The sequence below is a fragment of the Rattus norvegicus genome, chromosome 9, assembly GCF_021556685.1.
Source record: "Rattus norvegicus strain SHRSP/BbbUtx chromosome 9, alternate assembly SHRSP_T2T, whole genome shotgun sequence".
Lineage (NCBI taxonomy): Eukaryota > Metazoa > Chordata > Mammalia > Rodentia > Muridae > Rattus > Rattus norvegicus.
The window spans coordinates 18,502,552-18,646,730 of NC_141542.1; the positions used below are offsets into that span (position 1 = coordinate 18,502,552).

Sequence of the window (144,179 nt, forward strand, 5' to 3'; positions counted from 1 at the left end):
TTAGAGGTAACTATATATTTGACAGCAAGCATACACAGTGGGTAATGTATGCATGATGAAGTTGAAATTCAGAGTTGGAAACACAGTGCACAGTGACTGTATAAATGCCTGTGAATCTCAGTCTGACTGGGAAGTGATTTGATGCCCAGTCCCCATGAGAATTCAGAGATCCATCCCTCCCTGATAGCTGTGGGACTTCAGATGTTGACACTAATGATCAATAAAGAAGGTTCTTAAGAGTGAAGTGTTTGAGATTACTCCTTTATTGACCAGAATACATCCAATTTACTTGATAGTAACCAGATGCAGGTAGTAAATATATACAGTCTATATCCTTATCAAAATAGAAAAGGAAATGAACAAAACAACAACAACAGATAAATAATAAATCTCCAAATGAATAGAAGGAAAACCAAATAACCAAAACAATTAAAAATTAACCAAACTTTAAATAGAAGAATTGCGCTAAGCATTCTTTTGCTGCTCCTTTTGCAGAATAGACTTATAGCCTGTGGCTTGCCTTGGAGACATAGTAGACAAGCAGTTAGTGATGGTAACAATCTTTTCGAGAGGAGTGGAAGTAGGTCTGTTTTGTTGGAGTGGGGGTATTAAGGAAAAAGCCTACCAATACTGAGTATAAATGATATTAAAGACTTTGTCACAAAGTCTTTCCAATGTTGTGAACTGATCTCCATGAAACTCTTCTGGATGACCCATCAGGACAAGTACAAATTTACACGTGCACAGTCTTTCTGGATGACCAGCAGCTCTTGATTGATGTTCATCAGCACTTCTCTGAGTCCCTCAAAAAGTGCACACTTGTTGGAGAGACTGAGGTGAAAGTACGGCCTATTCAATCCAAAGAAGTTAAACTAAAGGAGGAAAATGCAGTCCACACTTGCTATGGACACTGCAGATAAAACACAATAGTGCTGTATTTGCTGTGCACACTTAGTTCTCCTCCTGTAGCTCTTCTCTCCAAGGGAGATCTTGTCCTGGTCTGTGTCATGTTCGAGTTTCTGCTGGAGAATTTCAGACCTAGCAGAGCAAGGGAATAAAGATTTATTGAGTGGTTGTCAATTCAGCTCTCCCTCTTACATCAGCTCTATTCAGTTGGACAATCCAGCATGACCTGTCAGCTGAGGTCAGGTCCTGCATCCCCAAGTGTCATAGAGTACCTGCGCTTGGATTTATATCTCAGCTTTTAACACTGCTAGAATTTGAACTGTGGACTATGCACTGTGCTGGGATTAAGAGAAAAATGAGCATTTTTTCCCACTGGTCCAGGTATATGACATTGAATAATAACATTGTAGCTATGTCTAAATCTGAGTTCAAGAGAGGTATGAGCAACCTAGAATACCATGTGGATTCCTTCTGGAGAACATGCCCAGAATTGAGGTGAAACTTCTGATTATGTTAGCACTGATGGAACCCGTCTAGTTTCCATTTGTAACCACTGTATCTGCAAATACACAGAGAAGCCATCTCACATCAAATCCATGGGAATTGCATAGATCCTGTAATCACTGAGAATGTGCTCCATGCAAATCTTCGCAGCGTACACACGGACATTAAAGGTGATTGTGATGTAGAAACAGAACAGCACCCCTGTAAGTCTATGGCTAGTGTAAGGCAATTTGTGAGAGGACAGAAGAGAAAATGTCCTCAGATCTTTCTGGAGAGATCACAGGAAGAAAGGAGTAGAACATAGCAAGAAATACAGAGGATCATATATATATTGTTTCATGGGCAAAATTCACATGAACTGTACCAGAATAATACTCTGAGTAGCTCCTTAGCTGCCTGAGGCTGAAATCCAGGTGGGGTGGTCATCCACCCAAAAAGGGTATTTATATAGGGAAGGATATTCAAATGGCTTCTTCCAGCCTATGTTCCTACCTGAACATTAATGCTCAATGTAAAGATTCCCCAGGATTCGCTGGAGGCATAAAAACAAATGTTGAGTAGGATATGTACATAGTGGCCAGAGCCTAGAGACAGCTCAGTCAGTGATGTGCTGTCCTCCCATAAACCTTCATAGACTCAGGGTTCTTTCCCCATTAACAATCTGGCTTAGCAAGTCCCAAAGGCTGTGTAGAGCTGTCTTGTTGCTCAGCAAAGGATCATATGTTGGTGGTGGACTAGACTCTTGTTCTTGTTCACTCTTTCAGACTTTCCCCAAAGTGTGCAACTTCTTCTAATCGGAGCTGTCTTTACCATAGCCTGAGTGACTTCATGCCCAAAGCTAGAATCATAGGAAATCTCCATAACCAGGATCCAAATCAACAAATTTTCTCCCCGTAATGTGATTGTTCCACAGATAATTTGAATAAGTAAGTAAAAGCTTGCATGGATTATCTCACACTGAATCAGAATCTATGGAAGGGCTCCATCGTATGGTACACTTTTACTCCTTGGCTGATGGACGTCTGGGTAGATTCTCCTTCAGGGCTACTCTGGGACCACTACAACATTGATGCTCCCTAGTTGCAATGGCAATACCTACTCCTTGTTGTGGAATCACTGGGTTAACTAAAACTTCTGTTCCACTTTCTGAACATGGCTTCTCATAGGGCTACCTGTTCTTACACTGTCAGACCCATTTGAAGCTCATCATTTCTCCTAACCCATTGAGGCAGAAATTAACTGAGAGAAAATGATGTTGATCGACAGCACTTGCAGAATGCTACACAGATAACATAGAGGAGCGCTTTGGATTATCTGTGCACCTAAAGGGGTTCCTGAAACTGCCCTGTTCTTGCACCACGGCATAGCTATGGGACTTTTTCTGGATGACGATACAATTCCAAGCAACTCAAATTCTCAATGAATAAAATCCAAGCCAAACTCCCAGGGGAAGTTGTAGTGTGCCAAGGTAGCTCGAAAGAAATGGTAGCAGGCAGTGTGGAAAGCAACCTTGGAGAAGACACATTGAGTGACATAACCTTCCAGTGGGCTTTCACAATTCACAAAGAACAGAGAAGCAACATAAACTCATAGATTTTATAGAGAAGCCTTGCCCTTACCTCCCAGTACTCCATTCCTTTGATGTGCTCCAAAGGATTTCAATGCAGATCAGTAGTTTTGCCCCTAATCACTTGAAAATCTAACTTTACAGGTGTTTTTGTGTCCTCTTTTTGGGGGTTGCATTTCTAAAGGATTTTATTTTCCTGCTTCTACACCATAACAAAAAGGGACCTGCAAGCTCTAGGCCTGTACCATTTGTTACCCCTGTGAAACATGACTCACTTGAACATATTTCCACTCCTCCCCCAGACTTCACAAGATAATTCTGTTCTGAAATTTTTGGAAATAGAATAAATTAGTAATTTAAGTGTCCTTTTGCTGTACAGAGCTAGATGGAGATGCCAAATGACAGGGCAGCTCTATTTCATGTTTCATGGATTTAAAGTGAACGCTTAGAGTACTTTTCTCATGAAACTTGGAAATAGAGGGAAACACACGTTCACTACTGCAAACACACACACACACACACACACACACACACACACACACACACATATACCCACACACACACCACACACACACACACACACAAACACACACACAAACACAGACAAACAGATACACACTCGCATGCACAAATGAAAACTTTGCTCTTATGCAGCACATTTCCTGTTGAGTGAGGAATTAGTGGGAATAATGCTGTGTACAAGTCTCTTAGACTCAAGCAAGATGTGCTGCCCTGGCCTGTACTCATTTCCACTTCAGGAAACCTTTCTATGCAGATACTTGCTGGTCCGACAAGTAAGTTACATGTTCTGCACAGATAGCCTAAACAACACAACATCAAATCCCCAAGAGAGAGATTTCTAGGAAAAGACTCCATCGAACTCTATGCTGACTCATCATAGGCCCCTCACTAAAACTACCCTGTTTCCTTCATAGAAGACTTTGGAAGCATCAGAGAAGACAGTAACTCATGGTCAGTTACCAGGAACATTTCATCACATTAGAGTTCCTGTGATATTAAAACAACCTCAGTGTCAGTCAGAAAAAGGCTAAATACATAACATACAGTGAATTTTCTGAAATGCAGCACTGTGTACAATATTGAGAGGGAATCTATCCTGAAAGAATGCAGTGCCCATGATATAGTCAGCAAAGCAATGTCAGCAGAGGGTTGCATTCTAGGATTCCACGCAAGATCATGGTGAAGCCAATAAGACAATCCAGAATATTCCCCGGGGGATAACTCTGTTCAGGTAAAGTGAAGAAATCTAATCCTTATTTTTAAAATAGCTGAATGGTTTAAGAATGTGTTGAGACAAATAAGAGAGGGGGCTCCACTTGGAACTGGACGAATGATGCAAAGACTGCTGGCCAGCACAAAACAGGAAGCTTCATGTTTGTTGAGAGACCTAGGCTTAAAGGGCTAAGTTAGATAATGACTGGACAAAACTGCATGTCATGAACTGGCCTCCCCGCATGCTCCCTAAGATGCAGGTCAGCACAGCAATGCACCTTTCTTGGTGAGAATTGGGGGTACATATGGATAACTTTGTTCTTGAAGTCTCAAGTCTGTCATGCCAACCCTCAGCCTTTGAGAAACCTTTCCCACATCCTTGCTCTTCTAACCAGCTTCAGGTTGTAAGGCCCAGTTATGAACTCTCCAGGAGCACTCAAATAAGACAGGACTGACATACTGATACACAGGCTCTGTAGTTACCCAAGATCTATGAAGCATGAAGTCACCATCTTCATATACAGGGACATGAGGGGAGGGAGAACAAAAGCCACCACAAATGACAATGAGAACCATTTCTTTGGCATTTCCAGCAGGCTCTCCTCCTTGAAAACTACTTACTTCCTGAGTCTCACACGATCCCTGAAAAGAAAATGAGCTCCAGGCTTTTGCTTCATCCCTCAAAGCCCTGTTCTAGTCTAAAGAGGGGCTCCCACATAGCACCCTCCATACATAATGGCATGTAGTGCTGTGCTGTGTGATCAACCTATCTCCCTTAATAAACTGCAGATTATCGAAGAGCAGGAGCATTTGATTTCCAAACATGCAGTTTCTTGAAAAGGGGCTATCTCCACAGAAAGCCTTGTAAACCATCACATGAATGAACACTTGGATGAGACCTAGGACAGGACATGGATCAGTCAATAGACAGTTACATTGGTTTGTCTATGTTTATGGTAAGACCTGAGGACAACCTGACCCTGAGTCCTAACCCTACCTGCTGTTGCTTGGCTCTGGGGTCACAGATGTTCATTCCGGCCACTTCACCGAACCTCTTTGTCTCCACAGAAGATGCTGGCAGTTCAGTCTGCTCCACCAGCAGTTCTCTCTTCTCATTCAGCAAAATCTGTATATTGTTCTTCAATTGAGCTTGATCACGCAGGAGCTGGAATTGCCTGATGCTGAGCCACAAACAAACAATGGTAAATCCCAGCCAGCTTCTATTTGCCTGTCACTCCTGCAAGTCCAATCATCACTTCAAGGGTCCTCATCCTCAGAAATCCCCAGAATAGAGCCACACTATACAAGTTAGCACCAATTAGAGGAGGTCAAATCCAGAATCCACATTCCACATGAATGAAAGTACTTCTGAAAATCCTGACACTAAGACGGTTTATATAAATCAAGGTAGAAGAGATGGTCCATAAGGGAGCTCGTATGTCCATGGTATGGTGAAACCATCTTCACGTTGTGGGGAAAGCCCCTCTGAGGGGGAGTTGAAGACCCAATAGCTATACAATCTTTCCATGTGTTTCTCATGGATCACAGATCTTTAAATCTCCTGTCAGAGTCCTAGAGATTCAGAGTTGATTGATATTCCCATCATGGTGCAAACCTTTTCTATCTAGAGGAACTTTAATGGGAAAAATAACAATTGGAGTGTCTTCTACACCCTTCACATGTACGACAACTGAGTCCAAGAGCTACAAATCTAAGACCCTTGCCAGGCGGCAGCCTTCTTGTTAAGAGTCAGACACTACAGAACCAGAACCCTGACTTTGGTTCAAAGTCATACAGGACAGAAGCATTCCCTGCCTAGTGCAGGGTTCTAACCTCTGTCATCGAATCACCGGTAGGAACTGTTCACTTGTATGAGCTCCTTGTACCTCTCCATGGCATCACTTATTGAGTTGGTCATCATTTGCATAGCCATCATTCTCATCTCATGTTCAGATTGAAGGACTGGCAATTCGACATGCAGCCTGGGTTAGGTCATGGTCAAAGGAACAAATAATGTTTTGAACTCACGATTTCAGAATTAGGTGAAATGTAAATAAAAATATATAATAAAAAATTTCAAATTCAAGGAATGGTGGAAGGGAAGAAAATGGCAAAGTCAAAAACCAGACCAAAACCCAACAGTGAGACTCAATCCACAGAAAATATTTCTATGTAAATAAGCAAACATTTGTTTTGAAATAAGGACTCCTTGGAATCCTGAGAGATCTGGTTCTGCAAAGACTCACTATATAGGAGTGGGCAGAGCCCGAGAGCTGCCTGTTTGGGAATTACAACTGTCAAGACCACAGTGACCATTTCTAGGTCACAATAAACAATCCCTGGATAGTTAAAAAAATAAAAAACTAAAGATCAAAGCAGGTGAAACAAATTAGGTAAAACCAGACTGTTCTATTACTTAAACTCAGTATGTACCACATACTTGCTCCTTCAAAGTATTTGTACTAGTTAAGTTTATTATCCTGGGCACAGGACAACAGAGCCACAGTACCAGTTGGAGGGACCTGACCTTCAAGAGCTGGCCAGGTGAGCATTATGGAATTCACTAGTTCAGGAAGAAGATTCCTCCAGTCTGTGCCACAGCTTTGGGTCCAAGAGAAAGCTGTGATGACATTTCTCTTGTTTTGAAAGCAGGTATACTCAATCCTTGGTTTCTATCGTTACATGAATTCCCAGAGGGCATAACTAAGTTTGACAGGGAAGAGGATTTATAGCACCTCCTCCCCTCGGGAGAGTCCTGGGTGCCACCAACGTATACAGAAGGAGCAAAGTGCTCTGTTGATCAGTGTGGGCCTCCACGTACTCATCACTATCATGACCTGCAGACTGTTGATCAAACAAATCCTCAGACCCCATCAAAGGTCCCAGACGTCCTGATCCTGAGTAAAACACCACATATACTTCCACATACATACATACCAACCCATATCCAAACACATGTAGAATGCCAACTACATCCATGGAGGTGCCATAGAATCAGTGTATAATGAACAAATTCAGAGGAAAGAGTGATGACGTGCAGGCATTTCATTCACACACACAGTTGCAGCAAGTGTGACCAGGTCCTTCCAGCTGCTGACAGAACCAACGCTAAGCCAAGGAGCTCAGGGTCAAGTACAAAAGAGGTTGACCCTAAACACACAGCACCTAGCTTATCTCACAAGCTAATGCCTGCCAAGTCTCCTTAAAATCCAGGATGAGAGGTGAAACTCTCTCATGCTATGAGTAAATCTTGAGGGAGCAGAGAGAGAGCGCAAGACAGTGAACAGGTTACTGGGCATAATGACTACCTGTGGTCCCACTCATCATAGATATAAAGATCCAGGATTTGATAAAGTTCATCCCTCTCGAATTGACACTTCTGGATTTCAAATTTGAGTTCCTCCAGTTCCTTTAGACACTCCTCTTGCTTACTGATGACATTTTGGGATGATGCCTTCCTACCAAAACCTGTAGACAGATAAACCCAAGTGAATTTGCATATTTGATGGCCCATGGGCAGAATAGATCATTCAGAATCCGAAAAGGAGGTTGAGGAAGGGGAAATGGTAGAGACTGGGTGAATCCGTGAAAGAGCAGAAAAGCTTTCTTAAAGGTTGATTCTTAAGCTATGTCCCTGTTCCCAACCTCTAAAGCCATACACGTGCCACACTCACTATTAAACAACCCCCGGCACTGAAAGTTATAATATGACTGAGACATAAACATCTGCGACATTGTTATATCAGATGTGGTGCAGATAATCCTGGAGTTCATAATGACTTCATAATGTTTAGCACCATCAAGCTCTAACCAAGTGTGGTCCAGCCCAAAGTGTCTGAGAACTCAATTCATGACTAGGGGTGCATCCTTCCTTGTTCGCGCCATCAGACACTTATGTAACCTACAGTAATCTAGAGGATGAAGCGCTTCAATTCCCAACCATGGATGGTCACATTGTTAATCTCACAGTGCCTCCTCCTGCCATTCGTTGACACTCACAGTTAAAAAGCTTCAAGAAAAGACACTGAAGTCTTAAAACTTTATGGCTTTCTCTCAAATTAAAGATCAGGAACTCCTGACTCTTGGTTTGCCTTTGAAAAATCCCAAGGCGCCTGCTTGTAAGGCCTAGTCTTAGAAGGCACATCTCAAACCTACCTCCTTGAGGATGTTCCCCAACTCTGCCCACGACTCACCAAGCCTTCCCCAGAATGATTTCCTCCTTCCTGTGTCACTAGAGAGGGGGTCAGCTTCTCTCTGACCTGGTGCGGTCTCTCCTTGATCAACACTTTCCTTCCGAAATAGCCTGAGCAGCTGGCGAAACATGCCTGCTTGTGAACCCAAAGGGAACTGAAGGAATATCCCAAAGGCAATTGGTGTCACCACAACACTGGTGACATCACAGAAGATTCTAGGGATCTCTTAGATACAATAGAGTGTCCAGTAAACGGCTTACTGGTGATATCACTGGAAAATTCTATGGCCTACCTACTAACCAGTTCTCCCCACTCTGATGAATTTCTGTGGGGACCCTTTCCTCCAGTCTCCCATGTGTCACTGGGAATACCATTTGGCAACCTCTATTTCAAAACTACATTTGTCTCTCTGCTTCATTAGTAGTCAACAATGCTTTTGCTGGGGAGGGTTGCTTACAACCCTGAATTGGAGAACAGATTTTTCTTAGCACCCAAATCTCTAGGGACCAAGGAGGAGGGAGATTTTTCTTAAAAGTAAATCTACTACACGAGACAATGCATGTGACACACATTTCCATTCCTAAGCTTTTCCCTTTTTATGGAGGCCAATATATTTCTTCTATACCTCTGAGTGTATAAAACCTGGAAATATTTGCTTACTGTGCAGTCCTTGAAAGCTGACATTGTTTCCATTTACATATCCATGTATTTTACAAAATCAATGGTCTATAATCCTATTTTTTTGCAATAAAAACTCCTTTTACTTGGGAACATAGGGATCAACTACAGGGCATATATAAAATAATAAATTTCTGTCTGTTTTATATATTATGTAGGACATCCTCCCTTTCTCAAATATAACAAGACAATTAAATTGGACATCAGTGAGCAAATGTCAACCAGGCCTTTGTGTTACTACATTGTAACTATATAGCCATCACTTCTCCAATATCATTCTTCGTGAATAGACAAATCTAGGCATGAGAATATTGGGGACTGCACCATGATCTTTTACTTGTAGCAAACATAAGAGTCAGGAGGACGGGAAGGGAGTGGAATGGCCTGAGTTCAGGTTGAACCTCAATTTTAATGGGTCCATACGTTCAGGAGGGAGTCCATTTGGCATTGTGATATATGGATTCTGTCTTCTTATCATAGGTGTTATAATAATTCAACATGAATGTGTGCTATAATGCCACCCCACCTCACAGATGTAAGAGTGAAAATCATGTCTCACCTTTCTGGGAAGAACTCTGCCTTTTACTACCATCTGGAGTTACACAACATCAGTATACAAAGCTCAGAAGAGAAGGATGCAGATGTGCGGGCCTTAGAAGTTGAGGATCTTTTCTACTGATTAAGCCACTTGTTTTTCCTATGTTATTTTTCCCTTGCTCTTTTACTAATGGTGGCTGACTTCTTTCCTGGCCTGAGGTAAACTGGAGTCCAATCTTTTGGATTACAGAACCTTCTATTTTTGAGATGACAGTCCCACCAAGGGTCCTACTGCATACAGAAGGTATGAATAAGTCTCAGGTGCTGGAGTAAGTTAAAAACGTCTGTGACAACAAAGAACTTATTAAGAAAACAAGAGACCAGCTGCTCATCAAGATCACAGTTGTATGATAGTAAGAAAATGTGAATAGGGCATCAGGTGAAAAGATAAATTAATTAGGAGGTCATAGGCTTAGAAGGGGTAGCCTTTGCTCTCAGTGGAGCTGCCATTCTTTCTGCCATTCCTCGCCCTCTGCCACAGGACCAGAGACTTCCCCATACAACTGGCTGGCCTTGCCAAAGACCTGGCAGGGCTTCTCCCTGTAGAATAGGACATGTAGAGTCCTTGAGGACTCACCAAGAGGTCTCCTCCACACAGGTTCGTTGTTGTCAAAGGGAAATGTTCCTGCAGAATCCTGCCATGGCAGCAGGAATTTCAACCTGGCTGCTCTTGGTCCAGCTCACTGGATGCAGGCCTGAGGCCCAGGGGTATCTGGGGAAAGAAGCAGCACGCACTACCTCACAGCTCTCTCTTTGTTGGATGCAACTGCTAGGACTGTGATAGGATTTTTGTTTCTTTGTGTGTTTATTAGAAATACCTACAAAGCTGATTAAAGTTACAACATGCCTTCATACCCAGAGTGCAGAATGTTTTTACATCATTGTCGTTCCTGTTTTATGTTTAGATTTTGTTTTTTAATCCCCACAGGAAATTTCCCTGTGCTTAGAATGTTAAGCACATGCTCAGGAGGGATCGATTGTTCAAGTTCGGCAAAGCTTTTGTTCTCACCATCACTCCACAGATGATGCCATTACTTACTTTGAAATAAGAAAACAGTTATAGAGAAGTAAATTAACCTGTAAGCTATCACAGAAGAAACACATCATGATTGTGGAGTGGCACCCCAGTATTTTGTATTTCCTAAGTTATTTTTATTTTAAACTTTTTTATTGGATTTTTTTGGGTACATTTCATGTATTTTAAATCCTTAAAGGTATCTTTTATTCCACTCCTCCCATTTACAAGGTGGAATTTCACATGTAATTGTTAGTCCAGATGGTTTGGTCAATGGCTTAGACGTCACCTTGGCCTAGTTTCCTTGGCATAAGCTGAGTTAGAAGCAGACTCAAAGGTTCAGGACCAACAAATAATGAATTCCACTACATCTGGATACCCAGCCTCACACCCAGGAAGGGACTGTATTTCCATTCACTATTTAAAAAAAAGATGTAGTTCAGTAACATGTAAAAAATTTCTCACATATATTAAAGTGTTTACCATGTCATACAGTTTTTCAAATACCTGGCATTCATCTTTTTCCAAATCCTAAAATTTCTTTCTTATTCACATTTTTTGATTATTTTTTGGTATTACTATCATTTTTAAAATTTTAGTTTTTTTAATAGATATATATGTTTTATTCAAACGTTATTCCCTTTCCCAGCTTTTGGTCCATAAGCCCCCATGCCGTGCCCTCTCCGATATGTATGGTCCCCCAATCCACGCCCCTTAGAAACCCCTTCCTGGACATTCCCCTGCACTCAGGGTCCAACCTTGTTAAGAACAAGGGCTTCCCCTTCCACAGGTGCCCCAACAAGGATATCCTCTCCTACATATGCAGTTGGACCCCTGGGTCAGTCCACGTATAGTCTTTTGCTAGTGGTTTATTTGGTTGGCATTGCTGTTCATATGGGGTTGCAAGCCCTTCAGCTCTTTGAATCCTTCTTCTAATTCCCATAAAGGGCGTCCTGTTCTCAGTTCAGTAGTTTACTGCCAGCACTGACCTCTTTATTTGACATGCCCTGGATGTGTCTCTCAGGGGAGATTCAAATTTGGTCCCTTTCAGTAAGCACATTTAGCTTCATCAATCTTACCTAGTTTTGGTGGCTGTATATATATGGGCCACATGTGGGGCAGGCTCTGAATGGCTGTTCCTTTGGTCTCTGCTTTAGATTTGGCCTCCATATCCCCTCCAAAGGATACTTTTGTTCCCCATTTTAAGAAGGAGTGGGAGCACCTGCACTTTGGTCATCCTTATTCTTGAGTTTCCTGAGATCTGTAGATTGCATATTTGGTAATTTGAGGTTTTGGTCAATATCCACTTATCAATGAGTGCATATTGTCAATGAGGGGTGCTGAGTACCTGGAAGAGAATGAGGGACAAGAGATGTGAAGGACTCGAAGACAAGAGTCTGATCAATTTTATTTTTCCCCAAGGCTGAATTTGTACCATAAAATGGATAACAGAGAGAGGAGAGAAGTAAGAAACATTTACCCACGCCAAGGACACAATATTCGTGTGGTCAGGGAATCGGCTGATGTTGACAGGTTGCCAGAAATGTCACAGGTTTGTCATATCTATTAGTCAGCAGGATGTTGGTTTTTCAGAAAGGTTACAGGTCATGACATTGGGTATATTAATGTCAGACGTTATCATATGATTATTCATCTTGACCACCACATTTGTACTAGTCTTCTGCATCTGGCTGGCGATTTTCCATGAACCCAGTCATACTTAATGCTAACCATAACAATAACATCAATAATGGAGGGCTTCAAGGCCATCGCTCCCAAGAGCATACCAAGTGTGTTTTTCTGTGATTGGATTACCTCGCTGTGGATGATATTTTCTAGTTCTTTCCATTTGCCTATGAATTGAACGTAGTCATTGTTTTTGATAGCTGAATGGTACTCCATTGTGTAGATGTACCACATTTTTCGAATAAATTCCTCTGTTGAAGGGCATCTGGGTTCATTCCAGCTTCTGGCTATTATGAATAAGGCTGCTATGAACATAGTGGATCATATGTGTTATTGTATGTTGGAGCATCTTTTGAGTATATGCCCAGGACTGGTATAGCTGTGTGCTCAGGTAGTGCAATTTCCAATTTTCCAGGAACGTTCAGACTGATTTCCAGAGTTCTTGTACCAGTTTGCAATCCCAGCAACAATGGACAAGTGTTCCTCTTTCTCCATATCCTCACCAGCATCTGTTGTCACCTGATTTTTTGATCTTAGACATCCTGACTGGTGTGAGGCGGATTCTTAGGGTTGCTTTGATTTGCATTTCCCTGATGACTAAGGATACTGAGCATTTCTTTAGGTGCTTTTCAGCTATTCTATATTCCTCAGCTGAGAATGTTTCCTTTAGCTCCAAACCCCATTTATTAACAGGCGTGTTTGGCTCTCTGTACTCTAACTCCTTCTGTTTTGTGTATACTTTGGATATAAGCCCTCCATCAGATGCAGGATTGGTAAAGATTTTTTCCCAATCTGTGGGTTGCCTTTTTGTCCTAATGACACTGTCCTTTGCCTTACAGAAGCTTTTCAGTTTTATGAGGTCCCATTTGTCGATTCTCAACCTTAAAGCATAAGCCACTGGTATTCTGTTCAGGAAATTTTCCTTAGTGCTCATGTCTTCGAGACTCTTCCCTACTTTTTATCCATTACTTTTAGTGTATCTGGTTTGATGTGGAGGTCCTTGATCCACTTGGACTTAAGCTTTGTACAGGGTAATAAGTGAAAAGAAAATTATACAAATTCTAGGTTTAGAAATATAAAATTAAAAGAGTTAGCCCCAAAAGCCACAAACTCAGGGCTAAGCCCTGCCGCCAGGAATAGCAGGCCATAAAGATAAAGGAGCACAGGAAACACTGTTCAGGCAGGACTGACAAGCCATAAAGAAAAGGAATGCAGGAACCAGCCTGAGTTAATGGGACGTCTGGCAGGAAGACATCTCCCCCCAGCTCACTGAGGGCCATCCTCCGGCCCCTGATAAGCCCCTGACTTCTAGCACGTACTCTTTCTGCTTTGTTCTCACTGCTATGTTTGAATGAGCCAATTGTATGTAACCACGCCAAAACCCCCTAGCCTTCTCTATATAACCCTCTGACTTTTGAGTTTCGGGGCCGACACCTCTGTCTCCTGCGCGGGATACGTGTCGGCCCGGAGATCTCTGTAATAGGTCTCCGTAATAAACCTCGCCTTTGCTTATTACATCCAAAATGGTCTCTCTGTGTCTGGGGTCCGCGATTTCCCAAGACTTGAGTAAGGGTCTCTCTGCGTGGGATCTTTCATATTTATGGGGGCTCGTCCGGGATCTGCGCGACTACCCCAGACTCCGAAGACCCCTTGGAGGTGAGTTGGATGTTTGTCTGAGTGTTTCTGTGTGAGCGGCGCCGCATTCGTCAGTCTGTGTCTGTCTCTGTTTTGGTTCCACCGTGTGTGTATATATGTGTGTCTTAGTACTGGTCAGTGTTAAGAGGGCAGATGGGTATTCCTGCCCTGTGGTAAGAGGGCAGATGGGTATTCCTGCCCTGTGGTAAGAGGGTGGATGTGTATTCCTGCCCTGTAGGAGAGTGGATGTGTATCCCCACTCAGTGCAGCTGCCTTTGTGGTTCGTGAGGACCCTCTGGCTGCGGAAGGGGGGACGCCCCGGGCCCGCAAGGCTGCAGCCCCTGGAAGACGTTCCACGGGCGGAGAACAGTCGGGAGAGCCCGGCTATGGACAGTCAGGAGGACCTGACTCTGGTTTTCTGGAACAAAGGAGATGGAATGCTCCTTTTACCTAGGCGGGAGTGGACGAGGAATCCCACTCCGTCAGAGGTCGAGTTCGGCTGCCTATTTAAATATAGGCACGGACAAGTGTGCTTAGTCGTTAGGACAAGAGGACACTCTGGAATCCTGTTGGGAGGTGGAATCAGATGGTCCATCTCATCCCAAAAGCAGCTAAGGTTAAGCTGCAGTTTGGGCCACGTACTGAAGGTACCAGGCATCTGTGAAAGTTGGTTATAAGATGCTTTGTCTTGATATTGTTTGTCTGGCTTGTTTTCTGTGGTATTGTCGAGTGTCTTTTTGGCTTTTGTTTCGTTTTTGAATTTTGGACTGACGACTGTGTTTGAATTTGGACTGACGACTGTGTTTAAAATCTTGGACTGATGACTGTGTTTGAAATCATGAAACTGTTTGCTTTGTTCGTCATAGAGTTTTACTTGGTCCTCTTGGTGCTTAAGTTAAGAGTTAAAAATAATTTGCTTGAGAAAAATTGTTTTCTGCCAGGGAGTTTTGTCTTTCTCTCTTGAGCCTCCTCCCCAAGGAGAGATGCCCCTCCCTTTACACCCCTTGATCAGCCTAGCTGCTGTTAACAGTTGTGTAAACAGACATTAACAAAAACCTTGAGGACAAAACTGCTCGTAAATAAAAAAGTTCCCCAGATTAGGCCTCCGGTATGAAACAAGTATAGTGAGTAAGAAACTTAATTTTATGGACCCCGCTCTAGTGTCGGTGTTTTGGTTGATAGCCAACGTTAATTTTTTAAAACATAGTGTTTTATCTGTGCTTGTGCTTGAAACACACAGTAGGGGGGAGCGAAATTAGCTGCGGAGCTGCTGCAGCGAGCATGGGGACTTCTCAAGTCTCTCCCAATTTTTCTGGCTCTTCAGGAGCTGTTTAAAAGAAAAAGGCTTAAGGTAAAAAGAAACACTATAAAAAGATTTCTTAGTGAATTACTACACCTTGGTTTGCGATCTCTGGGAATCTCATGGTGGACAGCTGAGATAAGCTGGAAAAGGATTTAAATTTTGCTTAGAAACAAAGAATCTTAAAGGTGGAGTTTCAGCCGGTATGACACTTAGTGCATAGCTGCCTAAAAGATCAGAAATGCTGTCAACAGGCTATAAAAAAGGGACAGGCTGTGTTAAAAATGCTACATAAAGAATAATCTAAAAAGGCTGAGAGTGAGGTGGGAGAGGACTCTAACAAGAAAGGAATTTCTGCTTTTAGTGACCAGACCTTCAACTCTTGCTCACAGAAAGAGGGTGCTCATTAAGAGAAGTTCTTTAAGGAGCCTGCCTTATCTGCTGGCCCTATTCCAAGAGAGGAGCCAGTCTCCAGCATTAAATTACTTTTCTCACTGGTCATCATTAGCATGGAGAATGCCTTTGATCCTATCCCCACAGCAGCCAGTTCCTGCCCCTGTGGTAGAAATGTCCCAGGTTGGGGGGCAGAGAAGCCCCTAAAATAGTTTCAAAGAATCTACAACAAACTGTAAAGAACTTTGTTTTGTTTTGCCAGTTTGAATTTAGAATTCAGGCTTTGGCTGTGGCCGAGGTCAGGATTAATGTTTTCGTTTCCATGGGCCTTTAGCCCACTGAGAAAGTTTGGTAAAGGGCTGCTACTGAGGTCCTGAAAGCCCCAGGTAAACTGGTTACAATTCTTTTGTCAGCTGCTTAGTATCTAACACTCAGGTTCTATCGTCTCTCCATCCTTTTATTATTAGTTGTTACTGAAAGCCTAGTGCCATTTAGAGGATGGGTCTCTTGAGTGATAAAGCCACTGAGCTGGCACTAAAGGAAGGTACTCCTTAAGGGAAAATCTAAGTCCAGAGAGACAACCGGTAACAGATAGACTGCCCCTCTGCTCACTTTTCTGTTTCACAGACACAAGGTCTTTTTGTCCCAAGAAAGCCTCCTGGCTTAGCTGTGTGACTAAATGCTATTTGCCCTCTTCAGTGGACCTCTATTCTCAAGATTCTCTTGTTTTCTCACCATCCCATTTGAGATGCTTGTTAGTAACTGTTACAGGTCTTCTTTACCACCGAGGAAAGACAAAATCCTACTAGAGGCTAGAAAAAGTGTTCCAGAGATGGATGGAAGGCCCTCACTTCTGCCTGCTCTTTTCAGACGCCTAAAGGTAGGGAGTGCCAGGTCTGCCGCCAGGCTCCAAGGGTGGGTCTCTGAGGGGCTAAAAAATGCCCCACCAATCTGGCTAAGATAAGAAAAGGATAAAGAGAATGTTACAGGTAGAATAAATAAATAAAAATCTAAAAGAGACCCTAAACAAATTGACCATGGAGACTGGCACAGACTGGGTGACACTCCTTCCCTCTTGCTCTCTTCAGAGCAAGAAATACCCCTTCCAGATTCAGCCTTACCCCCTTTGAGATCTTATATGGGGCCTCAGCTCCCCTGACTGTATTAGATGATGTTACTGAACCAACATGTCATAGTAATAATGATTTGTGTGCCAGGCTAAAAGACCTACAGGTGATACAGAAAGAAATCTGCTCACAGCTGACAGCAGCCTATGCCCCGGAGACCCCTGAGACATCCCATCAGTTCCAGGTCGGAAGCAGCTACACTGAGCCCAGACACTCGATCCTCGCTGGAAAGGACCATACCTGGTGCTGCTGACCACCCTGACAGCCGTCAATTCTCAGCCCTCACCAGCCGTGTACTAGCTGTTAGGGCTGAGAGCTGGGACCTAGAGAGAAATTCAGTCATGTTTGTCCTGGGTTCCATCGAGATAGGTGTGGGGATAGGCTTGATTTCTATTACAAATGATGTAACATTACATATGTTAGTACTCCTAACACTTCTTGGGATTGTGCCTCAGGGATCACAACCTATATAAGTTTAGAAGTTCTGAAAGACAGTCATGACCTTGATATATAGGTTTAGATAGTGTCCAGATAAAATCCTGATGCTAAAGACTTTTTAGCTGACCTCCAAGAATACCTAACCTCCCTCTCAGAGGTAGTCCTTCAAAATAAAAAAAGATTAGACCTGATATTCCTTAAAGAAGGAGCCTGTGTGCTACACTGAAAGAATGTTGCTTCTATACAGACCATTCAGGAGTAATTAAAGACTCCATAAATAAACTTAGAAAAAGGTTAGACAAAAGACAGACAGAAAAACACATCAGAGATAGTTCGAGAGCTAGTTTAGTAGATCTCCCTGGATGACTACCCTACTCTCTGCTACAGCTGGGCCATTATTAATAATTTTCTTGGTTTTAGTTTTTGGCTCCTGCGTGACAAACAGGTTAATTGCTTTTGTTAAAAATCGAGTGGGTGCTGTGCGGTTGATGGTTGTGAGACAACAGTACCAGTCAGTTAGGACAACTGGTGAGACCAAATATAAGACTTGATATCAAAATTCTAAGATTAGAATTATTTAGTAGGAGAAGACGGGAATGAAAAGAAAATTATACAAATTCTAGGTTTAGAAATATAAAATTAAAAGAGTTAGCCCCAAAAGCCACAAACTCAGGGCTAAGCCCTGCCGCCAGGAATAGCAGGCCATAAAGATAAAGGAGCACAGGAAACACTGTTCAGGCAGGACTGACAAGCCATAAAGAAAAGGAATGCAGGAACCAGCCTGAGTTAATGGGACGTCTGGCAGGAAGACATCTCCCCCCAGCTCACTGAGGGCCATCCTCCGGCCCCTGATGAGCCCCTGACTTCTAGCACGTACTCTTTCTGCTTTGTTCTCACTGCTATGTTTGAATGAGCCAATTGTATGTAACCACGCCAAAACCCCCTAGCCTTCTCTATATAACCCTCTGACTTTTGAGTTTCGGGGCCGACACCTCTGTCTCCTGCGCGGGATACGTGTCGGCCCGGAGATCTCTGTAATAGGTCTCCGTAATAAACCTCGCCTTTGCTTATTACATCCAAAATGGTCTCTCTGTGTCTGGGGTCCGCGATTTCCCAAGACTTGAGTAAGGGTCTCTCTGCGTGGGATCTTTCAATAAGAATGGGTCAACTTGCATTCTTCTACATGTTGACCTCCAGTTGACTCAGCACCATTTGTTAAAAATGCTCTCTTTCTTCCATTGGATGTTTTAACTCCTTTGTCAAAGATCAAATGACCATAGGTGTGTGGGTTCTTTTCTGTGTCTTCAATTATGTTCCACTGAGCTGCCTGTCTGTATGCCAATACCATAGAAACTATTGCTCTGTAATACTGCTTGAGGTCAGAGATGGTGATTCCCCCAGAAGTTCTTTTATTGTTGAGTATAGTTTTGCTATCCTGGGTTTTATGTAATACCAAATGACGGCAAATTGCACTTTCTACCTTTATAAAGAATTATGTAGGAATATTGTTGGTGATGGCATTGAATCTGTAGATTGCCTTTGGCAAAATGGTCATTTTTTACCATATTCATCCTGCCAATCTATGAGCATGGGAGATCTTTCAATCTTCTGAGACCTTCTTCAATTTCTTCAGAGATTTGAAGTTCTTGTCATACAGATTTTTTACTTGCTTGGTTCAAGTAACAGCAAGTTATTTTATATTATTTGGGACTATTGTGAAGGGTGTCATTTCCCTAATTTCTTCCTCAGCCTGTTTACCCTTTGAGTAGAGGAAGACTACTGAATTGTTTGGGTTGATTTTATACTCGGACAGTTTGCTGAAGTTGTTGATCAGGTTAAGTAGTTCCCTGGTAGAATTTTGGTGTTGCTTAAGTAGACTATCATATCATCTTCAAATATTAGTGTTTTGACTTCATCCCTTCTAATTTTTTCCCTTTGACCTACTTTCATTGTTTGATTGCTATGGCTAGGACGTTAAGTACCATATTGTACTTAAGTAGGGAAAGAGTGGGCAGCCTTGTCTAGTCCCTGATTTTAGTGGGATTCCTTCAATATTCTAAGTTTAGTTTGATGTTAGGTACAGGTTTGATATATTTTGCATTTTTCTATATTTAGATTCAGGACTTCAATTCCTGATCTTTCCAGGACTTTATTAATGAAAGGGTAATGAATTTTGTCAAATGATTTCTCAGCATCTAATGAAATGATCATGTGGTTTTGACTTTGTTTATATGATGAATTTCGTTGATGGACTTCCGTATATTAAACCATCCCTGCATCCTTGCCATGAGGCCTACTTGACCATGATGGATGATTGTTTGGATGTGTTCTTGGATTCAGTTTGCAAGAATTTTATTGAGCATTTTTGATCAATATTCATAAATAAAATAGGTCTGAATTTCTCTATCTTTGTTATATCTTTGTGTGGTTTAGGTATAAGAGTAATTGTGGCTTCATAGAGGGAGTTTGGTAGTGCTCTGTCTGTTTCTATTTTGCGGAATAGTTTGGACAGTATTGGTATGAAGTCTTCTATGAAGGTCTGATAGAATTCTGCACTAAATCCATCTGGTCCTGGGCTCTTTTTGGATGGGAGATGTTTAATAGCAGTTTCTATGTCTTTATGAGTTATGGGGTTGTTGCGATGGTTTATTTGTTCCTGATTTAACTGTGGTACCTGGTATCTGTATAGAAAATTGTCCATTTCCTCCACATTTTCCAGTTTTGTTGAATATATATTTTTGTAGTAGGATCTGATGATCTTTTTAATTTCTTCAGATTTTGTTGTTATGTCTCCCTTTTATTTCTGATTTTATTAATTTGGATACACTCTCTGTGACCTCTGTTTAATATGGCTAAGTGTTTATGTATCTTGTTGATTTTCTCAAAGAACCAGCTCCTGGGTTTGCTGATTCTTTTGATACTCGGTTTTGTTTCTTCTTGTTTGATTTCAGCCCTGTGTTTGATTATTTCCTGCCTTCTACTCCTCTAGGGTTTATTTAATTTTTTCTAGAGCTTTTAGGTGTGCTGTCAAGCTGCTGACATATGCTCTCTCCTGTTTCTTTTTGCAGGCATACAGAGTTATGAGTTTTCCTCTTAGCGCTGCTTTTATTGTGTCCCATAAGTTTGGGTATGTTGTATCTTCATTTTCATTAAATTCTAAGAAGTCTTTAATTTCTTTCTTATGTCTCCAATGACCAAGTTGTCATTGACTTCAACTTCCATGTATATGTGGGCTTTCTATCTTATTTGTTGTTATTGATCAGCAGCCTTAGTCCGTGGTTTTTTGATAGGATGCATGGGATTATTTCTATCTTCCTGTATCTGTTGAGGCCGGTTTTGTGACCGATTATATGGTCAATTTGGAGAAGGTACCATGGGATGCTGAGAAGAAGGTATATCCTTTGGTTTTAGGGTGGAGAGTTCTATAAATATATGTTAAATCCATTTGTTTCATAACCTGTTAGTCTTTCTGTGTCTCTGTTTAATTTCTGTTTCCCTGATCTATCCATTGATGAAAGTGGTGTGTTTAAGTCTCCTACTATTTTTGTTTGTGGTGCAATGTATGATTTTTTTTGAGCTTTAGAAAGGTTTCTTATTGTTTAGGGACACAACTGCTATATACTTGACAAATATAGCAATCAACCAGAATATCCGTAGAAAGCAGGTGACTGTTGGCCACATGAGGATGAGTTTCTTTCAAAGATCATCATGATTTTTGACAAGATCTTCCCTGTAATTGGTGACATGGCTTCTCACAAACATGGTCCAGTTGTCTAGAATCTCCTCCTTGGTCAGCATCTCATCCTTGTTTTTGTCTGACTCATACACCAGATGCTGGGCCTCAGCCTGTGCATGGTCATAGTCCTGAGGGAGGATCCAATGGTGAATCTCATCCTAATCCAGTTTCCCATCTTTGTTCAGATCTGGGTAATCATTGAACTGCTCCCCAGACAAAACCCAGTCGGTCTCAGGGCAATTGTCCTCGTGAGAAAAAGATGTCCACAATGTACTCATACTAGTCCACAAAACCATCCCTGTTCTTGTTGATATTCTCCAGCGTTTCCAGAACTACAATCTCCTTCATATGTTCTAAATCCTCTTAGTGCAGAAAAGCAATGAACCAGTCCTGAGTAGCTGTCAGGTCACCGTCAAGGCCTTAAACCGCCTCTCATCTCCTGGAGGCAACTTTTTAAAGTTGTGATGATCAGAGCTATCTTGGAATTCAGCAAGGTTTCCCAGGTAGTAGCCATAGGTGGCCTGATTGTATTCTTCCCAGGAGATCTTTTCCTCTATGTCCCTATCATAATCCTTCCAGAGTTTAGCCACATTTTGGTTGATGTATCTTTTCTGTACCTGTTTGATCCAAACTTTCAGGTCTTCAGTAGTAACAAGGCTGTCTTCATCACTGTCAATTGGATCAACAATTTTCCCCAGCCTCTCCTGCTCTCGTCCAGGATTAGCTATCAAATGTCTTGGAGTCCTCCTTGCCCAGGAAGACCTCATGATCGTACAGGAAGCTGTGCTTATTCTCTGGTGGCCACTCGCCCTGCTCTGAATCGGGACAAACCATGTGCTCCTTGCTCATCATGCTCTTGGCATGAACGCCAGGACCAGTGCCAGCAGCAGCCCATGGAGAGTTCCAGGCTGACACCATGCAGCACAGTCGCGATCAAAGGGAGGCAGCACGGAAGTAGGGGCTCAGTGCAGCTTATCCGCTGTCCCTTCCCCAGAGAGGGCTTTTGTTACATTTCAAACGTTATCCGTTTTCCTGGTTTCCACAAAACCCCTTATAAAACCCCCTCCCCCTTCTACTGTGAGGGTGTTACCACACCCACCCAAACACCCAGGCCTATCTGCCTCCCTCTTCTGGTTTCCTCTACACTGGGGCATCAAGCCTTGACAAGACCAAGGGCTTCTCCTCCCATTTGTGCCCAAGAAGGCCATCCTCTTCTACATATGCAGCTGTAGCCATGGGTCTGTCCATGTGTACTCTTTGGATGGTGGTTTCGGTCCTGGGAGCTCTGGGTGTTTCTTAGTTTTGTTCTTATGGGACTGTAAACCCCTTCAGCTCCCTCAATCCTTTCTCTTACTCCTCCATTGGGGACCCTGCTCTCAGCTGAATGGTTGGCTGCAAGTATCTGCCTCTGTATTTGTCATGCTCTTTACCCCACTCTTTTGAGCAGATCACCACAGAGCAACGAAGATGTATTGTCTTGGCCTGATGATGTACAGACAAATAGATGATTTCTTAATTCTTATGATGGTTCTATAAGAATTCCTAAAATTAGATTAGTAATTTTAAGCTCCTTTATAATGGGACAGCTATTATGTTTCCTCTGGTAATCAAAATTGCATTGAGAACTCTTCCTTCTTAAACTTTCACGAGTGAATTGCTTCTGCAATACCAAGCAGGCATCTACAAATTAGAACCCAATCTAAGAGGGTATAAAGCAATTAACAAAAGTTCATTAAAAGAGAACTAATGATTTACTATAGGTGCAAGGACTGAACGTAAATAATTGACTGGATTTGCCTATAGGCAATTTCACTTATTCTTTTCTCATAAAAATTACAGCTTTTAACTCTCCATGAACATGCAGAGCCAGTGACAGATGGTGACAGTTTATCCTGATGATTACTCTTCATGGATATGCATGTAAACATTCTCTGTCGTAAACTGATTATCCAACTTATGATTTGAATTCCTGTGCAAACTTGTGGTGAACTTTTCACCATGTGATGCTGTGTTCAGAAAGATATACAAATGCTGAGGACAAAGAGAGAGAAAGCTTTTTAGACAGAACTGAACTGAAGAGAACAGAACTCAAGAAGAACTTAGAAGTAAAGGCATAGCGTTGAGAGTAAGGCATTGAGAGTAAGGGAATTATTGTGTCATAAGAGCAAGAGGAAAGGAGATAAGAAGAAGAGAGCAAGGAGAACCTTATAAGTCAAACTTTATGGGGGCAAACCTTTGTAGAAATTCTAGGAAAACGGAAGAACTTATAAATAAATGTTAAAATCACTACTCTTCAGTCTTCAGCCTGGCTCACTGGCTAGCCTGTGCTCTTCAGTCAGGCTCACTGGCTAGCCTCTGCTCTTCAGTCAGGCTCACTGTCTAGCCTCTGCTCTTCAGCCTAGCTCACTGGCTAGCCTCTGCTCTTCAGTCAGACTCACTGGCTAGCCTCTGCTCTTCAGTCAGGGTCACTGGCTAGCCTCTGCTCTTCAGCCTGGCTCACTGGCTAACCTGTGCTCTTCAGTCAGGCTCACTGGCTACCCTCTGTTCTTCAGTCAGCCTCACTGGCTAGCCTCTGCTCTTCAGTCAGGCTCACTGGCTAGCCTGTTCTCTTCAGTCAGGCTCACTGTCTACCCTGTGCTCTTCAGTCAGGTTCCCGGCTAGCCTCTGCTCTTCAGTCAGGCTCACTGGCTAGCCTCTGCTCTTCAGTTAGGCTCACTGACTAGCCTCTGCTCTTCAGTCAGGCTCACTGGCTAGCCTCTGCTCTTCAGCCTGGCTCACTGGCTAGCCTCTGCTCTTCAGTCAGACTCACAGGCTAGCCTGTGCTCTTCAGCCTGGCTCACTGCCTAGACTCTGCTTTTCAGCTGGGATCACTGGCTAGCCTCTGCTCTTCAGTCAGGCTCACTGGCTAGCCTCTGCTCTTCAGGTAGGCTCACTGGCTAGCCTCTGCTCTTCAGCTTGGCTCACTGGCTAGCCTCTGCTCTTCAGTCAGGTTCACTGTCTAGCCTCTGCTATTCAGTTAGGCTCACTGGCTAGACTCTGCTTCTCAGCTGGGCTCACTGGCCTATGGGGCCCTAGCACATCGCTTAACCATCTGCTCATGACTGCCTGACCACACTGACCACCTGACCCGTCGCCCTGACTTCTTAAAGTCATTCTCTAGAAAGAGCACAAGAAACCAAAGAGAAACACCACAGCAAACTTTTCCCATGGGCTCCTCTTTAACCTTAAGTGCTTTCATTATTTCTTTAAAAGAGTGAAATATAATTTCGGCTATTCATATGGCCAAGAGAGCTGTGCAGTAGTCATTGCTTTAGGGAATTTGGTGGTAAATCAAAAGATTCCTTTATTCTATCACGATGTTATCTGTATGCTGTAAGATGTATGTTTGAAAACACAACACCAAATTCCTAAAATCTAGATGTTTTAAGACATCAGCTCATGGAGAAACATAACTGCTTACCTATCTAGACTGGGCTTTTTTGCTATACTGCAGGTACAATCAATTTTCCACACTACTTCCATGATTTTCAAGAATGATTAAGAGACAAATAAGTTGAACATAATGGCCAGAAAGGGGGTTCTGTCAAGTTGTCTTATGTGGGACAAGATACCAAAGTATGATGGTAAACCTAAAACCACCTGTTCCCAAAACTAACAGAACTTATAGAAAATACATACTTTCTTATCATTCCTCCTCCCCAATGATCAGTGATTTAATGAGCACCTACTACCATCCTAGCACTGTGCATCTAAGTGTGTAATGGTGATTAAAAAACTTAATAAAAAGCCTCATTAAGGAATAAAGAAAAATGAAACATAACTTTGAAACTCAGAATTCAATATAAGCAAAACCACCACCATTTCTTCAACTGGTGATTTCTGAAAACTTCATCATTTTTTCCATGGGCTTCTATAGTAATGATACTGAGTCTTGATTTGGTAAATCACAAAAAGCAAGTCACACTTCTTTCTGGCTCCCACAACTGTCAAAGGGAACAACACTGTTGCTGTCCATTGTGCTTCCCTATCAATCCTTTTATGGATGGTAATGAATTCCAGTCTTTTCAATGTGAAAACAGGCCACCACTTGAGGGGAAAGGTTATTAAAATTACCCAAACCGGTATATTCTGTAAAATTTTCACATAGCATTTTACTGATATCACAATGTAAATTCACCACAAATATTTAACCAATGAAAATATTGAATAGCTCTGCAAATAGGAGCGATAATCATATATACTTGAAAACAACTATCATGGAAACAAAGGTCGTACTAGGAGAAAAGATACATCACTAAAAGCTACACAAGCAGCAAAAAAGACACTACATTTCTTGGTTTAAAAGTTAGATGATACACTTGATCTTTAAAGACAGGCAATGTACTTGATCTTTAATCCCTTCAACTGTGCCCTGTCCACATAGAAACTGCAGTAGATGACAATCTTTTGTAAGATTTATTTATTTATATGTGAGACAATGCAGCTGTCTTCAGACACACCAGAAGAGGGCATCAGTACTCCTTACAGATGGTTGTGAGCCACCATGTGGTTGCTGGCATTTGAACTGAGGACCTCTGGAAGAACACTTGGTGCTCTTACCCACTGAGCCATCTCTCCAGCCCTCACAATGGCCTCTTAAACAGCATCACAGTGGTCTATTTCACTAGATGGCTCCAGGGTGATAACAGAGAAACTTTCACAGTTCCTGAGCACTTCTGAGTTCAAACACCACCAGTGCCCACTCTGTGCTGTTGGCACATTCTGACCTTCTCCTAAGGGTTGTCAGCCACAAAAGGGACGGTTTAGCACCACACAGCACTCACTGCCCAATCCTAAAAACCCCCTCGATTCTGAAAAAGCCACATTCCATGCTTGCTCCATATTTGAGGAAGCCAAATGTTGATCCAGCTCAAGGCTCTTCTTTTCTTAGCTCATCAACTTTCTTTTTCCACTTCTTGTCACAAGAAGTATTTTTTTTTTATGCTGCAACTACACTGCAATGTGTGAAGAAAACCAACATCAACTCTGGGTGTCACCTCTTGAAATTTGAAATTCACAAAACAATTCATGGCTTTCTAATCAGCACCATGGAAAATAAACAAAAACAAGCAAAACCATTCCAAAGGAACTTGCTGATCTGGAGGCCTGCTCATAGCAGGTAGGAAAGAATTAAATTATGCAGAACTGTAATCTCTCAGAGCTTTGGAGGCTAAAAAAGAGGAAATCTGTGTTTATGTTCCCTTTCTCCGAGTAATTGAAGGAGGGTATTTTACATCCTCCAAATACAATCTCTTGCAAGGGGCAACCAATTTCAAAGTAGATCAGAAGAAATCTATTAAATAATACATTCATTGCCTGAGGTTTTAAGAAAATATTTGCCCACGATCCCAGTCCTTTAACAGCACACTCCAGATTACCTCTCCACTCTTTCCCAATGCCATGGGCTTTCCAATCCCTACTTCAGCTCTCCATACATCCCTGAACCCTCCCTTCCCCTACCCAATGTGCTCACTTCGCATTGCCTCCTTCTGCCACTGCTTTCCCAGGACAGGGGGAAGGGGGGCGGGGGGGCAGGGCCAGAACCAGCAAAGGAGGGACATGGGTCTCCTACCTACCTTGATTCTGCTGCTCTGGCGGTGCAGCCCGCCCTGCTTGCTGCTTGCTGTCCCTGGGGACCAGACCGAGGTCCGGCTAGGGGTCCGGGCAAGCGCCAGGCCTCGAGGTCCCCTGGCAGGGCTGGCCTGGGCTTCTTCCCTGGACACTGCGAGGCTGCAGTCTCTGTTGGAAACCCCGCCACTGTCATAGCGCGCCTGCCCCAGGCGGAGCTGACCCCCAAAGCCGCTAAGGTCCCCTTCCCTGGTCTCTTCTGCTTTTTCTTTTCTTTTTTTCTTTCTCTTTTTGTTCGCGACGTGGCGCCTGCGAAGAGCTCATCTCCAGGAAGGAGGACATCGTGCAGGCAGAATCACCTCTGGGCCCTGCCGGGGTCGGAGAGGGAGAGAGAGGAGTCAGCTTGGGCGGCGGCGCCCTGGCTGCCAGCACCCGCGGAAGGAAAACTCGCCCAGTCACACGCGCTGCTGCGGGCGCCAAATATAACGCGCGCGCCCCGCCCCCTCAGACCCCGCGCTCACCCACGAGCTCCGCGTGCCCTGAGGCCCGGCTCGGGCGCGGTCGAGCTGCGGGGTGGGAAGGACACGTGTGCCCACTCGGTGGGGCAGACAACAGGGCGAGGCGCGACACTGGGAGGCCTGTGGTGCGGAGCTCCGGGCTACGTCCAGGCGGGTCAGTCCCCTCTCAGGGCTCTGAGGAGGCACAGGGCGGGCTTCTGGGGCCCCCAGGCCCAGCGTGACCTAACTGTGGCCATAGCCTCAGGAGCTCCCAGCTGCCCCAGGCTGGAGGCTTGGGCATGGCGATTGTGGTTGCCACTCTCCTAGGCCAGCTCAGCAGGGCCCAAGCCACCACCTGCAGTCCTCACCTGAAGGCATCCTGAGAGCCCACATCCAGCAGGCTAGCCTCAGGGCACAGGGCCATGGTCTTGGGTCTGCACCTTTTTGCCAGCCCCTCACACATATGGCAGCATCACACATATGGCTCCTTCTACCAACCGCCACTAATTACCATTTGGATATTCCATCACAGTGTTCTCAAGAAGAAAGATGCAAACAAACACGAAAAGAATGAAATTTAGAATCTTTTTTATCAGGCTGGAGAGATGGCTTGGTGGTTAAGAGCGCTGCTTCTCCAGTGCTCTCAAGTTCAATTCCCAGCAACTACATGGTGACCTACAACTATCTGTAGTGGGATCCAATGCCCTGTTCTGTCTGAAGTTCTCTTCTGACATGCAGGCACACTCGCAAACAGAGTGCTCATGTACATAAATAAATAAATCTTTAAAAATAAAACCTTCTAATCAGTTAATGTATCTACATCTAGAAGCTAGAAAAGGGTCACAGCAATATTAAAAATAATTCAGAAATGGTAAAGGGATGTACGAGAGTCACAAAATTCACTGGGCAAGATGGTGTATGCCTGGAATCCCAAAACTCACAAGGCTGAGGTAGGTGGATTGCCTTGAGTTCAAGGCTAGACTAAAGTGTGAGACCTTGTATTAGAAAACAAAACAATTGGCGAGGGGATGGAGAGAGAGACAGAGAGACAGAGAAAGACGGAGAGGGAGACAGAGACAGAGAGCCAGCGCCAGAGAGAGACAGAGACAGAGAGAGAGAGAGAGAGAGAGAGAGAGAGAGAGAGAGAGAGAGAGAGAGAGACCTCGACATCATTTCTTGCACTGATGACAAGCTACTGAAGAATGTGAATGTCTCCTACCAAACACTGAGATAATGCCAATGATAGAATGGGTTTCTTATTAAGATATCATAAAATGTAGATGGAAAAGTAAAGGAATGTATAATAAGTAAAAGAGAAATCCTAAATTTGGAAAGCCTAAATTTAGAAGACTGTATAAGTTTAAGTCATAGGGGAGGGGATGAGACGATGTGGGGGAGAGAATAATCAGAATAAATTATATATGTGTATGAAAATGTTAACTAAGAGCAACCAATGAAAAGAGAAGAGCAGGTTTATTTTACGATGAAATTGAGTTCCCATATGACACTATATAACATTTTGTGAATGGATTATATGAATTATCTGCAATAAAAAAATCAATTGTTATTAAAGATGTGGTTGTGCTCATATTAATTTCAAGTGTTTTAAATTCTTTTTTTACTTGCTTATTTATTGATTGATTTTTTTTAAGATAGGGTTTTCCTATGTAGACCAGGTTGACTCAAAAAAGAGACCCACCTGCCTATGCCTCCAAAGAGTTAGGATCAAAAGTGTATACACACACATGAAATTTACATTCTTAAAGTCATAAAAAATTACAGCTATCAACTTGGTACAATTATTGAACAGTGATCAAGTGAATAGAAATATCAGAAACACATTTAAGGCATTAGGTTACTGTTGTTTAAAGGATCTTGAGCAGCATATATATTTCAAATCATCCAGGAGATACATTGTGAAAAAAAAATGAAACTGGGTAAAGATGATTTAAATTTTTTTAATCTATTAAAAATTTTAAAGTGCATTCGATATGAAAGTGTAAGTGATATACTTCACACTTTTGCTTATATACCATCTTCAATTTTATGTGCATTCTGCAAATATTGTCCATGTTTATTCAGGCTCTTATTATTTCCCCATGACTGATAACATTCACAGAAATCATATTGAGCAAACTGTATATGTTGACGTATAATAGAATTGTAATCTACACAGTATAGCATAGAAATATGTATACATAACTTCTCATATGTGTGTATATACATATGTAGATGGCTCAAGAAAATGAGTATCACTTTATCATTGTGGTATTATTTTCATCAAAATCCTGAGAACATTGAAATGGCATCAAATAGTGACCAGATCTGCAAAAAAATCCACAAAATAAACTCTTACAAAGAATCTAAAGATACTGGCAAAAGATGCAAAAATATTAAAGTCTCAATGAAATATAAAGTCCAGATGAAATTCTGTATAATATTTTCTCAACTCTAGGATAATGTATTTTTGTACAACTATCAATAAAAGGCCTGAATTTTGAAGAATTCAAAAGTAGTGCTGTATAATTATGCAGTGGTCAATACTGTTGCATACCATTTTACATAACTGCATACACTCTTGTTCTTTTGTTCCGTGGTCTAGCGACGAACTCGGGTAGATTTATGGGGAACCATTGCATTGTAGACTTGAACTGGATTAATTTGGGGGTGAGTAAGTCATATTTTGGTAACGTTGCTTTAAAAATAAACCATTGGATATTAGTACAGCAAGTAATTCTCCCTGAAGGAAAAACCAGACACCAAGAACCTAGACCACTGCTGTCCATGAGAAATTTGTAGATGATAGAAATATTCTATATCTGCAGTGTTTCTGGCTATGGATTCTGGCTGGCTGTTTGCCTCCTGGTTTGCCTGATGTGACTAAAGATGCAGATTTTAGTTCTAAGTTTAGTTCATCTCAAATAGCCATGTGTGACCAGTGGATGCCATTTGAACAGTGTAGCCACAGAAAACTGAAGCAGTGTAACCAAAGACTCACCTAGGAGTCAGTTGACCTCCTAGAAGTGACTTGGGAAAACGTTGGCAATGATAGCCACTACTTAACTACTAAATATATTGACTCATCAGTCCCAAAGACAACTCAGTGAATTAAACACTCGTTATCATCCTCACTGTGCAGATAAGGGAACTGAGTCACACAAAGGTAAAATAACTTCTCCAGGGTTGAACATCTAACGGGTGTGAGAGATAAGCTTTGAGTCCAACTACAAAGTAGATCGGCATATAATGGGTTGGTCTGTGCTGCTGTATATTCAAATGCTAAATTCTGTACCCTAACGCCTGGTTGCTCCAACACAAGGAGATCCTCATGTATACCAGATTTTTTTTTTGCCTCCTATGTTATCCCTGATTGGTTAATAAAATCCTTACAACAAGGGCTGTGCAGAAGAGAGGGGACAGAGCAAAGTTTCCCTGGGCCTGGGGACTCAGGCAGGGTCCACGAGGAGAGAGAAAGGGCATGGGAGGAGAAGGAAGGAGACACCACCCCATAGGGTAGGTGGATCGTGAGTGTATTGCCATGAGGGCCAGCCTGTCAGAACAGGAGTGGTCCAGGCAGAGCATGGCAAGCAATACCTCGGGGTTATGGACAGGGAAGCAGAAAAAATAGCACAGAGGGTTGATGTCTACCCAGCTCTAATGCTTTAAGGCTTATTATAAATCTAAAAGTTTTGTGTCTTTTATTTGGGAACTAAATGATCTACGGCGGGTTAGAAACCCCCTAATAATATTTACTGTAGCAATGGTCACTCATTTATTGTGGTATTTTAAATATAACACACATTGAATCTCACAATTCAGGTGCAAGGCTTTTTATGTTTCCAATGTGACTGTACACCTGAGGTCATGTCTAGGTATAGAGACAGAACATGGCAGAAATACCTAGAACATTTCAAGGTCACCACACCGACAAAATGAAAGCCACAGGCTATACAGACTATGATGGATGAGGAGAAGGCTTAGTGCTCTCTGGAGTCCCCTTCCCTAGTTTTGAGATAAGACTTCCAGTAAGTCAAGACCATATTCCTCTTTCATTTCTCAAGGAGTCAGGGGTAGACCCACATATATGATTTCTTTCCCTGCAGTGTTTTTTCCAAGCGCTGCCCTGTTTGAGGACTTGGCAAAGGTAAGCACCGTCAGAGGAAGGCCAGCATATGAATTCTGTATAACTCTGCTCTGACAGCATGTAGCACAATCCTATCAAGTACTGGAAGCCTTGCTGGAAAGATTAATCAACCTCTAGGATCAAAAGGAAGCAACCCAATGGCCACATGGCTGTAAATCAAGTCTGAAACCATAGCCCATTATGGAAGTTCATCCTTGGATCTTATGTCAAAGAGCATTAGCTCCCACAACTGTCAAAGGGAACAACACTGTTGCTGTCCATTGTGCTTCCCTATCAATCCTGCTATGGATGGTAATGAATTCCAGTCTTTTCAATGTGAAAACAGGCCACCACTTGAGGGGAAAGGTTATTAAAATTACCCAAACCGGTATATTCTCTAAAATTTTCACATAGCATTTTACTGATATCACAATGTAAATTCACCACAAATATTTAACCAATGAAAATATTGAATAGCTCTGCAAATAGGAGCGATAATCATATATACTTGAAAACAACTATCATGGAAACAAACGACGTAATAGGAGAAAAGTTACATCACTTAAAGGTACAGAAGCAGCAAAAAAGACACTACATTTCTTGGTTTGAATGTTAGGTGATACACTTGATCTTTAAAGACAGGCAATGTACTTGATCTTTAAGCCCTTTAACTGTGCCCTGTCCACATAGAAACTGCAGTAGATGAGAATCTTTTGTAAGATTTATTTATTTATATGTGAGACAATGCAGCTGTCTTCAGACACAACCGAAGAGGGCATCAGTACTCCTTACAGATGGTTGTGAGCCACCATGTGGTTGCTGGCATTTGAACTCAGGACCTCTGGAAGAACACTTGGTGCTCTTACCCACTGAGCCATCTCTGCAGCCCTCACAATGGCCTCTTACACAGCATCACAGTGGTCTATTTCACTAGATGGCTCCAGGGTGATAACAGAGAAACTTTCACAGTTCCTGAGCACTTCTGAGTTCAAACACCACCAGTGCCCACTCTGTGCTGTTGGCACATTCTGACCTTCTCCTAAGGGTTGTCAGCCACAAAAGGGAAGGTTAGCCCCAGACAGCATTCACTGCCCTATCCTAAAAACCCCCTCGATTCTGAAAAAGCCACATTGCATGCTTGCTCCATATTTGAGGAAGCCAAATGGTTGATCTGGCTCAAGGCTCTACTTTTCTTAGCTCATCAACTTTCTTTTTCCACTTCTTGTCACAAGAAGCATTTTTTTATGCTGCAACTACACTGCAATGTGTGAAGGAAACCACCATAAACTCTGGGTGCCACCTCTTGAAATTTAAAATTCACAAAACAATTCATGACTTTCTAATCAGCACCATGGAAAATAAACAAAAACAAGCAAAACCATTCCAAAGGAACTTGCTGATCTGGAGGCCTGCTCATAGCAGGTAGGAGAGAATTAAATTATGCAGAACTGTAATCTCTCAGAGCTTTGGAGGCTAAAAAAGAGGAAATCTCGGTTTATGTTCCCTTTCTCCGAGTAATTGAAGGAGGGTATTTTACATCCTCCAAATACAATCTCTTGCAAGGGGCAACCAATTACAAAGTAGAACAGAAGAAATCTATTAAATAATACATTCACTGCCTGAGGTTTTAAGGAAATATTTTCCCATGATCCCTGTCCTTTAACATACAATGGAAACATTACAGGGAGTGTGCCACCAGGCTAAGCTGCCTCTGAAATGCCTGTCCTGCCCTGGCAGGTAGAGGCCATTTAATTCCAAGTCATCTGGAGAGGTGTGACAGCCCCAAGTTGCTCTGGGGATGTCAGAGCACAGCTCTCATGCACACTCCAGAGCACCTCTCCATTCTTTCCCAATGCCATAGGCTTTCCAATCCCTGCTTCAGCTCTCCATCCATGCCTGAACCCTCCCTTCCCCTACCCAATGGGCTCACTTTGCATTGCCTCCTTCTGCCACTGCTTTCCCAGGGCGGGGGTGGGGGGGCCCAGAAGGAGCCTAAGGACGGGCGCTGGTCTCCTACCTACCTTGATGATGCTGCTCTTAAGGTGCAGCCCGCCCTCCTTGAGGCTTGCTGTCTCTGGGGACCAGACCGGAGGTCGGGCAGGGGTCCGCGCGGGCGCCAGGCCTCCAGGTCCCCTGGCAGGACTAGCCTCGGCTTCTTCCCTGGAAACTGCCGGGTGGAGTCGCCCTTGGAAACACCGCCACTGTCTTAGCGCGCCCTCCCGTGGCCGAGGTGACCCCCAACGCGGTTACCGCCCCCTTCTCTGTCAGCTTCTTCTGATTTTTCTTTTCTTTTTTTTTCTTTTCTCTTTTTGTTCGCGACGTGGCGCCTGGGAAGAGCTCGTCTCCAGGAAGGAGGACATCGTGCAGGCAGAATCACCTCTGGGCCCTACCGGGGTCGGAGCGGGAGAGAGAGAGGAGTCAGCTTGGGCGGCGGCGCCCTGGCTGCCGGCACCCGCGGAAGGAAAACTCGCCCAGGCACACGCGCTGCTGCGTGCGCCAAATATAACGCGCGCGCCCGGTCCCCTCAGTCCCCGCGCTCACCCACGAGCTCCGCGTGCCCTGAGGCCGGGCTCGGGCGCGGTCCTACGGCGGGGTGGGAAGGACACGTGTGCCCACTCCGCGGTGCAGGAACACCAGGAGGCGCGACACGGGGAGGCGCGTGGTGCGGACCTCCCGGCTCCGCTCAGGCCAGTCAGTCCCCGCTCAGGGCTCGGCGGAGGCCAGGGCGCCGTCTGCGGCCCCCAGGCCCACCGTGACCTAACCGAGGCCATCGCCTCCGGAGCTTCCAGCTGCCCCAGGCTTGAGGCTTGGACATGGCGATTGTGGTTGCCACTCTCCTAGGCCGGTTCAGCAGGGCACAAGCCACCACCTGCTGTCCTCACCTGAAGGCATCCTGATGGGGCTGAGAGCCCACATCCAGCAGGCGAGACTCAGGGCAGGGGGCCATGGTCTTGGCTCTGCACCTTGTTGCCAGCCCCTCACACATATGGCAGCATCACACATATGGCTCCTTCTACCAACTGCCACTAATTACCATTTGGACATTCCATCACAGTGTTCTCAAGAAGAAAGATTGCAAACAAACACGAAAAGAATGAAATTTAAAATCTTTTTTATCAGGCTGGAGAGATGGCTTGGTGGTTAAGAGCGCTGCTTCTCCAGTGCTCCCAAGTTCAATTCCCAGCAACCACATGGTGACCAACAACTATCTGTAGTGGGATCCAATGCCCTCTTCTGTCTGAAGCTCTCTTCTGACATGCAGGCACACTCGCAGAGTGTTCATGTACATAAATAAATAAATCTTTAAAAATAAAACCTTCTAATCAGTTAATGTATCTACATCTAGAAGCTAGAAAAGGGTCACAGCAATATTAAAAATAATTCAGACATAACATGGCAGAAATACCTGAAACATTTTAAGGTCATCACACCGACCAAATGAAAGCCACAGGCTATACAGACTATGATGGATGAGGAGAAGGCTTCGTGATCTCTGGGAGTCCCCTTCCCTAGACTTGGGATAAGACTACCAGTAAGCCAGGACATATTCCTCTTTCATTTCTCACAGAGCCAGGGGTAGACCCACATATATGATTTCTTTGCCTGCAGTGTTTTTTTATCCAAACACTGCCCTGTTTGAGGACTAGTCAAGGGTAAGCACCATCAGAGGAAGGCCAGCATATAAATTCTGTATAACTCTGCACTGACAGCATGTAGCACAATCCTATCAAGTACTGGAAGCCTTGCTGGAAAGATTAATCAACCTCTAGGATCAAAAGGAAGCAACCGGAGGGCCACATGGCTGTAAATCAAGTCTGAAACCATAACCCATTATGGAAGTTCATCCTTGGATCTTATGTCAAACAGCAGTAGCATCGAAAAGAAAAACAAAAGTGAAATGGCAAGGTGACGGGTAATGACCCCATGGCAAGGATATCTAAGTCATGTGGAAAGATCCCAGTGCAAAGAGATCTAGCAAACATACATGTCCATGAAGCTTTCACCAAGAATCCCCATTCTGTGTTCTAAAACATTATATATATACACACACACACACAGTGAATCCTCATTCATGGTCAGCTATAGGGATTGATTCTCTGGGAACCTGACTTTGAGATTGAGATAGATATATAAAGGTATTTGAAAAGTGCTCTTGGGGACAATGGCTGTGACAAAGAGGAGAGAAGGGGATTGGGCAGAGAGCACTCTGGCTCTAATGCAGTCACAAGGGCATGCAGGCAGCCCTGTGTGGGGCTCAGGAGCTGGCCTGACCCTGAAGTCTTAGCCTGCACTGGAACAAGCAGGAGGCCTGGCCTTGAAGTCCCCATTGGCTAAGGATGAGGTTCCTGGTCAGAAACTAGTTACCACATTGTAACCACATGGCCATCCCTTCTCCAATATCATTCTTCCTGAATTTCCAAGTCCAATCATGAGGATATTTGGCGCTACACTCTGATCTTTTACTCGGAGCAAACATAAAACTCAGGCAGATGGGCAGTGAGTGGAATGGCCTAAGGTTAGGCTAAACCTCAATTTTAATGGGTCCATAATTTCAGGAGGGAGTCCATTTGGCATTGTCATCTGTGGCTTCTGTGTTCTTATCCCGGGTGTGGTGACTCTGTCCCGCGCTGTCTCTCGCCAGCAAGAATACGCAGGAACCCTTCATGATAAAAGTCCTGGAAAGAATAGGAATTCAAGGCCCATACCTAAGCATAATAAAAGCCATATACAGCAAACCAATTGCTAACATTAAACTAAATGGAGAGAAACTTGAAGCAATACCACTCAAATCAGGGACTAGACAAGGCTGCCTACTCTCTCCCTACTTATTCAATACAGTTGTTGAAGTTCTAGCCAGAGCAATCAGAAAACAACAGGAGGTCAAGGGGATACAGATCGGAAAAGAAGAAGTCAAAATATCACTATTTGCAGATGATATGATAGTATATTTAAGTGATCCCAAAAGTTCCACCAGAGAACTACTAAAGCTGATAAACAACTTCAGCAAAGTGGCTGGGTATAAAATCAACTCAAATAAATCTGTAGCCTTCCTCTACACAAAAGAGAAAAAAGCCGAGAAAGAAATCAGGGAAACGACACCCTTCATAATAGACCCAAATAATATAAAGTACCTCGGTGTGACGTTAACTAAGCAAGTAAAAGATCTGTACAATAAGAACTTCAAGACTCTGAAGAAAGAAATTGAAGAAGTCCTCAGAAGATGGAAAGATCTTCCATGCTCATGGATTGGCAGGATTAATATAGTAAAAATGGCCATTTTACCAAAAGCGATCTACAGATTCAATGCAATCCCCATCAAAATACCAATCCAATTCTTCAAAGAGTTAGACAGAACAATTTGCAAATTCATCTGGAATAACAAAAAACCCAGGATAGCTAAAACTATCCTCAGTATAAAAGGACTTCAGGGGGAATCACTATCCCTGAACTCAAGCAGTATTACAGAGCAATAGTGATAAAAACTGCATGGTATTGGTACAGAGACAGACAGATAGACCAATGGAACAGAATTGAACACCCAGAAATAATCCCACACACCTATGGGCACTTGATTTTTGACAAAGAAGCCAAAACCATCAAATGGAAAAAAGATAGCATTTTCAGAAAATGGTGCTGGTTCAACTGGAGGTCAACATGTAGAAGAATGCAGATAGATCCATGCTTATCACCCTGTACAAAGCTTAAGTCCAAGTGGATCAAGCATCTCCACATCAAGCCAGACACACTCAAACTAATAGAAGAAAAACTAGGGAAGCATCTGGAACACATGGGCTCTGGAAAAAATTTCCTGAACAAAACACCAATGGCTTATGCTCTAAGATCAAGAATCGACAAATGGGATCTCATAAAACTGCAAAGCTTCTGTAAGGCAAAGGACACTGTGGTTAGGACAAAATGGCAACCAACAGATTGGGAAAAGATCTTTACCAATCCTACAACAGATAGAGGCCTTATATCCAAAATATACAAAGAACTCAAGAAGTTAGACCGCAGGGAGACAAATAACCCTATTAAAAAATGGGGTTCAGAGCTAAACAAAGAATTCACAGCTGAGGGATGCCGAATGGCTGAGAAACACCTAAAGAAATGTTCAACATCTTTAGTCATAAGGGAAATGCAAATCAAAACAACCCTGAGATTTCACCTCACACCAGTGAGAATGGCTAAGATCAAAAACTCAGGTCACAGCAGATGCTGGTGAGGATGCGGGGAGAAAGAGGTACACTCCTCCATTGTTGGTGGGATTGCAGACTGGTACAACCATTCTGGAAAGTACAACTCAGTCTGGAGGTTCCTCAGAAAATTGGACATTGAACTGCCTGAGGATCCAGCTATACCTCTCTTGGGCATATACCCAAAAGATGCCCCAACATATAAAAAAGACACGTGCCCACTATGTTCATTGCAGCCTTATTTATAATAGCCAGAAGCTGGAAAGAACCCAGATGCCCTCAACAGAGGAATGGATACAGAAAATGTGGTACATCTACACAATGGAATATTACTCAGCTATCAAAAACAATGACTTCATGAAATTCGTAGGCAAATGGTCAGAACTGGAAAATATCATCCTGAGTGAGGTAACCCAATCACAGAAAAACACACATGGTATGCACTCATTGATAAGTGGCTATTAGCCCAAATGCTTGAATTAGCCTAGATGCCTAGAACAAATGAAACTCAAGACGGATGATCAAAATGTGAATGCTTCACTCCTTCTTTAAAAGGGGAACAAGAATACCCTTGGCAGGGAATAGAGAGGCAAAGATTAAAACAGACACAGAAGGAACACCCATTCAGAGCCTGCCCCACATATGGCCCATACATATACAGCCATCCAATTAGACAAGATGGATGAAGCAAAGAAGTGCAGGCCGACAGGAGCAGGGTGTAGATCTCTCCCGAGAGACACAGCCAGAATACAGCAAACACAGAGGCATATGCCAGCAGCAAACCACTGAATTGAGAATAGGACCCCCGTTGAAGGAATCAGAGAAAGGACTGGAAGAGCTTGAAGGGGCTCAAGACCCCATATGTACAACAATGCCAAGCAACCAGAGCCTCAAGGGATTAAGCCACTACCTAAAGACTATACATGGACTGACCCTGGACTCTGACCTCATAGGTAGCAATGAATATCCTAGTAAGAGCACCAGTGGAAGGAGAAGCCCTGGGTCCTGCTAAGACTGAACCCCCAGTGAACTAGATTGCTGGGGGGAGGGTGGCAAGGGGGGGAGGATGGGGAGGGCAACACCCATAAAGTAGGGGAGGGAGGAGGGGGATGTTTGCCCGGAAACCGGGAAAGGGAGTAACACTCGAAATGTATATAAGAAATACTCAAGTTAATAAAAGAAAAAAAAAAAAGAATACGCGGGAACACATGAATCCTTCTGTAGCCAAAATGCTTATATTTATTAATAATAGAGGGCGGCGGGGCGCCAGCATGGTGCGGCTTATATATACCATAGCGGGGCGCATCCACACCTGATTGGTTGCTTACCCATGATCTCATTAGGCACGCCCCAGAGTGGGCAAAGACCTGGCACAAAGGTACTCTTGCACATGCGCATACAATTAACTTCCTGAAAGTAAGTCGGCTGGCGCCATCTTGTAATGGCGAAACTATCTCGGCTTTCCACATGGGGCACAGTGGAAGCCAGCGCCATCTTGTGGTGGCAAATGTTATTGCGGCCCTCTACATCTACCCCTTATTATTTTATTAATTAATATTAAATTATTTTCTAGGCTGGTCTAGGTCTCTGCAGTTATGTCCATCTGCTGTGGCTCCTGTCTTAGGTCGTTCCTCTATGTCACAGCCTTATCTGTCGAAGGGTAACCCTATCGCCACCGGGCCCCATGTACTGTGCATGAGGAAAGTTGCCCATCTATGGATACCACAGTGCTGTGTGACAGTAACTGTTAAGTGACCTAGGGCAAACTCTAAAAAGAGGCCAGCCAGAAAATGAGTTAGTGGGGAAGTCATGATCACCCTATCGCGTGCAATGAGGAAACCTCAGTGATGTGGAAGGGCTGATCAAAGAATCATTGAGTGTCTCTCATCCCAGTGCAATGGATCCACAGATCCATGGGGTGCAAGAGCAGAGAACTCAGATACCGACTAATTTTTGAAGATAGATAACCAAATTTCAGCGGGGGGGGGGGGGGGGGGGCTTGTTCAATGGCCACAAGTGCTTGAGTGACAACGAACTCGTCATTTTTCTGTTGAGATCTGATTTTGCAAACCAACCATAGCATGAACACTAATCCACAGCATAGGGCTGCACCAAACAGAGCCACTCCAGATAAGTAGTGGGCACCTCATCTGGTTCACCTCAGCTGTTACCAGCAAGGGTCATAGTCAAGCCGCTCCTATAATAAAATTTAGAATTCCCAATTGTTAGCAACTACTCCGGAAAGTTCACCCACTGTGCTTCTCTAACCATAGATTGGGGGAGGGTAACTCCAGACACTGTAGACACAATGGCTATAGCAGTAAATGGCTGCTACAATAGCAGCGAAAGTGTCAAGGTCTTTCCCAGGACAGTTCAGGATCAGTCATTCTTCTCTGGAACAACCAGCAGGCAATGGAACCATGTCTGAGATCTGCATAACCAGGACAGAGTTCCCCAGTCCACAGCAGCTTTATGCAGGTGGCATTCCTCTGAAGGTATAGACTGCAAGATGACAACACCAGTTAAGGCACCAAGAGTCACCAGGGGAATGAGGGGGGCAGCAACGGCTGGAGTCCAGTCTTTTACAGCAAGCAGCAGTGCACAGAGGGTCAGAGAGCAGGCCACAGTGGGACGGGACACACGCAGCGGTAACACGGACTGCAGCAACGCCAAAATCTCTGTGATGACAAAAGATGAGGGGGAATCTTCCATCTTCTTCTCAGGGCAGAGGAATGACTCCAGGGACCCGAACCAGGAGAGCTGAATTTTTATGTAACCAGGATCAGCAAGTCTCAGCAACCACCTCTGGCAGCTGTCACACTCTTGTAGCATCCTATAGAAAAAACACAAACATTCCCTCTTCCCCATATACAATATCTGGACAGGGTCATGTCAATATGTGAATCTTTCTATTTCACCTAGGCAGAAGTATGCCTAGTTGTAGGGTGCCATAAAGTTTGGCATCCAAATTTTAAAATTGAAATAAAAGGAGCATTATTTAGCATACAGGGATAACTCCCCCTTTTTATTTATTAAGATATAGTTAAGATATTATTTATTAAGGTAAGTCCTTGAGGATTGAATTGAGGACACTGAGCACTTGTATTTATAAATTGACTTGTATACCAAATTATTGTTTCTAGCATTATTGTTTTGGATATATAAAGAATGAGATTTTTTGACTAATTGTTCCTATGTAAGGCCTATAATCTGACTGGTATCATTGTCCTCCCTTGTTAAGGAGTCTAGGCAATCTAGTTTGAGTTCTTAAATGGTCTGTTAAGGAACAGTACTTAGTGCTCTTAACCACTAAGCCATCTCTTCAGCCCCTCACCAGCTTTATTTACCTAAACATAAGCATTAATTAGAAATGTCAAAACCTGTAAATATTGCCTAGATTTAGTTGTACTAGAAATCCCTGAGTTGGGAGGGTGAGGCTGAAAATTGAAAGTAAGCAAATGGAGTCTTCTTCTTTTCATATTAACTCCATTACCATTTTCAAAGAGCTGGGTCTATGGTTTTGTTTAGTTGTCTGAGCCAGAGCACTGAAAGGACAGTGAGTTGTCAGACAATCACACTGAAATCACTCATTGATTTTAAATAGAAAACCTGTCTCTAGTAAAGAATTAAGTAATTGAAATCAATTTTAAACCACAAGCCATACATTGGCTATCAGTATGTGAATTGAAAGCTTGATTTAAAAACAGTGGCTAAACCACAGAAATTAATAATCTGTGTTGAAGCAGCAGAAACTCAAGAGAATAAACAAGTGATCCAATCATACATGTAGCCTTTTCATTAGCTGAACCACCTATAAACACAGTAAGCTCATTTCCTATGGGTTGTATGCACAAATATATAGGAAGTACAAAAGCATGTAAAGAGTAAAATTATCAATTTTGCCTGAAAAATTTGTATATGTAATAGGCCAAATATCAGTATTTTGTAATAACCAATTTAACTGTTGTTTGGAATAAGATGTTTTACCAGGTTTCTTTTTAAAATACTTCCATGACTCTAGCCTACAATTTTGTATTAACACAACTGAAGCTTTATCTCCAATGTGGATAACAAAGACCTAAGTCCTCTGGTAAGGTGAGGTACTTAGCCAATTAACATATCCTTAGAAGCTTAAAATTAGTTTCAAATATTCTTTTCTGGAGTAGTGCAACAGCTACTCCCCAAATATTAAAGCTTATTTTGAGAGCAAAAGTTTGTAGTAAAAGTTTCCATATACACTGAAAGATTTAAAGTTCTGACTTCTTACATTGAAGAAGTGACAAAATTACATAATATAAGGCTATTAGCCATTCTTTTGTAAAAATTTTTAATGATATCACTTTATGGGCTCTCTAAAATTATAAGCAAGCTCACGAAATGGAAACTCACAATCGCCAGGACGTAAATAAATTGCATAAAAACAATCATCTGAATCAATCTTGAAATGGCAGTTGGAGTAAACAAACTGGCTGTAATGCTCTCACAAGTTTCAAAACCTCATCAATCCTTCGTAAATCTTATAACAATCTCTATCTGTTTGATTTTTTCTTAATTACAAATAAATTTGAGTTAGTCAATGTAACACTGGCAATCCTTAATCACAATCTTTAAGTTCTCCTTGTAACACCAGAACACAGCCACAACTTTGGAAAGTCACCTGAGTCCTGAGTATGTGACTAGGCAGCTGTTCTTGGGGCAGTGGAATTAGCATCAAAATACAGATAACTTCAGGGCAAATCACAACTTTGGAAAGCAAAACTCAACTTCTAACAAACTAGCCTCTAAAATCCAGTCTCCAAAACACCGTTACAAGGTTTGACTGTCAATTCCTACAAATGAATGCACGATGGTGTGGTCTCCAATACCTGAACAAAGAGACATTGCCCTAAAATCTTTTAGAAGCCTGGTTTCTAGAATAAGAATTCCATAAAAATATTATCTCAATTTAGACCTGTTTCCCTAGGTTGGCCCATGTCACATGTGGTCTAGAATGACTTTATCCAAATTAGTTTTAAGCCAACTTTCTGTTACCAATGTTATACCTTTTTAACCATATCTAATAACTTGAAAGACAATAGCCCATAACCAAGGCACGTAGAGCATATTTATACATTTAAAACCAATGAGAAACAAAATTGAAGTGGCTACACATATCTTAATATTTAGACCAAACACCATTTTTACCTTTTTAGCTATGATTTTAAGAGAAGCACCTTGTCACCTGTTGAGTCAAAGAAGAAGTCAGGGATTTTTCTAAGAGAAACAGCTATCAGCTCTTGCACCAAAGAAGCTGAGGAGCTGCTGGCGCCTTTAAGATCAGCTCGTGCAGACGCTTAGCCCCTGGGCAGCTTCTCCAGCTGACCTAGACTCCTGGCTACATGTGCAGGGCTTCAAAGGCCGATAGAAGCTGCTTTTTATTCATTTGTTCCTTTTTGAAACGAGTTAAAACCAAATCAAGATGTGAACGATTGACAGATAAAGTTTTCACCATTTTTTCTTTTGAACATGAAACATAAAACATTTAAGCAACAAGAAACAAAAACCACAGACATAAACTGACATACAGGGACAGCTTGGTGCACCAAGGACAGACAATAGACAAAGAGGGGAAAAAACAGATGGTATCAGCAGAGAGGTAGGATTTTCCCTTTCCCACCACTTCCATGGTGACTATCCACTCGAGTGGAGTTGATATGGACGATGGATTGTCTCAATTCCTGGACTAGTCCATCAATGTGTTGAAACCAAATTCCTGTAAGATACTGAGATATATTACGGGATATCTAAGCAGCCCGACTGACATTCACAAATGGTATGGAAGTGAAACACAGTCCTGAATATTTTTACTCACAACCCAATTACATTAACTCCATCAAGCTGTGCGTGGGCGTTGAGATGTCCTTTTGTTTGATTCTCCTGAATAAATTTTCAGGCGGTCTACCTCTATCAAGTCTGATCAGTATGACTCTGTGAAGCTTCCAGAGCCTAATCACACCTTTTACAAGCACAAAGACAAAATTTTTCTCCTAAAATACTGTGTTCCTTTTATCTCCTCCTTTTTTCTCTCCCGGCATTTTTTCCCCAATCTCTCGCCTCTGAATATCTGAAGTCTTCAGAGGGGACTGTCTGCTTATTATCTTTTTTCCTTGAGCTCTTTAATTTTTTACCCAACGCTGTTTCTGACATGCCGCCTTGTACCTCCTCCAGCACTCTCTGCTTTGCTATTACAGCTGGGCAGCTCCCATGCGACCTCTGACGCCATCTGGCAGTAGCTAGAAACTCAAAGGCCAATAAAGAAAGCCCGAGGGCTGCCAAAATGATAATAAAAACTTCCGCCGCATCTAGCAGGGGAGTGAAGTAGAACAAATCAAGATGCATGTCTCTCAGGGCCTACCTTTTAAACACTACAGTTCTGGATTCCTTCCGCAGGCGGAAGACCCCCTCTTGGCGCCTGGCGATGGCGTGGCATCCCGGGTTCTCGGCACCAAATGTCCCACGCTGTCTCTTGCCAGCAAGAATACGCGGGAACACATGAATCCTTCTGTAGCCAAAATGCTTATATTTATTAATAATAGAGGGCGGCGGGGCGCCAGCATGGTGCGGCTTATATACACCCTAGCGCGGCACATCCACACCTGATTGGTTGCTTACCCATGATCTCATTAGGCACGCCCCGGAGTGGGCAAAGACCTGGCACGAAGGCACTCTTGCACATGCGCACACAGTTAACTTCCTGAAAGGAAGTCGGTTGGCGGGGAGGAGGCCAGTGCCATCTTGTAATGGTGAAACTATCTCGGCCTTCCACGTGGGGCACAGTGGAAGCCAGTGCCATCTTGTGGTGGCGAATGTTATTGCGGCCCTCTACACTGACTCTGTGACACGATGCCAACTAACCTCACATATGTTAGGGTGAAAATCATGTATGAATTTTCTGGGAAGAAATCTGCCTTTTCCTACCATCTGGAGTTATACAACATCACTATGTCAAGCTCAGAATAGAGGGGTGGAGATTGTGGAGGCCATAGAAGTTGAGGATCTTTTCTGATTAAGGCACATATTTTTTCCTATGTAATTATTACTTTGCTCTTTCACTAATGATGGTTGACTTCATTCCTGGCTTGAAGTAAACTGGATTCCAAGGTTTTGGATTAGGGAAGCCCCTCTTTTTGAGATGACAGGCCCAGCAAGGGATCCCACCGCATACAGGTTCCTATTCCCAAGGAAGTTGTTGCTGCAGAATCACAGCATGGGGGCAGCAGCACAGGACATCTCCCAGCTTTCTCTCCTGCAACTGCTGCAACTGTAATAAGGCTGTTTGTTTGTTTGTTTGTTTGTTTGCTTTTTATTGGAAATACCTACAAAGCTGAGCAGAGTCAATACATGCCTTTAATTTCAGGACCCACAAGGTATTTTTTTTGCTTTTGTTTTTGTTTTATTTCGTTTGATTATCTGTAATTGTTTTTAGGATTCTTATTGTTTTCTTTGGTAATTCCCTCTAGCTCTTCACTCTGTACCTAGAATGTGAAGCCCATGCTCTGCATGGGCCTATTATTCATGTTAAGCATTTTATTCTTACCACCAACACCACAGATGATCACATTATTTACTTTCAAATCAGGAAAACAGGTAGAAAGAAGAGAGCTATGTTGTTTGGTCTCAGGTAACCAGCCAATCAGGAGTGTAGGATGGCTTCCCAATGTTTTGGATTAGGTAAGCTTCTGTTATTGAGATGAAAGGCCTCTGCTTAAGCCTCCAGTTGAGTAACAGAGAGCCTGGAAAGACTGAAAGAGTGGTTGTGCCCTGAAGGTGAAGGCTGGCCCATCAGTGAGTCTGCAGCCTGAGGCAGAGTTCTATTGGGAACAGAAGAGCACTTGGCCAGAGATCATAGGGGACTGCATTTTGGTTGAGCCCTGACACCTGGATGAGCAGAGGCCTCCACAGTCCTGATAAAGGGAAACAGATCCACATAGATGTGAGGGAACAGTGGATCTTTGAACTGCATGTTATCTACTTCATATATCTTTGCTGTGAACATAGTATATGTAAATGACAAGGGCATCCTACTTTATCACATCTAGTCTCTCTAGATTTTCAAATGTATGCAAGTTTAAACACAGTAGAGTTAGTTCAGCAATACATTGTGTCCCATTTTGTTAAAGACTTTATTTTATTTCTATTTATATATTTTTTTCTTTTTCACTTTACATCTTGCTCACTGACTACTGATACCTAATTACTCTCTCCCACAATCCTTCTCCAATTCTCCTGGCACAGTCTTCTCTGACTGTATGTGGGCCAAGTGTTTCAGTACCTCCCTTCCTTTAACAAAGCCTTTCCTGGGGGCATTGGTGAGGATGCTGGTTTTGAATGCCTTGGACTTGGCTTCTTCATGCTCCAATTTGCTGGCTTTGGGAAATTTGTGAAGAACTGTCTGTGAACTTGGTACTTCCTCCAGATGGTACACAAGAAGCAATGGTTGTTAATATTTCTGAGAGTATATTTCAATCAAACCTATCCTACTAATATCCTAACAATGACAAAGGTAATGGGAGGCTACACATCTATTCCCTTAGTTTTCAGTTCTTCTCAGAGCAGCAGTGTAGAAGCCCACAAAGCTGGCAAAGTGAAGTGAGGTCACGCAGGGGTCCTAAGAGCACAGTCCTACTATCTTAGAGTAACTCCTAGGGATTTACCATATCCATACACCCATAGCTCCATATGCACTGGACCCCAGGGAAGTGCTCAACATTCATATCTTTTGTCACTCAGTTTGCCACAAATGTTAGAAATCTGAAAAGTTCAGGAAACTTGAAGGTGTGAATAAGTCCCAGTGACTGGAGTAGGCTCAAACAGTCTATGACAACAAAGAACTGATTGAGCATCCAAGAAACAAGACGCTCACCAGGATCATAGTTTTATCCCAGTAAGAAAATTTTAATATTAAGGCTTCAGGTGAAAAGATAAATTAGGAGGTCTAGGCCAAATAGTTTATCCTCTGGCCCCAAGGTTGCAGCCATTCTTTCAGACTTTCCTGGCCCTTTGTCACAGGATCAGAGTTCTCAACAGGAAGCAGGGTTATCTGGAAGGCGCATAATACATATCCACAGATTACTCTTTAGGTACAATCTGATAGGCAATTTCAAGGCTTAACGTGATTCTCTCTGTCACTCTCTCTCTCTCTGTCTCTGTCTCTCTCACTCTGAATCTCTCTCTGTCTCTCTCACTCTGTCTCTCTGTCTCTGTCTCTGTCTCTCTCTCTCTCACACACACACATACACACATACACACAGTTTGTGGCTACAGTCACTTTGCACTCTTTTGTGCACTCTGCCTTTTTTATTGCAGTTTTCTTTTCTCAAACTCCCACTCTCATGCACACGTCTGTTCATTACCCTTTCATTCTCACACACACTCTTCAAACACACCTCACATTCTCTCTCCACTCACTCTTCACATGCTCTTCTCATGCTCTCTCATTCGCTCTCACATTTGTTCTTACATTAGCTCTGTCATGTACTCTCTCATTCACTCCCTGATGCTCTCTCTCATTTACTCTTCACATGTTCTGTAGACTTTCTCTTGCCCCACTCCTTTATTCATGATGCAAAAGCGTGTAGAAAAATGACATTTTATAATCATTGCCAAATCAAATGCAAAGAAAGACTACATCCCACCAAGAACTAAGAATTACAACTGTTCCCCAAAGTTTCAGGCTTGCCCTATACCGAGGCCTGTGGCCAATATAATAATAATAATTGTAAACGTATCATTATTTGAACTTTAACTCTTTACTTTTATACTTCAGAGTCCAAAGCTCCCAGATCAGCTAATTGCATTTTCCTGGACACTCTAATGATAAATGACATAGGCAAAACTGCCAGGCAGTGGCCAGAAAGAATCAAGGTAACCCTTAGCACACTAATTTCACTAGCGTTCTGCTCCTTGCACACAATGACTCTCATAAGGGTTCCAGTAGTTAGACTTAGTTTACTAGTATATTATTTTATATATTCTATACTTCCTTAACCAGTCTATAATATTATGTAAAACTTACTTCCTAACTTCAATAACTTTTTCCTTTCTTAGGGTCCCAATGTTGGCTCTAATTCATTTTCAATTATTTTCTTCAAGCTGTCTTTGCAAGTAAAACCCTAATCTTGAACTACAATTCTGCAGTTATTACATTTTTTCCAAGATAAGAATACACAGTATCCACCTGGGCCACTAGGGCTGTGCTGTGCTGTGCCACTATGCATCAATTTCCAATTGTCTAAGAATCATAACATCAAGGAACATCTAGTTTCACAGAATTCACCAGAGCAGAAGGAGAAAGAAGTAGAAAAGTCAGATATAATACAATAATTGTGCACACCAAGGCCAACTGATAGGCAGTCACACACAAATGAAATCTATACAGCCGTTGTCCAGGGCTAAGGTTTGGAGAAATGGAAACAACCAGTTTTTACAAAGAGCTACTGCGGGCTACTGAGATGTCTCCATTGTATGTTGTCCCCAGCATTAGCCAGAACTCAGACAACAAAGGGAGGTGAAAAGGATACAGATTGGAGAGGAAGAAGTCAAAATATCACTGTTGCAGAGGATAGGGTAGTATACATGGGACACCCCAAAAGTTAAAACAGAGAACTCCTAAGCATGATAAACAACTTCAGCAAAGTGGCTGGGTATAAAATTAACTCAAACAAATCAGTAGCCTTCCTGTACACAAAAGATAAACAAGCTGAGAAAGAAATTAGGGAAATGACACCTTTCATAATAGTCCCAAATCATATAAAAATACCTCAGTGTGACTTTTATCAAACAAGTGAAAGATCTGTGTGACAAGAACTTTATGATATGAAGAAAGAAATTGAAGAAGATCTCAGAAAATGGAAAGATCTCCCATGTTCATGGCTTGGCAGTATGAAGATAGTAAAAATGGCCATTTTCCCAAAGTGACCTACAGTTGCAATGCAATCTCCATCAAAATTCGATTCCAATTCTTCATAGGGTTAGACAGAACAATTTGCAAATTCATTTGGAATAACAAGTAACGAAGAATAGCTAAAACTATCCTCAACAATAAAAGGACTTCCCTGGGAATCACCATCCCTGATCTCAAGCAGTTTACAGAGCATTAGTGATAAAACTGTATGGTTTAGAGACAGGAAGATAGACCAGTGGAATAGAACTGCAGACCCAGAAATGAACCAGCACAACTATGGTCCCTTGATTTTTGACAAAGGAGACAAAAGCATCCAGTGGAAAAAGGATAGCATTTTTAGCAAAGGGTGCTGGTTCAAATGGAGGTCAGCATATGGAGGAGTACAAACCATCCCCTTCTTATTGCCCTGTGTAAAGCTTAAGTCCGGGTGGATCAAGGACCTCTACATCAAACCAGATCACTCAAACTAATAGAAGCAAAAGCAGGGAAGAATCTTGAACACATGGATACTGGAAAAAATTTCCTGAACAAAACACGAATGGCTTATGCTCTAAGATCAAGAATAGACAAATGGGACCTCATAAAGCTACAAAGCTTCTGTAAGACAAAGGACACTGTGGTTAGGACAAAACAGCAACCAACAGATTGGGAAAAGACCTTTACTAATCCTACAACTGATAGAGGGCTAATATCCAAAATATACAAGAACTCATGAAGTTGGACTGCAGGGAGACTAATAACCCTATTAAAAATTGGAGTTCAGAGCTAAACAAAGAATTCATAGCTGAGGAATATGGAGTGGCTGAGAAGCACCAAAAGAAATGTTCAACATCTTTAGTTATGTGGGAAATGCAAATCAAAACAACCCTGAGATTCCACCTCACACCACTTTGAATGGCTAAGATCAAACACTCAGGCTATAGAAGAGGCTTGCACGGAAGTGAGAAAGAGGAACAATCCTCCATTGTTGGTGAGATTGCAGACTGGTACAACCATTCTGGATATCAGTCTAGAGGTTCCTCAGAAAATTAGACATTGCACTAGCTGAGGACCCAGCTATACTTCTCTTGCACATATACCCAAAAGAAGCTCCAACATACAACAGGGCACATGCTCCACCATGTTCATAGCAGCCTTATTTATAATAGTCAGAAAATGAAAAGATCCCAGATGCCCTTCAACAGAGGAATGGAAACAGAAAGTGTGGTACATCTACACAATGGACTACTACAGATATATCAAAAACAATGACTTCATGAAATTCATAGATAAAGAGAACGAACTAAAACATATTTTCCTGAGTGAGTTAATCCAATGACAGAAATACACACATTGTATGCACACATTGATAAGTGGATATTAGCCCAAATGCTCAAATTCTCCAAGATTCACAGACCAAATGAAATTCAGGAAGGATGACCAAAATGCCGATTCTTCACTCCTTCCTTTAAAGGAGAAGAAGAATCCCTATTGAAGGGATAGGGATGCAAAGTTTAAAACAGAGCCTACAGGAATGGCCATTCAGAGTCTACCCCACTTGTGGCCTGTACATATACAGCCTTCAAACTAGATAAGGTGGATGAAGCTAAGAAGTGCAGGCTGATAGGAATTGGATATAGATGTCTCCTGAGAGGCACAGCCAGATCATGTCAAATACAGTGGCAAATGCTAGCAGCAAACCATTGAACTGAGAACCGGACCTCAGTTGGAGGAATTACAGAAAGATTGAAAGAGCTGAAGGGACTTGCAACCCCATAAGGACAACCATGCCTGCCAAGCAGAGATCCCAGAGACTAAACCACTACCCAATCACTATACAGGGATTGTGCCATGGCCTCATCTGCATGTGTATCAGAGGATGGTCTTCTTGGGCACAAATGGAATGAACAGCCCTTGGTCCTGCCTAGGCTGGGAAAGTGGATGGCTGGTGAAGGGAATACTTTTATAGCAGAGGTGGAGGGCGATGGTATTCAGACTTATTTCTGCAAAACAAGGAAGGAATAGCATTTGAATTCGAAATGAAAAATATCCAACTAAAAATCAACAACAACAAAATAGTATTTTGAGCTTCGAATCAAAATAAGCCACAGTCAGGAAACAGAGAATTGTATGCCTATGGTTTTCTTCAAATATGCTCAGGGCCCAGGTAGGTTCTGGGTCCAGGCTGGACCAAGCAGGTTCCTGCCACTGACTGCTCTTCTATTCCTGTTTCCAGAGGCACCATGCAGATTAATATTGGGCCAGAGATGTGGGCAGAGCTGGTCAGAAGTGGCTTTGTTTCCTGTGGTCTCAGGATTATCTGCATTCCTGGGTGTTCATCATTTTCTGCCCCGGGATTTGGGTGCAGGATTCCCGATGGCTTCAAACTCCCTTATACCATGTTTATATGTCCTGGGAGGTGTTACAGAAAAATTAATGTTTATCCTATTAATTTGGTCAAAACTGTCATCGACAGAGTATAATTTAGAGGTAACTATATATTTGACAGCAAGCATACACAGTGGGTAATGTATGCATGATGAAGTTGAAATTCAGAGTTGGAAACACAGTGAACAGTGACTGTATGACTGCCTTTGAATCTCAGTCTGACTGGGAAGTGATTTGATGCCCAGTCCCCATGAGAATGCAGAGATCCATCCCTCCCTGATAGCTGTGGGACTTCAGATGTTGACACTAATGATCAATAAAGAAGGTTCTTAAGAGTGAAGAGTTTGAGATTACTCCTTTATTGACCAGAATACATCCAATTTACTTGATAGTAACCAGATGCAGGTAGTCAATATATACAGTCTATATCCTTATCAAAATAGAAAAGCAAATGAAAAAAACAACAACAGATAAATAAGAAATCTTCAAATGAATAGAAGGAAAACCAAATAACCAAAACAATTAAAAATTAACCAAACTTTAAATAGAGGAATTGCACTAAGCATTTTTTGCTGCTCCTTTTGCAGAATAGACTTATAGCCTGTGGCTTGCCTTGGAGACATAGTAGACAAGCAGTTAGTGATGGTAATAATCTTTTCAAGAGGAGTGGAAGTAGGACTGTTTTGTTGGAGTGGGGGTATTAAGGAAAAAGCCTACCAATACTGAGTATAAATGATATTACAGACTTTGTCACAAAGACTTTCCAATATTGTGAACTGATCTCCATGAAACTCTTCTGGATGACCCATCAGGACAAGTACAAATTTACACGTGCACAGTCTTTCTGGATGACCAGCAGCTCTTGATTGATGTGCATCAGCACTTCTCTGAGTCCCTCAAAAAGTGTACACTTGCTGGAGAGAGGCAAGGTGAAAATACAGCGTATTCAATCCAAAGAAATCAAACTAAAGGAGGAAAATGCAGTCCACAATTGCTATGGACACTACAGATGAGACGCAATAGTGGTGTATTTGCTGTGCACACTTAGTTCTCCTCCTGTAGCTCTTCTCTCCAAGGGACTTCTTGTCCTGGACTGTGTCATGTTCGAGTTTCTGCTGGAGAATTTCAGACCTAGTAGAGCAAGGGAAAAAAGGTTTAGTGAGTGGTTGTCAATTCAGCTCTCCCTCTTACATCAGCTCTATTCAGTTGGACAATCCAGCATGACCTGTCAGCTGAGGTCAGTCCCTGCATCCCCAAGTGTCATAGAGTACCTGGGCTTGGATTTATATCTCAACTTTCAAACTGCTAGAATTTGAACTGTGGACTATGCACTGTACTGGGATTAAGAGAAAAATGAGCATTTTTTCCCACTGGTCCAGGTATATGACATTGAATAATAACATTTTAGCTATGTCTGAATCTGAGTTCAAGAGAGGTATGAGCAACCTAGAATACCATGTGGATTCTTTCTGGAGAACATGCCCAGAATTGAGGTGAAACTTCTGATTATGTTAGCACTGAAGGAACCCGTCTAGTTTCCATTTGTAACCACTGTATCTGCAAATACACAGAGAAGCCATCTCACTTCAAATTCATGCTCACCGCACAGATCCTGTAATCACTGAGAATGTGCTCCATGCAAATCTTCCCAGCGTACACACGGACATTAAAGGTGATTGTGATGTAGAAACAGAACAGCACCCCTGTAAGTCTATGGCTAGTGTAAGGCAATTTGTGAGAGGACAGAAGAGAAAATGTCCTCAGATCTTTCCGGAGAGATCACAGGAAGAAAGGAGTAGAACATAGCAAGAAATCCAGAGGATCATATATATTGTTTCATGGGCAAAATTCACATGAACTGTACCAGAACAATACTCTGAGTAGCTCTTTAACTGCCTGAAGCTGAAATCCAGGTGGGGTGGTCATCCACCCAAAAAGGGTATTTATATAGGGAAGGATATTCAAATGGCTTCTTCCAGCCTGTGTTCCTACCTGAACATTAATGCTTAATGTAAAGATTCCCCAGGATTCGCTGGAGGCATAAAAACAAATGTTGAGTGGGATATGTACATAGTGGCCAGAGCCTATAGACAGCTCAGTCAGTGATGTGCTGTCCTCCCATAAACCGTCATAGACTCAGGGTTCTTCCCCATTAACAATCTGGCTTAGCAAGTCCCAAAGGCTGTGTAGAGCTGTCTTGTTGCTCAGCAAAGGATCATATGTTGGTGGTGGACTAGACTCTTGTTCTTGTTCACTCTTTCAGACTTTCCCCAAAGTGTGCAACTTCTTCTAATCGGAGCTGTCTTTACCATAGCCTGAGTGACTTCATGCCCAAAGCTAGAATCATAGGAAATCTCCATAACCAGGATCCAAATCAACAAATTTTCTCCCTGTAATGTGATTGTTCCACAGATAATTTGATAAGTAAGTAAAAGCTTGCATGGATTATCTCACACTGAATCAGAATCTATGGAAGGGCTCCATCGTATGGTACACTTTTACTCCTTGGCTGATGGACGTCTGGATAGATTCTCCTTCAAGGTTACTCTGGGACCACTACAACATTGATGCTCCCTAGTTGCAATGGCAATACCTACTCCTTGTTGTGGAATCACTGGGTTAACTAAAACTTCTGTTCCACTTTCTGAACATGGCTTCTCATAGGGCTACCTGTTCTTACACTGTCAGACCCATTTGAAGCTCATCATTTCTCCTAACACACTGAGGCTGAAATTAACTGAGAGAAAATGATGTTGATTGACAGCACTTGCAGAATGCTACACAGAGAACATAGAGGAGCGCTTTGGATTAACTGTGCACCTAAAGGGATTTCCTGAAACTGCCCTATTCTTGCACCACAGCATAGCTATGGGACTTTTTCTGGATGACGATACAATTCCAAGCAACTCAAATTCTCAATGAATAAAATCCAAGCCAAACATCTAGGGGAAGTTGTAGTGTGCCAAGGTAGCTCGAAAGAAATGGTAGCAGGCAATGTGGAAAGCAACCTTGGAGAAGACACAGTGAGTGACATAACCTTCCAGTGGGCTTTCACAATTCACAAAGAACAGAGAAGCAGAATAAACTCATGGATTTTTCTAGAGAAGCCTTGCCCTTGCCTCCCAGTACTCCATTCCTTTGATGTGCTCCAAAGGATTTCAATGCAGATCAGTAGTTTTGCCCCTAATCACTTGAAAATCTAACTTTACAGGTGTTTTTGTGTCCTCTTTTTGGGGGTTGCATTTCTAAAGGATTGTATTGTCCTGCTTCTACACCATAACTAAAAGGGACCTGCAAGCTCTAGGCCTGTACCATTTGTTACCCCTGTGAAACACGACTCACTTGAACATATTTCCACTCCTCCCCCAGACTTCACAAGATAATTCTGTTCTGAAATTTTTGGAAACAGAATAAATTAGTAATTTAAGTGTCCTTTTGCTGTACAGAGCTAGATGGAGATGCTAAATGACTGGGCAGCTCTATTTCATGTTTCATGGATGTAAAGTGAACGCTTAGAGTACTTTTCTCATGAAACTTGGAAATAGAGGGAAACACACGTTCACTACTGCAAACACACACACACACACATATACCCACACACCACACACACACACACACAAACACACACACACACACACAGACATACACAGATACTCACTTGCACGCACAAATGAAAACTTTGATCTTGTGCAGCACATTTCCTGTTGAGTGAGGAATTACTGGGAACAATGCTGTGCACAAGTCTCTTAGACTCAAGCAGGCTGTGCTGCCCTGGCCTGTACTCATTTCCACTTCAGGAAACCTTTCTATGCAGATACTTGCTGGTCCGACAAGTAAGTTACATGTTCTGCACAGATAGCCTAAACAACACAACATCAAATCCCCAAGAGAGAGATTTCTAGGAAAAGACTCCATCAAGCGCTATGCTGACTCATCATAGGCCCCTCACTAAAACTACCCTGTTTCCTTCATAGAAGACTTTGGAAGCATCAGAGAAGACAGTAACTAATGGTCAGTTCCCAGGAACTTTTCATCACATTAGAGTTCATGTGATATTAAAACAACCTCAATGTCAGTCAGAAAAAGGCTAAATAAATAACATACAGTGAATTTTCTGGAATGCAGCACTGTGTACAATATTGGGAGGGAATCTATCCTGTGAGAATGCAGTGCCCATGATATAGTCAGCAAAGAAATGTCAGCAGAGGGATGCACTCTAGGATTCCATGCAATATCATGGTGAAGCCAATAAGACAATCCAGAAACTTCCCGGGCGATAACTCTGTTCAGGTAAAGTGAAGAAATCTAATCCTTATTTTTAAAATAGCTGAAAGGTTTAAGAATGTGTTGAGAAAAATAAGAGAGGGGGCTCCACTTGGAACTGGACGAATGATGCAAAGACTGCTGCCCAGCACAAAACAGGAAGCTTCATGTTTGTTGAGAGACCTAGGCTTAAAGGACTAAGTTAGATAATGACTGGACAAAACTGCATGTCATGAACTGGCCTCCCCGCATGCTCCCTAAGATGCAGGTCAGCACAGCAATGCACCTTTCTTGAAAATTGGGGGTATATACTGATAACTTTGTTCTTGAAGTCTCAAATCTCTCATGGCAACCCTCAGCCTTTGAGAAACCTTTTCCACATCCTTGCTCTTCTAACCAGCTTCAGGTTGTAAGGCCCAGTTATGAACTCTGCAGGAGCACTCAAATAAGACAGGACTGACATGCTGATACACAGGCTCTGTAGTTACCCAAGATCTATGAAGCATGAAGTCACCATCTTCATATACAGGGACATGAGGGGAGGAAGAACAAAAGCCACCACAAATGAAAATGAGAAGCATTTCTTTGGCATTTCCACCAGGCTCTCCTCCTTGAAAACTACTTACTTCCTGAGTCTCACACGAACCCTGTAAAAAAAATGAGCTCCAGGCTTTTGCTTCATCCCTCAAAGCCCTGTTCTAGTCTAAAGAGGGGTTCCCACATACCACCCTCCATACATAATGGCATGTAGTGCTGTGCTGTGTGATCAACCTATCTCCCTTAATGAAGTGCAGATTCTCAAAGAGCAGGAGCATTTGCTTTCCAAACATGCAGTTTCTTGAAAAGGGGCTATCTCAACAGAGGGCCTTGTAAACCATCACATGAATGAACACTTGGATGAGACCTAGGTCAGGACATGGATCAGTCAATAGACAGTTACATTGGTTTGTCTATGGTTATGGTAAGACATGAGGACAACCTGACCCTGAGGCCTAACCCTACCTGCTGTTGCTTGGCACTGGGGTCACAGATGTTCATTCCGGCCTCTTCACAGAGCCTCTTTGCCTCCACAGAGGATGCTGGCCGTTCAGTCTGCTCCACCAGCAGTTCTCTCTTCTCATTCAGCAAAATCTGTATATTGTTCTTCAATTGAGTTTGTTCACGCAGGAGCTGGGAGTGCCTGATGCTGAACCACAAACAAAAAATGGTAAATCCCAGCCAGCTTCTATTTGCCTGTCACTCCTGCAAGTCCAATCATCCCTTCAAGGGTCCTCATCCTCAGAAATCCCCAGAATAGAGCCACACTATACAAGTTAGCACCAATTAGAGGAGGTCAAATCCAGAGGGCACATTCCACAAGAATCAAAGTACTTCTGAAAATCCTGGCACTAAGACGGTTTATATAAATCAAGGAAGAAGAGATGGTCCATAAGGGAGCTCGTATGTCCATGGTATGGTGAAACCATCTTCACGTTGTGGGAAAAGCCCCTCTGAGGGCTAGTTGAAGACCCAATAGCTATACAATCTTTCCATGTGTTTCTCATGGATCACAGATATTTAAATCTCCTGTCAGAGTCCTAGAGATTCAGAGTTGATTGATATTCCCATCATGGTGCAAAACTTTTCTATCTAGAGGATCTTTAACGGGGAAAATAACAATTGGAGGGTCTTCTACACCCTTCACATGTACAACAACTGAGTCCCAGAGCTATAAATCTAAGACCCTTGCCAGGAGGCAGCCTTCTTGTTAAGAGTCAGACACTACAGAACCAGAGCCCTGACTTTTGTTAAAGTCATACAGGACAGAAGCATTCCCTGCCTAGTGCTGGATTCTCATCTCTGTCAGCGACTCACCGGTAGGAACTGTTCACTTGTATGAGCTCCTTGTACCTCTCCATGGCATCACTTATTGAGTTGGTCATCATTTGCATAGCCATCATTCTCATCTCATGTTCAGATTGAAGGACTGGCAATTCGACATGCAGCCTGGGTTAGGCCAAAGGAACAAATAATGTTTTGAACTCACGATTTCAGAATTAGGTGAAATGTAAATAAAAATATATAATAAAAAATTTCAAATTCAAGGAATGGTGGAAGGGAAGAAAATGGCAAACTCAAAAACCAGACCAAAACCCAACAGTGAGACTCAATCCACAGAAAATATTTCTATGTAAATAAGCAAACATTTGTTTTGAAATAAGGACTCCTTGGAATCCTGAGAGATATGGTTCTGCAAAGACTCACTATATAGGAAGGGGCAGAGCCTGAGAGCTGCGTGTTTGGGAATAACAACAGTCAAGACCACAGTGACCATTTCTAGGTCACAATAAACAATCCCTGGATAGTTAAAAAATAAAAAAACTAAAGATCAAAGCAGGTGAAACAAATTAGGTAAAATCAGGCTGTTCTCTCTATTACTTAAACTCAGTATGTACCACATACTTGCTCCTTCAAAGTATTTGTACTGGTTAAGTTTATTATCCTGGGCACAGGACAACAGAGTCACGGTACCAGTTGGAGGGACCTGACCTTCAAGAGCTGGCCAGGTGAGCATGATGGAATTGACTAGTTCAGGAAGAAGATTCCTCCAGTCTGTGCCACAGCTTTGGGCCCAAGAGAAAGCTGTGATGACATTTCTCTTGTTTTGAAAGCAGGTATACTCAATCCTTTGTTTCTATCATTACATGAATTCCCAGAGGGCATAACTAAGTTTGACAGGGAAGAGGATTTATAGCACCTCCTCCCCTCGGGAGGGTCCTGTGTGCCACCAACGTATACAGAAGGAGCAAAGTGCTCTTTTGATCAGTGTGGGCCTCCACGTACTCATCACTATCATGACCTGCAAAGTGTTGATCAAACAAATCCTCAGACCCCATCAAAGGTCCCAGACCTCCTGATCCTGATAAAACACCACATATACTTCCACATACATACATAGCAACCCATATCCAAACACATGTAGAATGCCAACTACATCCATGGAGGTGCCATAGAATCAGTGTATAATGAACAAATTCAGAGGAAAGAGTGATGACGTGCAGGCATTTCATTCACACACACAGTTCCAGCAAGTGTGACCAGGTCCTTCTAGCTGTTGACAGAACCAATGCTAATCCAAGAGGCTCAGGGTCAAGTACAAAAGAGGTTGACCCTAAACACACAGCACCTAGCTTATCTCACAAGCAAATGCCTGCCAAATCTCCTTAAAATCCAGGATGAGAGGTGAAACTCTCTCATGCTATGAGGAAATCTTGAGGTAGCAGAGAGAGAGAGCTCAAGACAATGAACAGGTTATTGGGCATAATGACTACCTGTGGTCCCACTCATCATAGATATAAAGATCCAGGATTTGATAAAGTTCATCCCTCTCGAATTGACACTTCTTAATTTCAAATTTGAGTTCCTCCAGTTCCTTTAGACACTCCTCTTGCTTACTGATGACATTTTGGGATGATGCCTTCCTACCAAAACCTGTAGACAGATAAACCCAAGTGAATTTCCATATTTGAACCAATGGGCAGAATAGATCATTCTGAATCCGAAAAGGACGTTGAGGAAGGGGAAATGGTAGAGACTAGGTGAATCCCTGAAAGAGCAGAAGAGCTTTCTTAAAGGTTGATTCTTAAGCTATGTCCCTCTTCCCAACCTCTAATGCCATACACGTGCAACACTCACTATTACACAACCCCCGGCACTGAAAGTTATAATCTGACTGAGACATAAACATCTGGGACATTGTTATCTCATATCAGATGTGGTGCAGATAATCCTGGAGTTCATAATGAGTTCATAATGCTTAGCACCGTCAAGCTCTAACCAAGTGTGGTCCAGCCCAAAGTGTCTGAGAACTCAATTCATGACTAGGGTGCATCCTTCCTTGTTCTCGCCATCAGAGACTTATGTAACCTACAGTAATCTTGAGGATGAAGGGCTTCAACTCCCAACCATGGATGGTCACATTGTTAATCTCACAGTGCCTCCTCCTGCCAATCATTGACACTCACAGTTAAAAAGCTTCAAGATAAGACACTGAAGTCTTACAACTTTATAGCTTTCTCTCAAATTAAAGATCAGGAACTCCTGACTCTTGGTTTGCCTTTGAAAAATCCCAAGGCTCCTGCTTGTAAGGCCTAGTCTTAGAAGGCACATCTCAAACCTACCTCCTTGAGGATGTTCCCCAACTCTGCCCAGGACTCACCAAGCTTTCCCCAGAATGATTTCCTCCTTCCTGTTTCACTAGAGAGGGGGTCAGCTTCCCTCTGACCTGGTGCAGTCTCTCCTTGATCAACACTTTCCTTCCGAAATAGCCTGAGCAGCTGGCGAAACATGCCTGCTTGTGAACCCAAAGGGAACTGAAGTAATATCCCAAAGGCAGTTGGTGTCACCACAACACTGGTGACATCACAGAAGATTCTAGGGATCTCTTAGATACAATAGAGTGTCCAGTGAACGGCTTACTGGTGATATCACTGGAAAATTCTATGGCCTACCTGCTAACCAGCTTTCCCCACACTGATGAATTTTTGTGGGTACCCTTTCCTCCAGTCTCCCATGTGTCACTGGGAATACCATTTGGAAACCTCTATTTCAAAGCTAGATATGTCTCTCTGCTTCATTAGAAGTCAACAATCCTTTTGCTGCGGAGGGTTGCTTACAACCCTGAATTGGAGAACAGATTTTTCTTAGCACCCAAATCTCTAGGGACCAAGGAGGAGGGAGATTTTTCTTAAAAGTAAATCTACTACTCGAGACAATGCATGTGACATGTCTTTCGATTTCTAAGCTTTTCCCTTTTTGTGGAGGCCAATATATTTCTTCTATACCTCTGAGTGTATAAAACCTGGAAATATTTGCTTACTGTGCAGTCCTTGAAAGCCGACATTGTTTCCATTTACATATCCATGTATTTCACAAAATCAATGGTCTATAATCCTATTTGTTTGCAATAAAAACTCCTTTTACTTGGGAACATAGGGATCAACTACAGGGCATATATAAAATAATAAATTTCTCTCCGTTTTATATATTATGTAGGCCATCCTCCCTTTCTGAAATATAAAAGAAAATTAAATTGGACATCAGTGAACAAATGTCAACCAGGACCTTGTGTTACTACATTGTAACCACATAGCCATCCCTTCTCCATTATCATTCTTCCTGAATAGTCAAGTCTAGGCATGAGAATATTGGGTACTGCACCAAGATCTTTTACTTGTAGCAAACATAAGAATCAGGAGGATGGTAAGGGAGTGGAATGGCCTGAGTTCAGGTTGAACCTCAATTTTAATGGGTCCATACGTTCAGGAGGGAGTCCATTTGGCATTGTGATATATGGATTCTGTCCTCTTATCATAGGTGTTATAATAATTCAACATGAATGTGTGCTATAATGCCACCCCACCTCAGAGATGTAAGAGTGAAAATCATGTCTGACTTTTCCTGGAAGAACTCTGCCTTTTACTCCCATCTGGAGTTATACAACATCACTATACAAAGCTCAGAAGAGAGGGGTGCAGATGTGCGCGCCTTAGAAATTGAGGATCTTTTCTTCTGATTAAGCCACTTGTTTTTCCTATGTAATATTTCCCTTGCTCTTTTAGTAATGGTGACTGACTCCTTTCCTGGCCTGAGGAAAACTGGAGTCCAATCTTTTGGATTACTGAACCTTCTATTTTTGAGATGACAGTCCCACCAAGGGTCCTACTGCATACAGAAGGTATGAATAAGTCTCAGGGCCTGGAGTAAGTTAAAAAGGTCTGTGACAACAAAGAACTGATTAAGAAAACAAGAGCCCAGCTGCTCATCAAGATCACAGTTGTATGATAGTAAGAAAATGTGAATAGGGCATCAGGTGACAAGATAAATTAATTAGGAGGTCATAGGCCTAGAAGGGGTAGCCTTTGCTCTCAGTGGAGCTGCCATTCTTTCTGCCATTCCTCGCCCTCTGCCACAGGACCAGAGACTTCCCCATACAACTGGCTGGCCTTGCCAAAGACCTGGCAGGGCTTCTCCCTGTAGAATAGGACACATAGAGTCCTTGAGGACTCACCAAGAAGTCTCCTCCACACAGGTTCCTTGTTGTCAAAGGGAAATGTTCCTGCAGAATCCTGCCATGGCAGCAGGAATTTCAACCAGGCTGCTCTTGGTCCAGCTCACTGGGTGCAGGCCTGAGGCCCAGGGGTATCTGGGGAAAGAAGCAGCACGCACTACCTCACAGCTCTCCTTTGTTGGATGCAACTGCTAGGACTGTCATGGGATTTTTGTTTCTTGTGTGTTCATTAGAAATACCTACAAAGCTGATTAAAGTTGCAACATGCCTTCATACCCAGCATGCAGAATGTTTTTACATCATTTTTGTTCCTGTTTTATGTTTGGATTTTGCTTTTTAATCCCCTCAGGAAATTTCCCTGTGCTTAGAATGTTAAGCACATGCTCAGGAGGGATCGATTATTCAAGTTCGGCAAAGCTTTTGTTCTCACCATCACTCCACAGATGATGCCATTACGTACTTTGAAATAAGAAAACAGTTATAGAGAAGTAAATTAACCTGTAAGCTATCACAGAAGAAACACATCATGATTGTGGAATGGCACCCCAGTATTTTGTATTTCCTAAGTTATTTTTATTTTAAACTTTTTTATTGGATTTTTTTGGGTACATTTCATCTTTTTTAAATCCTTAAAGGTATCTTTTATTCCTATCGTGCCATTTACAAGGTGGAATTTCACCTGTAATTGTTAGTCTAGATAGTTTAGTCAATGGCTTAGATATCATCTTGGCCTAGTTTCCTTGGCATAAGCTGAGTTAGAAGCAGACTCAAAGGTTCAGGACCAACAAATAATGAATTCCACTACATCTGGATCCCTAGCCTCACAGCCAGGAAGGGACTGGATTTCCATTCACTATTTAAGAAAAAGATGCAGTTCATTAACATGTAAAAAATTTCTCAAGTATATTAAAGTGTTTACATGGTCATACAGTTTTTCAAATACCTGGCATTCATCTTTTTCCAAAACCTAAAAGATCTTTCTTATTCACATTTTTTTGATTATTTTTTGGTACTAGTATCATTTTTTTAAATTTCAGTTTTTTTAATATATATATATGTTTTATTCAAACGTTATTCCCTTTCCCAGCTTTTGGTACATAAGCCCCCCTGCCGTGCCCTCTCCCATATGTATGGTCCCCCAATCCATGCCCCTTAGAAATCCCTTCCCGGACATTTCCCTGCACTCAGGGTCCAAACTTGTTAAGAACAAGGGCTTCCCCTTCCACAGGTGCCCCAACAAGGATATTTTCTCCTACATATGCAGTTGGACCCCTGGGTCAGTCCATGTATATTCTTTTGCTAGTGGTTTATTTGGTTGGCATTGCTGTTCTTATGGGGTTGCAAGCCCTTCAGCTCTTTGAATCCTTCCTCTCATTCCCATAAAGGGCGTCTTGTTCTCAGTTCAGTAGTTTACTGCCAGCAATGACCTCTTTATTTGACATGCTCTGGATGTGTCTCTCAGGGGAGATGCATATTCTGTCCCTTTCAGTCAGCACTTTTTAGCTTCATCAATCTTACCTAGTTTTGGTGGCTGTATATATATGGGCCACATGTGGGGCAGACTCTGAATGGCTGTTCCTTCGGTCTCTGCTTTAGATTTGGCCTCCATATCCCCTCTTATGGATATTTTTGTTCCCCATTTTAAGGAGTGGGAACATCTGCACTTTGGTCATCCTTCTTCTTGAGTTTCCTGAGATCTGTAGATTGCATCTTGGGTAATTTGAGGTTTTGGTCAATATCCACTTATCAATGAGTGCATATTGTCAATGAGGGGTGCTGAGTACCTGGAAGAGAATGGGGGACAAGAGACGCGAAGAAGGACGCCAAGACAAGAGTCATATCAAGGTGATAATTTTATTTTTCCCCAAGGCTGAATTTGTACCATAAAAAGGGTAACAGAGAGAGGAGAGAAGTAAGAAAATTTACCCACGCCAAGGACACAATATTCATGTGGTCAGGGAATCCGCTGATGTTGACAGGTTGTCAGAAAACTCACAGGTTTGTAATATCTATTAGTCAGCAGGATGTTGGTTTTTCAGAAAGGTTACAGGTCATCACATTGGGTATCTTAACGTTACACGTTATCATATGATTATTCATCTTGACCACCACATTTGTATTAGTCTTCTGCAGCTGGCTGGGGATTTTCCATGAACCCAGTCATACTTAATGTTAACCATAATAATAACATCAATAATGGAGGGCTTCAAGGCCATCGCTCCCAAGAGCATATCAAGTGTGCTTTTCTGTGATTGGATTACCTCACTGTGGATGATATTTTCTAGTTCTTTCCATTTGCCTATGAATTGAACGTAGTCATTGTTTTTGATAGCTGAGTGGTACTCCATTGTGTAGATGTACCACATTTTTCGAATAAATTCCTCTGTTGAAGGGCATCTGGGTTCATTCCAGCTTCTGGCTATTATGAATAAGGCTGCTATGAACATAGTGGATCATATGTGTTGTTGTATGTTGGAGCATCTTTTGAGTATATGCCCAGGACAGGTATAGCTGTGTGCTCAGGTAGTGCAATGTCCAATTTTCCAGGAACGTTCAGACTGATTTCCAGAGTTCTTGTATCAGTTTGCAATCCCAGCAACAATGGACGAGTGTTCCTCTTTCTCCACAGCCTCGCCAGCGTCTGTTGTCACCTGATTTTTTGTTCTTAGACATCCTGACTGGTGTGAGGTGGATTCTTAGGGTTGTTTTGATTTGCATTTCCCTGATGACTAAGGATATTGAGCATTTCTTTAGGTGCTTTTCAGCTATTCTATATTTCTCAGCTGAGAATGTTTTCTTTAGCTCCGAACCCCATTTATTAACAGGGGTGTTTGGCTCTCTGTACTCTAACTTCTTATGTTTTGTGTATACTTTGGATATTAGCCCTCCATCCGATGCAGGATTGGTAAAGATTTTTTCCCAATCTCTGGGTTGCCTTTTTGTCCTAATGACACTGTCCTTTGCCTTACAGAAGCTTTTCAGTTTTATGAGGCCCCATTTGTCGATTCTTGATCCTAAAGCATAAGCCATTGGTATTTTGTTCAGGAAATTTTCCTTAGTGCTCATGTCTTCTAGACTCTTCCCTACTTCTTATCCATTACTTTTAGTGTATCTGGTTTGATGTGGAGGTCCTTGATCCACTTGGACTTAAGCTTTGTACAGGGTAATAAGAATGGGTCAACTTGCATTCTTCTACATGTTGACCTCCAGTTGAATCAGCACCATTTGTTAAAAATACTATCTTTCTTCCATTGGATGTTTTACCTCCTTTGTCAAAGATCAAATGACCATAGGTGTGTGGGTTATTTTCTGTGTCTTCAATTATGTTCCACTGAGCTGCCTGTCTGTATGCCAATACCATACAAACTATTGCTCTGTAATACTGCTTGAGGTCAGAGATGGTGATTCCCCCAGAAGTTCTTTTATTGTTGAGTATAGTTTTGCTATCCTGGGTTTTATGTTAACCAAATGACGGCAAATTGCACTTTCTACCTTTATAAAGAATTATGTAGGAATATTGTTGGTGATGGCATTGAATCTGTAGATTGCCTTTGACAAAATGGTCATTTTTTACCATATTCATCCTGCCAATCTATGAGCATGGGAGATCTTTCAATCTTCTGAGACCTTCTTCAATTTCTTCAGAGATTTGAAGTTCTTGTCATACAGATTTTTTACTTGCTTGGTTCAAGTAACAGCAAGTTATTTTATATTATTTGGGACTGTTGTGAAGGGTGTCATTTCCCTAATTTCTTTCTCAGCCTGTTTACCCTTTGAGTAGAGGAAGACTACTGAATTGTTTGGGTTAATTTTATACTCGGACAGTTTGCTGAAGTTGTTGATCAGGTTAAGTAGTTCTCTGGTGGAATTTTGGTGTTGCTTAAGTAGACTATCATATCATCTTCAAATATTAGTGTTTTGACTTCATCCCTTCTAACTTTTTTCCCTTTGACCTACTTTCATTGTTTGATTGCTATGGCTAGGACGTTAAGTACCATATTGTACTTAAGTAGGGAAAGAGTGGGCAGCCTTGTGTAGTCCCTGATTTTAGTGGGATTCCTTCAATATTCTAAGTTTAGTTTGATGTTAGGTACAGGTTTGATGTATTTTGCATTTTCCTATATTTAGATTCAGGCCTTCAATTCCTGATCTTTCCAGGACTTTATTAATGAAAGGGTAATGAATTTTGTCAAATGATTTCTCAGCATCTAATGAAATGATCATGTGGTTTTGACTTTGTTTATATGATGAATTTTGTTGATGGACTTCCGTATATTAAACCATCCCTGCATCCTTGCCATGAGGCCTACTTGACCATGATGGATGATTGTTTGGATGTGTTCTTGGATTCAGTGTGCAAGAATTTTATTGAGCATTTTTGATCAATATTCGTAAATCAAATAGGTCTGAATTTCTCTATCTTTGTTGTATCCTTGTGTGGTTTAGGTATAAGAGTAATTGTGGCTTCATAGAGGGAGTTCGGCAGTGCTCTGTCTGTTTCTATTTTGCGGAATAGTTTGGACAGTATTGGTATGAAGTCTTCTATGAAGGTCTGATAGAATTCTGCACTAAATCCATCTGGTCCTGGGCACTTTTTGGATGGGAGATGTTTAATAGCAGTTTCTATGTCTTTATGAGTTATGGGGTTGTTTCGATGGTTTATTTGTTCCTGATTTAACTGTGGTACCTGGTATCTGTATAGAAAATTGTCCATTTCCTCCACATTTTCCAGTTTTGTTGAATATATGTTTTTGTAGTAGGATCTGATGATCTTTTTAATTTCTTCAGATTTTGTTGTTATGTCTCCCTTTTATTTCTGATTTTATTAATTTGGATACACTCTCTGTGACCTCTGGTTAATATGGCTAAGCGTTTATGTATCTTGTTGATTTTCTCAAAGAACCAGCTCCTGGGTTTGCTGATTCTTTTGATACTCGGTTTTGTTTCTTCTTGTTTGATTTCAGCCCTGTGTTTGATTATTTCCTGCCTTCTACTCCTCTAGGGTTTATTTAATTTTTTCTAGAGCTTTTAGGTGTGCTGTCAAGCTGCTGACATATGATCTCTCCTGTTTCTTTTTGCAGGCATACAGAGCTATGAGTTTTCCTCTTAGCGCTGCTTTTATTGTGTCCCATAAGTTTGGGTATGTTGTATCTTCATTTTCATTAAATTCTAAGAAGTCTTTAATTTCTTTCTTATGTCTCCAATGACCAAGTTGTCATTGACTTCAACTTCCATGTATATGTGGGCTTTCTGTCTTATTTGTTGTTATTGATCAGCAGCCTTAGTCCGTGGTTTTTTGATAGGATGCATGGGATTATTTCTATCTTCCTGTATCTGTTGAGGCCGGTTTTGTGACCGATTATATGGTCAATTTGGGAGAAGGCACAATGGGATGCTGAGAAGAAGGTATATCCTTTGGTTTTAGGGTGGAGTGTTCTATAAATATATGTTAAATCCATTTGTTTCATAACCTGTTAGTCTTTCTGTGTCTCTGTTTAATTTCTGTTTCCCTGATCTGTCCATTGATGAAAGTGGCGTGTTTAAGTCTCCTACTATTATTGTTTGTGGTGTAATGCATGATTTTTTTGAGCTTTAGAAAGGTTTCTTATTGTTTAGGGACACAACTGCTATATACTTGACAAATATAGCAATCAGCCAGAATAGAAAGCATGTGACTGTTGGCCACATGAGGATGAGTTTCTTTCAAAGATCATCATGATTTTTGGTAAGATCTTCCCTGTAATTGGTGGCATGGCTTCTCACAAACATGGTCCAGTTGTCTAGAATCTCCTCCTTGGTCAGCATCTCATCCTTGTTTTTATCTGACTCATACACCAGATGCTGGGCCTCAGCCTGTGCATGGTCATAGTCCTGAGGGAGGATCCAATGGTGAATCTCATCCTAATCCAGTTTCCCATCCTTGTTCAGATCTGGGAAATCATTGAACTGCTCCCCAGACAAAACCCAGTCGGTCTCAGGGCAATTGTCCTCGTGAGAAAAAGATGTCCACAATGTACTCATACTCGTCCACAAAACCATCCCCGTTCTTGTCGATATTCTCCAGCGTTTCCAGAACTACAATCTCCTTCATATGTTCTAAATCCTCTTAGTGCAGAAAAGCAATGAACCCGTCCTGAGTAGCTGTCAGGTCACCGTCAAGGCCTTAAACCTCCTCTCATCTCGTGGAGGCAACTTTTTAAAGTTGTGATGATCAGAGCTATCTTGGAATTCAGCAAGGTTTCCCAGGTAGTAGCCATAGGTAGCCTGCTTGTATTCTTCCCAGGAGATTTTTCATCTATGTCCCTATCATAATCCTTCCAGAGTTATCCACATTTTGGTTGATGTATCTTTTCTGTACCTGTTTGATCCAAACTTTCAGGTCCTCAGTAGTAACAAGGCTGCCTTCATCACTGTCAATTGGATCAACAATTTTCCCCAGCCTCTCCTGCTCTCGTCCAGGATTAGCTATCAAAGGTCTTGGAGTCCTCCTTGCCCAGGAAGACCTCATGATCGTACAGGAAGCTGTGCTTATTCTCTGGTTGCCACTCGCCCTGCTCTGAATCGGGAAAAACCATGTGCTCCTTGCTCATCATGCTCTTGGCATGAACGCCAGGACCAGTGCCAGCAGCAGCCCATGGAGAGTCCCAGGCTGACACCATGCACCACAGTCGCGATCAATGGGAGGCAGCAGGGAAGTAGGGGCTCAGAGCAGCTTATCCGCTGTCCCTTCCCCAGAGAGGGCTTTTGTTACATTTCGAATGTTATCCATTTTCCTGGTTTCCACAAAACCCCTTATAAAACCCCTCCCCCTTCTACTGTGAGGGTGTTACCACACCCACCCAAACACCCAGGCCTATCTGCCTCCCTGTTCTGGTTTCCTCTACACTGGGGCATCAAGCCTTGACAAGACCAAGGGCTTCTCCTCCCATTTGTGCCCAAGAAGGCCATCCTCTTCTACATATGCAGCTGTAGCCATGGGTCTGTCCATGTGTACTCTTTGGATGGTGGTTTCAGTCCTGGGAACTCTGGGTGTTTCTTAGTGTTGTTCTTATGGCACTGTAAACCCCTTCAGCTCCCTCAATCCTTTCTCTTACTCCTCCATTGGGGACCCTGCTCTCAGCTGAATTGTTGGCTGCAAGTATCTGCCTCTGTATTTGTCATCCTCTTTACCCCACTCTTTTGAGCAGATCACCACAGAGCAACGAAGATGTATTGTCTTGGCCTGATGATGTACAGACAAATAGATGATTTCTTAATTCTTATGATGGTTCCATAAGAATTCCTAAAATTAGATTAGTAATTTTAAGCTCCTTTATAATGGGACAGCTATTATGTTTTCTCTGGTAATCAAAATTGCATTGAGAACTCTTCCTTCTTAAACTTTCACAAGTGAATTGCTTCTGCAATACCAAGCAGGCATCTACAAATTAGAACCCATTCTAAGAAGGTATAAACCAATTAACAAAAGTTCATTAAAAGAGAACTAATGATTTACTATAGGTGCAAGGACTGAACGTAAATAATTGACTGGATTTGCCTATAGGCAATTTCACTTATTCTTTTCTCATAAAAATTACAGCTTTTAACTCTCCATGAACATGCAGAGCCAGTGACAGATGGTGACAGTTTATCCTGATGATTACTCTTCATGGATATGCATGTAAACATTCTCTGTCGTAAACTGATTATCCAACTTATGATTCGAATTCCTGTGCAAACTTGTGGTGAACTTTTCACCATGTGATACTGTGTTCAGAAAGATATACAAATGCTGAGGACAAAGAGAGAGAAAGCTTTTTAGACAGAACTGAACTGAATAGAACAGAACTCAAGAAGAACTTAGAAGTAAAGGCATAGCGTTGAGAGTAAGGCATTGAGAGTAAGGGAATTATTGTGTCATAAGAGCAAGACGAAAGGAGATAAGAAGAAGAGAGCAAGGAGAACCTTATAAGTCAATCTTTATGGCGGCAAACCTTTGTAGAAATTCTAGGAAAACGGAAGAACTTATAAATAAAGGTTAAAATCACTACTCTTCAGTCTTCAGCCTGGCTCACTGGCTAGCCTGTGCTCTTCAGTCAGGCTCACTGGCTAGCCTCTGCTCTTCAGTCAGGCTCACTGGCTAGCCTCTGCTCTTCAGCCTGGCTCACTGGCTAGCCTCTGCTCTTCAGTCAGGGTCACGGGCTAGCTTCTGCTCTTCAGCCTGGCTCACTGGCTAACCTGTGCTCTTCAGTCAGGCTCACTGGCTAGCCTCTGTTCTTCAGTCAGCCTCACTGGCTAGCCTCTGCTCTTCAGTCAGGCTCACTGGCTAGCCTGTGCTCTTCAGTCAGGCTCACTGTCTACCCTCTGCTCTTCAGTCAGGTTCCCTGGCTAGCCTCTGCTCTTCAGTCAGGCTCACTGGCTAGCCTCTGCTCTTCAGTTAGGCTCACTGACTAGCCTCTGCTCTTCAGTCAGGCTCACTGGCTAGCCTCTGCTCTTCAGCCTGGCTCACTGGCTAGCCTCTGCTCTTCAGTCAGACTCACAGGCTAGCCTGTGCTCTTCAGCCTGGCTCACTGCCTAGACTCTGCTTTTCAGCTGGGCTCACTGGCTAGCCTCTGCTCTTCAGTCAGGTTCACTGGCTAGCCTCTGCTCTTCAGCTAGGTTCACTGGCTAGCCTCTGCTCTTCAGCTTGGCTCACTGGCTAGCCTCTGTTCTTCAGTCAGGTTCACTGTCTAGCCTCTGCTATTCAGTTAGGCTCACTGGCTAGACTCTGCTTCTCAGCTGGGCTCACTGGCCTATGGGGCCCTAGCACATTGCTTAACCATCTGCTCATGACTGCCTGACCACACTGACCACCTGACCCGTCGCCCTGACTTCTTAAAGTCATTCTCTAGAAAGAGCACAAGAAACCAAAGAGAAACACCACAGCAAACTTTTCCCATGGGCTCCTCTTTAACCTTAAGTGCTTTCATTATTTCTTTAAAAGAGTGAAATATAATTTCGGCTATTCATATGGCCAAGAGAGCTGTGCAGTAGTCATTGCTTTAGGGAATTTGGTGGTAAATCAAAAGATTCCTTTATTCTATCACGATGTTATCTGTATGCTGTAAGATGTATGTTTGAAAACACAACACCAAATTCCTAAAATCTAGATGTTTTAAGACATCAGCTCATGGAGAAACATAACTGCTTCCTATCTAGACTGGGCTTTTTTGCTATACTGCAGGTACAATCAATTTTCCACACTACTTCCATGATTTTCAAGAATGATTAAGAGAAAAATAAGTTGAACATAATGGCCAGAAAGGGGGTTCTGTCAGGTTGTCTTATGTGGGACAAGATACCAAAGTATGATGGTAAACCTAAAACCACCTGTTCCCAAAACTAACAGAACTTACAGAAAATACATACTTTCTTATCATTCCTCCTCCCCAATGATCAGTGATTTAATGAGCACCTACTACGATCCTAGCACTGTGCATCTAAGTGTGTAATGGTGATTAAAAAACTTAATAAAAAGCCTCATTAAGGAATAAAGAAAAATGAAACATAACTTTGAAACTCAGAATTCAATATAAGCAAGACCACCACCATTTCTTCAACTGGTGATTTCTGAAAACTTCATCATTTTTTCCATGGGCTTCTATACTAATGATACTGAGTCTTGATTTGGTAAATCACAAAAAGCAAGTCACACTTCTTTCTTGGCTCCCACAACTGTCAAAGGGAACAACACTGTTGCTGTCCATTGTGCTTCCCTATCAATCCTTTTATGGATGGTAATGAATTCCAGTCTTTTCAATGTGAAAACAGGCCACCACTTGAGGGCAAAGGTTATTAAAATTACCCAAACCGGTATATTCTGTAAAATTTTCACATAGCATTTTACTGATATCACAATGTAAATTCACCACAAATATTTAACCAATGAAAATATTGAATAGCTCTGCAAATAGGAGCGATAATCATATATACTTGAAATCAACTATTATGGAAACAAAGGACGTACTAGGAGAAAAGATACATCACTAAAAGCTACACAAGCAGCAAAAAAGACACTACATTTCTTGGTTTAAAAGTTAGATGATACACTTGATCTTTAAAGACAGGCAATATACTTGATCTTTAATCCCTTCAACTGTGCCCTGTCCACATAGAAACTGCAGTAGATGACAATCTTTTGTAAGATTTATTTATTTATATGTGAGACAATGCAGCTGTCTTCAGACACACCAGAAGAGGGCATCAGTACTCCTTACAGATGGTTGTGAGCCACCATGTGGTTGCTGGCATTTGAACTCAGGACCTCTGGAAGAACACTTGGTGCTCTTACCCACTGAGCCATCTCTCCAGCCTTCACAATGGCCTCTTACACAGCATCACAGTGGTCTATTTCACTAGATGGCTCCAGGGTGATAACAGAGAAACTTTCACAGTTCCTGAGCACTTCTGAGTTCAAACACCACCAGTGCCAACTCTGTGCTGTTGGCACATTCTGACCTTCTCCTAAGGGTTGTCAGCCACAAAAGGGACAGGTTAGCACCACACAGCACTCACTGCCCAATCCTAAAAACCCCCTCGATTCTGAAAAAGCCACATTCCATGCTTGCTCCATATTTGAGGAAGCCAAATGTTGATCCGGCTCAAGGCTCTTCTTTTCTTAGCTCATCAACTTTCTTTTTCCACTTCTTGTCACAAGAAGTATTTTTTTTATGCTGCAACTACACTGCAATGTGTGAAGAAAACCAACATCAACTCTGGGTGTCACCTCTTGAAATTTAAAATTCACAAAACAATTCATGGCTTTCTAATCAGCACCATGAAAAATAAACAAAAACAAGCAAAACCATTCCAAAGGAACTTGCTGATCTGGAGGCCTGCTCATAGCAGGTAGGAAAGAATTAAATTATGCAGAACTGTAATCTCTCAGAGCTTTGGAGGCTAAAAAAGAGGAAATCTCTGTTTATGTTCCCTTTTCCCGAGTAATTGAAGGAGGGTATTTTACATCTTCCAAATACAATCTCTTGCAAGGGGCAACCAATTTCAAAGTAGATCAGAAGAAATCTATTAAATAATACATTCATTGCCTGAGGTTTTAAGAAAATATTTGCCCACGATCCCAGTCCTTTAACAGCACACTCCAGATTACCTCTCCACTCTTTCCCAATGCCATGGGCTTTCCAATCCCTGCTTCAGCTCTCCATACATCCCTGAACCCTCCCTTCCCCTACCCAATGGGCTCACTTTGCATTGCCTCCTTCTGCCACTGCTTTCCCAGGACAGGGGGAAGGGGGGCGGGGGGGCAGGGCCAGAACCAGCCAAGGAGGGACATGGGTCTCCTACCTACCTTGATTCTGCTGCTCTGGCGGTGCAGCCCGCCCTGCTTGCTGCTTGCTGTCCCTGGGGACCAGACCGAGGTCCGGCTAGGGGTCCGGGCAAGCGCCAGGCCTCGAGGTCCCCTGGCAGGGCTGGCCTGGGCTTCTTCCCTGGACACTGCGAGGCTGCAGTCTCTGTTGGAAACCCCACCACTGTCATAGCGCGCCTGCCCCAGGCGGAGCTGACCCCCAAAGCCGCTAAGGTCCCCTTCCCTGGTCTCTTCTTCTGCTTTTTCTTTTCTTTTTTTCTTTCTCTTTTTGTTCGCGACCTGGCGCCTGCGAAGAGCTCGTCTCCAGGAAGGAGGACATCGTGCAGGCAGAATCACCTCTGGGCCCTGCCGGGGTCCGAGAGGGAGAGAGAGGAGTCAGCTTGGGCCGCGGCGCCCCGGCTGCCAGCGCCTGCGGAAGGAAAACTCGCCCAGGCACACGCGCTGCTGCGGGCGCCAAATATAACGCGCGCGCCCCGCCCCCTCAGTCCCCGCGCTCACCCACGAGCTCCGCGTGCCCTGAGGCCCGGCTCGGGCGCGGTCGAACGGCGGGGTGGGAAGGACACGTGTGCCCACTCCGTGGGGCAGACAACAGGGCGAGGGGCGACACCGGGAGGCCTGTGGTGCGGAGCTCCGGGCTCCGTCCAGGCGGGTCAGTCCCCTCTCAGGGCTCTGAGGAGGCACAGGGCGGCTTCTGCGGCCCCCAGGCCCAGCGTGACCTAACTGTGGCCATAGCCTCAGGAGCTCCCAGCTGCCCCAGGCTGGAGGCTTGGGCATGGCGATTGTGGTTGCCACTCTCCTAGGCTGGCTCAGCAGGGCGCAAGCCACCACCTGCTGTCCTCACCTGAAGGCATCCTGAGAGCCCACATCCAGCAGGAGAGCCTCAGGGCACAGGGCCATGGTCTTGGGTCTGCACCTTGTTGCCAGCCCCTCACATATATGGCAGCATCACACATATGGCTCCTTCTACCAACCGCCACTAATTACCATTTGGACATTCCATCACAGTGTTCTCAAGAAGAAAGATGCAAACAAACACGAAAAGAATGAAATTTAAAATCTTTTTTATCAGGCTGGAGAGATGGCTTGGTGGTTAAGAGCGCTGCTTCTCCAGTGCTCTCAAGTTCAATTCCCAGCAACTACATGGTGACCTACAACTATCTGTAGTGGGATCCAATGCCCTCTTCTGTCTGAAGTTCTCTTCTGACATGCAGGCACACTCGCAAACAGAGTGCTCATGTACATAAATAAATAAATCTTTAAAAATAAAACCTTCTAATCAGTTAATGTATCTACATCTAGAAGCTAGAAAAGGGTCACAGCAATATTAAAAATAATTCAGAAATGGTAAAGGGATGTACGAGAGTCACAAAATTCATTGGGCAAGATGGTGTATGCCTGGAATCCCAAAACTCAGAAGGCTGAGGTAGGTGGATTGCCTTGAGTTCAAGGCTAGACTAAAGTGTGAGACCTTGTATTAGAAAACAAAACAATTGGGGAGGGGATGGAGAGAGAGACAGAGAGACAGAGAAAGACAGAGAGGGAGACAGAGACAGAGAGCCAGCGCCAGAGAGAGACAGAGACAGAGAGAGAGAGAGAGAGAGAGAGAGAGAGAGAAAGAGAGAGACCTCGACATCATTTCTTGCACTGATGACAAGCTACTGAAGAATGTGAATGTCTCCTACCAAACACTGAGATAATGCCAATGATAGAATGGGTTTCTTATTAAGATATCATAAAATGTAGGTGGAAAAGTAAAGGAATGTATAATAAGTAAAAGAGAAATCCTAAATTTGGAAAGCCTAAATTTAGAAGACTGTATAAGTTTAAGTCATAGGGGAGGGGATGAGACGATGTGGGGGAGAGAATAATCAGAATAAATTATATATGTGTATGAAAATGTTAACTAAGAGCAACCAATGAAAAGAGAAGAGCAGGTTTATTTTACGATGAAATTGAGTTCCCATATGACACTATATAACATTTTGTGAATGGATTATATGAATTATCTGCAATAAAAAAATCAATTGTTATTAAAGATGTGGTTGTGTTCATATTAATTTCAAGTGTTTTAAATTCTTTTTTTACTTGCCTATTTATTGATTGATTTTTTTTAAGATAGGGTTTTCCTATGTAGACCAGGTTGACTCAAAAAAGAGACCCACCTGCCTATGCCTCCAAAGAGTTAGGATCAAAAGTGTATACACACACATGAAATTTACATTCTTAAAGTCATAAAAAATTACAGCTATCAACTTGGTACAATTATTGAACAGTGATCAAGTGAATAGAAATATCAGAAACAAATTTAAGGCATTAGGTTACTGTTGTTTAAAGGATCTTGAGCAGCATATATATTTCAAATCATCCAGGAGATACATTGTGAAAAAAAAATGAAACTGGGTAAAGATGATTTAAATTTTTTTAATCTATTAAAAATTTTAAAGTGCATTCGATATGAAAGTGTAAGTGATATACTTCACACTTTTGCTTATATACCATCTTCAATTTTATGTGCATTCTGCAAATATTGTCCATGTTTATTCAGGCTCTTATTATTTCCCCATGACTGATAACATTCACAGAAATCATATTGAGCAAACTGTATATGTTGACGTATAATAGAATTGTATTCTACACAGTATAGCATAGAAATATGTATACATAACTTCTCATATGTGTGTATATACATATGTAGATGGCTCAAGAAAATGAGTATCACTTTATCATTGTGGTATTATTTTCATCAAAATCCTGAGAACATTGAAATGGCATCAAATAGTGACCAGATCTGCAAAAAAATCCACAAAATAAACTCTTACAAAGAATCTAAAGATACTGGCAAAAGATGCAAAAATATTAAAGTCTCAATGAAATATAAAGTCCAGATGAAATTCTGTATAATATTTTCTCAACTCTAGGATAATGTATTTTTGTACAACTATCAATAAAAGGCCTGAATTTTGAAGAATTCAAAAGTAGTGCAGTATAATTATGCAGTGGTCAATACTGTTGCATACCATTTTACATAACTGCATACACTCTTGTTCTTTTGTTCCGTGGTCTAGCGACGAACTCGGGTAGATTTATGGGGAACCATTGCATAGTAGACTTGAACTGGATTAATTTGGGGGTGAGTAAGTCATATTTTGGTAACGTTGCTTTAAAAATAAACCGTTGGATATTAGTACAGCAAGTAATTCTCCCTGAAGGAAAAACCAGACACCAAGAACCTAGACCACTGCTGTCCATGAGAAATTTGTAGATGATAGAAATATTCTATATCTGCAGTGTTTCTGGCTATGGATTCTGGCTGGCTGTTTGCCTCCTGGTTTGCCTGATGTGACTAAAGATGCAGATTTTAGTTCTAAGTTTAGTTCATCTCAAATAGCCATGTGTGACCAGTGGATGCCATTTGAACAGTGTAGCCACAGAAAACTGAAGCAGTGTAACCAAAGACTCACCTAGGAGTCAGTTGACCTCCTAGAAGTGACTTGGGAAAACGTTGGCAATGATAGCCACTACTTAACTACTAAATATATTGACTCATCAGTCCCAAAGACAACTCAGTGAATTAAACACTCGTTATCATCCTCACTGTGCAGATAAGGGAACTGAGTCACACAAAGGTAAAATAACTTCTCCAGGGTTGAACATCTAACGGGTGTGAGAGCCAAGCTTTGAGTCCAACTACAAAGTAGATCGGCATATAATGGGTTGGTCTGTGCTGCTGTATATTCAAATGCTAAATTCTGTACCCTAAAGCCTGGTTGCTCCAACACAAGGAGATCCTCATGTATACCAGATTTTTTTTTGCCTCCTATGTTATCCCTGATTGGTTAATAGAATCCTTACAACAAGGGCTGTGCAGAAGAGAGGGGACAGAGCAAAGTTTCCCTGGGCCTGGGGACTCAGGCAGGGTCCACGAGGAGAGAGAAAGGACATGGGAGGAGAAGGAAGGAGACACCACCCCATAGGGTAGGTGGATCGTGAGTGTATTGCCATGAGGGCCAGCCTGTCAGAACAGGAGTGGTCCAGGCAGAGCATGGCAAGCAGTACCTCGGGGTTATGGACAGGGAAGCAGAAAAAATAGCACAGAGGGTTGATGTCTGCCCAGCTCTAATGCTTTAAGGCTTATTATAAATCTAAAAGTTTTGTGTCTTTTATTTGGGAACTAAATGATCTACGGTGGGTTAGAAACCCCCTAATAATATTTACTGTAGCAATGGTCACTCATTTATTGTGGTATTTTAAATATAACACACATTGAATCTCACAATTCAGGTGCAAGGCTTTTTATGTTCCCAATGTGACTGTACACCTGAGGTCATGTCTAGGTATAGAGACAGAACATGGCAGAAATACCTAGAACATTTTAAGGTCACCACACCGACCAAATGAAAGCCACAGGCTATACAGACTATGATGGATGAGGAGAAGGCTTAGTGCTCTCTGGGAGTCCCCTTCCCTAGCCTTGGGATAAGACTACCAGTAAGCCAAGACATATTCCTCTTTCATTTCTCACAGAGCCAGGGGTAGACCCACATATATGATTTCTTTGCCTGCAGTGTATTTTTCCAAGCGCTGCCCTTTTTGAGGACTTGGCAAAGGTAAGCACCGTCAGTGGAAGGACAGCATATAAATTCTGTATATCTCTGCTCTGACAGCATGTAGCACAGTCCTATCAAGTACTGGAAGCCTTGCTGGAAAGATTAATCAACCTCCAAGATCAAATGGAAGCAACCCAATGGCCACATGGCTGTAAATCAAGTCTGAAACCATAGCCCATTATGGAAGTTCATCCTTGGATCTTATGTCAAAGAGCATTAGCTCCCACAACTGTCAAAGGGAACAACACTGTCGCTGTCCATTGTGCTTCCCTATCAATCCTGCTATGGATGGTAATGAATTCCAGTCTTTTCAATGTGAAAACAGGCCACCACTTGAGGGGAAAGGTTATTACAATTACCCAAACCGGTATATTCTGTAAAATTTTCACATAGCATTTTACTGATATCACAATGTAAATTCACCACAAATATTTAACCAATGAAAATATTGAATAGCTCTGCAAATAGGAGCGATAATCATATATACTTGAAAACAACTATCATGGAAACAAACGACATAATAGGAGAAAAGATACATCACTAAAAGCTACACAAGCAGCAAAAAAGACACTACATTTCTTGGTTTGAATGTTAGGTGATACACTTGATCTTTAAAGACAGGCAATGTACTTGATCTTTAAGCCCTTCAACTGTGCCCTGTCCACATAGAAACTGCAGTAGATGACAATCTTTTGTAAGATTTATTTATTTATATGTGAGACAATGCAGCTGTCTTCAGACACAACCGAAGAGGGCATCAGTACTCCTTACAGATGGTTGTGAGCCACCATGTGGTTGCTGGCATTTGAACTCAGGACCTCTGGAAGAACACTTGGTGCTCTTACCCACTGAGCCATCTCTCCAGCCCTCACAATGGCCTCTTACACAGCATCACAGTGGTCTATTTCACTAGATGGCTCCAGGGTGATAACAGAGAAACTTTCACAGTTCCTGAGCACTTCTGAGTTCAAACACCACCAGTGCCCACTCTGTGCTGTTGGCACATTCTGACCTTCTCCTAAGGGTTGTCAGCCACACAAGGGACGGTTAGCCCCAGACAGCATTCACTGCCCTATCCTAAAAACCCCCTCGATTCTGAAAAAGCCACATTCCATGCTTGCTCCATATTTGAGGAAGCCAAATGTTTGATCTGGCTCAAGGCTCTACTTTTCTTAGCTCATCAACTTTCTTTTTCCAGTTCTTGTCACAAGAAGCATTTTTTTATGCTGCAACTACACTGCAATGTGTGAAGGAAACCACCATAAACTCTGGGTGCCACCCTTGAAATTTAAAATTCACAAAACAATTCATGGCTTTCTAATCAGCACCATGGAAAATAAACAAAAACAAGCAAAACCATTCCAAAGGAACTTGCTGATCTGGAGGCCTGCTCATAGCAGGTAGGAAAGAATTAAATTATGCAGAAGTGTAATCTCTCAGAGCTTTGGAGGCTAAAAAAGAGGAAATCTCTGTTTATGTTCCCTTTCTACGAGTAATTGAAGGAGGGTATTTTACATCCTCCAAATACAATCTCTTGCAAGGGGCAACCAATTACAAAGTAGAACAGAAGAAATCTATTAAATAATACATTCACTGCCTGAGGTTTTAAGGAAATATTTTCCCATGATCCCTGTCCTTTAACATACAATGGAAACATTACAGGGAGTGTGCCACCAGGCTAAGCTGCCTCTGAAATGCCTGTCCTGCCCTGGCAGGTACAGGCCATTTAATTCCAAGTCATCTGGAGAGGTGTGACAGCCCCAAGTTGCTCTGGGGATGTCAGAGCACAGCTCTCATGCACACTCCAGAGCACCTCTACACTCTTTCCCAATGCCATAGGCTTTCCAATCCCTGCTTCAACTCTCCATCCATCCCTGAACCCTCCCTTCCCCTACCCAATGGGCTCACTTTGCATTGCCTCCTTCTGCCACTGCTTTCCCAGGGCGGGGGTGGGGGGGCCCAGAAGGAGCCTAAGGACTGGCGCTGGTCTCCTACCTACCTTGATGATGCTGCTCTTAAGGTGCAGCCCGCCCTCCTTGAGGCTTGCTGTCCCTGGGGACCAGACCGGAGGTCGGGCAGGGGTCCGCGCGGGCGCCAGGCCTCCAGTTCCCCAGGCAGGACTAGCCTCGGCTTCTTCCCTGGAAACTGCTTGGTGGAGTCGCCCTTGGAAACACCGCCGCTGTCTTAGCGCGCCCTCCCGTGGCCGAGGTGACCCCTAACCCCGTTACCTCCCCCTTCTCTGTCAGCTTCTTCTGATTTTTCTTTTCTTTTTTTTCTTTTCTCTTTTTGTTCGCGACGTGGCGCCTGCTAAGAGCTCGTCTACAGGAAGGAGGACATCGTGCAGGCAGAATCACCTCTGGGCCCTGCCGGGGTCGGAGAGGGAGAGAGAGGAGTCAGCTTGGGCGGCGGCGCCCTGGCTGCCGGCACCCGCGGAAGGAAAACTCGCCCAGGCACACGCGCTGCTGCGTGCGCCAAATATAACGCGCGCGCCCGGTCCCCTCAGGCCCCGCGCTCACCCACGAGCTCCGCGTGCCCTGAGGCCCGGCTCGGGCGCGGTCCTACGGCGGGGTGGGAAGGACACGTGTGCCCACTCCGGGGTGCAGGAACACCGGGAGGCGCGACACGGGGAGGCGCGTGGTGTGGAGCTCCGGGCTCCGCTCAGGCCAGTCAGTCCCCTCTCAGGGCTCGGCGGAGGCCGGGGTGGCGTCTGCGGCCCCCAGGCCCACCGTGACCTAACCGCGGCCATCGCCTCTGGAGCTTCCAGCTGCCCCAGGCTTGAGGCTTGGACATGGCGATTGTGGTTGCCACTGTCCTAGGCCGGCTCAGCAGGGTGCAAGCCACCACCTGCTGTCCTCACCTGAAGGCATCCTGATGGGGCTGAGAGCCCACATCCAGCAGGGGAGCCTCAGGGCAGGGGGCCATGGTCTTGGGTCTGCACCTTGTTGCCAGCCCCTCACACATATGGCAGCATCACACATATGGCTCCTTCTACCAACCGCCACTAATTACCATTTGGACATTCCATCACAGTGTTCTCAAGAAGAAAGATGCAAACAATCACGAAAAGAATGAAATTTAAAATCTTTTTTATCAGGCTGGAGAGATGGCTTGGTGGTTAAGAGCGCTGCTTCTCCAGTGCTCCCAAGTTCAATTCCCAGCAACCACATGGTGACCAACAACTATCTGTAGTGGGATCCAATGCCCTCTTCTGTCTGAAGCTCTCTTCTGACATGCAGGCACACTCGCAGAGTGTTCATGTACATAAATAAATAAATCTTTAAAAATAAAACCTTCTAATCAGTTAATGTATCTACATCTAGAAGCTAGAAAAGGGTCACAGCAATATTAAAAATAATTCAGACATAACATGGCAGAAATACCTAAAACATTTTAAGGTCATCACACCGACCAAATGAAAGCCACAGGCTATACAGACTACGATGGATGAGGAGAAGGCTTCGTGATCTCTGGGAGTCCCCTTCCCTAGACTTGGGATAAGACTACCAGTAAGCCAAGACATATTCCTCTTTCATTTCTCACAGAGCCAGGGGTAGACCCACATATATGATTTCTTTGTTGCAGTGTTTTTTTATCCAAACGCTGCCCTGTTTGAGGACTAGTCAAGGGTAAGCATCATCAGAGGAAGGCCAGCATATAAATTCTGTATATCTCTGCTCTGACAGCATGTAGCACAATCCTATCAAGTACTGGAAGCCTTGCTGGAAAGATTAACCAACCTCTAGGATCAAAAGGAAGCAACCGGAGGGCCACATGGCTGTAAATCAAGTCTGAAACCATAACCCATTATGGAAGTTCATCCTTGGATCTTATGTCAAACAGCAGTAGCATCGAAAAGAAAAACAAAAGTGAAATGGCAAGGTGACGGGTAATGACCCCATGGCAAGGATATCTAAGTCATGTGGAAAGATCCCAGTGCAAAGAGATCTAGCAAACATACATGTCCATGAAGCTTTCACCAAGAATCCCCATTCTGTGTTCTAAAACATTATATATATATACACACACACACAGTGAATCCTCATTCATGGTCAGCTACAGGGATTGATTCTCTGGGAACCTGACTTTGAGACTGAGATAGATATATAAAGGTATTTGACAAGTGCTCTTGGGGACAATGGCTGTGACAAAGAGGAGAGAAGGGGATTGGGCAGAGAGCACTCTGGCTCTAATGCAGTCACAAGGGCATGCAGGCAGCCCTGTGTGGGGCTCAGGAGCTGGCCTGACCCTGAAGTCTTAGCCTGTACTGGAACAAGCAGGAGGCCTGGCCTTGAAGTCCCCATTGGCTAAGGATGAGGTTCCTGGTCAGAAACTAGTTACCACATTGTAACCACATGGCCATCCCTTCTCCAATATCATTCTTCCTGAATTTCCAAGTCCAATCATGAGGATATTTGGCGCTACACTCTGATCTTTTACTCGGAGCAAACATAAAACTCAGGCAGATGGGCAGTGAGTGGAATGGCCTAAGGTTAGGCTAAACCTCAATTTTAATGGGTCCATAATTTCAGGAGGGAGTCCATTTGGCATTGTCATCTGTGGCTTCTGTGTTCTTATCCCGGGTGTGGTGACTCTGTCCCGCGCTGTCTCTCGCCAGCAAGAATACGCAGGAACCCTTCATGATAAAAGTCCTGGAAAGAATAGGAATTCAAGGCCCATACCTAAGCATAATAAAAGCCATATACAGCAAACCAATTGCTAACATTAAACTAAATGGAGAGAAACTTGAAGCAATACCACTCAAATCAGGGACTAGACAAGGCTGCCTACTCTCTCCCTACTTATTCAATACAGTTGTTGAAGTTCTAGCCAGAGCAATCAGAAAACAAAAGGAGGTCAAGGGGATACAGATTGGAAAAGAAGAAGTCAAAATATCACTATTTGCAGATGATATGATAGTATATTTAAGTGATCCCAAAAGTTCCACCAGAGAACTACTAAAGCTGATAAATAACTTCAGCAAAGTGGCTGGGTATAAAATTAACTCAAATAAATCTGTAGCCTTCCTCTACACAAAACAGAAAAAAGCCGAGAAAGAAATCAGGGAAACGACACCCTTCATAATAGACCCAAATAATATAAAGTACCTCGGTGTGACGTTAACTAAGCAAGTAAAAGATCTGTACAATAAGAACTTCAAGACTCTGAAGAAAGAAATTGAAGAAGTCCTCAGAAGATGGAAAGATCTCCCATGCTCATGGATTGGCAGGATTAATATAGTAAAAATGGCCATTTTACCAAAAGCGATCTACAGATTCAATGCAATCCCCATCAAAATACCAATCCAATTCTTCAAAGAGTTAGACAGAACAATTTGCAAATTCATCTGGAATAACAAAAAACCCAGGATAGCTAAAACTATCCTCAGTATAAAAGGACTTCAGGGGGAATCACTATCCCTGAACTCAAGCAGTATTACAGAGCAATAGTGATAAAAACTGCATGGTATTGGTACAGAGACAGACAGATAGACCAATGGAACAGAATTGAACACCCAGAAATAATCCCACACACCTATGGGCACTTGATTTTTGACAAAGAAGCCAAAACCATCAAATGGAAAAAAGATAGCATTTTCAGAAAATGGTGCTGGTTCAACTGGAGGGCAACATGTAGAAGAATGCAGATAGATCCATGCTTATCACCCTGTACAAAGCTTAAGTCCAAGTGGATCAAGCATCTCCACATCAAGCCAGACACACTCAAACTAATAGAAGAAAAACTAGGGAAGCATCTGGAACACATGGGCTCTGGAAAAAATTTCCTGAACAAAACACCAATGGCTTATGCTCTAAGATCAAGAATCGACAAATGGGATCTCATAAAACTGCAAAGCTTCTGTAAGGCAAAGGACACTGTGGTTAGGACAAAATGGCAACCAACAGATTGGGAAAAGATCTTTACCAATCCTACAACAGATAGAGGCCTTATATCCAAAATATACAAAGAACTCAAGAAGTTAGACCGCAGGGAGACAAATAACCCTATTAAAAAATGGGGTTCAGAGCTAAACAAAGAATTCACAGCTGAGGGATGCCGAATGTCTGAGAAACACCTAAAGAAATGTTCAACATCTTTAGTCATAAGGGAAATGCAAATCAAAACAACCCTGAGATTTCACCTCACACCAGTGAGAATGGCTAAGATCAAAAACTCAGGTCACAGCAGATGCCGGTGAGGATGCGGAGAAAGAGGTACACTCCTCCATTGTTGGTGGGATTGCAGACTGGTACAACCATTCTGGAAATCAGTCTGGAGGTTCCTCAGAAAATTGGACATTGAACTGCCTGAGGATCCAGCTATACCTCTCTTGGGCATATACCCAAAAGATGCCCCAACATATAAAAAAGACACGTGCCCACTATGTTCATTGCAGCCTTATTTATAATAGCCAGAAGCTGGAAAGAACCCAGATGCCCTCAACAGAGGAATGGATACAGAAAATGTGGTACATCTACACAATGGAATATTACTCAGCTATCAAAAACAATGACTTCATGAAATTCGTAGGCAAATGGTCGGAACTGGAAAATATCATCCTGAGTGAGGTAACCCAATCACAGAAAAACACACATGGTATGCACTCATTGATAAGTGGCTATTAGCCCAAATGCTTGAATTAGCCTAGATGCCTAGAACAAATGAAACTCAAGACGGATGATCAAAATGTGAATGCTTCACTCCTTCTTTAAAAGGGGAACAAGAATACCCTTGGCAGGGAATAGAGAGGCAAAGATTAAAACAGACACAGAAGGAACACCCATTCAGAGCCTGCCCCACATATGGCCCATACATATACAGCCATCCAATTAGACAAGATGGATGAAGCAAAGAAGTGCAGGCCGACAGGAGCAGGGTGTAGATCTCTCCCGAGAGACACAGCCAGAATACAGCAAACACAGAGGCATATGCCAGCAGCAAACCACTGAATTGAGAATAGGACCCCCGTTGAAGGAATCAGAGAAAGGACTGGAAGAGCTTGAAGGGGCTCAAGACCCCATATGTACAACAATGCCAAGCAACCAGAGCCTCCAGAGATTAAGCCACTACCTAAAGACTATACATGGACTGACCCTGGACTCTGACCTCATAGGTAGCAATGAATATCCTAGTAAGAGCACCAGTGGAAGGAGAAGCCCTGGGTCCTGCTAAGACTGAACCCCCAGTGAACTAGATTGTTGGGGGGAGGGTGGCAAGGGGGGGAGGATGGGGAGGGCAACACCCATAAAGTAGGGGAGGGAGGAGGGGGATGTTTGCCCGGAAACCGGGAAAGGGAGTAACACTCGAAATGTATATAAGAAATACTCAAGTTAATAAAAGAAAAAAAAAAAAAAGAATACGCGGGAACACATGAATCCTTCTGTAGCCAAAATGCTTATATTTATTAATAATAGAGGGCGGCGGGGCGCCAGCATGGTGCGGCTTATATATACCATAGCGGGGCGCATCCACACCTGATTGGTTGCTTACCCATGATCTCATTAGGCACGCCCCAGAGTGGGCAAAGACCTGGCACAAAGGTACTCTTGCACATGCGCATACAATTAACTTCCTGAAAGGAAGTCGGCTGGCGCCATCTTGTAATGGCGAAACTATCTCGGCTTTCCACATGGGGCACAGTGGAAGCCAGCGCCATCTTGTGGTGGCAAATGTTATTGCGGCCCTCTACATCTACCCCTTATTATTTTATTAATTAATAATAAATTATTTTCTAGGCTGGTCTAGGTCTCTGCAGTTATGTCCATCTGCTGTGGCTCCTGTCTTAGGTCGTTCCTCTATGTCACAGCCTTATCTGTCGAAGGGTAACCCTATCGCCACCGGGCCCCATGTACTGTGCATGAGGAAAGTTGCCCATCTATGGATACCACAGTGCTGTGTGACAGTAACTGTTAAGTGACCTAGGGCAAACTCTAAAAAGAGGCCAGCCAGAAAATGAGTTAGTGGGGAAGTCATGATCACCCTATCGCGTGCAATGAGGAAACCTCAGCGATGTGGAAGGGCTGATCAAAGAATCATTGAGTGTCTCTCATCCCAGTGCAATGGATCCACAGATCCATGGGGTGCAAGAGCAGAGAACTCAGATACCGACTAATTTTTGAAGATAGATAACCAAATTTCAGTGGGGGGGGCCTTGTTCAGTGGCCACAAGTGCTTGAGTGACAACGAACTCGTCAAGTTTCTGTTGAGATCTGATTTTGCAAACCAACCATAGCATGAACACTAATCCACAGCATAGGGCTGCACCAAACAGAGCCACTCCAGATAAGTAGTGGGCACCTCATCTGGTTCACCTCAGCTGTTACCAGCAAGGGCCATAGTCAAGCCGCTCCTATAATAAAATTTAGAATTCCCAATTGTTAACAACTACTCCGGAAAGTTCACCCACTGTGCTTCTCTAACCATAGATTGGGGGAGGGTAACTCCAGACACTGTAGACACAATGGCTATAGCAGTAAATGGCTGCTACAATAGCAGCGAAAGTGTCAAGGTCTTTCCCAGGACAGTTCAGGATCAGTCATTCCTCTCTGGAACAACCAGCAGGCAATGGAACCATGTCTGAGATCTGCATAACCAGGACAGAGTTCCCCAGTCCACAGCAGCTTTATGCAGGTGGCATTCCTCTGAAGGTATAGACTGCAAGATGACAACACCAGTTAAGGCAGCAAGAGTCACCAGGGGAATGAGGGGGGCAGCAACGGCTGGAGTCCAGTCTTTTACAGCAAGCAGCAGTGCACAGAGGGTCAGAGAGCAGGCCACAGTGGGACGGGACACACGCAGCAGTAACACGGACTGCAGCAACGCCAAAATCTCTGTGATGACAAAAGATGAGGGGGAATCTTCCATCTTCTTCTCAGGGCAGAGGAATGACTCCAGGGACCCGAACCAGGAGAGCTGAATTTTTATGTAACCAGGATCAGCAAGTCTCAGCAACCACCTCTGGCAGCTGGCACACTCTTGTAGCATCCTGTAGAAAAAGCACAAACATTCCCTCTTCCCCATATACAATATCTGGACAGGATCATGTCAATATGTGAATCTTTCTATTTCACCTAGGCAGAAGTATGCCTAGTTGTAGGGTGCCATAAAGTTTGGCATCCAAATTTTAAAATTGAAATAAAAGGAGCATTATTTAGCATACAGGGATAACTCCCCCTTTTTATTTATTAAGATATAGTTAAGATATTATTTATTAAGGTAAGTCCTCGAGGATTGAATTGAGGACACTGAGCACTTGTATTTATAAATTGACTTGTATACCAAATTATTGTTTCTAGCATTATTGTTTTGGATATATAAAGAATGAGATTTTTTGACTAATTGTTCCTATGTAAGGCTTATAATCTGACTGGTATCATTGTCCTCCCTTGTTAAGGAGTCTAGGCAATCTAGTTTGAGTTCTTAAATGGTCTGTCAAGGAACAGTACTTAGTGCTCTTAACCACTAAGCCATCTCTTCAGCCCCTCACCAGATTTATTTACCTAAACATAAGCATTAATTAGAAATGTCAAAACCTGTAAATATTGCCTAGATTTAGTTGTACTAGAAATCCCTGAGTTGGGAGGGTGAGGCTGAAAATTGAAAGTAAGCAAATGGAGTCTTCTTCTTTTCATATTAACTCCATTACCATTTTCAAAGAGCTGGGTCTATGGTTTTGTTTAGTTGTCTGAGCCAGAGCACTGAAAGGACAGTGAGTTGTCAGACAATCACACTGAAATCACTCATTGATTTTAAATAGAAAACCTGTCTCTAGTAAAGAATTAAGTAATTGAAATCAATTGTAAACCACAAGCCATACATTGGCTATCAGTATGTGAATTGAAAGCTTGATTTAAAAACAGTGGCTAAACCACAGAAATTAATAATCTGTGTTGAAGCAGCAGAAACTCAAGAGAATAAACAAGTGATCCAATCATACATGTAGCCTTTTCATTTGATGAACCACCTATAAACACAGTAAGCTCATTTCCTATGGGTTGTATGCACAAATATATAGGAAGTACAAAAGCATGTAAAGAGTAAAATTATCAATTTTGCCTGAAAAATTTGTATATGTAATAGGCCAAATATCAGTATTTTGTAATAACCAATTTAACTGTTGTTTGGAATAAGATGTTTTACCAGGTTTCTTTTTAAAATACTTCCATGACTCTAGCCTACAATTTTGTATTAACACAACTGAAGCTTTATCTCCAATGTGGATAACAAAGACCTAAGTCCTCTGGTAAGGTGAGGTACTTAGCCAATTAACATATCCTTAGAAGCTTAAAATTAGTTTCAAATATTCTTTTCTGGAGTAGTGCAACAGCTACTCCCCAAATTTTAAAGCTCATTTTGAGAGCAAAAGTTTGTAGTAAAAGTTTCCATATACACTGAAAGATTTAAAGTTCTGACTTCTTACATTGAAGAAGTGACAAAATTACATAATATAAGGCTATTAGCCATTCTTTTGTAAAAATTTTTAATGATATCACTTTATGGGCTCTCTAAAATTATAAGCAAGCTCACGAAATGGAAACTCACAATCGCCAGGACGTAAATAAATTGCATAAAAACAATCATCTGAATCAATCTTGAAATGGCAGTTGGAGTAAACAAACTGGCTGTAATGCTCTCACAAGTTTCAAAACCTCATCAATCCTTCGTAAATCTTATAACAATCTCTATCTGTTTGATTTTTTCTTAATTACAAATAAATTTGAGTTAGTCAATGTAACACTGGCAATCCTTAATCACAATCTTTAAGTTCTCCTTGTAACACCAGAACACAGCCACAACTTTGGAAAGTCACCTGAGTCCTGAGTATGTGACTAGGCAGCTGTTCTTGGGGCAGTGGAATTAGCATCAAAATACAGATAACTTCAGGGCAAATCACAACTTTGGAAAGCAAAACTCAACTTCTAACAAACTAGCCTCTAAAATCCAGTCTCCAAAACACCGTTACAAGGTTTGACTGCCAATTCCTACAAATGAATGCACGATGGTGTGGTCTCCAATACCTGAACAAAGAGACATTGCCCTAAAATCTTTTAGAAGCCTGGTTTCTAGAATAAGAATTCCATAAAAATATTATCTCAATTTAGACTTGTTTCCCTAGGTTGGCCCATGTCACATGTGGTCTAGAATGACTTTATCCAAATTAGTTTTAAGCCAACTTTCTGTTACCAATGTTATACCTTTTTAACCATATCTAATAACTTGAAAGACAATAGCCCATAACCAAGGCACGTAGAGCATATTTATACATTTAAAACCAATGAGAAACAAAATTGAAGTGGCTACACATATCTTAATATTTAGACCAAACACCATTTTTACCTTTTTAGCTATGATTTTAAGAGAAGCACCTTGTCACCTGTTGAGTCAAAGAAGAAGTCAGGGATTTTTCTAAGAGAAACAGCTATCAGCTCTTGCACCAAAGAAGCTGAGGAGCTGCTGGCGCCTTTAAGATCAGCTCGTGCAGACGCTTAGCCCCTGGGCAGCTTCTCCAGCTGACCTAGACTCCTGGCTACATGTGCAGGGCTTCAAAGGCCGATAGAAGCTGCTTTTTATTCATTTGTTCCTTTTTGAAACGAGTTAAAACCAAATCAAGATGTGAACGATTGACAGATAAAGTTTTCACCATTTTTTCTTTTGAACATGAAACATAAAACATTTAAGCAACAAGAAACAAAAACCACAGACATAAACTGACATACAGGGACAGCTTGGTGCACCAAGGACAGACAATAGACAAAGAGGGGAAAAAACAGATGGTATCAGCAGAGAGGTAGGATTTTCCCTTTCCCACCACTTCCATGGTGACTATCCACTCGAGTGGAGTTGATATGGACGATGGATTGTCTCAATTCCTGGACTAGTCCATCAACGTGTTGAAACCAAATTCCTGTAAGATACTGAGATATATTACGGGATATCTAAGCAGCCCGACTGACATTCACAAATGGTATGGAAGTGAAACACAGTCCTGAATATTTTTACTCACAACCCAATTACATTAACTCCATCAAGCTGTGCGTGGGCGTTGAGATGTCCTTTTGTTTGATTCTCCTGAATAAATTTTCAGGCGGTCTACCTCTATCAAGTCTGATCAGTATGACTCTGTGAAGCTTCCAGAGCCTAATCACACCTTTTACAAGCACAAAGACAAAATTTTTCTCCTAAAATACTGTGTTCCTTTTATCTCCTCCTTTTTTCTCTCCCGGCATTTTTTCCCCAATCTCTCGCCTCTGAAGATCTGAAGTCTTCAGAGAGGACTGTCTGCTTATTATCTTTTTTCCTTGAGCTCTTTAATTTTTTACCCAACGCTGTTTCTGACATGCCGCCTTGTACCTCCTCCAGCACTCTCTGCTTTGCTATTACAGCTGGGCAGCTCCCATGCGACCTCTGACGCCATCTGGCAGTAGCTAGAAACTCAAAGGCCAATAAAGAAAGCCCGAGGGCTGCCAAAATGATAATAAAAACTTCCGCCGCATCTAGCAGGGGAGTGAAGTAGAACAAATCAAGATGCATGTCTCTCAGGGCCTACCTTTTAAACACTACAGTTCTGGATTCCTTCCGCAGGCGGAAGACCCCCTCTTGGCGCCTGGCGATGGCGTGGCGTCCCGGGTTCTCGGCACCAAATGTCCCACGCTGTCTCTCGCCAGCAAGAATACGCGGGAACACATGAATCCTTCTGTAGCCAAAATGCTTATATTTATTAATAATAGAGGGCGGCGGGGCGCCAGCATGGCGCGGCTTATATACACCCTAGCGCGGCGCATCCACACCTGATTGGTTGCTTACCCATGATCTCATTAGGCACGCCCCGGAGTGGGCAAAGACCTGGCACGAAGGCACTCTTGCACATGCGCACACAGTTAACTTCCTGAAAGGAAGTCGATTGGCGGGGAGGAGGCCAGTGCCATCTTGTAATGGTGAAACTATCTCGGCCTTCCACGTGGGGCACAGTGGAAGCCAGTGCCATCTTGTGGTGGCGAATGTTATTGCGGCCCTCTACACTGACTCTGTGAAACGATGCCAACTAACCTCACATATGTTAGGGTGAAAATCATGTATGACTTTTCTGGGAAAGAAATCTGCCTTTTCCTACCATCTGGAGTTATACAACATCACTATGTCAAGCTCAGAATAGAGGGGTGGAGATTGTGGAGGCCATAGAAGTTGAGGATCTTTTCTGATTAAGGCACATATTTTTTCCTATGTAATTATTACTTTGCTCTTTCACTAATGATGGTTGACTTCATTCCTGGCTTGAAGTAAACTGGATTCCAAGGTTTTGGATTAGGGAAGCCCCTATTTTTGAGATGACAGGCCCAGCAAGGGATCCCACTGCATACAGGTTCCTATTCCCAAGGAAGTTGTTGCTGCAGAATCACAGCATGGGGGCAGCAGCACAGGACATCTCCCAGCTTTCTCTCCTGCAACTGCTGCAACTGTAATAAGGCTGTTTGTTTGTTTGTTTGTTTGCTTTTTATTGGAAATACCTACAAAGCTGAGCAGAGTCAATACATGCCTTTAATTTCAGGACCCACAAGGTATTTTTTTTTTTGCTTTTGTTTTTGTTTTATTTCGTTTGATTATCTGTAATTGTTTTTAGGATTCTTATTGTTTTCTTTGGTAATTCCCTCTAGCTCTTCACTCTGTACCTAGAATGTGAAGCCCATGCCCTGCATGGGCCTATTATTCATGTTAAGCATTTTATTCTTACCACCAACACCACAGATGATCACATTATTTACTTTCAAATCAGGAAAACAGGTAGAAAGAAGAGAGCTATGTTGTTTGGTCTCAGGTAACCACCAATCAGGAGTGTAGGATGGCTTCCCAATGTTTTGGATTAGGTAAGCTTCTGTTATTGAGATGAAAGGCCTCTGCTGAAGCCTCCAGTTGAGTAACAGAGAGCCTGGAAAGACTGAAAGAGTGGTTGTGCCCTGAAGGTGAAGGCTGGCCCTTCAGTGCGTCTGCAGCCTGAGGCAGAGTTCTATTGGGAACAGAAGAGCACTTGGCCAGAGATCATAGGGGACTGCATTTTGGTTGAGCCCTGACACCTGGATGAGCAGAGGCCTCCACAGTCCTGATAAAGGGAAACAGATCCACATAGATGTGAGGGAACAGTGGATCTTTGAACTGCATGTTATCTACTTCATATATCTTGCTGTGAACATAGTATATGTAAATGACAAGGGCATCCTACTTTATCACATCTAGTCTCTCTAGATTTTCAAATGTGTGCAAGTTTAAACACAGTAGAGTTAGTTCAGCAATACATTGTGTCCCATTTTGTTAAAGACTTTATTTTATTTCTATTTATATATTTTTTTCTTTTTCACTTTACATCTTGCTCACTGACTACTGATACCTAATTACTCTCTCCCACAATCCTTCTCCAATTCTCCTGGCACAGTCTTCTCTGACTGTATGTGGGCCAACTGTTTCAGTACCTCCCTTCTTTTAACAAAGCCTTTCCTGGGGGCATTGGTGAGGATGCTGGTTTTGAATGCCTTGGACTTGGCTTCTTCATGCTCCAATTTGCTGGCTTTGGGAAATTTGTGAAGAACTGTCTGTGAACTTGGTACTTCCTCCAGATGGTACACAAGAAGCAATGGTTGTTAATATTTCTGAGAGTATATTTCAATCAAACCTATCCTACTAATATCCTAACAATGACAAAGGTAATGGGAGGCTACACATCTATTCCCTTAGTTTTCAGTTCTTCTCAGAGCAGCAGTGTAGAAGCCCACAAAGCTGGCAAAGTGAAGTGAGGTCACGCAGGGGTCCTAAGAGCACAGTCCTACTATCTTAGAGTAACTCCTAGGGATTTACCATATCCATACACCCATAGCTCCATATGCACTGGACCCCAGGGAAGTGCTCAACATTCATATCTTTTGTCACTCAGTTTGCCACAAATGTTAGAAATCTGAAAAGTTCAGGAAACTTGAAGGTGTGAATAAGTCCCAGTGACTGGAGTAGGCTCAAACAGTCTGTGACAACAAAGAACTGATTGAGCATCCAAGAAACAAGACGCTCACCAGGATCATAGTTTTATCCCAGTAAGAAAATTTTAATATTAAGGCTTCAGGTGAAAAGATAAATTAGGAGGTCTAGGCCAAATAGTTTATCCTCTGGCCCCAAGGTTGCAGCCATTCTTTCAGACTTTCCTGGCCCTTTGTCACAGGATCAGAGTTCTCAACAGGAAGCAGGGTTATCTGGAAGGCGCATAATACATATCCACAGATTACTCTTTAGGTACAATCTGATAGGCAATTTCAAGGCTTAACGTGATTCTCTCTGTCACTCTCTCTCTCTGTCTCTCTCTCTCTCACTCTGAATCTCTCTCTGTCTCTCTCACTCTGTCTCTCTGTCTCTGTCTCTGTCTCTCTCTCTCTCTCTCACACACACACATACACACATACACACAGTTTGTGGCTACAGTCACTTTGCATTCTTTTGTGCACTCTGCCTTTTTTATTGCAGTTTTCTTTTCTCAAACTCCCACTCTCATGCACACGTCTGTTCATTACCCTTTCATTCTCACACACACTCTTCAAACACACCTCACATTCTCTCTCCACTCATTCTTCACATGCTCTTCTCATGCTCTCTCATTCGCTCTCACATTTGTTCTTACATTAGCTCTGTCATGTACTCTCTCATTCACTCCCTGATGCTCTCTCTCATTTACTCTTCACATGTTCTGTAGACTTTCTCTTGCCCCACTCCTTTATTCATGATGCAAAAGCGTGTAGAAAAATGACATTTTATAATCATTGCCAAATCAAATGCAAAGAATGACTACATCCCACCAAGAACTAAGAATTACAACTGTTCCCCAAAGTTTCAGGCTTGCCCTATACCGAGGCCTGTGGCCAATATAATAATAATAATTGTAAACGTATCATTATTTGAACTTTAACTCTTTACTTTTATACTTCAGAGTCCAAACCTCCCAGATCAGCTAATTGCATTTTCCTGTGACACTCTAATGATAAATGACATAGGCAAAACTGCCAGGCAGTGGCCAGAAAGAATCAAGGTAACCCTTAGCACACTAATTTCACTAGCGTTCTGCTCCTTGCACACAATGACTCTCGTAAGGGTTCCAGTAGTTAGACTTAGTTTACTAGTATATTATTTTATATATTCTATACTTCCTTAACCAGTCTATAATATTATGTAAAACTTACTTCCTAACTTCAATAACTTTTTCCTTTCTTAGGGTCCCAATGTTGGCTCTAATTCATTTTCAATTATTTTCTTCAAGCTGTCTTTGCAAGTCAAACCCTAATCTTGAACTACAATTCTGCAGTTATTACATTTTTTCCAAGATGAGAATACACAGTATCCACCTGGGCCACTAGGGCTGTGCTGTGCTGTGCCCCTATGCATCAATTTCCAATTGTCTAAGAATCATAACATCAAGGAACATCTAGTTTCACAGAATTCACCAGAGCAGAAGGAGAAAGAAGTAGAAAAGTCAGATATAATACAATAATTGTGCACACCAAGGCCAACTGATAGGCAGTCCCACACAAATGAAATCTATACAGCCGTTGTCCAGGGCTAAGGTTTGGAGAAATGGAAACAACCAGTTTTTACAAAGAGCTACTGCGGGCTACTGAGATGTCTCCATTGTATGTTGTCCCCAGCATTAGCCAGAACTCAGACAACAAAGGGAGGTGAAAAGGATACAGATTGGAGAGGAAGAAGTCAAAATATCACTGTTGCGTTGCAGAGGATAGGGTAGTATACATGGGACACCCCAAAAGTTACAACAGAGAACTCCTAAGCATGATAAACAACTTCAGCAGAGTGGCTGGGTATAAAATTAACTCAAACAAATCAGTAGCCTTCCTCTACACAAAAGATAAACAAGCTGAGAAAGAAATTAGGGAAATGACACCTTTCATAATAGTCCCAAATCATATAAAAATACCTCAGTGTGACTTTTATCAAACAAGTGAAAGATCTGTGTGACAAGAACTTTATGATATGAAGAAAGAAATTGAAGAAGATCTCAGAAAATGGAAAGATCTCCCATGTTCATGGCTTGGCAGTATGAAGATAGTAAAAATGGCCATTTTCCCAAAGTGACCTACAGTTGCAATGCAATCTCCATCAAAATTCGATTCCAATTCTTCATAGGGTTAGACAGAACAATTTGCAAATTCATTTGGAATAACAAGTAACGAAGGATAGTTAAAACTATCCTTAACAATAAAAGGACTTCCCTGGGAATCACCATCCCTGAACTCAAGCAGTTTACAGAGCATTAGTGATAAAACTGTATGGTATTGGTATAGAGACAGGAAGATAGACCAGTGGAATAGAACTGCAGACCCAGAAATGAACCAGCACACCTATGGTCCCTTGATTTTTGACAAAGGAGACAAAAGCATCCAGTGGAAAAAGGATAGCATTTTAAGCAAAGGGTGCTGGTTCAAATGGAGGTCAGCATATGGAGGAGTACAAATCATCCCCTTCTTATTGCCCTGTATAAAGCTTAAGTCCGGGTGGATCAAGGACCTCTACATCAAACCAGATCACTCAAACTAATAGAAGCAAAAGCAGGGAAGAATCTTGAACACATGGATACTGGAAAAAATTTCCTGAACAAAACACGAATGGCTTATGCTCTAAGATCAAGAATAGACAAATGGGACCTCATAAAGCTACAAAGCTTCTGTAAGACAAAGGACACTGTGGTTAGGACAAAACAGCAACCAACAGATTGGGAAAAGACCTTTACTAATCCTACAACTGATAGAGGGCTAATATCCAAAATATACAAGAACTCATGAAGTTGGACTGCAGGGAGACTAATAACCCTATTAAAAATTGCAGTTCAGAGCTAAACAAAGAATTCATAGCTGAGGAATATGGAGTGGCTGAGAAGCACAAAAAGAAATGTTCAACATCTTTAGTTATGTGGGAAATGCAAATCAAAACAACCCTGAGATTCCACCTCACACCAGTCTGAATGGCTAAGACCAAACACTCAGGCTATAGAAGATGCTTGCACGGATGTGAGAAAGAGGAACACTCCTCCATTGTTGGTGAGATTGCAGACTGGTACAACCATTCTGTATATCAGTCTGGAGGTTCCTCAGAAAATTAGACATTTCACTAGCTGAGGACCCAGCTGTTCCTCTCTTGCACATATACCCAAAAGATGCTCCAACATACAACAGGGCACATGCTCCACCATGTTCATAGCAGCCTTATTTATAATAGTCATAAAATGAAAAGATCCCAGATGCCCTTCAACAGAGGAATGGAAATAGAAAGTGTGGTACATCTGCACAATGGAGTACTACAGAGATATCAAAAACAATGACTTCATGAAATTCATAGGCAAAGAGAACGAACTAAAACATATCATCCTGAGTGAGTTAACCCAATGACAGAAACACACACATGGTATGCACTCATTGATAAGTGGATATTAGCCCAAATGCTCAAATTCTCCAAGATTCACAGACCAAACGAAATTCAGGAAGGATGACCAAAATGCTGATTCTTCAATCCTTCCTTTAAAGGAGAAGAAGAATCCCTATTGAAGGGATAGGGATGCAAAGTTTAAAACAGAGCCTACAGGAATGGCCATTCAGAGTCTACCCCACTTGTGGCCTGTACATATACAGCCTTCAAACTAGATAAGGTGGATGAAGCTAAGACGTGCAGGCTGATAGGAACTGGATATAGATGTCTCCTGAGAGGCACAGCCAGATCATGTCAAATACAGCGGTGAATGCTAGCAGCAAACCATTGAACTGAGAACCGGACCTCAGTTGGAGGAATTACAGAAAGATTGAAAGAGCTGAAGGGACTTGCAACCCCATAAGGACAACCATGCCTGCCAAGCAGAGATCCCAGAGACTAAACCACTACCCAATCACTATACAGGGACTGTGCCATGGCCTCATCTGCATGTGTATCAGAGGATGGTCTTCTTGGGCACAAATGGAATGAACAGCCCTTGGTCCTCCCTAGGCTGGGAAAGTGGATGGCTGGTGAAGGGAATACTTTTATAGCAGAGGTGGAGGGCGATGGTATTCAGACTTATTTCTGGAAAACAAGGAAGGAATAACATTTGAATTCGAATTGAAAAATATCCAACTAAAAATCAACAACAACAAAATGGTATTTTGAGCTTTGAATCAAAATAAGCCACAGTCAGGAAACAGAGAATTGTATGCCTATGGTTTTCTTCAAATATGCTCAGGGCCCAGGTAGGTTCTGGGTCCAGGCTGGACCAAGCAGGTTCCTGCCACTGACTGCTCTTTTATTCCTGTTTCCAGAGGCACCATGCAGATTAATATTGGGCCAGAGATGTGGGCAGTGCTGGTCAGAAGTGGCTTTGTTTCCTGTGGTCTCAGGATTGTCTGCATTCCTGGGTGTTCATCATTTTCTGCCCCGGGATTTGGGTGCAGGATTCCCGATGGCTTTAAACTCCCTTATACCATGTTTATATGTCCTGGGAGGTGTTACAGAAAAATTAATGTTTATCCTATTAATTTGGTCAAAACTGTCATCGACAGAGTATAATTTAGAGGTAACTATATATTTGACAGCAAGCATACACAGTGGGTAATATATGCATGATGAAGTTGAAATTCAGAGTTGGAAACACAGTGAACAGTGACTGTATGACTGCCTTTGAAACTCAGTCTGACTGGGAAGTGATTTGATGCCCAGTCCCCATGAGAATGCAGAGATCCATCCCTCCCTGATACCTGTGGGACTTCAGATGTTGACACTAATAATCAATAAAGAAGGTTCTTAAGAGTGAAGAGTTTGAGATTACTCCTTTATTGACCAGAATACATCCAATTTACTTGATAGTAACCAGATGCATGTAGTCAATATATACAGTCTATATCCTTATCAAAATAGAAAAGGAAATGAAAAAAACAACAACAGATAAATAACAAATCTTCAAATGAATAGAAGGAAAACCAAATAACCAAAACAATTAAAAATTAACCAAACTTTAAATAGAGGAATTGCACTAAGCATTTTTGCTGCTCCTTTTGCAGAATAGACTTATAGCCTGTGGCTTGCCTTGGAGAAATAGTAGACAAGCAGTTAGTGATGGTAATAATCCTTTCAAGAGAGTGGAAGTAGGACTGTTTTGTTGGAGTGGGGGTATTAAGGAAAAAGCCTACCAATACTGAGCATAAATGATATTACAGACTTTGTCACAAAGACTTTCCAATATTGTGAACTGATCTCCATGAAACTCTTCTGGATGACCCATCAGGACAAGTACAAATTTACACGTGCACAGTCTTTCTGGATGACCAGCAGCTCTTGATTGATGTGCATCAGCACTTCTCTGAGTCCCTCAAAAAGTGCACCCTTGCTGGAGAGAGGCAAGGTGAAAATACAGCGTATTCAATCCAAAGAAATCAAACTAAAGGAGGAAAATGCAGTCCACAATTGCTATGGACACTACAGATGAGACGCAATAGTGGTGTATTTGCTGTGCACACTTAGTTCTCCTCCTGTAGCTCTTCTCTCCAAGGGAGTTCTTGTCCTGGACTGTGTCATGTTCGAGTTTCTGCTGGAGAATTTCAGACCTAGTAGAGCAAGGGAAAAAAGGTTTAGTGAGTGGTTGTCAATTCAGCTCTCCCTCTTACATCAGCTCTATTCAGTTGGACAATCCAGCATGACCTGTCAGCTGAGGTCAGTCCCTGCATCCCCAAGTGTCATAGAGTACCTGGGCTTGGATTTATATCTCAACTTTCAAACTGCTAGAATTTGAACTGTGGACTATGCACTGTACTGGGATTAAGAGAAAAATGAGCATTTTTTCCCACTGGTCCAGGTATATGACATTGAATAATAACATTTTAGCTATGTCTGAATCTGAGTTCAAGAGAGGTATGAGCAACCTAGAATACCATGTGGATTCTTTCTGGAGAACATGCCCAGAATTGAGGTGAAACTTCTGATTATGTTAGCACTGAAGGAACCCGTCTAGTTTCCATTTGTAACCACTGTATCTGCAAATACACAGAGAAGCCATCTCACTTCAAATTCATGCTCACCGCACAGATCCTGTAATCACTGAGAATGTGCTCCATGCAAATCTTCCCAGCGTACACACGGACATTAAAGGTGATTGTGATGTAGAAACAGAACAGCACCCCTGTAAGTCTATGGCTAGTGTAAGGCAATTTGTGAGAGGACAGAAGAGAAAATGTCCTCAGATCTTTCCGGAGAGATCACAGGAAGAAAGGAGTAGAACATAGCAAGAAATCCAGAGGATCATATATATATTGTTTCATGGGCAAAATTCACATGAACTGTACCAGAACAATACTCTGAGTAGCTCTTTAACTGCCTGAAGCTGAAATCCAGGTGGGGTGGTCATCCACCCAAAAAGGGTATTTATATAGGGAAGGATATTCAAATGGCTTCTTCCAGCCTGTGTTCCTACCTGAACATTAATGCTTAATGTAAAGATTCCCCAGGATTCGCTGGAGGCATAAAAACAAATGTTGAGTGGGATATGTACATAGTGGCCAGAGCCTATAGACAGCTCAGTCAGTGATGTGCTGTCCTCCCATAAACCGTCATAGACTCAGGGTTCTTCCCCATTAACAATCTGGCTTAGCAAGTCCCAAAGGCTGTGTAGAGCTGTCTTGTTGCTCAGTAAAGGATCATATGTTGGTGGTGGACTAGACTCATGTTCTTGTTCACTCTTTCAGACTTTCCCCAAAGTGTGCAACTTCTTCTAAACGGAGCTGTCTTTACCATAGCCTGAGTGACTTCATGCCCAAAGCTAGAATCATAGGAAATCTCCATAACCAGGATCCAAATCAACAAATTTTCTCCCCGTAATGTGATTGTTCCACAGATAATTTGATAAGTAAGTAAAAGCTTGCATGGATTATCTCACACTGAATCAGAATCTATGGAAGGGCTCCATCGTATGGTACACTTTTACTCCTTGGCTGATGGACGTCTGGATAGATTCTCCTTCAAGGTTACTCTGGGACCACTAGAACATTGATGCTTCCTAATTGCAATGGCAATACCTACTCCTTGTTGTGGAATCACTGGGTTAACTAAAACTTCTGTTCCACTTTCTGAACATGGCTTCTCATAGGGCTACCTGTTCTTACACTGTCAGACCCATTTGAAGCTCATCATTTCTCCTAACCCACTGAGGCTGAAATTAACTGAGAGAAAATGATGTTGATTGACAGCACTTGCAGAATGCTACACAGAGAACATAGAGGAGCGCTTTGGATTAACTGTGCACCTAAAGGGATTTCCTGAAACTGCCCTATTCTTGCACCACAGCATAGCTATGGGACTTTTTCTGGATGACGATACAATTCCAAGCAACTCAAATTCTCAATGAATAAAATCCAAGCCAAACATCTAGGGGAAGTTGTAGTGTGCCAAGGTAGCTCGGAAGAAATGGTAGCAAGCAATGTGGAAAGCAACCTTGGAGAAGACACAGTGAGTGACATAACCTTCCAGTGGGCTTTCACAATTCACAAAGAACAGAGAAGCAGAATAAACTCATGGATTTTTCTAGAGAAGCCTTGCCCTTGCCTCCCAGTACTCCATTCCTTTGATGTGCTCCAAAGGATTTCAATGCAGATCAGTAGTTTTGCCCCTAATCACTTGAAAATCTAACTTTACAGGTGTTTTTGTGTCCTCTTTTTGGGGGTTGCATTTCTAAAGGATTGTATTGTCCTGCTTCTACACCATAACAAAAAGGGACCTGCAAGCTCTAGGCCTGTACCATTTGTTACCCCTGTGAAACACGACTCACTTGAACATATTTCCACTCCTCCCCCAGACTTCACAAGATAATTTTGTTCTGAAATTTTTGGAAACAGAATAAATTAGTAATTTAAGTGTCCTTTTGCTGTACAGAGCTAGATGGAGATGCTAAATGACTGGGCAGCTCTATTTCATGTTTCATGGATGTAAAGTGAACACTTAGAGTACTTTTCTCATGAAACTTGGAAATAGAGGGAAACACACGTTCACTAATGCAAACACACACACACACACACACACATATACCCACACACCACACACACACACACACACACACAAACACACACACACACACACACAGACATACACAGATACTCACTTGCACGCACAAATGAAAACTTTGATCTTGTGCAGCACATTTCCTGTTGAGTGAGGAATTACTGGGAACAATGCTGTGTACAAGTCTCTTAGACTCAAGCAGGCTGTGCTGCCCTGGCCTGTACTCATTTCCACTTCAGGAAACCTTTCTATGCAGATACTTACTGGTCCGACAAGTAAGTTACATGTTCTGCACAGATAGCCTAAACAACACAACATCAAATCCCCAAGAGAGATTTCTAGGAAAAGACTCCATCAAGCGCTATGCTGACTCATCATAGGCCCCTCACTAAAACTACCCTGTTTCCTTCATAGAAGACTTTGGAAGCATCAGAGAAGACAGTAACTAATGGTCAGTTCCCAGGAACTTTTCATCACATTAGAGTTCATGTGATATTAAAACAACCTCAATGTCAGTCAGAAAAAGGCTAAATAAATAACATACAGTGAATTTTCTGGAATGCAGCACTGTGTACAATATTGAGAGGGAATCTATCCTGTGAGAATGCAGTGCCCATGATATAGTCAGCAAAGAAATGTCAGCAGAGGGATGCACTCTAGGATTCCATGCAAGATCATGGTGAAGCCAATAAGACAATCCAGAAACTTCCCGGGCGATAACTCTGTTCAGGTAAAGTGAAGAAATCTAATCCTTATTTTTAAAATAGCTGAATGGTTTAAGAATGTGTGGAGACAAATAAGAGAGGGGGCTCCACTTGGAACTGGACGAATGATGCAAAGACTGCTGGCCAGCACAAAACAGGAAGCTTCATGTTTGTTGAGAGACCTAGGCTTAAAGGACTAAGTTAGATAATGACTGGACAAAACTGCATGTCATGAACTGGCCTCCCCGCATGCTCCCTAAGATGCAGGTCAGCACAGCAATGCACCTTTCTTGATAATTGGGGGTATATACTGATAACTTTGTTCTTGAAGTCTCAAATCTCTCATGGCAACCCTCAGCCTTTGAGAAACCTTTTCCACATCCTTGCTCTTCTAACCAGCTTCAGGTTGTAAGGCCCAGTTATGAACTCTGCAGGAGCACTCAAATAAGACAGGACTGACATGCTGATACACAGGCTCTGTAGTTACCCAAGATCTATGAAGCATGAAGTCACCATCTTCATATACAGGGACATGAGGGGAGGAAGAACAAAAGCCACCACAAATGACAATGAGACCCATTTCTTTGGCATTTCCACCAGGCTCTCCTCCTTGAAAACTACTTACTTCCTGAGTCTCACACGAACCCTGTAAAAAAAATGAGCTCCAGGCTTTTGCTTCATCCCTCAAAGCCCTGTTCTAGTCTAAAGAGGGGTTCCCACATACCACCCTCCATACATAATGGCATGTAGTGCTGTGCTGTGTGATCAACCTATCTCCCTTAATGAAGTGCAGATTCTCAAAGAGCAGGAGCATTTGCTTTCCAAACATGCAGTTTCTTGAAAAGGGGCTATCTCAACAGAGGGCCTTGTAAACCATCACATGAATGAACACTTGGATGAGACCTAGGTCAGGACATGGATCAGTCAATAGACAGTTACATTGGTTTGTCTATGTTTATGGTAAGACCTGAGGACAACCTGACCCTGAGGCCTAACCCTACCTGCTGTTGCGTGGCACTGGGGTCACAGATGTTCATTCCGGCCTCTTCCCAGAGCCTCTTTGTCTCCACAGAGGATGCTGGCAGTTCAGTCTGCTCCACCAGCAGTTCTCTCTTCTCATTCAGCAAAATCTGTATATTGTTCTTCAATTGAGCTTGTTCACGAAGGAGCTGGGAGTGCCTGATGCTGAACCACAAACAAAATATGGTAAATCCCAGCCAGCTTCTATTTGCCTGTCACTCCTGCAAGTCCAATCATCCCTTCAAGGGTCCTCATCCTCAGAAATCCCCAGAATAGAGCCACACTATAAAAGTTAGCACCAATTAGAGGAGGTCAAATCCAGAGGGCACATTCCACAAGAATCAAAGTACTTCTGAAAATCCTGACACTAAGACGGTTTATATAAATCAAGGAAGAAGAGATGGTCCATAAGGGAGCTCGTATGTCCATGGTATGGTGAAACCATCTTCACGTTGTGGGAAAAGCCCCTCTGAGGGCTAGTTGAAGACCCAATAGCTATACAATCTTGCCATGTGTTTCTCATGGATCACAGATCTTTAAATCTCCTGTCAGAGTCCTAGAGATTCAGAGTTGATTGATATTCCCATCATGGTGCAAACCTTTTCTATCTAGAGGATCTTTAACGGGGAAAATAACAATTGGAGGGTCTTCTACACCCTTCACATGTACAACAACTGAGTCCAAGAGCTACAAATCTAAGACCCTTGCCAGGAGGCAGCCTTCTTGTTAAGAGTCAGACACTACAGAACCAGAGCCCTGACCTTTGTTAAAGTCATACAGGACAGAAGCATTCCCTGCCTAGTGCTGGGTTCTCTTCTCTGTCAGCGACTCACCGGTAGGAACTGTTCACTTGTATGAGCTCCTTGTACCTCTCCATGGCATCACTTATTGAGTTGGTCATCATTTGCATAGCCATCATTCTCATCTCATGTTCAGATTGAAGGACTGGCAATTCGACATGCAGCCTGGGTTAGGCCAAAGGAACAAATAATGTTTTGAACTCACGATTTCAGAATTAGGTGAAATGTAAATAAAAATATATAATAAAAAATTTCAAATTCAAGGAATGGTGGAAGGGAAGAAAATGGCAAAGTCAAAAACCAGACCAAAACCCAACAGTGAGACTCAATCCACAGAAAATATTTCTATGTAAATAAGCAAACATTTGTTTTGAAATAAGGACTCCTTGGAATCCTGAGAGATATGGTTCTGCAAAGACTCACTATATAGGAGGGGGCAGAGCCTGAGAGCTGCCTGTTTGGGAATAACAACTGTCAAGACCACAGTGACCATTTCTAGGTCACAATAAACAATCCCTGGATAGTTAAAAAAATGAAAAACTAAAGATCAAAGCAGGTGAAACAAATTAGGTAAAATCAGACTGTTCTCTCTATTACTTAAACTCAGTATGTACCACATACTTGCTCCTTCAAAGTATTTGTACTGGTTAAGTTTATTATCCTGGGCACAGGACAACAGAGTCACGGTACCAATTGGAGGGACCTGCCCTTCCAGAGCTGGCAAGGTTAGCATGATGGAATTGACTAGTTAAGGAAGAAGATTCCTCCAGTCTGTGCCACAGCTTTGGGCCCAAGAGAAAGCTGTGATGACATTTCTCTTGTTTTGATAGCAGGTATACTCAATCCTTGGTTTCTATCATTACATGAATTCCCAGAGGGCATAACTAAGTTTGACAGGGAAGAGGATTTATAGCACCTCCTCCCCTCGGGAGAGTCCTGTGTGCCACCAAGGTATACAGAAGGAGCAAAGTGCTGTGTTGATCAGTGTGGGCCTCCACGTACTCATCACTATCATGACCTGCAAACTGTTGATCAAACAAATCCTCAGACCCCATCAAAGGTCCCAGACCTCCTGACCCTGAGTAAAACACCACATATACTTCCACATACATACATACCAACCCATATCCAAACACATTTAGAATGCCAACTACATGCATAGAGGTGCCATAGAATCAGTGTATAATGAACAAAATCAGAGGAAAGAGTGATGACGTGCAGGCATTTCATTCACACACACAGTTGCAGCAAGTGTGACAAGGTCCTTCTAGCTGTTGACAGAACCAATGCTAATCCAAGAGGCTCAGGGTCAAGTACAAAAGTGGTTGACCCTAAACACACAGCACCTAGCTCATCTCACAAGCAAATGCCTGCCAAATCTCCTTAAAATCCAGGATGAGAGGTGAAACTTTCTCGTGCTATGAGTAAATCTTGAGGTAGTAGAGAGAGAGAGAGCAAGACAGTGAACAGGTTACTGGGCATAATGACTACCTGTGGTCCCACTCATCATAGATATAAAGATCCAGGATTTGATAAAGTTCATCCCTCTCGAATTGACACTTCTGGATTTCAAATTTGAGTTCCTCCAGTTCCTTTAGACACTCCTCTTGCTGACTGATGACATTTTGGGATGATGCCTTCCTACCAAATCCTGTGGACAGATAAACCCAAGTGAATTTGCATATTTGAACCAATGGGCAGAATAGATCATTCTGAATCCGAAAAGGAGGTTGAGGAAGGGGAAATTGTAGAGACTGGGTGAATCCCTGAAAGAGCAGAAAAGCTTTCTTAAATGTTGATTCTTAAGCTATGTCCCTCTTCCCAACCTCTAATGCCATACACGTGCCACACTCACTATTACACAATCACCGGAACTGAAAGTTATAATCTGACTGAGACATAAACATCTGCGACATTGTTATCTCATATCAGATGTGGTGCAGATAATCCTGGAGTTCATAATGAGTTCATAATGCTTAGCACCATCAAGCTCTAAGCAAGTGTGGTCCAGCCCAAAGTGTCTGAGAACTCAATTCATGACTAGGGGTGCATCCTTCTTTGTTCTCGCCATCAGAGACTTATGTAACCTACAGTAATCTAGAGGATGAAGTGCTTCAACTCCCAACCATGGATGGTCACATTGTTAATCTCACAGTGCCTCCTCCTGCCATTCATTGACACTCACAGTTAAAAAGCTTCAAGAAAAGACACTGAAGTCTTACCACTTTATGGCTTTCTCTCAAATTAAAGATCAGGAACTCCTGACTCTTGGTTTGCCTTTGAAAAATCCCAAGGCTCCTGCTTGTAAGGCCTAGTCTTAGAAGGCACATCTCAAACCTACCTCCTTGAGGATGTTCCCCAACTCTGCCCACGACTCACCAAGCCTTCCCAAGAATGATTTCCTCCTTCCTGTTTCACTAGAGAGGGGTTGAGCTTCCCTCTGACCTGGTGCGGTCTCTCCTTGATCAACACTTTCCTTATGAAATAGCCTGAGCAGCTGGCGAAACATGCCTGCTTGTGAACCCAAAGGGAACTGAAGTAATATCCCAAAGGCAGTTGGTGTCACCACAACACTGGTGACATCACAGAAGATTCTAAGGATCTCTTAGATACAATAGAGTGTCCAGTGAACGGCTTACTGGTGATGTCACTGGAAAATTCTATGGCCTACCTATTAACCAGCTCTCCCCACACTGATGAATTTATGTGGGGACCCTTTCCTCCAGTCTCCCATGTGTCACTGGGAATACCATTTGGCAACCTCTATTTCAAAGCTAGATATGTCTCTCTGCTTCATTAGAAGTCAACAATGCTTTTGCTGGGAAGGGTTGCTTACAACCCTGAATTGGAGAACAGATTTTCTTTAGCACCCAAAACTCTAGGGACCAAGGAGGAGGGAGATTTTTCTTAAAAGTAAATCTACTTCTCGAGACAATGCCTGTGACACACATTTCGATTCCTAAGCTTTTCCCTTTTTCTGGAGGCCAATATATTTCTTCTATACCTCTGAGTGTATAAAACCTGGAAATATTTGCTTACTGTGCAGTCCTTGAAAGCCGACATTGTTTCCATTTACATATCCATGTATTTCACAAAATCAATGGTCTATAATCCTATTTTTTTGCAATAAAAACTCCTTTTAATTGGGAACATAGTGATCAACTACAGTGCATATATAAAATAATAAATTTCTGTCCGTTTTATATATTATGTAGGACATCCTCCCTTTCTCAAATATAACAAGACAATTAAATTGGACATCAGTGAGCAAATGTCAACTTGGACCTTGTGTTACTACATTGTAACTATATAGCCTTCACTTCTCCAATATCATTCTTCGTGAATAGACAAGTCTAGGTATGAGAATATTGGGGACTGCACCATGATCTTTTACTTGTAGCAAACATAAGAATCAGGAGGATGGGAAGGGAGTGGAATGGCCTGAGTTCAGGTTGAACCTCAATTTTAATAGGTCCATACGTTCAGGAGGGAGTCTATTTGGCATTGTGATATATGGATTCTGTCTTCTTATCATAGGTGTTATAATAATTCAACATGAATGTGTGCTATAATGCCAGCCCACCTCAGAGATGTAAGAGTGAAAATCATGTCTGACCTTTCTGGGAAGAACTCTGCCTTTTACTACCATCTGGAGTTATACAACATCACTATACAAAGCTCAGAAGAGAGGGGTGCAGATATGTGGGCCTTAGAAGTTGAGGATCTTTTCTTCTGATTAAGCCACTTGTTTTTCCTATGTAATTTTTCCCTTGCTCTTTTACTAATGGTGGCTGACTTCTTTCCTGGCCTGAGGTAAACTGGAGTCCAATCTTTTGGATTACCGAATATTCTATTTTTGAGATGACAGTCCCACCAAGGGTCCTACTGCATACAGAAGGTATGAATAATTCTCAGGGGCTGGAGTAAGTTAAAAACGTCTGTGACAACAAAGAACTGATTAAGAAAACAAGAGCCCAGCTGCTCATCAAGATCACAGTTGTATGATAGTAAGAAAATGTGAATAGGGCATCGGGTGAAAAGATAAATTAATTAGGAGGTCATAGGCCTAGAAGGGGTAGCCTTTGCTCTCAGTGGAGCTGCCATTCTTTCTGCCATTCCTCGCCCTCTGCCACAGGACCAGAGACTTCCCCATACAACTGGCTGGCCTTGCCAAAGACCTGGCAGGGCTTCTCCCTGTAGAATAGGACAGTAGAGTCCTTGAGGACTCACCAAGAGGTCTCCTCCACACAGGTTCCTTGTTGTCAAAGGGAAATGTTCCTGCAGAATCCTGCCATGGCAGCAGGAATTTCAACCTGGCTGCTCTTGGTCCAGCTCACTGGGTGCAGGCCTGAGGCCCAGGGGTATCTGGGGAAAGAAGCAGCACACACTACCTCACAGCTCTCTCTTTGTTGGATGCAACTGCTAGGACTGTGATAGGATTTTTGTTTCTTGTGTGTTTATTAGAAATACCTACAAAGCTGATTAAAGTTGTAACATGCCTTCATACCCAGAGTGCAGAATGTTTTTAAATCGTTGTTGTTCCTGTTTTATGTTTGGATTTTGTTCTTTAATCACCTCAGGAAATTTCCCTGTGCTTAGAATGTTAAGCACATGCTCAGGAGGGATCGATTATTCAAGTTAGGCAAAGCTTTTGTTCTCACCATCACTCCACAGATGATGCCATTACTTACTTTCAAATAAGAAAACAGTTATAGAGAAGTAAATTAACCTGTAAGCTATCACCGAAGAAACACATCATGATTGTGGAATGGCACCCCAGTATTTTGTATTTCCTAAGTTATTTTTATTTTAAACATTTTTATTGGATTTTTTTGGGGTACATTTCATTTTTTTTAAATCCTTAAAGGTATCTTTTATTCCGCTCCTCCCATTTACAAGGTGGAATTTCACCTGTGATTGTTAGTCCAGATAGTTTAGTCAATGGCTTAGATATCACCCTGGCCTAATTTCCTTGGCATAAGCTGAGTTAGAAGCAGACTCAAAGGTTCAGGACCAACAAATAATGAATTCCACTACATCTGGATCCCTAGCCTCACAGCCAGGAAGGGACTGGATTTCCATTCACTATTTAAAAAAAAGATGCAGTTCATTAACATGTAAAAAATTTCTCAAGTATATTAAAGTGTTTACATGGTCATACAGTTTTTCAAATACCTGGCATTCATCTTTTTCCAAATCCTAAAATTTCTTTCTTATTCACATTTTCTTTTTTTGATTATTTCTTAGTATTATTATCATTTTTTAAAATTTTATTTTTTTTAATAGATATATACTTTTTATTCAAACCTTATTCCCTTTCCCAGCTTTTGGTCCATAAGCCCCCCTGCCGTGCCCTCTCCCATATGTATGGTCCCCCAATCCACGCCACTTAGAAACCCCTTCCTGGATATTCCACTGCACTGAGGGTCCAACCTTGTTAAGAACAAGGGCTTCCCCTTCCACAGGTGCCCCAACAAGGCTAGTCTCTCCTACATATGCAGTTGGACCCCTGGGTCAGTCCATGTATAGTCTTTTGCTAGTGGTTTATTTGGTTGGCATTGCTGTTCATATGGGGTTGCAAGCCCTTCAGCTCTTGGAATCCTTCCTCTAATTCCCATAAAGGGCGTCCTGTTCTCAGTTCAGTAGTTTACTGCTAGCTCTGACCTCTTTATTTGACATGCCCTGGATGTGTCTCTTAGGGGAGATGTATATCCAGTCCCTTTCAGTAAGCACTTTTTAGCTTCATCAATCTTACCTAGTTTTGGTGGTTGTATATATATGGGCCACATGTGTGGCAGACTCTGAATGGCTGTTCCTTCAGTCTCTGCTTTAGATTTGGCCTCCATATCCCCTCCTATGGATATTTTTGTTCCCCATTTTAAGAACGAATGTGAGCATCTGCACTTTGGTCATCCTTCTTCTTGAGTTTCCTGAGATCTGTAGATTGCATCTTGGGTAATTCGAGGTTTTGGTCAATATCCACTTATCAATGAGTGCATATCGTCAATGAGGGGTGCTGAGTATCTGGAAGAGAATGAGGGAGAAGAGATGTGAAGAAGGACGCCAAGACAAGAGTCTGATCAAGGCGACAATTTTATTTTTCCCCAAGGCTGAATTTGTACCATAAAAAGGGTAACAGAGAGAGGAGAGAAGTAAGAAACATTTACCCACGCCAAGGACACAATATTCATGTGGTCAGGGAATTGGCTGATGTTGACAGGTTGTCAGAAAGGTCACAGGTTTGTCATATCTATTAGTCAGCAGGATGTTGGTTTTTCAGAAAGGTTACAGGTCATGACATTGGGTATCTTAACGTCACACGTTATCATATGATTATTCATCTTGACCACCACATTTGTATTAGTCTTCTGCAGCTGGCTGGGGATTTTCCATGAACCCCATCATACTTACTTCTAACCATAATAATAACATCAATAATGGAGGGCTTCAAGGCCATCGCTCCCAACAGCATACCAAGTGTGTTTTTCTGTGATTGGATTACCTCACTGTGGATGATATTTTCTAGTTCTTTCCATTTGCCTATGAATTGAACGTAGCATTGTTTTTGATAGCTGAGTGGTACTCCATTGTGTAGATGTACCACATTTTTCGAATCCATTCCTCTGTTGAAGGGCATCTGGGTTCATTCCAGCTTCTGGCTATTATGAATAAGGCTGCTATGAACTTAGTGCAGCATGTGTGTTGTTGTATGAGGGAGTATCTTTTGGGTATATGCCCAGGACAGGTATAGCTGTGTGCTCAGGTAGTGCAATGTCCAATTTTCTGAGGAACCTTCAGACTGATTTCCAGAGTGCTTGTACCAGTTTGCCATCCCAGCAACAATGGACGAGTGTTCCTCTTTCTCCACATCCTCACCAGCATTTGTTGTCACCTGAGTTTTTGATCTTAGACATCCTGACTGGTGTGAGGTGGATTCTTAGGGTTGTTTTGATTTGCATTTCCCTGATGACTAAGGATGTTGAGCATTTCTTTAGGTGCTTTTCAGCTGTTCGATATTCCTCAGCTGAGAATGTTTTCTTTACCTCTGAACCCCATTTATTAACAGGGGTGTTTGGCTCTCTGTACTCTAACTTCTTGTGTTTTGTGTACACTTTGGATATTACCAACCATCAGATGCAGAATTGGTAAGGATTCTTTCCCAATCTGTTGGTTGCCTTTTTGTCCTAATGACACTGTCCTTTGCCTTACAGAAGCTTTTCAGTTTTATGCGGTCCCCCCATTTGTCGATTTTTGATCTTAAAGCATAAGCCATTGGTATTTTGTTCAGGAAATTTTCCTTAGTGCTCTTGTCTTCGAGACTCTTTCCTACTTTTTTTTCTATTAATTTTAGTGTATCTGGTTTGATGTGGAGGCCCTTGATCCCCTTGGACTTAAGCTTTGTCCAGGGCAATAAGAATGGGTCAACTTGCATTCTTCTACATGCTGACCTCCAGTTGATCCAGCACCATTTGTTAAAAATGCTATGTTTCTACCATTGGATGTTTTAACTCCTTTGTCAAAGATCAAATGACCATAGGTGTGTGGGTTCATTTCTGTGTCTTCAATTATGTTCCACTGATCTGCCTCTCTGTATGCCAATACCATACAAACTATTGCTCTGTAATACTGCTTGAGGTAAGAGATGGTGATTCCCCCAGAAGTTCTTTTATTGTTGAGTATAGTTTTTGCTATCCTGGGTTTCATGGTATACCGAATGATGGCAAATTGCACTTTCTACCTTTATAAAGAATTGAGTAGGAATATTGATGGTGATGTCATTGAATCTGTAGATTGCTTTTGGCAAAAAGGCCATTTTTTTGTACCATATTCATCCTGCCAATCTATGAGCATGAGAGATCTTTCCATCTTCTGAGATCTTCTTCAGTTTCTTCAGAGATTTGAAGTTCTTGTCGTACAGATTTTTTTACTGGCTTGGTTCAAGTAACAGCAAGTTATATTATAGTATTTGGGAGTATTGTGAAGGGTGTCATTTCCTTAATTTCTTTCTCAGCCTTTTTACCCTTTGAGTAGAGGAAGGCTACTGAATTGTTTGAGTTAGTTTTATGCTTGGACAGTTTGCTGAAGTTGTTGATCAGGTTAAGTAGTTCTCTGGTGGAATTTTGGTGTTGCTTAAGCATACTATCATATCATCTTCAAATATTAGTGTTTTGACTTCATCCCTTCTAATTTTTATCCCTTTGACCTACTTTCATTGTTTGATTGCTATGGCTAGGACTTTAAGTACCATATTGAAAAAGTAGGGAAAGAGTGGGCAGCCTTGTCTAGTCTCTGATTTTAGTGGGATTCCTTCAATTTTCTCAGTTTAGTTTGATATTAGCTCCTGGTTGGATATATTTTGCATTTTCCTATATTTAGATATGGGCCTTGAATTCCTGATCTTAACAGGACTTTATTAGTGAAAGGGTATTGAATTTTGTCAAATGATTTCTCAGCATCTAAGGAAATGATCATGTGTGTCTTTTTTCCTTTGAGTTTGTTTATATGGTTATTTCGTTGATGGATTTCTGTATATTAAACCATCCCTGCATCCTTGCCATGAGGCCTACTTGATCATGATGGATGACTGTTTGGATGTGTTCTTGGACTCAGTTTGCAAGAATTTTATTGAGCATTTTTGCATCAATATTCATAAAGCAAATAGGTCTGAATTACTCTATCTTTGTTGTATCTTTGTGTGGTTTAGGTATAAGAGTAATTGTGGATTCGTAGAAGGAATTTGGTAGTGCTCTGTCTGTTTCTATTTTGCGGAATAGTTTGGGCAGTATTGGTATGAAGTCTTCTATGAAGGTCTGATAGAATTCTGCAATAAATCCATCTGGTTCTGGGCTCTTTTTGGATGGGAGATGTTTAATAACAGTTTCTATTTCTTTATGAGTTATGGGGTTGTTTAGATGGTTTATTTGTTCCTGATTTAACTGTGGTACCTGGTATCTGTATAGAAAATTGTCCATTTCCTTCACATTTTACAGTTTTGTTGAATATGTTTTTGTAGTAGGATCTGATGATCTTCTTAATTTCTTCAGATTTTATTGTTATGTCTCACTTTTATTTCTGATTTTATTAATTTGGATACACTCTCTGTGACCGCTGGTTAGTATGGCAAAGTGTTTATTTATCTTGTTGATTTTCTCAAAGAACCAACTCCAGGGTTACTGATTCTTTTGATACTTGGTTTTGTATCTTCTTGTTTGATTTCAGCCCTGAGTTTGATTATTTCCTGCCTTCTACTCCTCTAGGGTTTATTTAATTTTTTTCTAGAGCTTTTAGGTGTGCTGTCAAGCTGCTGACATATGCTCTCTCTTGTTTCTTTTTGCAGGCACTCAGAGCTATGAGTTTTCCTCTTAGCGCTGCTTTTATTGTGTCCTATAAGTTTGGGTATGTTGTATCTTCATTTTCATTAAATTCGAAGAAATCTTTAATTTCTTTCTTATGTCTCCAAAGACCAAGTTTTCATTGACTTCAACTTCCATGTATATGTGGGCTTTCTGTCTTATTTGTTGTTATTGATCAGCAGCCTTAGTCCGTGGTTTTTTTAAAGGATGCATGGGATTATTTCTATCTTCCTATACCTGTTGAGGCTTGTTTTGTGACCGATTATATGGTCAATTTTGGAGAAGGTACCATGAGATGCTGAGAAGAAGGTATATCCTTTTGTTTTAGGGTGTAATGATCTATAAATATATGTTAAATCCATTTGGTTCATAACTTCTGTTAGTCTTTCTATGTCTATGCTTAATTTCTATTTCCCTGATCTGTCCATTGATGAAAGTGGGGTGTTTAAATCTCCTACTATTATTGTTTGGTGCAATGTATGATTTTTTTGAGCTTTAGAAAGGTTTCTCATTGTTTAGGGACACAACTGCTATATACTTGACAAATATAGCAATAACCCAGAACATCTGCAGGAAGCCTGTGACCGTTGGCCACATGAATATGAGTGTCTTTCAAAATTCATCACGATTTTGGTAAGATCTTTCGCGTAATTGGTGGCTTGGCTTCCCACAAACATGGTCCAGTTGTCTAGAATCTCCTCCTTGGTTAGCACTCATCCTTGTTTTTGTCTTACTCATACACAAGATGCCAGGCCTCAGCCTTCACATGGTCATAGTCCTGAGGGAGGATCCAGTGGAGAATCACATGCTAGTCCAACTTCCCATCCTTGTTCAGATCTGGGAAATCACTGAACTGCTCCCCAGACAAAATCCAGTCTGTCTCAGGGCAATTGTCCTCGTGAGGAAAAGATGTCCACAATGTACTCATCCTGGTCCACAAACCCATCCCCGTTCTTGTCGATATCCTTCAGGGTTTCCAGAACTACAATCTCCTTCATATGTTCTAAATGCTCTTAGTGTAGAAAAGCAATGAACCCGTCCTGAGTAGCTGTCAGGTCACCGTCAAGGCCTTAAACCTCCTCTCATCTCATGGAGGCAACTTTTTAAAGTTGTGATGATCAGAGCCATCTTGGAAATCAGCAAGGTTAACCAGGTAGTAGCCATAGGTGGCCTGCTTGTATTCTTCCCAGGAGATCTTTTCGTTTATGTCCTGTCATAATCCTTCCAGAGTTTAGCCACATTATGGTAGATGTATCTTTTCTGTACATGTTTGATCCAAACTTTCAGGTCCTCAGTAGTAACAGGGCCGCCTCCATCACTGTCAATTGGATCAACAATTTTCCCCAGCCTCTCCTGCTCTCGTCCAGGCTTAGCTATCAAAGGTCTTGGAGTCCTCCTTGCCCAGGAAGACCTCATGATCGTACAGGAAGCTGTGCTTGTCTTTTGGTGGCCATTCGCCCAGCTCTGAATCGGGACAAACCATGTGCTCCTTGCTCATCATGCTTTTGGCCCTGAACGCCAGGACCAGTGCCAGCAGCAGCCCATGGAGAGTCCCAGGCTGACACCATGCACCACAGTCATGATCAAAGGGAGGCAGCAGGGAAGTAGGGGCTCAGAGCACCTTAGCAGCTGTCCATCCCCAGAGAGGGCTTTTGTTACATTTCAAATGTTAACCGTTTTCCTGTTTTCCCATCTACAAAACCCCTTATAAAACCACCTCGTCCTTCTACTATGAGGGTGTTACCACACCCACCCCACTACCCAGGCCTACCTGCCTCCCTGTTCTGGTTTCCCCTACACTGGGGCATCAAGCCTTGACAAGACCAAGGGCTTCTCCTCCCATTTGTGCCCAAGAAGGCCATCCTCTTCTACATATGCAGCTGTAGCCATGGGTTTGTCCATGTGTACTCTTTGGATGGTGGTTTCAGCCCTGGGAGCTATGGGTGTTTCTTACTGTTTTTCTTATGGGGCTGTAAACCCCTTCAGCTCCCTCAATCCTTTCTCTTACTCCCCCATTGGGGACCCTGATCTCAGCTAAATGGTTGGCTGCAAGTATCTGCCTCTGTATTTGTCATGCTCTTTACCCTACTCTTTTGAGCAGATCACCACAGAACAATGAAGATGTATTGTCTTGGCATGATGATGTACAGACAAATAGATGATGTCTTAATTCCTATAATTCTTATAATTCTATAAGAATTCCTAAAATGAGATTAGTAATTTTAAGCTCCTTTATAATGAGAATGCTATTAAGTTTTCTCTGGTAATCAAAATTGCATTGAGAACTCTTCCTTCTTAAAGTGTCATGAGTGAATTGCTTCTGCAATACCAAGCAGGCATCTACAAATTAGAGCCCATCCTAAGAGGGTATAAACCAATTAACCAAAGTTCATAAAAAGAGAACTAATGATTTACTATAGGTGCAAGGACTGAACATAAATAATTGACTGGATTTGCCTATAGGTAATTTCACTTATTCTTTTCTCATAAAAATTACAGCTTTTAACTCTCCATGAATGTGCAGAGCTAGTGACAGATGGTGACTGTTTATCCTGATGATTACTCTTCATGGATATGCATGTAAACATTCTCTGTCTTAAACTGATTATCCAACTTATGATTTGAATTCCTGTGCAAACTTGTGGTGAACTTTTCACCATGTGATGCTGTGTTCAGAAAGATATACAAATGCTGAGGACAAAGAGAGAGAAAGCTTTTTAGACAGAACTGAACTGAAGAGAACAGAACTCAAGAAGAACTTAGAAGTAAAGCATAGCGTTGAGAGTAAGGCATTGAGAGTAAGGAAATTATTGTGACATAAGAGCAAGAGGAAAGGAGATAAGAAGAAGAGAGCAAGGAGAACCTTTAAAGCCAAACTTTATGGAGGCAAACTTTTGTAGAAATTTTAGGAAAACGGAAGAACTTAGAAATAAAGGTTAAAATCACTGCTCTTCAGCCTTCAGCGAGGCTCACTGAGTAGCCTGTGCTCTTCAGTCAGGCTCACTGGCTAGCCTCTGCTCTTCAGCCTGGCTCACTGGGTAGCCTCTGCTCTACAGTCAGGCTCACTGTCTAGCCTGTGCTCTTCAGTCAGGCTCACTGGCTAGCCTCTGCTCTTCAGTCAGGCTCACTGGCTAGCCTCTGCTCTTCGGCTGGGCTCACTGGCCTATGGGGCCCTAGCACATACATCACTTAACCATCTGCTCATGACTGCCTGACCACACTGACCACCTGACCGCCCTGACTTCTTAAAGTCGTCTTCTAAAAGAGCACAAGAAACCAAAGAGAAACACCACAGTAAACTATTCCAATGGGCTTTGCTTAACCTTAAGTACTTTCATTATTTCTTTAAAAGAATGAAATATAATTTCGGCTATTCATATAGCCAAGAGAGCTGTGCAGTAGTCATCGCTTTATGGAATTTGGTGCTAAATCAAAAGATTCCTTAATTCTATTACGATGTTATCTGTATGCTGTACGATGTACGTTTAGAAAACACAACACTAAATTCCTAAAATATAGATGTTTTAAGACATCAGCTCATGGAGAAACATAACTGCTTACCTATCTAGACTGGCCTTTTTTGCTATACTGCAGGTACAATCAATTTTCCACACTACTTCCATGATTTTCAAGAATGATTAAGACAAAAATAAGTTGAACATAATGGCCAGAAAGGGGATTCTGTCAAGTTGTCTTATGTGGGACAAGATACCAAGCTGTAACTGGTCAACCTAAAACCACCTGTTCCCAAAACTAGCAGAACTTACAGAAAATACATACTTTCTTATCATTCCTCCTCCCCGATGGTCAGAGATTTATTGAGCACCTACTACAATCCTAGCCCTGTGTATCTAAGGGTGTAATGGTGAATAAAAAACTTAATAAAAAGCCTCATTAAGGAATAAAGAAAAGTGAAACATAACTTTGAAACTCAGAATTCAATATAAACAAAACCACCATTTCTTTAACTGGTGATTTCTGAAAACTTTATCATTTTTTCCATGGCCTTCTACAGTAATGATACTCAGTCTTGATTTGGTAAATCACAAAAAGCAAGTCACACTTCTTTCTTGGCTCCCACTACTGTCAAAGGGAACAACACTGTCACTGTCCATTGTGCTTCCCTATCAATCCTGCTATGGATGGTAATGAATTCCAGTCTTTTCAATGTGAAAACAGGCCACCACTTGAGGGTAAAGGTTATTAAAATTACCCAAACCGGTATATTCTCTAAAATTTTCACATAGCATTTTACTGATATCACAATGTAAATTCACCACAAATATTTAACCAATGAAAATATTGAATAGCTCTGCAAATAGGAGCGATAATCATATATACTTGAAAACAACTATCATGGAAACAAACGATGTAATAGGAGAAAAGTTACATCACTTAAAGGTACAGAAGCAGCAAAAAAGACACTACATTTCTTGGTTTGAATGTTAGGTGATACACTTGATCTCTAAAGACAGGCAATGTACTTGATTTTTAAGCCCTTCAACTGTGCCCTGTCCACACAGAAACTGCAGTAGATGACAATCTTTGTAAGATTTATTTATTTATATGTGAGACCATGCACCTGTCTTCAGACACACCAGAAGAGGGCATCAGTACTCCTTACAGATGGTTGTGAGCCACCATGTGGTTGCTGGCATTTGAACTCAGGACCTCTGGAAGAACACTTGGTGCTCTTACCCACTGAGCCATCTCTCCAGCCCTCACAATGGCCTCTTACACAGCATCACAGTGGTCTATTTCACTAGATGGCTCCAGGGTGATAACAGAGAAACTTTCACAGTTCCTGAGCACTTCTGAGTTCAAACACCACCAGTGCCCACTCTGTGCTGTTGGCACATTCTGACCTTCTCCTAAGGGTTGTCAGCCACAAAAGGGACGGGTTAGCCCCAGACAGCATTCACTGCCCAATCCTAAAAACCCCCTCGATTCTGAAAAAGCCACATTCCATGCTTGCTCCATATTTGAGGAAGCCAAATGGTTGATCTGGCTCAAGGCTCTACTTTTCTTAGCTCATCAACTTTCTTTTTCCACTTCTTGTCACAAGAAGTATGTTTTTATGCTACAACTACACTGCAGTGTGTGAAGGAAACCACCATAAACTCTGGGTGTCACCTCTTGAAATTTAAAATTCATGGCTTTCTAATCAGCACCATGGAAAATAAACAAAAACAAGCAAAACCATTCCAAAGGAACTTGCTGATCTGGAGGCCTGCTCATAGCAGGTAGGAAAGAATTAAATTATGCAGAACTGTAATCTCTCAGAGCTTTGGAGGCTAAAAAAGAGGAAATTTCTGTTTATGTTCCCTTTTCCCGAGTAATTGAAGGAGGGTATTTCAAATCTTCCAAATACAATCTCTTGCAAGGGGCAACCAATTACAAAGTAGATCAGAAGAAATCTATTAAATAATCATTCATTGCCTGAGGTTTTAAGGAAATATTTTCCTATGATCCCTGTCCTTTAACATACAATGGAAACATTACAGGGAGTGTGCCACAGGGCTAAGCTGCCTCTGAAAAGCCTATCCTGCCCTGGCAGGTACAGGTCATTTAATTCTAATTCAATCTGGAGAGAGGTGACAGCCCCAAGTTGCTCTGGGGATGTCAGAGCACAGCTCTCATGCACACTCCAGAGCACCTCTCCATTCTTTCCCAATGCCATAGGCTTTCCAATCCCTGCTTCAGCTCTCCATACATCCCTGAACCCTCCCTTCCCCTACCCAATGGGCTCACTTTGCATTGCCTCCTTCTGCCACTGCTTTCCCAGGGCGGGGGAGGGGGGGGCCCAGAAGGAGCCTAAGGAGGGACGCGGGTCTCCTACCTACCTTGATGATGCTGCTCTTAAGGTGCAGCCCGCCCTGCTTGCTCCTTGCTGTCCCTGGGGAGCAGACCGGAGGTCGGACTAAGGGTCCACGCACAGGTCCCCTGGCAGGGCTGGCCTGGGCTTCATCCCTGGACACTGCAAGGCTGCAGTCTCCGTTGGAAACCCCGCCGCTGTCTTAGCGCGCCCTCCCGTGGCCGAGGTGACCCCCAACGCCGTTACCGCCCCCTTCCCTGGCCGCTTCTTCTGATTTTTCTTTTCATTTTTTTCTTTTCTCTTTTTGTTCGCGACGTGGCGCCTGCGAAGAGCTCGTCTCCAGGAAGGAGGACATCGTGCAGGCAGAATCACCTCTGGGCCCTGCCGGGGTCGGAGAGGGAGAGAGAGGAGTCAGCTTGGGCGGCGGCGCCCTGGCTGCCGGCACCCGCGGAAGGAAAACTCGCCCAGGCACACGCGCTTCTGCGGGCGCGAAATATAACGCGCGCCCGGTCCCCTCAGGCCCCGCGCTCACCCACGAGCTCCGCGTGCCCTGAGGCCCGGCTCGGGCGCGGTCGAGCTGCGGGGTGGGAAGGACACGTGTGCCCACTCCGAGGCGCAGACAACACCGGGAGGCAGGACACGGGGAGGCGTGTGGTTTGGAGCTCCGGGCTCCGCTCAGGCCCGTCAGTCCCCTCTCAGGGCCCGCGGAGGCCCGGGCGGCTTCTTCGGGCCTCCAGGCCCACCGTGACCAACCTGAGGCCATCACAGCCAGAGCTTCCTGGTGCCCCAGGCTGGAGGCTTGGGCATGGTGATTGTGGTTGCCACTCTCCTAGGCCGGCTCAGCAGGGCACAAGCCACCACCTGCTGTCCTCACCTGAAGGCATCCTGATGGGGCTGAGAGCCCACATCCAGCAGGCAAGCCTCAGGGCACAGGGCCATGGTCTTGGGTCTGCACCTTGTTGCCAGCCCCTCACACATATGGCAGCATCACACATATGGCTCCTTCTACCAACCGCCACTAATTACCATTTGGACATTCCATTACAGTGTTGTCAAGAAGAAAGATGCAAACAAACACGAAAAGAATGAAATTTAAAATCTTTTTTATCAGGTTGGAGAGATGGCTTGGTGGTTAAGAGCGCTGCTTCTCCATTGCTCCCAAGTTCAATTCCCAGCAACCACATGGTGACCCACAACTATCTGTAGTGGGATCCAATGCCCTCTTCTGTCTGAAGCTCTCTTCTGACATTCAGGCACACTCGCAGAGTGCTCATGTACATAAATAAATAAATCTTTAAAAATAAAACCTTCTAATCAGTTAATGTATCTACATCTAGAAGCTAGAAAAGGGTCACAGCAATATTAAAAATAACTCAGAAATAGTAAAGGGATGTATGAGAGTCACAAAATTCACTGGGCAAGATGGTGTATACCTGCAATCCCAACACTCACAAGGCTGAGGTAGGTGGATTGCCTTGAGTTCAAGGCTAGACTAAAGTGTGAGTCCTTGTACTAGAAAACAGAACAATTGGGGAGGGGATGGAGAGAGAGACAGAGAGACAGAAGAGACAGAGAGACAGAGAGACAGAGAGGGAGACAGAGACAGAGATAGAGAGAGAGAGAGAGAGAGAGAGAGAGAGAGAGCTTGATGTCACTTCCTGCACTGATGACAAGCTACTGAAGAATGTGAATGTCTCCTATCAAGCACAGAGAGTGCTAATGACAGAATGGGTTTCTTATTAAGATATCATAAACTATAGATGGAAAAGTAAAGGAATGTATAATAAATAAAAGAGAAATCAGACATCGGAAACCTAAATTTAGAAGACTGTATATGTTTAAGTCACAGGGGAGGGAATGGGACGATGTGGGGGAGAGAATAATCAGAATAAATTATATATGTGTATGAATATGGAAACTAAGAGCAACCAATGAAAAGAGAAAAGCAGGTTTATTTTACGATGAAATTGAGTTCCCATATGACACTATGTAACATTTTGTAAATTGATTATATGAATTATCAGCAATAAAAATCAATTGTTATTAAAGATGTGGTTGTGTTCATATTATTTAGAAATGTTTTAAATTCTTTTTATTTATTTGCTTATTTATTGATTGATTTTTTTTAAGATAGGGTTTTCCTATATAGACCAGGTCGATCTCACAAAACAGATCCACCTGCTTATGCCTTCAAAGTGTTAGGATCAAAAGTGTATACTCACACATGAAAGTTACATTCTTAAAGTGATAAAAAAGAAAGTACAGTTATCAACATGGTACAATTATTGAACAGTGATCAAGTGAATGGAAATATCAGAAACACATTTAAGGCATTAGGTCACTGTTGTTAAAAGGATCTTAAGCAGCATATATAATTCAAATCATCCAGGAGACACATTTCGAAAAAAAAAAACAAGAAACTGGGTAAACATGATTTAAATTTTTTAATCTATTAAAAATTTTAAAGTGCATTCGATATGAAAGTGTAAGTGATATACTTCACATTTTTGCTTATATACCATCTTCAATTTTATGTGCATTCTGCAAATATTGTCCATGTTTATTCAGGCTCTTAATATTTCCCCATGACTGATAACATTCACAGATATCATATTGAGCAAAATGTATATGTTGAGGTATAATAGAATTTTATTCTACACAGTATAGCATAGAAATATGTATATATAACTTCCCATGTATGTGTGTATATACATATGTAAATGGCTCAAGAAAATGAGTATCACTTTATCATTGTAGTATTATTTTCATCAAAATCCTGAGAACATTGAAATGGCATCAAATACTGACCAGATTGGCAAAAAACAAAAAAAACCAAAAAACAAAAAGAAAAAAAAACTCCAAAAAATAAAACTCTTATAAAGAATCTAACGATACTAGGAAAAGATGCAAAAATATTAAAGTCTCAATGAAAAAAAAAAGCCCAGATGAAATACTGTATATTTTCTCAACTCTAGGATAATGTATTTTTGTACAACTATCAATAAAATGCCTGAATTTTGAAGAATTCAAAAGTAGTGCAGTATAATTATGCAGTGGTCAATACTGTTGCATACCATTTTACATAACTGCATACACTCTCGTTCTTTTGTTCCGTGGTCTAGCAACGAACTCCGGTAGATTTATGGGGAACTCGGGTAGATTTATGGGGAACCATTGCACTGTAGACTTAAACTGGATTAATTTGGGGATGAGTAAGTCACATTTTGTTAAAGTTGCTTTAAAAATAAACCGTTGGATATTAGTATGGCAAGTAATTCTCCCTGAAGGAAAAACCAGACACCAAGAACCTAGACCACTTCTGTCCAGGAGAAATTTCTAGATGATAGAAATATTCTATATCTGCTGTGTTTCTGGCTATGGATTCTGGCTGGCTGTTTGCCTCCTGGTTTGCCTGCTGTGACTAAAGAGGCAGATTTTAGTTCTAAGTTTAGTTCATCTAAAATAGCCATGTGTGACCAGTGGGTGCCATTTGGACAGTGTAGCCACAGAAAACTGAAGCAGTGTAACCAAAGACTCACCTAGGAGTCAGTTGACCTCCTAGAAGGTGACTTGGGAAAACGTTGGCAATGATAGCCTCTTGGGGAGCTCACCTTCACCAAAAACAAACTGTGAATCCTTACTCTTCTGAAATAGTCATAATGCAACTGGTCTCACACCCACCCCAACCCTCACCAAAGACACTTGAGAGGGAGCTGAACCCACTGTGTGCTTTAGATTTCAGTGTAGAAAGCACTTCCTTCGAAGTGGAGCAGACTGAGATTGCCAAGTCCTTTGCCTGGCTCCAGGGACTTGGGCCTGACCAGGGGTGAGGAGGAAATGAAGAATGACATTGGACACACTTACATGGGGAAGGCTGTGTCCATGAGCTGGAGAAAATGCAGCATCCCAGAAGCTCAGCATGTTTATTATATAGAGTTGGCCAGGAAGCAGGGCTGTTGCTCCAGGCAGCAAGGAGGTGGGCATTACATGCAGATAAACAAGGAGGGGAGGACTATGCATATGTAACTGACAAGGGGCAGATTTAGCTAATCTCAGTAGGAGCAGTCTCTGCAGCTGGCAGTCTTCAGGCTGTAAATATCCAGATGGGGCCAGGGGGAAAGGTAGAGTAGACTTTATCTGCACACACTATCAACACCATCCTGAGAAGGCTTTGTCATGTCTCTGAGCCTCAAGGGGTATGGGGGCCTTTGCCTTTTCCCCATGGATAAATGGCTTTGGGTCCATGGCATGGTCATATCATTTTTACAACACACATCCTCTTAGGGCTGCAGTTCCTCAGGACTTCCTCTGCTCCCACAGTGAGATCTCAAAAGAAAAACAGAAACCAAACAAAGAAAAAATGTGCTCAGTGAACTGGTTAATTCCCTAAACTATACAGATCCAGTGTCCTAAGTCTAGGAATTCCTCAAAAGCTACAGAAAATCCTGTGGACCTAAAATAAGCAAGAAAAAAAAAGAAAAAAGGAAAAAAAAACAAAACAAAGACCCTTGTCCCCTCCACAAAAAATGAATGGGAGAAAAAATTATTAAAGGTTTTCATAGAAAATTGTTTAAGAAAAACACACGGGAATTGTACTTAATAGAATTAGTATGCTGAGACGTGAGGCCCACTCAAAGCATGCAGCATTTGGAAGTCTCAGACAACTTAACAGAAGAGGACTCCTAATTATTCTTTGTGAACACTCTCCACATACTACTCACAGCTTAATACTAAACTTCATAATTGAGTTGGGGATAGTATTCACCATAGCAGATAAGTGAAGCATTTGTGCACACAGACACACACACACACACACACACACACACACACACACACAACCATGCACACAAAACACACACACTCACACACACACTCACACATACACTCACACAGATACACACAGACACACACACATGCACACAAAACACACACACACATTCACACACATACACACAGACATACACACATGCACACAAAATACACACTCACACACACACTCACACATACACACACACTCACACATACACACCCACAAAACACACACAAAACACAAACAAAACACACACACTCAGGAGCACACACAAGAGAAATGCATATTCTATGAAGTTTCTTGGCACATTTTTATTTATAAGCCTCAATGCTTTAGTTTTCTTGGTTTTGCAAAAAGTGGGGGGAAAAGTCAGGCTTCACTATCCCCCCTTTGAAATGACAGATATCTGTGTGTTAAACATACTGTGATGGCTGTCCAGGCTGCCTCGGCCTATTTGACACCATCCAGGTCACCTTGGTCAGAACAGTGGTTGCTCTTCTTATTGGTAACTGGTTTGCATCACAAGAGTTTTCCACATCCTTACCAATATTAGAAGTTTGGTGACACAAGCAGCTTGACAAACAGTAAAATTATTGTTGTTTTGCCTTTCTGGAGGACATTAAAATTTACATGGTTTGCATATGGCTTTTTTTCTTAGCATTTAGTCCTGCTTTAGCACTGTTCAAATGTGGCCATGCAGCCAGCATCCCTTTGCTTCAGGCTCTCAGCACCCCATTCCCGTCACTGATCTGATGCATACTTGGTCCCAGAGATGGACAGCAGAGGGACTTGACACACAGCGTCCACTCTGCTCCACTGCTTTGCTGTTTATAAATTCTTTACAATGGCTATTTCTTGATTTATTATTACTACGACCATGACTTGTCTTGATATTTTGAGATAGGATCTTATTACGCAGCCCAGGCTGGCCTTGATTTCCCAATTCTCTGGCCTTAGTCTTCCACCATTCCCTGATTCTCAATTTGTTATTAGATGTAGTTGTATGGCCCCATTTCCAAATTAAATGTTCTTCTGGCTTTATTACTTTGCCCTTTCCACAGACTTTTATTAATTATGCAAAGTAGATGGTGCTTAATGTTTAAATACTAGATATATTAACTCGTCAGTCCCCAAGACAACTCTGTGAATTAACACTCCTTATCGTCCTCACTGTGCAGATAAGGGAATTGAGTCACACAAAGATAAAATAACTTCTCCACAGTTGAACATCCAATGGGTGTGAGAGCCAAGCTTTGAGTCCAACTACAAAGTAGATCGGCCTATAATGTGTCTGCTGCTGCTGTATATTCAAATGCTAAATTCTGTATCCTAAGGTCTGGTTGCTCCAAAACAAGGAGATCCTCATGTATACCAGATTTTCTTTCTTTCTTTCTTTCTTTCTTTCTTTCTTTCTTTCTTTCTTTCTTTCTTTTTTTGCCTCCTAAGTTATCCCTGATTGGTTAATAAAATCCCTACAACATGCGCTGGGCAGAAGAGAAGGGACAGAGTAAAGTTTCCCTGGGCCTGGGGGCTCAGGCAGGGTCCACGAGGAGAGGGAAAGGACATGGAGGAGAAGGAAGGAGACACCACCCCATAGGGTAGGTGGATCATGAGTGTATTGCCATGAGGGCCAGCCTGTCAGAACAGGCGTGGCCCAGGCAGAGCATGGCAAGCTATACCTCAGGGTTATTGACAGGGAAGCAGAAAAAATAGCACGGAGCGTTGATGTCTGCCCAGTTCTAGTACTTTAAAGCTTATTATAAATCTAAAAGTTTTGTGTCTTTTATTTGGGAACTAAATGATCTATGGTTGGGTAGGAACCCCCTTATAATATTTACTGTAGCAATGGCCACTCAATTATTGTGGTATTTTAAATATAACACACATTGAATTTTACAATTCAGATGCAAGGCTTTTTATGTTTCCAATGTGACTGTACACCTGAGGTCATGTGTAGGTATAGAGACATAACATGGCAGAAATACCTAGTACATTTTAAGGTCACCACACCGACCAAATGAAAGCCACAGGCTATACAGACTATGATGGATGAGGAGAAGGCTTAGTGCTCTCTGGAGTCCCCTTCCCTAGTCTTGGGACAAGACTACCAGTAAGCCAAGACCATATTCCTCTTTCATTTCTCAAGGAGCCAGGGGTAGACCCAGATATATGATTTATTGCCTGCAGGGTTTTTTTTTTCTGCAAGCGCTGCCCTGTTTGAGGACTTGTCAAGGGTAAGCACTGTCAGAGGAAGGCCAGCATATGAATTCTGTATAACTCTGCTCTGACACCATGTAGCACAATCCTATCAAGTACTGGAAGCCTTGCTGGAAAGATTAATCACCCTCTAGGATCAAAAGCAAGCAACCCGAGGGCCACATGGCTGTAAATCAAGTCTGAAACCATAGCCCATTATGGAAGTTCATCCTTGGATCTTATGTCAAACAGCGTTAGCATTCAAAAGAAACACAAAATTGAAATGGCAAGGTGACGGGTAATGACCCCATAGCAAGGATATCTAAGTCATGTGGAAAGATCCCAGTGCAAAGACATCTAGCAAAGCTACTGAAAGAGTGTACCCCAAAACGGGGAGCCCCGTCTCTCGCTCCGATCGCGGGCTGGGGTGCCCCCAGGAATCACGAGTAGCCATTCTTGATGTAACAGCAAGAGGTAGCTTTTATTAAGGAGATTCCGGGTCTTAGCGGCATCCAGGGTCGACACATATCTCACACAGGAGACAGAGGAATCGACCCCGAGCCTCCAAACTCGGGGGTTTATATAGGGGAGGTTAGGGGCATTCGCGCAGTTACACATGATTGGTCAATTCAAATGGTGCACAGTTACTTTCGGCGCGAAATTACATCAGCAAGGAGTACGTGCTCTCTAGCAGCTCGGCAGGCAGGTAGGGTGGCTCATCTCACTCAGGGGGGTGAAGGAAGGGGAGGGGGTGGCTACTGATGGTCAATGTCCTTGGGGCTGACAGCTGGTTTGGCAAGTCCTATCTCTGGCTCTCCCTCAGGCACATCCGACCCTGAACATCCGGACTCTGACAATGAGTAACCTTTTTAAAACTCTAGTTCTACATTCCCTTCTCCTTTTTTGTTAATAGTTCTAATCTTAGAACTTCATGGAGAACTCAGCTTCATCTAGCATAACAGCTTGGTAATGTTGTCTTAACATGAGGATTCTAATCTGGACACTATCTAAGCCTATACACCAATGTCATGACTAGCTTTTAGAACTTCTAAGCTTATACAGACTGTGATCCCTGAGGCACGGTCCCAAGAAGTATTAAGAGTACTAACATATGCAATGTTACATCATTTGTAATGGAAATCAAGCCTATCCCACACCTATCTTGATAGAACCCAGGACAAACATGACTGAATTTCCCTCTAGGTCCCAGCTCTCAGCCCCAACAGCTAGTACACGACTGGTGAGGGCTGAGAATTGACAGCTGTCAGGGTGGTCAGCAGCACCAGGTATGGTCCTTTTCAGCGAAGCTCGAGTGTCTGGGCTCAGTGTAGCTGCAGTCTCTGACCTGGAACTGATGGGATGTCTCAGGGGTCTCCAGGGCATAGGGTGCTGTCAGCTGTGAGCAGATTTCTTTCTGTATCACCTGTAGGTCTTTTAGCCTTGCACACAAATCATTATTACTATGGCACTATGACGTGTTGGTTCAGTAACATCATCTAATACAGTCAGGGGGGCTGAGGCCCCATATAAGATCTCAAAGGGGGTAAGGCTGAATCTGGAAGGGGTATTTCTTGCTCTGAAGAGAGCAAGAGGGACGGAGTGTCACCCAGTCTGCGCCAGTCTCCATGGTTAATTTAATTTGGTCAGGGTCTCTTTTAGAGTTTTATTTATTTACTCTACCTGTCCTGAACTTTGAGGTCTGTAGATACAATGTAATTTCCAATCGACCTCTAAATACTTGGCCACACCCTGGCATACCTTGGCAATGAAAATAGGGCTGTTGTCTGACCAGATTACCTTGGGTACTCCAGACTGGGGGAAGATTTCTTCCAGTATCTTCTTGATGACTATCGAGGCCGTCTCTTGCAGTTGTTGGCTTCACCAGGGCATCCAAGAGATGGTAAAGGCATCTGAAGTGCTGATGTGCTGGGGGGTAGAAGTTCAGCCATCCCAGATGACATCGTGTTGTCCACCATTGCAGCACCCACTTGTCTCTGACCTTCATTCATGAAGAGAACTGTTCTCGTTTGTGGACAAGGTCCTCGGCTTTCAGCAGGGGTCAATCAGCCAGTTGCAGAGGTCTTTCCTCCACCCATGGGCTTCTGTCAGTGCTTGACACTCGTGCTGTGGTGGCTCTAGGTCTGGATTGGGCAGCAAGGTGACCAGATTGTCCCCAACCGGTTAAGAACCTAGTCCAAGGCAGCTGACCAGTGGTCCCATCTTTTGGGACACTCTATTTAAAGGCAAAACATCAGCCACTCTATCACAGTTTAAGTCCTGGATTGGGTGATAATTGCCAGTGCCCGGCTGGCAGGAACGGTGTGTTCCAAGCAGAACAGCGCTAAGCCACACACCTCCCAGCATCAGGTACTGGTGCACTGAGACAGGTCTTAAGCTCCACATTCACAGTCTGTAGATATGCATACACATGGCCTCACCCAGCGATTTCAGCCCACGCAAGCCAATATGGAGAGCAATTTTCTCATGAGCAAGGGATAGGGGCAGTCAGGGATGACCATGAATTAGTGGGTGGGTTACCCGGCCCACGCCAAGGTCCACTGTTCTTCGGGCAGCCCATAAGTATTGTTTGTTGCCAGTAGCCCCTTGCACTCAAGGTCTTTGGATATTGGCCCACTGGGGGGCATAGGAGCACAGAGCATTGGGTCCCTGTCCAGCACTCTAGGACCAAGAAGCTCTCCAGTGGCCCCTCTTGTTCTTTCTTGGGCAGTCCCTGCCCCAGTGTCCTTTTTGTTTGCATTAGGCACACTGATCTTTAGCCAGGAATTCTCTTCTGTTGCCAGGTACTATCTTCCTAGGTTCCCTAACTACTGTGGCCAGTATATGTTCCTCTCTCATCTTTTATCTCTCTTTAGCTCTCTAACTTCTTCTTCTTTTTGTCTCTTTTCTTCCCTAGCTGCCTGCTCTTTTTATCCTCTTTCTTTCTTTCTTTTTTTCAATCTCTCTGTCTGCACCTTCTTCTACAGCTATTTTTCTCTGCAACTTACAATAACTCTCTCAGTGACTTAGCTTAACCCTTCAAGTTTCTGTAACTTTCTCTACATATCCTTTCCTTATCTTAGCCAGATTGGTGGGGCATTTTCCAGCCCCTCAGAGACCCACCCTTGGAGCCTGGCGGCAGACCTGGAGCACTCCCTACCTTCAGGCGTCTGAAGAGAGCAGGCAGAAGTGAGGGCCTTCTATCCGTGTCTGGAACATTTTTTCTGGCCTCTAGTAGGATCCTGTCTTTCCTCAGTGGTAAAGAAAACCTGTAACAGTTACTAACAAGCATGAAGAGGGCAAACAGCATTTAGTCACACAGCTAAACCAGGAGGCCTTCTTGGACAAAAAGCCATTGTACAAATAAGCACAAGCTTTGTCTATGAAACGGAAAGGTGAGCAGAGAGGCAGCAGATCTGTTATCGACTATCTCTTTAGACTTAGATTTTTCCCTCAAGGAGTATAACCAAAGGATGGAGAGATGGTTAGAACCTGGGTGCTAGATGCCAGGTGGCTGACAAAAGAATCGTAACCAATTCACCTGGGGCTATCAGGACCTCAGTAGCAGCCCTTTACCAAACTGTCTCACTGGGTTTAAAGGCCCATGGAAAAGAAAACATTAATCTTGACCTTGGCCACCGCCTGATAAGGCAGGCTCCCTTAAAGAACTTCTCTAAATGAGCGCTCTCCTACTGTGAGCAAATGTCAGAAATTCCTTTCTTGTTCTTGTTTTCCTTATAGTCCTCTCCCACCTCGCTCTCAGCCTTTTCAGATAGTTCCTCCTGTAGCATTTCTAACACAGCCTGTCTCTCTCTCTCTCTCTCTCTCTCTCTCTCTCTCTCTCTCTCTCTCTCTCTCTCTTTTTTGATAGCCTGTTGACAGCATTTCTTTTAGGCAGCTACGCACTAAATGTCAAAACGGCTGAAACTCTGCCTTTAAGATTCCTTACTCCCAAGCAAAATTTAAATCTTTCTGTAGCTTATCTAGGCTGGCTGTGAACACAAGCACAGATAAAACACTGTTTTAAAAATTAACTTTGGCTATCAACCAACACACCGCCACTAGAGCAGGGTCCATAAGATTAAGTTTCTTACTCACTAAGCATTAAGGGGACCAAGTAAAACTCTTCGACGAACAAAGCAAAACATGATTTCAAACACAGTCGTCGGTCCAAGATTTTAAACACAGTCAGATCTTTTTGACTGTCAGTTGCCGGGTCCTCCCTGCAAAATTCAGCTCGTGGAACGTTCTCATGCGTCCCAGAACCTGCGCGATTGGGGCGTCCCCCTGTGCGCTTTCTAAAAAGGAAAAAGAAAGAAAAAGACTATTCGGAGTAGGAATCCTTCATCTACTCACAGGCGCCTATTCGGTGTTGGGAACCTTCTTCCACCCGTGCACAGGGCAGGAATCCTCCTTCTGCCCAGACAGTGCACACTCAAGGTAGCTTTCTACTGGGTGGGAATCCTTCTTCCACCCGTGCACAGGGCAGGAATCCTCCTTCTGCCCAGACAGTGCACTCTCAAGGTAGCTTTCTACGGGGTGGGAATCCTTCTTCCACCCGTGCACAGGGCAGGAATCCTTCTTCTGCCCAGACAGTGCACCAAGACCTTAAACCGGTACTGAAAAACAGACTACAAGACTTAATTCACACACACTCACACACAGCGGCCGCTCTCTAGCACTCACACTAACGTACCTCCAAGTGGCATTCGGGTTTCGGGGGGGGGGGTCACGCTCAGATCCCGGACGAGCCCCAAATGAAAGAGCGTACCCCAAATCGGGGAGCCCCGTCTCTCGGTCCGATCGCGGGCTGGGGTGCCCCCAGGAATCACGAGTAGCCATTCTTGATGTAACAGCAAGAGGTAGCTTTATTAAACGAGATCCCGAGTCTTAGCGGGATCCAGGTCGACACGTATCTCACACAGGAGACAGAGGAATCGACCCCGAGCCTCCAAACTCGGGGGTTTGTATAGGGGAGGTTAGGGGCATTCGTGCGGTTACACATGATTGGTCAATTCAAATGGTGCACAGTTACTTTCGGCGCGGAATTACATCAGCAAGGAGTACGTGCTCTCTAGCAGCTCGGCAGGCAGGTAGGGTGGCTCATCTCACTCAGGGGGGTGAAGGAAGGGGAGGGGGTGGCTATAGATGGTCAATGTCCTTGGGGCTGATAGCTGGTTTGGCAAGTCCTATCTCTGGCTCTCCCTCAGGCACATCCGGCCCTGAATATCCAAACTCTGACAATGAGTAACCTTTTTAAAACTCTAGTTCTACAATACATGTCCATGAAGCTTTCACCAAGAATCCCCATTCTGTGTTCTAAAATACTATATATATATATACACACACACACAGTGAATCCTCATTTATGGTCAGCTATGGGGATTGATTCTCTGGGAACCTGACTTTGAGATAGAGATAGATGTATAAATGTGTTTGACAAGTGCTCTTGGGGACCATGGCTGTGACAAAGAGGAGAGAAGAAGATAGGGTGGAGAGCACTCTGGCTCTAATGCAGTCACAAGGGTATGCAGGCAGCCCTGTGTGGGGCTCAGGAGCTGGCCTGACCCTGAAGTCTTAGCCTGCACTGGAACAAGCAGGAAGCCCGGCATTAAAGTCCCCATTGGCTAAGGACGAGGTTCCTGGTCAGAAACTAGTTACCACATTGTAACCACATAGCCATCCCTTCTCCAATATCATTCTTCCGGAATTTCCAAGTCCAATCATGAGGATATTTGGGGCTACACTCTGATCTTTTTCTCAGAGCAAACATAAAAATCAGGTGGATGGGCAGGGAGTGGAATGGCCTAAGGTTAAGCTAAACCTCAATTTTAATGGGTCCATAAGTTCAGGAGGGAGTCCATTTTATCATTGTCATCTGTGGCTTCTGTGTCCTTATCCTGGGTGTGCTGACTCTGTGATACGATGCCACCTCAACTCACATATGTCAGGGTGAAAATCATGTATGACTTTTCTGGGAAGAACTCTGCCTTTTCCTACCATGCTCCACCATGTTCATAGCAGCCTTATTTATAATAGTCAGAAAATGAAAAGATCCCAGATGCCCTTCAACAGAGGAATGGAAACAGAAAGTGTGGTACATCTACACAATGGAGTACTACAGAGATATCAAAAACAATGACTTCATGAAATTCATAGGCAAAGAGAATGAACTAAAACATATCATCCTGAATGAGTTAACCCAATCACAGAAACAAACACATGGTATGCACTCATTGATAAGTGGATATTAGCCCAAATGCTCAAATTCTCCAAGATTCAAAGACCAAATGAAATTCAGGAAGGATGACCAAAATGCTGATTCTTCACTCCTTCCTTTAAAGGAGAAGAAGAATCCCTATTGAAGGGATAGGGATGCAAACTTTAAAACAGAGCCTAGAGGAATGTCCATTCAGAGTCTACCCCACATGTGGCCTATACATATACAGCCTTCAAACTAGATAAGGTGGATGAAGCTAAGAATTGCAGGCTGATAGGAACTGGATATAGATGTCTCCTGAGAGGCACAGCCAGGTCATGTCAAATACAGTGGCAAATGCTAGCAGCAAACCACTGAACTGAGAACTGGACCTCATTTGGAGGAATTACAGAAAGATTGAAAGAGCTGAAGGGACTTGCAACCCCATAAGAACAACCATGGCTGCCAAGCAGAGTTCCCAGAGACTAAACCAGTACCCAACCACTATACAGGGACTGTGCCATGGCTCGATCTGCATGTGTATCAGAGGATGGTCTTCTTGGGCACAAATGGAATGAGCAGCCCTTGGTCCTGCCTAGGCTGGGAAAGTGGATGGCTGGTGAAGGGAATACTTTTATAGCAGAGGTGGAGGGCGATGGTATTCAGACTTGTTTCTGGAAAACAAGGAAGGAATAACATTTGAATTCGAAATGAAAAATAACCAACTAAAAATCAACAACAACAAAATGGTATTTTGAGCTTCGAATCAAAAAAAGCCACAGTCAGGAAATAGAAAATTGTATGCCTCTGGTTTTCTTCAAATATGCTCGGGGCCCAGGTAGGTTCTGGGCCTAGGCTGAACCAAGCAGGTTCCTGCCACTGACTGCTCCTCTATTCCTGTTTCCAGAGGCACCATGCAGATTAATATTGGGCCAGAGATGTGGGAAGAGCTGGTCAGAAGTGGCTTTCTTTCTGTGGTCTCAGGATTATCTGCATTCCAGGGTGTTCAGGATTTTCTGCCCCAGGATTTGGGTGCAGGATTCCCGATGGCTTTAAACTCCCTTATGCCATCTTTATATGTCCTGGGAGGTGTTACAGAAAAATTAATGTTTATCCTATTAATTTGGTCAAAACTGTCATCGACAGAGTATAATTTAGAGGTAACTATATATTTGACAGCAAGCATACACAGTGGGTAATGTATGCATGATGAAGTTGAAATTCAGAGTTGGAAACACAGTGCACAGTGACTGTATAAATGCCTGTGAATCTCAGTCTGACTGGGAAGTGATTTGATGCCCAGTCCCCATGCGAATGCACAGATCCATCCCTCCCTGATAGCTGTGGGACTTCAGATGTTGACACTAATGATCAATAAAGAAGGTTCTTAAGAGTGAAGAGTTTGAGATTACTCCTTTATTGACCAGAATACATCCAATTTACTTGATAGTAACCAAATGCAGGTAGTCAATATATACAGTCTATATCCTTATCAAAATAGAAAAGCAAATGAACAAAACAACAACAACAGATAAATAACAAATCTTCAAATGAATAGAAGGAAAACCAAATAACCAAAACAATTAAAAATTAACCAAACTTTAAATAGAGGAATTGCACTAAGCATTTTTTGCTGCTCCTTTTGCAGAATAGACTTATAGCCTGTGGCTTGCCTTGGAGACATAGTAGACAAGCAGTTAGTGATGGTAATAATCTTTTCAAGAGGAGTGGAAGTAGGTCTGTATTGTTGGAGTGGGGGTATTAAGGAAAAAGCCTACCAATATTGAGTATAAATGGTATTACAGACTTTGTCACAAAGTCTTTCCAATATTGTGAACTGATCTCCATGAAACTCTTCTGGATGACCCATCAGGACAAGTACAAATTTACACGTGCACAGTCTTTCTGGATGACCAGCAGCTCTTAATTGATGTGCATCAGCACTTCTCTGAGTCCCTCAAAATGTGTACACTTGCTGGACAGAGGCAAGGTGAAAATACAGCGTATTCAATCCAAAGAAATCAAACTAAAGGAGGAAAATGCAGTCCACAATTGCTATGGACAGTACAGATGAGATGCAATAGTGTTGCATTTGCTGTGCACACTTAGTTTTCCTCCTGTAGCACCTCTCTCCAAGGGAGATCTTGTCCTGGACTGCGTCATGTTCGAGTTTCTGCTGGAGAATTTCATACCTAGCAGAGCAAGGGAAAAAAGGTTTAGTGAGTGGTTGTCAATTCAGCTCTCCCCCTTACATCAGCTCTATTCAGTTGGATAATCCAGCATGACCTGTCAGCTGAGGTCAGTCCCTGCATCCCCAAGTGTCCTAGAGTACCTGCGCTTGGATTTATATCTCACCTTTCAAACTGCTAGAATTTGAACTGTGGACTATGCACTGTACTGGGATTAAGAGAAAAATGAGCATTTTTTCCCACTGGTCCAGGTATATGACATTGATAATAACATTGTAGCTATGTCTGAAACTGAGTCCAAGAGAGGTATGAGCAACCTAGAATACCATGTGGATGCCTTCTGGAGAACAGGTCCAGAATTGAGGTGAAATTTCTGATTATGTGAGCACTGAAGGAAGCCGTCTAGTTTCCATTTGTAACCACTGTATCTGCAAATACACAGAGAAGCCATCTCACTTCAAATTCATGCTCACCGCACAGATCCTGTAATCACTGAGAATGTGCTCCAGGCAAATCTTCCCAGCGTACACATGGACATTAAAGGTGATTGTGATGTAGAAACAGAACAGCACCCTGTAAGTCTATGGCTAGTGTAAGGCAATTTGTGAGAGGACAGAAGAGTAAATGTCCTCAGATCTTTCCGGAGAGATCACAGGAAGAAAGGAGTAGAAAATAGCAAGAAATCCAGAGGATCATGTATATCGTTTCATGGGCAAAATTCACATGAACTGTACCAGAACTATACTCTGAGTAGCTCTTTAGCTGCCTGAGGCTGAAGTCCATGTAGGTGGTCATTCACCAAAAACAGGTACTTATATAGGGAAAGGATATTCAAATGGATTCTAGCCTGTGTTCCTACCTGAACATTAATGCTTAATGTAAAGATTCCCCAGGATTCGCTGGAGGCATAAAAACAAATGTTGAGTGGGATATGTACATAGTGAATAGAGCCTATAGATAGCTCAGTCAGTGATGTGCTGTCCTCTCATAAACCGTCATAGACTCAGGGTTCTTTCCCCATTAACAATCCGGCTTAGCAAGTCCCAAAGGCTGTGTAGAGCTGTCTTGTTGCTCAGCAAAGGATCATATGTTGGTGGTGGACTAGACTCTTGTTCTTGTTCACTCTTTCAGACTTTCCCCAAAGTGTGCAGCTTCTTCTAATCGGAGCTGTCTTTACCATAGCCTGAGTGACTTCATGCCCAAAGCTAGAATCATAGGAAATCTCCATAACCAGGATCCAAATCAACAAATTTTCTCCCCGTAATGTGATTGTTCCACAGATAATTTGAATAAGTAAGTAAAAGCTTGCATGGATTATCTCACACTGAATCAGAATCCATGGAAGGGCTCCATCGTATGGTACACTTTTACTCCTTGGCTGATGGACGTCTGGATAGATTCTCCTTCAAGGTTACTCTGGGACCACTACAACACTGATGCTCCCTAGTTGCAATGGCAATACCTACTCCTTGTTGTGGAATCACTGGGTTAACTAAAACTTCTGTTCCACTTTCTGAACATGGCTTCTCATAGGGCTACCTGTTCTTACACTGTCAGACCCATTTGAAGCTCATCATTTCTCCTAACCCATTGAGGCTGAAATTAACTGAGAGAAAATGATGTTGATCGACAGCACTTGCAGAATGCTACACAGATAACATAGAGGAGCACTTTGGATTATCTGTGCACCTAAAGGGGCTCCTGAAACTGCCCTGTTCTTGCACCACAGCATAGCTATGCGACTTTTTCTGGATGACGATACAATTCCAAGCAACTCAAATTCTCAATGAATAAAATCCAAGCCAAACTCCCAGGGGAAGCTGTAGTGTGCCAAGGTAGCTGGAAAGAAATGGTAGCAGGCAATGTGGAAAGCAACCTTGGAGAAGACACAGTGAGTGACATAACCTTCCAGTGGGCTTTCACAATTCACAAAGAACAGAGAAGCCGCATAAACTCATGGATTTTATACAGAAGCCTTGCACTTACCGCCCTGTACTCCATTCCTTTGATGTGCTCCAAAGGATTTCAATGCAGATCAGTAGTTTTGCCCCTAATCACTTGAAAATCTAACTTTACAGGTATTTTTGTGTCCTCTTTTTGGGGGTTGCATTTCTAAAGGATTCTATTGTCCTGCTTCTACACCATAACAAAAAGGGACCTGCAAGCTCTAGGCCTGTACCATTTGTTACCCCTGTGAAAACGACTCACTTGAACATATTTCCACTCCTCCCCCAGACTTCACAAGATAATTCTGTTCTGAAATTTTTGGAAACAGAATAAATTAGTAATTTAAGTGTCCTTTTGCTGTACAGAGCTAGATGGAGATGCCAAATGACTGGGCAGCTCTATTTCATGTTTCATGGATGTAAAGTGAACGCTTAGAGTACTTTTCTCATGAAACTTGGAAATAGAGGGAAACACACGTTCACTACTGCAAACACACACACACACACACACATATACCCACACACACACCACACACACACACACAAACACACACACACACACAGACATACACAGATACTCACTTGCACGCACAAATGAAAACTTTGATCTTGTGCAGCACATTTCCTGTTGAGTGAGGAATTAGTGGGAACAATGCTGTGTACAAGTCTCTTAGACTAAAGCAGGCTGTGCTGCCCTGGCCAGTACTCATTTCCACTTCAGGAAACCTTTCTATGCAGATACTTGCTGGTCCGACAAGTAAGTTACATGTTCTGCACAGATAGCCTAAACAACACAACATCAAATCCCCAAGAGAGAGATTTCTAGGAAAAGACTCCATCAAGCGCTATGCTGACTCATCATAGGCCCCTCACTAAAACTACCCTGTTTTCTTCATAGAAGACTTTGGAAGCATCAGAGAAGACAGTAACTAATGGTCAGTCCCAGGAACTTTTCATCACATTAGAGTTCATGTGATATTAAAACAACCTCAATGTCAGTCAGAATAAGGCTAAATAAATAACATACAGTGAATTTTCTGGAATGCAGCACTGTGTACAATATTGAGAGGGAATCTATCCTGTGAGAATGCAGTGCCCATGATATAGTCAGCAAAGAAATGTCAGCAGAGGGATGCACTCTAGGATTCCATGCAAGATCATGGTGAAGCCAATAAGACAATCCAGAATCTTCCCGGGCGATAACTCTGTTCAGGTAAAGTGAAGAAATCTAATCCTTATTTTTAAAATAGCTGAATGGTTTAAGAATGTGTTGAGACAAATAAGAGAGGGGGCTCCACTTGGAACTGGACGAATGATGCAAAGACTGCTGGCCAGCACAAAAAAAGGAAGCTTCATGTTTGTTGAGAGACCTAGGCTTAAAGGACTAAGTTAGATAATGACTGGACAAAACTGCATGTCATGAACTGGCCTCCCCGCATGCTCCCTAAGATGCAGGTCAGCACAGCAATGTACCTTTCTTGAGAATTGGGGGTATATACTGATAACTTTGTTCTTGAAGTCTCAAATCTCTCATGGCAACCCTCAGCCTTTGAGAAACCTTTTCCACATCCTTGCTCTTCTAACCAGCTTCAGACTGTAAGGCCCAGTTATGAACTCTGCAGGAGCACTCAAATAAGACAGGACTGACATGCTGATACACAGGCTCTGTAGTTACCCAAGATCTATGAAGCATGAAGTCACCATCTTCATATACAGGGACATGAGGGGAGGAAGAACAAAAGCCACCACAAATGACAATGAGAACCATTTCTTTGGCATTTCCAGCAGGCTCTCCTCCTTGAAAACTACTTACTTCCTGAGTCTCACACCATCCCTGAAAAGAAAATGAGCTCCAGGCTTTTGCTTCATCCCTCAAAGCCCTGTTCTAGTCTAAAGAGGGGCTCCCACATAGCACCCTCCATACATAATGGCATGTAGTGCCGTGCTGTGTGATCAACCTATCTCCCTTAATGAAGTGCAGATTCTCAAAGAGCAGGAGCATTTGCTTTCCAAACAGGCAGTTTCTTGAAAAGGGGCTATCTCAACAGAGGGCCTTGTAAACCATCACATGAATGAACACTTGGATGAGACCTAGGTCAGGACATGGATCAGTCAATAGACAGTTACATTGGTTTGTCTATGTTTATGGTAAGACATGAGGACACCCTGACCCTGAGGCCTAACCCTACCTGCTGTTGCTTGGCTCTGGGGTCACAGATGTTCATTCCGGCCTCTTCGCAGAACCTCTTTATCTCCTCAGAGGATGCTGGCAGTTCAGTCTGCTCCACCAGCTGTTCTCTCTTCTCATTCAGCAAAATCTGTATATTGTTCTCCAATTGAGTTTGTTCACGCAGGAGCTGTGAGTGCCTGATGCTGAACCACAAACATAAATGGTAAATCCCAGGCAGCTTCTATTTGCCTGTCACTCTTGCAAGTACAATTATCCCTTCAAGGGTCCTCATCCCCAGAAATCCCCAGACTAGAAGAACATTATACATGTTAGCACCAATTAGAGGAGGTCAAATCCAGAGGACACATTCCACATGAATCAAAGTATTTCTGAAAATCCTGACACTAAGACAGTTTATATAAATCAAGGTAGAAGAAATGGTCCATAAGGGAGCTCATATGTCCATAGTATGCTGAAATCATCTACAAGTAGAAGTCAAATGCCCTCTGAGGGAGGATAGAAGACCCAATAGCTCTACAATCTATCCATGTGTTTCTCATGGATCATAGACATCCTGTCAGAGTCCTAGAGATTCAGAGTTGATTGATATTCCCATCATGGTGCAAACCATTTCTATCTAGAGGATCTTTAACGGGGAAAATAACAATTGGAGGGTCTTCTACACCCTTCACATGTACAACTGAGTCCAAGAGCTACAAATCTAAGACCCTTGCCAGGAGGCAGCCTTCTTGTTAAGAGTCAGACACTACAGAACCAGAGCCCTGACTTTTGTTAAAGTCATACAGGACAGAAGCATTCCCTGCCTAGTGCTGGATTCTCATCTCTGTCAGCGACTCACCGGTAGGAACTGTTCACTTGTATGAGCTCCTTGTACCTCTCCATGGCATCACTTATGTAGTTGGTCATCATTTGCATAGCCATAATTCTCATCTCATATTCGGATTGAAGTACTGGCAATTCGACATCCAGCCTGGGTTAGGTCATGGCCCAAGAAACAAATAACCATCTGAACTCATGGTTTCAGAATTAGTTGAAATGTAAATAAAAAATATATAATAAAAAAGTTCAAATTCAAGGAATGGTGGAAGGGAAGAAAGTGGCAAACTCAAAAACCAGACCAAAACCCAACAGTGAGACTCAATCCACAGAAAATATTTCTATGTAAATAAGCAAACATTTGTTTTGAAATAAGGACTCCTTGGAATCCTGAGAGATATGGTTCTGCAAAGACTCACTATATAGGAGGGGGCAGAGCCTGAGAGCTGCCTGTTTGGGAATAACAACGGTCAAGACAACAGTGACCATTTCTAGGTCACAATAAACAATCCCTGGATAGTTAAAAAAATAAAAAACTAAAGATTAAAGCAGGTGAAACAAATTAGGTAAAATCAGACTGTTCTCTCGATTACTTAAACTCAGTATGTACCACATACTTGCTCCTTCAAAGTATTTGTACTGGTTAAGTTTATTATCCTGGGCACAGGACAACAGAGTCACGGTACCAGTTGGAGGGACCTGACCTTCAAGAGCTGGCCAGGTGAGCATGATGGAATTGACTAGTTCAGGAAGAAGATTCCTCCAGTCTGTGCCACAGCTTTGGGCCCAAGAGAAAGCTGTGATGACATTTCTCTTGTTTTGAAAGCAGGTATAAACAATCCTTGGTTTCTATCATTACATGAATTCCCAGAGGGCATAACTAAGTTTGACAGGGAAGAGGATTTATAGCACCTCCTCCCCTCGGGAGAGTCCTGGGTGCCACCAAGGTATACAGAAGGAGCAAAGTGCTCTTTTGATCAATGTGGACCTCCACGTACTCATCACTATCATGACCTGCAAAGTGTTGATCAAACAAATCCTCAGACCCCATCAAAGGTCCCAGACGTCCTGATCCTGAGTAAAACACCACATATACTTCCACATACATACATAGCAACCCATATCCAAACACATTTAGAATGCCAACTACATCCATGGAGGTGCCATAGAATCAGAGTATAATGAACAAATCCAGAGGAAAGAGTGATGACGTGCAGGCATTTCATTCACACACACAGTTGCAGCAAGTGTGACCAGGTCCTTCCAGCTACTGACAGAACCAATGCTAATCCAAGAGGCTCAGGGTCAAGTACAAAAGAGGTTGACCCTAAACACACAGCACCTAGCTTATCTCACAAGCAAATGCCTGCCAAAGCTCCTTAAAATCCAGGATGAGAGGTGAAACTCTCTCGTGCTATGAGTAAATCTTGAGGTAGCAGAGAGAGAGCGCAAGACAGTGAACAGGTTACTGGGCATAATGACTACCTGTGGTCCCACTCATCATAGATATAAAGATCCAGGATTTGATAAAGTTCATCCCTCTCGAATTGACACTTCTGGATTTCAAATTTGAGTTCCTCCAGTTCCTTTAGACACTCCTCTTGCTGACTGATGACATTTTGGGATGATGCCTTCCTACCAAAACCTGTAGATAGATAAACCCAAGTGAATTTGCATATTTGAACCAATGGGCAGAATAGATCATTCTGAATCGGAAAAGGAGGTTGAGGAAGGGGAAATGGTAGAGACTGGGTGAATCCCTGAAAGAGCAGAAAAGCTTTCTTAAAGGTTGATTCTTAAGCTATGTCCCTCTTCCCAACCTCTAATGCCATACACGTGCCACACTCACTATTACACAACCCCCGGCACTGAAAGTTATAATCTGACTGAGACATAAACATCTGCAACATTGTTATCTCATATCAGGTGTGGTGCAGATAATCCTGGAGTTCATAATGACTTCATAATGCTTAGCACCATCAAGCTCTAACCAAGTGTGGTCCAGCCCAAAGTGTCTGAGAACTCAATTCATGACTAGGGGTGCATCCTTCCTTGTTCTCGCCATCAGACACTTATGTAACCTACAGTAATCTAGAGGATGAAGTGCTTCAACTCCCAAATGTGGATGGTCACATTGTTAATCCCACAGTGCCTCCTCCTGCCAATCATTGACACTCACAGTTAAAAAGCTTCAAGAAAAGACACTGAAGTCTTACCACTTTATGGCTTTCTCTCAAATTAAAGATCAGGAACTCCTGACTCTTGGTTTGCCTTTGAAAAATCCCAAGGCTCCTGCTTGTAAGGCCTAGTCTTAGAAGGCACATCTCAAACCTACCTCCTTGAGGATGTTCCCCAACTCTGCCCACGACTCACCAAGCCTTCCCCAGAATGATTTCCTCCTTCCTGTGTCACTATAGAGGGGGTCAGCTTCTCTCTGACCTGGTGCGGTCTCTCCTTGATCAACACTTTCCTTCCGAAATAGCCTGAGCAGCTGGCGAAACATGCCTGCTTGTGAACCCAAAGGGAACTGAAGGAATATCCCAAAGGCAGTTGGTGTCACCACAACACTGGTGACATCAGAGAAGATTCTAGGGATCTCTTAGATACAATAGATTGTCCAGTGAAGGGCTTACTGGTGATGTCACTGGAAAATTCTATGGCCTACCTACTAACCAGCTCTCCCCACACTGATGAATTTCTGTGGAGACCCTTTCCTCCAGTCTCTCATGTGTCGCTGGGAATACCATTTGGCAACCTCTATTTCAAAGCTAGATATTTCTCTCTGCTTCATTAGAAGTCAACAATGCTTTTGCTGGGGAGGGTTGCTTACAACCCTGAATTGGAGAACAGATTTTTCTTAGCACCCAAATCTCTAGGGACCAAGGAGGAGGGAGATTTTTCTTAAAAGTAAATCAACTACTTGAGACAATGCATGTGACACACATTTCCATTCCTAAGCTTTTCCCTTTTTCTGGAGGCCAATATATTTCTTCTATACCTCTGAGTGTATAAAACCTGGAAATATTTGCCTACTGTGCAGTCCTTGAAATCCGACATTGTTTCCATTTACATATCCATGTATTTCACAAAATCAATGGTGTATAATCCTATTTTTTTGCAATAAAAACTCCTTTTACTTGGGAACATAGGGATCAACTACAGGGCATATATAAAATAATAAATTTCTGTCTGTTTTATATATTTTGTAGGACATCCTCCCTTTCTCAAATATAACAAGACAATTAAATTGGACATCAGTGAGCAAATATCAACCTGGACCTTGTGTTACTACATTGTAACTATATAGCCATCACTTCTCCAATATCATTCTTCGTGAATAGACAAGTCTAGGCATGAGAATATTGGGGACTACACCATGATCTTTTACATGTAGCAAACATAAGAATCAGGAGGATGGAAAGGGAGTGGAATGGCCTGAGTTCAGGTTGAACCTCAATTTTAAAGGGTCCGTACGTTCAGGAGGGAGTCTATTTGGCATTGTGGTATATGGATTCTGTCTTCTTATCATAGGTGTTATAATAATTCAACATGAATGTGTGCTATAATGCCACCCCACCTCAGAGATGTAAGAGTAAAAATCATGACTCACCTTTCTGGGAAGAACTCTGCCTTTTACTACCATCTGGAGTTACACAACATCACTATACAAAGCTCAGAAGAGAGGGGTGCAGATGTGCGGGCCTTAGAAGTTGAGGATCTTTTCTTCTAATTAAGGCACTTGTTTTTCCTATGTAATTTTTCCATTGCTCTTTTACTAATGGTGGTTGACTTCTTTCCTGGCCTGCGGTAAACTGGAGTCCAATCTTGTGGATTACCGAACCTTCTATTTTTGAGATGACAGGCCCACCAAGGGTCCTACTGCATACAGAAGGTATGAATAAGTCTCATGGGCTGAAGTAAGTTAAAAACGACTGTGACAACAAAGAACTGATTAAGAAAACAAGAGCCCAGCTGCTCATCAAGATCACAGTGGTATGATAGTAAGAAAATGTGAACAGGGCATGGGGTGAAAAGATAAATTAATTAGGAGGTCATAGGCCTAGAAGGGGTAGCCTTTGCTCTCAGTGGAGCTGCCATTCTTTCTGCCATTCCTCGCCCTCTGCCACAGGACCAGAGACTTCCTCATACAACTGGCTGGCCTTGCAAAAGACCTGGCAGGGCTTCTCCCTGTAGAATAGGACATGTAGAGTCCTTGAGGACTCACCAAGAGGTCTCCTCCACACAGGTTCCTTGTTGTCAAAGGGAAATGTTCCTGCAGAATCCTGCCATGGCAGCAGGAATTTCAACCTGGCTGCTGTTGGTCCAGCTCACTGGATGCAGGCCTGAGGCCCAGGGGTATCTGGGGAAAGAAGCAGCACACACTACCTCACAGCTCTCTCTTTGTTGGATGCAACTGCTAGGACTGTGATAGGATTTTTGTTTCTTTGTGTGTTTATTAGAAATACCTATAAAGCTGATTAAAGTTGCAACATGCCTTCATACCCAGAGTGCAGAATGTTTTTACATTGTTGTTGTTCCTGTTTTATGTTTGGATTTTGTTTTTTAATCCCCTCAGGAAATTCCCTTGTGCTTAGAATGTTAAGCACATGCTCCGGAGGGATCGATTATTCAAGTTCGGCAAAGCTTTTGTTCTCACCATAACTCCACAGATGATGCCATTTCTTACTTTGAAATAAGAAAACAGTTATAGAGAAGTAAATTAACCTGTAAGCTATCAAAGAAGAAACACATCATGATTGTGGAATCGTACCCAGTATTTTGTATTTCCTAAGTTATTTTTATTTTAAACTTTTTTATTGGATTTTTTTGGGTACATTTCATCTTTTTTAAATCCTTAAAGGTATCTTTTATTCCTCTCCTCCCATTTACAAGGTGTAATTTCACCTGTGATTGTTAGTCCAGATAGTTTGGTCAATGGCTTAGATATCACCCTGGCCTAGTTTCCTTGGCATAAGCTGTGTTAGAAGCAGACTCAAAGGTTCAGGACTCAACAAATAATAAATTCCACTACATGTGGATACCTAGACTCACAGCCAGGAAAAGACTGGATTTCCATTCACTATTTAAAAAAAAAGATGCAGTTCATTAACATGTAAAAAATTTCTCAAGTATATTAAAGTGTTTACCATGGTCATACAGTTTTTCAAATACCTGGCATTCATCTTTTTCCAAAACCTAAAATATCTTTCTTATTCACAATTTTTTGATTATTTTTTGGTATTAGTATCATTTTTTCAAATTTCAGTTTTTTAAATAGATATATATGTTTTATTCAAACGTTATTCCCTTTCCCAGCTTTTGGTCCATAAGCCCCCTGCCGTGCCCTCTCCCATATCTATGGTCCCCCAATCCATGCCCCTTAGAAACCCCTTCCCGGACATTTCCCTGCACTCAGGGTCCAACCTTGTTAAGAACAAGGGCTTCCCCTTCCACAGGTGCCCCAACAAGGCTAGTCTCTCCTACATATGCAGTTGGACCCCTGGGTCAGTCCACGTATAGTCTTTTGCTAGTGGTTTATTTGGTTGGCATTGCTGTTCTTATGGGGTTGCAAGCCCTTCAGCTCTTTGAATCCTTCTTCTAATTCCCATAAAGGGCGTCCTGTTCTCAGTTCAGTAGTTTAATGCCAGCACTGACCTCTTTATTTGACATGCCCTGGATGTGTCTCTCAGGGGAGATGCATATTCTGTCCCTTGCAGTAAGCACTTTTTAGCATAATCAATCTTACCTAGTTTTGGTGGCTGTATATATATGGGCCACATGTGGGGCAGAGTCTGAATGGCTGTTCCTTCAGTCTCTGCTTTAGATTTGGCCTCCATATCCCCTGCTATGGTAATTTTTGTTCCCCTTTTTAAGAAGGAGTGGGAGCATCTGCACTTTGGTCATCCTTCTTGAGTTTCCTGAGATCTGTAGATTGCATCTTGGGTAATTCGAGGTTTTGGTCAATATCCACTTATCAATGAGTGCATACTGTCAACGAGGGGTGCTGAGAATCTGGAAGAGAATGGGGGACAAGAGACGCGAAGAAGGACTCCAAGACAAGAGTCTGGTCAAGGCGACAATTTTATTTTTTCCCAAGGCTGA

General features: G+C 42.6%; 5 protein-coding genes and 2 long non-coding RNA genes across 27 annotated transcripts; 1 reads left to right on the forward strand and 6 right to left on the reverse strand.

Moving 5' to 3' along the window:
• Positions 1-240: 240 nt before the first annotated feature.
• LOC148003385 (uncharacterized) lies at positions 241-33,417 on the reverse strand. 3 transcript variants are annotated; one of them, XM_087568552.1, is made up of 5 exons: positions 8,404-8,570; positions 7,519-7,678; positions 6,061-6,192; positions 5,208-5,391; positions 241-1,038 (listed from the first exon to the last, which is right to left on the reverse strand). In XM_087568552.1, exons 1-5 carry the CDS (start codon positions 8,531-8,533, stop codon positions 1,033-1,035), a joined length of 612 nt encoding a protein of 203 aa, XP_087424678.1. In that variant the 5' UTR covers positions 8,534-8,570; the 3' UTR covers positions 241-1,032. The 3 variants fall into 3 exon arrangements, with proteins under 3 accessions (XP_087424678.1, XP_087424680.1, XP_087424679.1); XM_087568554.1 differs by lacking the exon at positions 8,404-8,570 and adding an exon at positions 26,624-26,838 and having other exon boundaries at positions 246-1,038; XM_087568553.1 differs by lacking the exons at positions 6,061-6,192; positions 7,519-7,678; positions 8,404-8,570 and adding exons at positions 26,624-26,983; positions 33,257-33,417 and having other exon boundaries at positions 247-1,038.
• On the forward strand, positions 13,985-18,345 carry LOC148003386 (uncharacterized). Its single transcript, XR_015628996.1, has 2 exons — positions 13,985-14,035; positions 16,925-18,345. It is a non-coding gene; the product is annotated as an uncharacterized LOC148003386 (long non-coding RNA).
• Positions 33,418-38,645: 5,228 nt separating the features above from the next.
• LOC148003387 (uncharacterized) lies at positions 38,646-44,003 on the reverse strand. Its single transcript, XM_087569104.1, has 2 exons — positions 43,824-44,003; positions 38,646-40,262 (listed from the first exon to the last, which is right to left on the reverse strand). The coding sequence occupies exon 2, from the start codon at positions 40,259-40,261 to the stop codon at positions 39,809-39,811; it is 453 nt and encodes a 150-aa protein (XP_087425230.1). The 5' UTR covers position 40,262; positions 43,824-44,003; the 3' UTR covers positions 38,646-39,808.
• A 7,071-nt stretch (positions 44,004-51,074) lies between these two features.
• On the reverse strand, positions 51,075-79,632 carry LOC148003388 (disks large homolog 5-like). Of its 14 annotated transcripts, none has more exons than XM_087568562.1 (8): positions 72,374-72,582; positions 61,051-61,185; positions 59,860-60,049; positions 58,313-58,472; positions 56,856-56,987; positions 56,004-56,187; positions 55,490-55,648; positions 51,075-51,869 (listed from the first exon to the last, which is right to left on the reverse strand). In XM_087568562.1, exons 5-8 carry the CDS (start codon positions 56,945-56,947, stop codon positions 51,864-51,866), a joined length of 441 nt encoding a protein of 146 aa, XP_087424688.1. In that variant the 5' UTR covers positions 56,948-56,987; positions 58,313-58,472; positions 59,860-60,049; positions 61,051-61,185; positions 72,374-72,582; the 3' UTR covers positions 51,075-51,863. The 14 variants fall into 14 exon arrangements, with proteins under 14 accessions (XP_087424688.1, XP_087424686.1, XP_087424693.1 ...); XM_087568560.1 differs by lacking the exons at positions 55,490-55,648; positions 59,860-60,049 and adding exons at positions 59,200-59,331; positions 62,569-62,834 and having other exon boundaries at positions 72,374-72,520; XM_087568567.1 differs by lacking the exons at positions 55,490-55,648; positions 59,860-60,049; positions 72,374-72,582 and adding exons at positions 78,998-79,361; positions 79,515-79,632.
• Positions 79,633-84,371: 4,739 nt separating this feature from the next.
• LOC148003389 (uncharacterized) lies at positions 84,372-89,785 on the reverse strand. Its single transcript, XR_015629346.1, has 2 exons — positions 89,543-89,785; positions 84,372-85,981 (listed from the first exon to the last, which is right to left on the reverse strand). It is a non-coding gene; the product is annotated as an uncharacterized LOC148003389 (long non-coding RNA).
• Positions 89,786-96,812: 7,027 nt separating this feature from the next.
• LOC148003390 (disks large homolog 5-like) lies at positions 96,813-118,116 on the reverse strand. Of its 6 annotated transcripts, XM_087568576.1 has the most exons (7): positions 117,762-117,937; positions 108,321-108,589; positions 106,796-106,930; positions 104,057-104,216; positions 102,599-102,730; positions 101,747-101,930; positions 96,813-97,598 (listed from the first exon to the last, which is right to left on the reverse strand). In XM_087568576.1, exons 5-7 carry the CDS (start codon positions 102,688-102,690, stop codon positions 97,593-97,595), a joined length of 282 nt encoding a protein of 93 aa, XP_087424702.1. In that variant the 5' UTR covers positions 102,691-102,730; positions 104,057-104,216; positions 106,796-106,930; positions 108,321-108,589; positions 117,762-117,937; the 3' UTR covers positions 96,813-97,592. The 6 variants fall into 6 exon arrangements, with proteins under 6 accessions (XP_087424702.1, XP_087424699.1, XP_087424701.1 ...); XM_087568573.1 differs by lacking the exon at positions 106,796-106,930 and having other exon boundaries at positions 117,762-117,952; XM_087568575.1 differs by lacking the exons at positions 106,796-106,930; positions 108,321-108,589 and having other exon boundaries at positions 117,762-118,116.
• A 14,209-nt stretch (positions 118,117-132,325) lies between these two features.
• On the reverse strand, positions 132,326-140,580 carry LOC148003391 (disks large homolog 5-like). The gene is made up of 5 exons (XM_087569130.1): positions 140,451-140,580; positions 139,563-139,722; positions 138,100-138,231; positions 137,260-137,443; positions 132,326-133,127 (listed from the first exon to the last, which is right to left on the reverse strand). The coding sequence occupies exons 1-5, from the start codon at positions 140,578-140,580 to the stop codon at positions 133,122-133,124; spliced, it is 612 nt and encodes a 203-aa protein (XP_087425256.1). The 3' UTR covers positions 132,326-133,121.
• Between the last annotated feature and the right edge of the window lie 3,599 nt (positions 140,581-144,179).

Coding starts and splice junctions, on each gene's coding strand:
- LOC148003385 (XM_087568552.1), bottom strand. CDS start 8,533: ATGTTTCGCCAGCTGCTCAGGCTATTTCGGAAGGAAAGTGTTGATCAA. Junction 7,679..8,403: donor ATCATTCTGGGGAAGGCTTG/GTGAGTCGTGGG, acceptor ATCTGTCTACAG/GTTTTGGTAGGAAGGCATCA. Junction 5,392..6,060: donor CAAGTGAACAGTTCCTACCG/GTGATTCGATGA, acceptor TTTGTGGCTCAG/CATCAGGCAATTCCAGCTCC.
- LOC148003387 (XM_087569104.1), bottom strand. CDS start 40,261: ATGCTACAAGAGTGTGACAGCTGCCAGAGGTGGTTGCTGAGACTTGCT.
- LOC148003388 (XM_087568557.1), bottom strand. CDS start 59,329: ATGTTTCGCCAGCTGCTCAGGCTATTTCGGAAGGAAAGTGTTGATCAA. Junction 56,988..58,312: donor TATGATGAGTGGGACCACAG/GTAGTCATTATG, acceptor GGCCTAACCCAG/GCTGCATGTCGAATTGCCAG. Junction 56,188..56,855: donor CAAGTGAACAGTTCCTACCG/GTGAGTCGCTGA, acceptor TTTGTGGTTCAG/CATCAGGCACTCCCAGCTCC.
- LOC148003390 (XM_087568571.1), bottom strand. CDS start 105,074: ATGTTTCGCCAGCTGCTCAGGCTATTTCATAAGGAAAGTGTTGATCAA. Junction 102,731..104,056: donor TATGATGAGTGGGACCACAG/GTAGTCATTATG, acceptor GGCCTAACCCAG/GCTGCATGTCGAATTGCCAG. Junction 101,931..102,598: donor CAAGTGAACAGTTCCTACCG/GTGAGTCGCTGA, acceptor TTTGTGGTTCAG/CATCAGGCACTCCCAGCTCC.
- LOC148003391 (XM_087569130.1), bottom strand. CDS start 140,580: ATGTTTCGCCAGCTGCTCAGGCTATTTCGGAAGGAAAGTGTTGATCAA. Junction 139,723..140,450: donor ATCATTCTGGGGAAGGCTTG/GTGAGTCGTGGG, acceptor ATCTATCTACAG/GTTTTGGTAGGAAGGCATCA. Junction 138,232..139,562: donor TATGATGAGTGGGACCACAG/GTAGTCATTATG, acceptor GACCTAACCCAG/GCTGGATGTCGAATTGCCAG.